The sequence below is a fragment of the Choloepus didactylus genome, chromosome 6 (genome assembly GCF_015220235.1).
Source record: "Choloepus didactylus isolate mChoDid1 chromosome 6, mChoDid1.pri, whole genome shotgun sequence".
Lineage (NCBI taxonomy): Eukaryota > Metazoa > Chordata > Mammalia > Pilosa > Megalonychidae > Choloepus > Choloepus didactylus.
The window spans coordinates 15,112,973-15,218,697 of NC_051312.1; the positions used below are offsets into that span (position 1 = coordinate 15,112,973).

Genomic DNA, 105,725 nt, shown 5'->3' on the forward strand with positions numbered 1-105,725 from the left:
TAAATTGATCATGGGATTGATATCCCATCATATTCACAGGTCCCACCCACTCTCAAGGAAAGGGGATCATACAAAGGTATGAGTTATTGAGGGTCATTTTTAAATTCTGTCTACTACAATGGCTAAAGTAAAGCTATTTTTACCCACTTGTACTCCTTCAAAGAGCCTCCCCTCTGAGTACAGAGCAGAAAATTCCTCACAATAGAGAGATCCCCAAAGAGTGCCAGATTTTACTCCTATTCTATGATAACCAACTTCCCTAGGCTCCTGGGGAAATATCAGGGTTTCAACCTTTTATATCTGTTTGTGCATATGTGCAGATCATCCTGGCTGCTAAGCAGAAAGAATGTCACACACAGAGAGGAGATTAGGAAATGGAAGGAGAGAAGAGACCAAAAGGCTCTAGGAAGAAGGAGGCAGGGTTATTTTTCAAGGAGTGAGAATTCCAGGGAGAGAAACTAGAAATAGAAAATCCTGGCAGCTGCTCATTAGCTCCAGTTACTCAGAGGTCCAGAGTCTGGAAAAACCCCAAGCCAAATCATAAAATAATAATAGTTTGATGAGACTGTTTTTCTGGTTCTATTCTGTATTCATTTGTACCTCTTTCCCTTCTTTGGGGGGTCTCATGCTGTACCATACACCCCTGCAACCCCACAAAAGAGAGATGGACTAAAGTACCTTAACTCTATTAGTGGAATTTTTTACATTATATGATCCAAAAGTGAGAGTTTCTTAGAAATTCCAACTGATTTTGTAGTTTTTATATTCATCCCACTAATCTCCTGGTTTGAATCCAGGAGCAGAGCAGTGGCTTTGGGACATGTGATGCCTAAGTCTCTATCTCTTCCTGGTCCCCCCATCCCCGGTTTTCACAATGAATTTGTGGAAGAAAGCCTCATATTTTCCATAATTTCCTGAAGATGCCTGCCTTTCTGGGCCAGTGTAGTTTTGGTAGTGTTTGAGTCGTTGCCAGCTGTGTGGTTGGGATATGCTGTTGATATTAGGAGGAGAAGCCCAGTTAGGAAGATGAGCTCCATATTTACCTTAACACATTGGCTCACCCAACTAGTTGGGCACCATCCAGCCAAACATAAAATTGATCTACTTGCTAGAGCAACAACCATTGGCATCTCATGCCAAAAGCCATCACTGAAAGGTTGTCTACCTCTAGTCTGATCTAAAGGATGCCTGAGAAATCCAACCAGACTGGTCTTGAGACCAGATTGAGAGAAGAAAGAGTAGACTCTCACAATGGTGACATTGTGTGGGGAGGGCAGAGATGTTGATAAGTAGGTGACTCACTATGTTGTCGCGATTGATTTCACAGGTTGTGTTCATCCTGCCATCAAATCCTCACGTGGTAGAAACAGCACCTCCTGCAGATCGACTGGAGGCTTGACGCCTCCAACAAACCAATGGAAAAAAATGTTTCAGAAAATCTATCTAACAGTAATGCAAGAATCTCTCTTGGGAAAGCACCAGAATCCAACTCTGATTTTTAAAATTTATATTTTATTAAAATGCAGAGTCACATTTTCATTTCCCCGAAGAACTCAATAACTTCTTTCACCTGCTCTTTATCAGAATAGAAAAAGTTAAATAAATACATCATGCATTTAATGAGTCAACAGCATTTGAAAGCTTTCCGTCTAGTCTCGGGACTTTATGTAAGGGCATCAAGTTGGCAGATAAAACTTGGCAGCCAAATTGCAAAAGATATTGTTGACATGAGGACTCCACTTGTAGATATTTTCTAACTCAGCATATGTTTTTGTTTTTGTTTTTGGTTTTTTCTCTTTCACATTCTGAGTTACATTCAAGTATTTGTTTAATTATCCACTCTTCTTTCATGCAAACTCTTTTTGGGAAAATGAGGCTCTTCTCTCCCTATCCCAACCTACCCATCCCCTCCAGTGTCACAGGCAGGCCATAGCTAGAAAAAATCAGTCAAGATATTGCATTTTCCTGGTTGAGGACTGGGCAGTAACCTATTAGGGGCCAATAGGGTGAACTTCAAAATTATTTCCTTTATGATGATATAGATGATGTGTATCTCTTACTGGATATAAATGAGGATGCAGGTAGTCTGCTTTATTACTGACCGATGTATCTGTAAGATAAAGTCAAATCAAGAAAACAGAGCAAGAAATGGAAATAAGATGTGTCCTTGAGTTCATGGTTGAAAAGATGAACGAACCAATCTTGAAGCTTGTTCTAACCCTGATTTTTAATAAATTTTTTTTATGGTTTAAGCCATTTCAATTGAGTTCTTTATTAACTCTAACACATTGTCATTTTTTCTTCTTTTATAAGTTATTTGTTCAGATTCCTTGCCTTTCCCTTATTACTTATGTATTTTTATATACAGAATCTATTATTTATGATATGTGTTTTTCCAGTCAGCTATTTTTCTTTTACATTTATTTTTGGTGACTTTTCTATGAAAATTATTTTTAAAATTTTAATGTAGAGATATTTTGATCATTTTCTTTATATTCATATTTTAAAAGCTTGGAAAAGTTTTTCTCCTCCTATTTTTACAATGTATTATTTTGTATTTTCTTACTTGCATTTTAGTTTGGTCTTTGGCATTTCTTTTCATTAATGTTATGTAATATTTTACATTTAATGTAATTTACCTTATGTATACATGATTACAGCAACAGTTCTTCCTGAATAGTCCACCATCACCTTACTGACATAAAGTGCTAATATTTTACCATTCAATGAAGACGCCTTTCTCGATTCCTGTACCAAATTACGATGTCTTGATTACTTTAGACATGCTTATACCTTGGATAACAGCCCCCATCACTTGTTATTTTTTTCTCCAATACTTCATTTATATGTTACTGCTTTTGGAACATAACAGTTATTCAAATTTATTCTGATAATCGTGGCCTGGATTTTCTCTAAGAAACCACCCTTCCCTTACTCCCAATTTCTGTGTAAATGGAGAAATTACTCCACTCCAAGCCTCGGGAATTGACTTGTGTCCTAGATCTGGCCAATGACAGAATCATATCAACCTGTCAGAGTGACTGCTTCCGTGATAACCTTGTGACCTAAGAAAAAGCAATTCATTGAATTATTGACACATTTCTGATAAAAGTTAATCCTAACATTTTTGCTTCACTGACCAGGAAAATAGGGTCTCTTTCTTTGCTGCTAGGATTGGAGCTATGAGGATGTAAATCTGCAGCTAATAGCAGCCATCTTGTTAAACTCTATAAATCCTGTGACAGACAAATATTTATAGAGGAAAGCAGAGCTGGGAAGTACTGAATGAATGAAAGATCCCTAATGGTCCCCTTCAAGTCTTGGAGTAATACTCTTCTAAAAGCCAGGCCAACTCCTGGAGTTTTCAGTATATAATGGAAAACAAAATTCAAATAGTATAATAATAGCAAAATCCTCCAAAATCCTCTTTAATTTATAAGAAAAGCCAAGCTCATGCTAAGCCCTACAAAGCTCTACCTCAACAGATTCTTAGCTGTCTCTTGTGCTTTGTAAAAGATCTTGTGGATACCCAGCCCTCTCCCCACCATAGTGAAAGTAAGTTGGAAGTAACCACCTACTCAACAGAGACAGATATTAAAGGGAGATGGGGGGGATGTATCCTTTTCAAACGGTATCATAACAAAACATTGAAACTCCCCTCCCCTGATCACTGTTGATAACAAATATCCACACCCCTGAGTCGTAAGACCCTGCAGAAACTGTTCTCACACTCCATGGAATGTCTTTGTCTTAACCCTTGTAATCCACCCCCTGGAAACCACGGCTCTTTGCCGAGCACTGACCTCCATCTTTCCTGGCCGGTCACCACCATGGAACTATCTGCTGTCGGAAAGTCCCATTAAACTCAAATCTAACTCCGTGCCTGGTGTGTTCTTTGGTCTTGGAGCTGAGCTGAGTTGGAACAGATCTCTTACTCATATTTGCCAATATATTGTTGTGTCCCACTGAACCAGCAGCCGGACTCACCCTGAAAGAAGAAACTGCTCCACAATGGCCTGTTGAGATTCTGAAGAAAGAGGAAGTAAATACCAGGGAGATCAGTCCTTAAGCATTTATTAGAGGAACTTAGTACAGAGTGCTGCAGCTACCTCACATCAGACAGTGAGATTGGTAAGACGGTCACTCAAGTATGTTCGCACCTGTGGCAACCACTCTTTAGATTATACAAGGCTGGGAACAAAGTTGACTAAATGGCAGAAACTTGCAACTCAGTTTTGGAAAAACATCTGGGTATATGCTCTTTTCTCAAAGCAAGATGCTCTCAGGGAGGGCAGCATTTAAGATTATAGCAGCCGACGCTCAGATCTCAACTTGGTTCTAGGTAGTTCTCGGGAGGAATGCCTGAGGGGGTAAGGCCAGACAATGCCTTCCTTTAGTAAGAATTGTTTCATACATGGAACGTTTTATGTTAACAGTCACATAAATCATCTAAAAGTAATAAATTTTCAGTTGTAAAAAGTTCCTACAAATATTCCAAGCTATTAGATCAAGATATTATGAATTGAACTTTTAGAGAAGACTGCCTGCATTTCACATTTCATTTCAAAATTTTTTCTTCAATCTGATTTTTCTAGGTCCTACCACTATGTGATTAGAATGCAAAGCAGTAGGAAAATGTCTATAAGAGCTTGCATTCTCTTATTCCACTTACAATAAAAATGAATATTCTTTAGACACATAGTTTAAGCCCCACAACTTACCAGCTGTGTGACCTCAGCAAACTACTTAACATTTTGGAACTTCAGTTTCCTCATCTATAAAATGAAGATTACAATAGTATCTTCCTCATAGACTCTTATGAAGACTAAATATGTTAATATTTGTAAATCATTTAGAATAGCATGTGACACATGGCAGGTGATATATAAAGATTCACTAAGCAATTAAAATCAAACTAAATAAAAATGAAATTATAAGGGAAGCTATAACTTGATTAGGGTAAGTCCTAATATGAGCATATAAACTGTCACTTTAACTTGGCATAAAAATAAACAGATAATGGTTCCTATAGAGTTTGGGCTTTTAAATCATTATAATCCTACTGAGCCATAAGTGTAGTATCTACATCAAGGTCAAAGGTGAAGGAGCTGTGCTACCCAGAAAATTGGAAAATCTCATTAACATAAAAGTCATGTTGTAGGAGATGGAATTTATAAGATTATGTCATCCAATTTAATATCTTAGTCCCTTACATCCAAGATCCTGTAATACGGGGGCTGTCTTCCTACAAACTGGTCTTCCAGTGAGCCAACGTGAGTTATGCAAAATGAGATTCCAACCCTAGCATAATACATCATTGCTAGAGAGCTATGGACTCTTTTTCATACAAGAGAATGTGTTGGCTTCTACAGAAGTCTTCCTTATTTTACTTGGTAAGGAGTTGGAGCCCTCACTTAAAGTTGGGAATGACACAGCAGAATCAGGCTTCTAAAGTCAGATGAGCAGGATAATCCTGCTGCAAGTAATCAGCTGTACTTGTACAGGGTATATATCGATATGTATTGAGGGAAAACTCAGTATGGTTGGGATTTGTACTTGGGAAACAGGGTGATTTTCAGTCTGGGACATAGCTCTTGGTCATCTGAGGAATTTTAACACAGAAGGACTAGTGCAGGGAACAAGATAAAGACCACATGCCATCTAAACCAGTGTAGCACAATACAAGCACATACAATCTGGAAGTTTAAGAAGCTACCAACAAGATCAGCTGGCAATTTCTCGTATGTCCTCCACAGAGAATCATTGAAAAGTTCTTTAAAAGTGTGTATGCTTGTCATTCACCTTCATTGTAAATGCTATCACAGTCCCAAAGGATACTGTATCTAGTATTTGGAAATACAATTTATTTTAATATATTGATATTGTGTCCTGTAGCCTTGATAGATTTATTTGCTCTGGTATTCTTCATTCCTTAGTGTAGATCCAGTTTCCGTCTAATATCATTTTCCTTTAGCCTGAAGACCTTCCTTTGACATTCATTGTAGCATAGCTCTTCTTGCACAAATTTGCTCAGGTTTTTTGCTTATTTGTTTGTTTTGTTTAGTCTGAATGATCCCTATTTTACCTTGAGTTTTGAAGAATATTTTCCCTGGCAATGGATCCTAGGCTGAAAGTTTTTGTCTGTCAGACTCCGATGTCTTTTCCTTATCTTCTGGCTTGTGTAATGTCTATTGGAAAGTCTGTTTACCCTTGTTTTTCTATTTAATGTGACTATTTTACTCTGATTTTAATATTTTATTTTTATCCTTCATTTTTAGCTATTTAATTATGATATATTTTGTCATGGTTCTCTTTTTGTTTATCCAGTTACTTAGATCTGTGGGTTTATACATTTTATCAAGTATTGAAAATTCTAATCATTTCTTCAAATAATTTTTCTACTCCCTCTCCTCTTCCTCATGATAGACCACTTGATATTGTCTCTCTAATGCTCTATCTTTCAGCATGTTTTTCTGTTTTTTGCATCAATTGTATCTTTCTTCAAGTTCACTAACACTTTCTTCTACAAGATTTAATGTGCTTTTAAACCCATCCAGCAAATTTTTCATTTCATATATTTGATTTCTAGAAGTTCTCTTTAGTTCTTTTTAGTCTTCGTTGTTCTACTTATTATGTTCATGTCTTCCTTGAAATTTCAAGCATATTTACAATATATGTTCTAAGTATTTATCTTCTATTTGCATCCTCTAGATCTGTTTTATTGCTCATTTTCCTTTGGCTATTAGGCAGATTTTTCTGTTTCTTTGCATGTCTAATAATATTTGGTTGGATGATGGATATTATGAATTTTACATGGCTGAGTGCTCAAAATTTTCTTTTTCGGAGAGTATCATACTTTATTCTGGCAGGCATTTAAGCTTGCAAACCAGTTTGACTCTTTTAAGACTTTTTAAACAGCATAACCCTTCTGGGGGGTCTCTACTCGATGCTCCAAATGTTTACAGAAAACTACACTCTGTGTTGTTGGAGCTCGAAGGCTTCCCAGCCCTGTCTGAGTCCTTATAATCCTTCAGCTTACAACTACCTGGTTATTCTTTGCCTGACATTTTGGAATTTCACTTTATGAAGGCACAGCTTAATACTCAGCAACAAAAGTAAGGAGACCTCCTTGCAGATATCTGGAACTCTGCTTTGTATTACTTCCTCCTTTTAGGTTCTCTACCCACTAATTCAAGCATCCTCAGCTTGCTCAAACTCTGATTTCTCTCTTCTAATTCAGCAAGATCAGCAGGGATCTGTCTGCTTGACCATGATCTGGAAGGTCCCTCCAGGCAGAAAACTAGAGCAATTGTTTTATTCACATTTGTTTCTATTTTCTTGGTGTTGATAGACCTACGCTGCTTGTTGTTCAATGTCTGAAAGCAGTTGTTTCATGTTTGTTTCTTCCAGTTTTCTAGTTGTACAGTGTGGGAGAGGAAATCCAGTTCCACCATGACTAAAGTACTAAGCTTCAAATAAAATGATGTCAATAAACATAGACATATGTATTTATAGTTCATCTTTCAAATTTTAAAGATTCATTTAAGGTTCTCAATGTATGTAACTCAAATCATTGTTTATCAGATCATTTAAAATCTTCAGCCATAGGGAAAAACCTGATTTGGATAACCAAGGAAACCATGCCTAGACAACAGAAAATTACAACCTACACTAAGAAAAACAAAGTTATGGCCCAGTCAAAGGAACAAACGTACACTTCAACTGAGATACAGGAATTTAAACAACTAATGCTAAATCAATTCAAAAAGTTTAGAGAAGATATTGCAAAAGAGATAGAGGCTGTAAAGGAAGCACTGGACATGTATACGGCAGAAATCAAAAGTTCAAAAAACCTACTAGTAGAATCTATGGAAATGAAAGGCACAACACAAGAGATGAAAGACACAATGGAAACATACAACAGCAGAGCTCAAGAGGCAGAAGAAAACACTCAGGAACTGGAGAATAAAACACCTGAAAGCCTACACGCAAAGGAGAAGATGGAGAAAAGAATGAAAAAATATGAGCAACGTCTCCGGGAACTCAAGGATGAAAGAAAGTACAATAATGTACGTATCATTGGTGTCCCAGAAGGAGAAGAGAAGGGAAAGGGGGCAGAAGCAATAATAGAGGAAATAATCAATGAAAATTTCCCATCTCTTATGAAAGACATAAAATTACAGATCCAAGAAGCGCAGTGTACTCCCAACAGAAGAGATATGAATAGGCCTACGCCAAGACACTTAATAATCAGATTATCAAATGTCAAAGACAAAGAGAGAATCCTGAAAGCAGCAAGAGAAAAGCAATCCATTACATACAAAGGAAGCTTAATAAGACTATGTGCGGATCTCTCAGCAGAAACCATGGAGGCAAGAAGGAAGTGGTGTGATATATTTAAGATATTGAAAGAGAAAAACCAACAACCAAGAATCCCGTATCCAGCAAAGCTATCCTTCAAATATGAGGGAGAGCTCAAAATATTTTCTGACAAACAGACAATGAGAGACTTTGTGAACAAGACACCTGCCCTACAGGAAATACTAAAGGGAGCACTACAGGGTGATAGAAGTCAGGAGTGTGTGGTTTGGAACACAATTTTGGGAGATGGTAGCACAACAATGTAAGTACACTGAACAAAGGTAACTATGAATACGGTTGAGAGAGGAAGATGGGGAGCATGTGAGACACCACAAGAAAGGAGGAAAGATAAAGACTGGGACTGTGTAACTTGGTGAAATCTAGAGTATTCAACAATTGTGATAAAATGTACAAATATGTTCTTTTATGAGGGAGAGCAAGCAAATGTCAACCTTGCAAGGTGTTAAAAATGAGGAGGCATTGGGGGAGGGATGCAATCAGCATAAACTAGAGACTGTAACTAATAGAATCATTGTATTATGCTTCCTTTAATGTAACAAAGGTGATATACCAAGGTGAATGCAGATAAGAGGGGGGGATAGGGGAGGCATGTTAGACATTTGACATTGGTGGTATTGTCTGATTCTTTATTCTACTTTGATTTAAGGTTATTTTTCCTTTTGCTGCTTCCTAGCTGTCATTTTTTTGTTTCCTCTTTCTTTTGCCTCTCTACCTTCTTTGACTCTCCCTCCTGCCTTGTGGAAGAAATGTAGATGCTCTTGCTTAGTATGAGCAGAATGTTCAATTAGGATGAACTTAAATGTTTGGAAATGAACAGGGGTGTTGGTAGCAAGATGTGAGAATAACTAACAGTGCTGAATGGTGTGTGAATGAGGTGGAAAGGGGAAGCTCAGAGTCATATATGTCACCAGAAGGAAAGCTGGAGGTCAAAAGATGGAAATGTATAAAACTGAATCCTATGGTGGGCAATGTCCATGATCAACTGTACAAATACCAGAAATCACTTCATGAACCAGAACAAATGTATGACAATACAATTAGAAGTTAATAATAGAGGGGCATATAGGGAAGAACTATATACCTATTACAAACTATATACTACAGTTAGTAGTATTTCAACATTTTTTCATAAACAGTAACAAACATACTATATCAATACTAGGAGTCAACAATTGAGGGGGGTTGGTTAGGGATAGGGGAGGTTTAGAGTTTCCTTTTCTTTTTTTCTTTTTTCATCTTTCACTTTATTTCTTGTCTGGAGTAATGAAAAGTTTCTAAAAATTGAACAAAAATTAAGTGTGATGGATGCACAGCTGTATGAGGGTACCCAGGGGCAAGTGATTGTACACTTTGGATCTTTGGATAATTGTATGGTATCTGAACACTCTCAATAAAAATAAAAAAAAAAAAAAATAAAAAAATAAATAAAAAATTAAAAAAAGATTAAAAAAAAAAAAAATCTTCAGCCATAAAGTTCAAGTGGTACAATTTTCATATGCTGATTTCTTTAGAAACAACTTTATTTAGGTTTCATGAGAACCAATTAATAAATTATACTAGCAAATTCATTTGTTATTTTATATTTAAATTAAGCTGTGATATATTCAAATGCCTTAATATATTAATTTCCGGAGAGGTTTACCATATCCTAAAGGTTTTTGTTTTCATATAACATAATACAGAAATTGCAAGACAAGTCTATACAAATATCAGTACAAACATTTAAATTTTTGAATGGTTAAAATATTTACCTTGGTTGGCGTTTTGAGTTGACTGCATGATCAACACAGAGAAGATGTTTAAAGCCATTTTCTTTGGTTTGCCTGTTGGATAGAGAAAAACAAAATAATATGAACTTTGAGATTTGGTTTAGTTGACAAAGCATCTGGCTTCCTTCTTGATTGTCTTTGGGGTCAGCAATTTGATGTTTACTCTCTGAGGTTTGTTAGGGTGGCTACCGCTCATGTGATTCCTAGGAATTTAACAACTTTTGATCAACTCTGTGGAGCTGATAATACTCCAAATAATTTTCATGTCCAGTAAGTCCATACATTCAGGCAGAGGAAGCAGATCTGAAAACTCCTTGTAGTTGCTCCTCTGATTCTTTTTATTTTCAATTTCAGCAAAAGATGCTATTTTTCTCCAGTGAAAAGTTCAGGGCAGCTTGTTCTAATCCTTCTCAGACACCAGATAGAGTTTCACCAGGTACAGTCTCTAACTTGCTCCCATCTCTTGAAAGGACTCTTTCACCTTGTTTAGATGGGACAAAACAGGGGAGTCTAAGTGATGGAGCTCAGACACCTCACCATGCTCTGTAGCCCAGCTGTCACCTGGGGCAGTTCTGTCCCCTGCTACCAGCAGCAGAGAGCTTCAGCTATTTCTGATTAATTTTGATAATTGACTTCTGTTTCTCAAATTACTTTCTCCATTTAATATTCCCTCCCAAATTTGACTAAATATGTTGAAAAGTAGAGTAAATCTTCCTGTTTTAACTCTAGCTCTGAAGCCACCAAAGCTATGCCCATACCAAAATCTCCAAGTGACCTAAATTACACACACACACACACACACACACTCATATGTATGCATATACCTGTGTATGTATACATTTTATATAATTAATATATATATTATACATATTAATTTGTACACACATTTATCCATAGGTGAGTGTGTTCTTAAGTTATGAAACTCTGGCAAGCCTAGCTGTAATAACAAATTCCTCCTTTCTTTGCTGATAAACACTATCCTTACCCAAACGAAATCATATGTGAATTGGAAAAGTTAGTTCCTTAGCACTGTTACATTGTCTCAATGTCATTATAATTTAATTTGTTTTGCAACTAAGGGTGAATGTGCAAATGATACAATTTTGCTTATACATTTCTCAGATGCAAATGATTCTAATATTCATCTATTTTAATTGCATACTAACAGAAATTTTATAAGGAATTTATTTTAGTTTACCTGATAAATGGAGGTTTCATATTTCAAACATTTAAAAAATTTTTGCTATCTAGAATACATCTGAGCCAAGAGGAAAATAAGTAAGGAGTCTTTGCTTGTAAATAATATTTCTTCCTTCTTCCCAATTAGATTGTCCAAATCAGAGTCTATTTGTTTTCCCCAGTTTTGATATTTGAAAGGACTCACTGGAATCCAAAAAGTATACTTAAACAAGGCTTCTATCTGAAGGCAATGGGTGTGATGCCGCAAGAGAAGGAATGCAGGCAAACACTGGAGATCCTGGAGAAGTTACACATTGCCACCTCCCCATAGGTCCAAACATACACGTAGACCATTCTGAGTCCCTGGCTTGAATTGCTTAGATCTGTGCAAAAAAAGCTCTGTTTCCCCTGAAGTATTCCAGCCAGGCATGTCAAACGAATTAGGCTAGTTGCAAACTGTTAGTAAAGAAACCAACCTTGAGGATTGCCAAGGGAGTTTTAGATTCAAAACAGCACATCCTAAATTCCACTGCTCTTGTATTCTGAATATCAAAGAGTACATGCCCTAAATGTTCAGGATGTATCTCCTAACAATAGCATTCTCCTACACAACCTCAGTACAGTTATTACATCCCCAAATTTATTGATATAATAATCCATTGCCCTTGTAAAATTTTCTCAAATCATTTGTTTATCTTGTATCTTAAGTCTCCTGTAATCTAGACTCCTACAGCAGTTTCCTACACTTTTTATTTTGTTTTTGTTTTAGTCATCCATGACCTTAACATTTTTTTTAAGAGTATGGGTCAGTTGTTTCATAGAATGTCCCACATCCTGGACTTTTCCATTGTTTTCTTATGATTAGTTCATGTTAACCATTTTTGTGAGAACACAACATAGGTGAGGCTGTGCACTGAACATAGCATCACATTTGGAGGTACCTAAAGCCAGCCAGTTCATTCCATTATTGGTGATGCTTAATTTGATCACTTGATTAAAGTTGTGCTGACCAGTTCTATTCATCACAAAGCTATCCTTTTACCTTTGGAATTAAAAAGTAATCAGTCGGTGATACTTTAAGATCAGGTGAACGTTATTTTCCCAAACAAAATGGGTTTAGCATCCATTCAATTTTCCATTTTATTCTCTATTCTCAGGATATTTTTCTTCCAATTTTTTATTATAGTGACATATATACAACTAAAATATATATACTTACAAGTGCACAATTCAGTAGTATTAATTATATTCACAATATTGTGCTACCTCACCACTATCCATTACCCCAACTTTTTCATCAAGCCAAAGAGAAACTCTACACCCTTTAAGCAATAACTTCCTCTTCCTTCCCCATCTCCAACTCCTGGTAATTTATATTCTACTAAATTTCAGGATAATTTTTTAGTCTCTTTTTCACTGAGTGACAGAAACTTCAACATCTTGCACACTAATGTTGTCAATTTCCTGGGAAGACATTGTTAGAGCAAACTCTCTTAGATAAATTGATTCTAATTATGCATCAATGTTTATTATTCATTAATAAGGGAATTAGTCCGGAGCTTGTGTTAATTTGACATGGCATTATTTAAACCATCCATACATCCCAGCTAAGGCAATGTTTACTGAATGTTTACTAAGTTTAAGCACTGATTTATTGAGAGAGCCATAATCCTTGTCAAAACCATAAAACTGCAATCTCTTCATCAGTTGGCCCAAATTGATAATTTGGACAATGACATTTCAAAATATTTTCAGATATGGATCATTAAACCAAAATAACAAAGTGGACCCTCTCAAAGGTCTCATGCACTCTGAGCCAAATAGAGACACTGAGACTTCAGGGGAAGAAGAAACAGCTTTATTGCAAAGTAAGCCGGGGGAGGTCAGCAGACAGCCTCAGTTATGCCTACCCAAGGTGGGTTTTTATTAAAATCAAACAAAAGGAAGTGGAGACAAAGATGTTAGGGATATTGGCACATGGTGACTGACTAGTAAATATTTAAATTAGCAACTGCAGGTTAACTATTGTCATTGGCTATTTAAACATTCAAATTAGGGACTGCAAACTAGCCACTTCTGCTAACTGATCCTTCGTTGTGATGAGTGAGGCTGGGAACTGGTAATGGACGGACCTCTCGCTTTCTTTTTGGGTCCGATGTTTCCTTTTCCGGTTGTTCCTGCTCACTTTGATTCCGTTCGCAGGGTACCTTATGTTCCGGGGTTACTTTAAGTTCAGGGTCCTTCTTTCAGCGCATGCCCAGCAGGCCGGTTTGGACGGCTGGTTATGTAAGAGGGCCTCTGTGGTTTCATCCAGGCGGTCCGGGAACGGGAGGGGCTGTTCTCGGGGGTTAGCACATGATCTTGCTTAGTACCTGAAGTTCCTGACTGGTTTCAGTCCCTTTCAATAACAAGTGATGTATGTGAGACACAATGGCAAACAATTGATCTGAGGATGTTAATTAGCTATAGCAAATAGGATTTTGCTTTAGGAGAAGCAACCAATTGACAGCCAAATACCCACAGAGAGCAAAGACAAGTTATCTAGTGGGGGTAGGACTCTGTTTCTACCTGTGAACTCCTCCAATAAGCAAAGATGAAAGATGCTGCTTGAGGACAACCCCCCATCCCGTTTCGTTTAGTTACTGTCACACTTCCTTTCTCTCCGTGGGAAGAAACCTCACTTATGTAGGAGAAGTTTGGTGGCTTTTATGTAGTAGCTTAAGCTGAACCTGAGTCTCTTCTCTGATTCGCTTGGTAACTGGAGCACGCTGCCGGCCAGTGTTTTCAGCTACAGGCTTCCTGTTATCCAACGGTAATTTATCCACAGGGCAGCTACATACGACACAGATATGTTTGCAAGACCATCACTTTTTTCTTCCCTACACCATGAATTTAGGACTTTCCTAATTTTTTCTTTAAGATAAAGTATGCAGTAAGGGTGAGGGGATGAGTGGAGAGAGCAAAGGAATGTGCAAAGAGAGGGAGGAAATGGAGATATTATCTAATAGCTGCTGGCTTTTGTGTTCTAAAAGCCCCCAAAATAAGATCCTACAAAAGAGATGGTAAGTTCTTTAGAACGAAATATCAAGAAAGAAAAGTTGCTGGTGCTTCTTCAGTGTGAGTTTCTGCAGGTCCTGACGAAACCTCCCCATCTGTGCCCCCTCTGCAATTTCACCACTTCCCTTGAACTCATTACCTATGTTTTTAGGAATTGAAGATCTACTCTTGGAGGAAGGGATAGAGGAAGATGGAGAGGAGGAAGATAAGTTGGAGTGGGCAGCAATCAGGCACTGAGTAATCAAAGGCTGCTTTCAGCCTACCCAGAGTCTGAGGAACTGGAAAAAGAAAAAAATATGTATAACAAAACAGTAAAAGAAAAGCTTTTAAATATTCTTTTGTCACTATTAATAGCTATATATGACTGAATGCTCCTTGAAACCATTATAGTTATTATGACTATTTTATTACTATTGTTAGTTATTTATCATTAAATATTGTTATTATCAATATCACTACTACTATCGCTATTACTCTTGTAAGGTATTTATTATGAATGCTTCTTGGAATCAGTATAGGTCTTTTGCAAACACTTTCTCTAATCTTTATAACAACTTTCCAGCATCAGTATTCTTCCCCTATTTAACAGATTAGAACATTGAGTCTCCAAGAAAAACACGAGTGTAAAACACAAAGCTATTAAGTGGCTGGATGGCAATTCACACACGGAACTGCGTGACTCTCATATTCTCCCGATTGTTAATTAGTTCTATTTGTGGTATTTCTGAAAACACTAGGATTTTAGAAAAAAAGGAAGTGCGGGCACATTTCACAAATCTACAATCTGAAAGTATTGCACACATCACATCCTGTGTAATCGTAAATGCTGGACTAGGGACAGGCAGGGTGGGGTGTTTCAGAATATGAAGACAAGTAGGAAATTCTGGCAGGACCGTATGAGAACCCGGAGTTAAAACCTCCCAGGAACTTCTGAAAGCTCAGTTGGAGCCAACAGACTGGGCCACAGGGAAAGGTAGGCAATGCTGCAAGACTTTTCTTTGCTCACCACCCCCTTGTATGGCCACTTTAGAGAGATAATTTGACTTGAAGCTCTTTAAGAACAGTTAAGAAACACTAGAGGGTTTTGGAAATAGAATGGGTAGAGAGAAGTGATATCTGATTTTAACTCTGCTTCTGCTGTTTCCTAACTGCCTGATCTTGGTAAATCACTTACCCAAGATCACATGGTTATTGGGAACAAAGTGCTCAGATCTTCAGATGTTGTCAGGCCATTATAAAAACTGTGCAGTCTGTGGGCTAAGAAGGGTGCAGTGAAAACAGATCCATCTCATGATCTGGTGGGGTAGGCTGAAAATGAAATTCATTGAATATATGGCAGTGCAATTCTAAGGGGGACTGAGGGAAGGGGGGTTGCCACAGGTTGTACTGAAAAGCAAGTACTGTGTGAACATTTGCCTGTAAACATTGAGACCTCTCAAGATTCATGCTTTTGCATTCCTGTGATGTGTTTATTATCTATAGAGGCATATCCCAGAGACACTGAGGATTTGGTTCCAGACCACTGTAATAAAGTGAATATCATAATAAAGTGAGTCACATGAATTTTTCGGTTTACCAGTGCACATAAAAGTTATGTTTACACTACTCAGTAGTCTATTAAGTGTGCAATAGCATTATGGCTAAAAAAACAATATACATATCTTAATTGAAAAGTTATTGCTAAAGAATGTGAATGATCATCTGAGTCTTCAGCAAATTGCAGTGTTTGGTTGGAGAGTCTTGCCTCGATGTTGATAGCTGCTGACTGATCAGGGTGCTGGTTGCTGAAGGTTGGAGTGGCTGTGGCATTTTTAAAAACTAAGACAGCAGTGAAGGTTGCTGCATAGATTGACTCTTCCTTTCATGAAAGATTGCTCTGTAACATGCGATGCTGTTTGATAGATAGCATTTAACCCACAGTGGAACTTCTTTCAAATTTGGAGTCAATCCTCTCAAACCCTGTTGCTGCTTTATCAACTAAGTTTGTGTACTGTTCTAAATCTTTTGTTTTCGTGTCATCAATGTTCACAGCATCTTCACTAGGAGTAGTTTCCATCTCAAGAAACCACTTTCTTTGCTCATCTGTAAGAAGCAACTCCTCATCCATTCAGGTTTTATCATGAGATTGCAGTAATTCAGTCCCATCTTCAGACTCCACTTCTAATTCTAATTCTCTTGATGTTTCCACCACATATGAAGTTACTTCCTCCATGGAAGTCTTGAACCCCTCAAAGTCATTCATGAATGTTGACATTTTTACCTTCTCCCATGAATCACAAATATTCTTATTGACATCTAGAATGGTGAATCCCTTCCAGAAGTTTTCCAATTTACTTTTCCGAGGTCCACCAGAAGAATCAGTATCTGTGGCAGCTATAGCCTTAAAAAATTTATTTCTTAAATAATAAGACTTGAAACTTGAAATTACTACTTGATCCCTGGACTACAGAATGGATGTTGTGTTAGCAGGCATGAAAACAACATGAATCTCATTGTGTATCTCCAACAGAGTTCTTGGGTGATCAGGTGCATGGTCAATGAGCAGCCATATTTTGAAAGAAATTTTTTTCTGAGCAGTAATTCCCAACAGTGGACTTAAAATAGTAACAGTAAACCATGTTGTAAATAGATGTGCTGTTGTCCAGGCTTTGTTGTTCCATTTATAGAGCACAGGCAGAATAGATTTGGCATAATTCTGAAGCGCCCTAGGATTTTTGGTATGGTAAATGAGCATCGACTAAACTTTAAGTCACTTGTTGGATTAGACCCCGTCAAGAAAGTCAGCCTGTTCTTTCATGTTTGAAAGCTACGCATTGACTTCTCCGCTCTAGTTATGAAAGTCCTAGATGGCGTCTTCTTTCAATATAAGGCTATTTCATTTACATTGAAAATCTACTGTACAGTGTAATCAACTTCATCAATTTTCTTCTGAATAACTTGCAGCTTCTACATCAGCACTTGCTGCTTTACCTTGTATTTTAATGTACAGAAACAGCTTCTTTGCTTAAACATCATGAACCAATCTCTGCTAGCTTCAAATTTTTTCTTCCACAGATTCCTCATCTCTGTCAACCTTCCTAGAATTGAAGAGAATTAGGGCCTTGCTCTGGATTAGGCTTTGGCTTAAGGGAATGTTGTGGCTGGTCTGATCTTCTATCTGGGTTACTTAAACTTTCCCCATATCAGCAGCAGACTCTTTCTCTTTCTTATCATTTGTGTGTTCACTGGAGTAGCATTTTAATTTCTTTCAAGAACTTTTCCTTTGCATTCACAACTTGGCTAACTGTGTAGTGCAAGAGGTCTAGTTAGCCTTCAGCCTATCTTGGCTTTCAACATACCTTCTTCACCGAGCTTAATCATTTCTAGCTTTTGATTTAAAGTGAGAGATGGGTGACTCTCACTGGAACACTTAGAGGACATAGGAGAGTTATTAACTGGAGTAATTTCAGTATTGTTCTGTCTCGGGAGACCTGAAGGGAGAGAGAAAGAGATGGGGGAATGGCCGGTGAATGGAGCAGTCAGGCCACACACATTTATTGATTGTTTGCCATCTTATTTGGACATGATTTCTGGTGCCCCAAAGTAAATTACAATAGTCACATCAAAGATCACTGATCAGAGATCAGCATAGCAGATCTGATAATAATAAAAGTTGGAACTATTGTAAGAATTACCAAAATGTGAAACTGAGACACAAAGTGAGCACATGCTGTTGGAAAAATGGCACTGCTAGACTTGCTCGACATGCAATTGCCACAAACCTTCAATTTGTAAAAACACAAAATCTGTGAAGTGCAATGAAGCAAAGAGCAATAAAATGAAGTATGCCTGTAATGGATGGACTCGGCCGAATGTTATGGAAAGATCCTCATGAAACCAGGGATTTGAGGTTTCCACTAGTCTGTACTACTGGTTTCCTCCCCTAAAGCACAGGCCATCCCTGAACTAATGGGTAAATATTTGATTACAGTTTGGGGAGGTCAGAAGCTGGGAGCTCTGTACTTTTTAAGTCCAATGATGTAGTCAAATTTCATTTATTTTCTCTTCTAGCATTGGCAGCACCATGATGGCATCACAACCCATGCCCAGTGAGACTATTCTGGTCCTCACATCAGATGGCATCAAGTTCCCCCAAATAGAGAAACCTAAACCCATTGACCAGAGACAGGATAGCCTGAAGAAATATCTAAAGGCAGAGGTCAAAGTTCTTGGGGTAAGTCCAATTCAGAATGGGCTGGGGCTTGGGGTGACCAGAAGGAAAAGACTTCAGGGCTGCCACTTCAGTTTTGCAAGAGGGACTCCAGGCTGCTCTGGGGGCCAGTGGAAGCCACCTGGAGAGCTGTTTGCACCATTCCCATTTTCCACATGAGGAGATATTAAAAATGTTATTTCCCCTATCCTGAATATGAGCAGTTGGATTTTTGTTACTGTTTTTGTACTTTTGCAATGCAGTAATTCTCTTTATTTTCTTTTATAAGAAATGATGGCAATAAATAATTACATATTTTATATACATTTTTTTATGTGTTCACCAACTGCACACTTAATAATTCCTGATTTTTGAAAGGAATTTTCCCTTGCTGAAAACTACAGGAAAAATTAATTTCCTCCCCACTTTTCCTCTCTCTTTTCAGAGCACAGATGGTATTTATCTTTTGTTTCTCTCATCTGTGATTTATTAAAGAAGCTCTATATAAGCAAGTGAAGAGAGGAGGGGGACAGGGGACACATCTAGGACTGGAAGGAAAAAATAGAGCTCCTATTCCCAGAATTTCCTCTATTCTTTTATGATCTGAGATGTAGCAGTAGCTCTGACCAGGCTTCAGAACCTGGTGGGAGTGATTACTTTGCCTCGCATATACCATAACGTGAGTTGACATGTGACATAAAGTGTCGAAAAATGCTTGATAAATGTTACTAGAACTCTGAATCTCTGAGGTGGCTGTCAGGGAGAAAAACTTCATCTCCTACAATAGAGATTGAGGTTCCTCAGCAATAGGTATGAGGGCTGAGGAGGCCAAGGAGATGACCAGAGGGCCAGGCTCCATGTGGACATGTTCAGAAGGATCTGGGGAGGGGAGGAGGTGTGTGGGAAGAGGCTTCCACACTGCCAGTGCTCGAGAGAGCATGAGGTTAAAGGAGGAACTGAAAGCTACTAACCATGAGATCCCAGTTTTCCTCAAGAGCAGAAAGGTCCTGAAAGGCAGAGGTGCCTGAGGTTTGATGAGTACCAACCATACGGCCAGATACAATGGTGTTCTGTGGTGGACTAGCATCACCTCCTAAAGGTCTTTGCCGAGTTCTCGCTCCAGAGCGGTTACAGTGTCATCATCCTTACTGGGATCTGGTAGCTGGTGATAATACATGGGTACCATGGGAGAGGTGAAGAACCCCTGTCCTTAAAAATGCTGATATTCATGCTCCATCTCCATTCCTCTTCCAACAGACTCTCCAGATCCTGTGTGGAGTGATGGTGTTGAGCGTGGGGCTAATTTTGGTATCTGCTCCCTTTTCTCGAAATTTCACCCCAGTGTTTTCCATCCTGTTGAAGGCTGTTTACCCATTTGTAGGAGTTCTGTGTGTGAGTAGATTTCATAGAAGGTCAGGATGGGATGGATGGGGGAGGATGATGCTGATAGCTTAGACTATTCACCTGTCATTTTGCTATGCTCCTCTCTGTCTGGAGCAAGCAGTCAATAGGGGAGGACTGAGTAGGCTGTGCTGAGGCAGGTGGGCAGGGTAGGGGTGCCTGATTTGAGTTATATTTCTTAGATGGCTTAAACAACCATTTATTTTGAAGATCATATTACTTTTCATCTCATAATCTTGAGCTATAATGAGGCTAGTGGCTTCTTTCCAGTTTTATGCAAAAATCCATGAAGTTGGAAAATCTTGGGAAGAACCTTTTTATACAGTAATATGGGCAACAAGGAAGTTCACCACATACTTGCAGAAAAGCATGTTTATGTTGTTGGGAATCGTGGACAAAGGAGCACTTTTAGCGCTGAGCATTTTCAAAATGCTTTTTGCTGTGTTAATGGCACTCAGGGAAGGTTGAGCAGATGTCTATGCTTTAGTGATAACCAGGAAATTCCTCTGAAAAAGTGACAGGTTTAGGGTATGAAGGGGACATAGTGGTCTTTTTTTGAGAACAGCTTTCTTCTAAATTGCTGTGGGTGAATCTTTCTTGCAATTAATCTTCTTTCATAGTTTTTGAATAAGCATCTCACCAATCAGTAACTATCTTTTGCCTTTCTTAAACTTGTTTCTTTGCCTGATGCCTCTGAAAGCCCACTTTTTTCTCTATCTGGTCATTTTTCTTCTTTTATATGAATTAACTGCAGCACTCTATTTAGATTTCACCAGCTTTACTTCAATGTCTATTTTCCTTTTCACAATCTCATCAAGAAAATCACATTACACTTAGTAGTTACATCCCCTTAGGTTCCTCTAGACTATGACAGTTTATCATACTTGTCTTTGATCACTTGGATAGTTTTGAAGAACACTGGCCAGGTTTTTTTAGAACGTCCCTCAGTTTGGGTTTGTCTGGTGTTTTCCTCATTTTTAGATTAGGGTGATGGGATTTGGCATGGAAGACTATAGAGGTGAAGTGCCAACTCATCGATTTATCACAAAGGTACATTGACAATGGTTTGTCAATGATGAAGTTAGCCTTGATCACATGGCCAAGGTAGTGTTTGATAGATTTTTTTCACTATAAAGTTACTTTGTTCCTTGTCTTTCCATTCTCTATTAGTCTTTAATCTCAGCCCACAAATGGAGAGGCATCTAATCCATTGTTTTAAGACCCAGCATTTATTTATATAGATCTAAGTTACTTAATGCTAGGGCCCCTTGACCCACAGCTTTTTTTTTCATTGTTTTGTCCCATTTTTCCATTGTCAGAGTATTTTCTGTCACTTAGCTGCCCCACATCTAATACTCCAGAGTGTAATAAAAACTCCTTTGGTTTTCTGAACATGGTCTTAAAGCTTTCTTCCTCCAGTCTTACCCTTTCTTGTGTTCTCAATTATCCGTCAACTATAGCTTGCAAAGCCACCAATTTAAAATTTATTTTTCTGTTCTCCCATACTTGTTAGTTGCTCCTGTTATTTTCTTTCTCCATACCATTGCTCTCATGTCCTTCTCTAGATAACTCCTGACTCCAAAACTTTCTTTTGTCATTTGCAAAAACCCTTTTCTCCTAGCTGTTAAGGTCCTCATTTTTTTAATTGGGTTGGATTCCTGCATGCTTTTCTGAATGCTATATGAACACAAGGAACATATCTATGTATTAAGTGGGTATTACATTATTGTTTCTTAGTCCTTTAAGTTTTATTTTCATGGGAGTTTTGCATAAACGTGGTGATGATAAGACTGTAGTTATACCTATACATAGAAAATCACCTGAATATTTTCTCTATTTTCTGAGCAGTTCATCATCTCTGGATCTCTATCAATCATCACAGAGAAAAAGTCAACTAAATCTTTGGTGAGTGTGAGAACCATAACCCTCAGTTAGATGGAGCCAAATGAAACTTAGAGCAAACACTTCAAGGCCAATCTCTCCACTTTGCAGAGGTGCAAACTAAACGTCAGAGCAGGTATTTGGCAGAGTTAAGAGCTGTTCCAGTTTGCTAATGCTGCTGTTATGCAAAATACCAAAAATGAATTGGCTTTTGTAAAGGGGGTTTACTTGGTTACAAATTTACAGTCTGAAGGCCATGAAAATGTCCAAATTAAGGCATTAACACAAGTATACCTTTACCAAAGGAAGGCTAATGGCGTCCAGAAAACCTCTGTTAGCTGGGAAGGCATGTGGCTGGTATCTGCTGATTCTGGGTTGTGTTCCAGTTCCTCTCCCAGCTCCTATGCATTCTTCAAAATGTTGCTCTTGGGGTGTTTTGTCCTATCTTAGCTTCTTTGGAGCAAAGTGTCAGCAAAAGTCTGCTTTCAATGGCTGTCTCCAAAATGTCTCTCTTGGCTGTAGCACCGATCTCCTTCTGTCTGAACTCTTACAGGGCTCCAGTGATTTAATTAAGACTCATGCTGAATGGGCGGGTTCATTCCTCCATGAAAATAATCCAATCAGAGTTATCACCTAAGTTGGGTGGGTCACTTCTCCATGGAAACAACCCATTCCAAAGGTTCCAACCTAATCAAGACTAAATATGTCTGCCCCCACAAGATTGCGTTAAAGAACATGGTGTTTTGGGGGACATAATGCATTCACACCAGAACAGGGGACATGCCGGAATTTTCCCTACTCCTGCCCAGAGCACATTACTCCAATCACCACACCCTAAATTACAGCTTGCATTCAAGGTAATTTTTATACCCTAGAAAAGTGCCAGGAATCTATTCTAGAAAAATTCTGCCCCTTAATATTGCCCTTTTGGTAGCAATTTGTCTTTGAATTTAGTTCTTCATGATGAAGAAGCTGACAGTATTTTGAAGAGGTGATAGTCATTTGTTGTGGGTTCACCATTTAAGCCCATGTGTCAGACATAATCTCTGGAGAAAATTCAATCAAAGGCTGTTAGTATGAAGTTGTCATTAGTCATTTGTATTTGCCTAGAAGTTGGCATTAGTCATATATATTTACCTAGAAAAAAACTTTACCTGACCTTTACTCTTTCCAAGGAAAACCAGAATTGGAAGAGGCAGGGAGAGAAAATCTTGGTTATTGTGAGATGCTTTTGTAGTCTGTAAAAGTTTGCTAAGTCTTCCTTCTACCCTGTATCCTTCAAGTGGGGGCCATGTGGGAATGTCATGTAATGCAGTAGCACAGGGATTCAATTTGTAGCCCTTGCTACTCCTTACAGGGAGTGCTCAATATCTGTCTTTCTTTCATCAGAATTTAAGAGATTAAATTCTCTGGAGTCCCTACTTCAACCCCAAACCACTAGACCAGTGCTATCCAATAGAACTTTCTGGTGATGATGGAAATGCACTACATCTGTTTGCATTTGTCCAATGTGGGAGCCACATGTGGTTATTGAAAACTTGAACTATGGTTAAGGTGACTGAGGAACTGAATTTTAAATTTTATTTAATTTTACTTTAAATATAAGTAGCCCCGTGTGGTTAGTGGCTACCATATTTGAATAGCACAGCACAAGAGTAATGTTTCTAGGTTTTCAGGAGGAAGCATATGGGATTTTAGTCCAGAGAACAGTCCTACAGCAAATTTGGCAGAAAACTCAAAAGATATGGGATAAGGGCTAAGGGTAGACTCCTGCTCACCAGAGTCATATAGCCTGTAGTGAATTCTATAGTTACCATATTTTCTACCAGCCCTTTTAGAGGTTGAAGAAGAGTGGTGTCCCAGGACAAACCTAATTTATTCTAAGAAATATATATTCCAGGCATCGGGAGGTCCAGGTACGTTTATTTTTGTCATTATTTGGGGGAATCAGATTTGGAAGGGAAAGGTGCTCTGCCTACCCTCTACTGTAACCCAAATCTCTTTCTGCTGAGTCCCTAAAAATGTAGGCTATACTCCAATTAATGGCCATTGGATGTTCCCTGATGCTCATAAAACTATAGTTTTCAGACTCACCCTTGCTTGATTCACTTCTTCTGTGCATTGGGATAGAAGAGAAGATACTTCTGAGATCAGTTTATTTATTCTCCTCATTGACTACGTATAGCAAGGAAGCACAGAATGGGAAATGAAACTGAGGTACTGAGTGATCGTGGGAACTGAGGGAGTCAGAGGCCAAGCCAGCACTGTGGCATGCAGTCCAGAACTCGTTCTTCTACCTCCCTCTGCCTCCCACACGTCACGCCATCCCTGGGACTGAGTTTAGAACCCTGATTATAGCCATCCAGATGTGGCCATGGACGTGGCCAACAATACGGCTGTCCAGACTTTGGGAAATGTCTGAGACCAATAACCATGTCCCCATACTCATCTTTATGAGTTTGTGTGCCTTCTTGGAGGGATAGTGGGCAGGAGTGAACTGCTTCATCTAGTGCCCTCTGTGCTGCTAGTGCTTCCATGTGGGGTTTCGGAGTGTGTTAGGGAAAAGAGAAACTGCAGCTGGTCCACTGACAACTTTGGTCACTCTGTCTTGGGGATTTTGCAGGTGTTCTGGTTTGTTAATGCTGCTGGAATGCAAAACACCAGAAATGGATTGGCTTTTATAAAAGGGGGTTTATTTGGTTACAAGGTTACAGTCTTAAGGCCATAAAGTGTCCAAGATAATGCATCAACAATCAGGTACCTTCGCTGGGGGATGGCCAATGGTGTCCAGAAAACCTCTGTTAGCTGGGAAGGCACATGGCTGGTGTCTGCTTGCTCCCAGGTTGCGTTTCAAAATGGCGTTCTCCAAAATGTTTGCATCAGCTTCCAACTGCCATCTTCAAAATGTCTGTCTCAGCTACAGCTCCTCTCTCAGCTTCCGTGCATTTTTCAAAGTGTCCCTCTTGGCTGTAGCAAGCTTGCTCCTTCTGTCTGAGCTTATACAGTGCTCTAGTAAACTAATCAAGGCCCACGCTGAATGGGCAGGGCCACACCTCCATGGAAACCATCCAACCAGAGTTATCACCCACAGTTGGGTGGGGTGCATCTCTATGGAAACAACCCAATCCGAATGTTCCAACCTAATAAACACCAATACGTCTGCCCCCACAAGACTGCACCAAAGAACATGGCTTTTTCTGGAGGACACAATACATACAAATTGGCACAGCAAGCATAGCTTCATCTGGCCCTGCTGTTGTCCAGGGTAAAGATTTTGGATGACAGCATTCTCTACTGTCCAACTAAAGTGTTGCCTAGGGGAAACATTTCATTGACTAATTTGCACAGCCAAAATTTATTTTCTAGGTTTAAAGACTTTGCTGAGCATACAGAAATAAATTATCAATCCTTCCTGAGGGAGGTAGAAAAGGAATTAAATTATTGTAATGCACTGGCAATAATAGAGATATTTGTGTTCATGAGGAGTCATTTTTACTCCGTATTTCTCGTTCAGGTTCGGGCCAGCCTGGTCGCAAACATTCTGAGTTCTTTATCTGCTCTAGAGGGACTCATTCTCCTCTCTGTCAACCTGCCTGCCCTGGGACCTGCCTCACAACAGTGTTACTTGGAACAAAAGGATGCACCAAACCCATATCATTTTTTTTACCCTAATGCTGCCTACGAGTGCTACTTGGCCAATGTCACTCTGACTGTAAGTATTTTTAGATAAGATGCTCAATTGTATGAGATTTCTGGAAGCCTTGACTTCTTGTTATTCCTTCTTTTGAAACCTTCTGTCTTCCTTCTGGCTTTGGCATTTGGAGGAAGGTCAGGGACATGTAAAGGAAAGGGGACTACATGGCTAAGATAAAGGGGTTATGCTGTGGAATTGCATAACAATAGGGCAGAATTGAAGAGTAAATGTCAAAAAGATGGATGATGGAAAAAACTAAAATTTATTGTTGGTAGAGTTTCTTAATAAGATGATTTTGTTGTTAGGGGCATAAAATATGAGTCTATGACAGCAAAAACCTTGGTACATGGAATAGTGGATTAAGAAAGCAAAAATAGCAGAAAGATCCAAGAGAATAGGAAATGCCATCAAGGAAATCTGGTGTGTGTGTGTGTGTGTGTGTGTGTGTGTCTGTGTCTGTGTCTGTGTCTGTGTGTATGTACGTGTGGTAGGATGTTAACTTGGCCTGAGCAGAATCAGGCCCAGCACTCGGTAGGAAATACTGGATTTGAAAGTGTGGGCAGCTCCTCTCGATGATTACAGTGATGGGTAGCTACTAATCAGGAGAGAAGGCAGTATCTTTGTCGTTTGTTTGTTATAACTTACAGAACTGGACTTTTTAAAAGGCAATAGGAAATACAGAAAGATAGAGGGTGCTAACTGATAATAATAGGGTGAGAACCCTTTCTTATTGGATACAAGAAATCAATGATATTTGGCTAACAAATGTCTAAAGTTGGAGCATTTAGAAACACGTGTATCGTCAGCAATACACTGAGAGAAAACAAGATAAGAATAAAGAGGCTGTGGGGTACTCACTTCCCTGCAATTAAAAACTTGGGATAAGTTAAGGACATAGTTGGAGGATGGCAAGATTGAAAGGTCTGGGTCAAGTTCAAGCTTGCCCATCTCTTCTTTATGGAGCCAGATCCTGCTGTTTCTCCCCAAGTTAATGATATCATGTTGAGACAGGGTACGTGTAAATCAGGTTAATAGTAATTGGTATAAAGAAACACTTGGCATTGCCAACTCCACCTTGGGGGATAGGTCTGGAGAAGAGTTGGTGGGAGGTATTGTGTAGTGGACAAAGTATAAATGTATGACTGGATAATTTTGTATTGTAAATAAAAGGATTTTACCTTTAATTTATATTTGTTTGGGGCCATTTCACATTCCCTCCCCTGTTCTACTAGGTGGTCAATTGTGCATGAAGGGAAGAAATAGTAGATTTTATACTCTTGGTTTGCTGTCTTTTATGAATTATTTTGGGTTTTCAGCAACTGTGGCAGCTTGCTAACTTGATTGTTCTTTCTGCCTGTTACTGCCACCCATAAATGGCAACGAAACCCATCAAAAGGGGTTTAGATAAATAGAAGTGGTGTCAATACCCAAATTTACAAAGGGACTACTCAGTCAAAACCTCATCAGACCCTCACAAGTCTCTGAGAAGGAAATATTATGTACTTTTGGCAATGGAAGAACCAGAAGCTAGAGAGGAAAAGAGACTTGCCCAGGCTCACACAGCTACTAAGTGGTAAAGATGGAGCTTAGACTGAAGCTGTTGCTTCTTAGTGCTGGGAGGTGCCATATCACTCTGCTCTCTCACTGAGCGAACAATGCAATAAGAATGTCTGAGAGATCTAAGGCATAAATAAATGTATAAAAGCGTGTTACTTGATTTAGTTGCTGTTCATCACCACCATCACCCTTCCTTTCAAGGGAACGAATGATGAAAGGAATTGAAACAATTTCTAGGCTTGGAGTGAGCATTTTTCTCTTCTTGATTGTGTTCTTGCTTCACCTGATGATGCTTGGGCAGCCTTCATCTCTGCAGTCACCTCCCAACAAGGTCTGGGGGTTTGGGTTTTCTCAAGCACCACTGATGTTTTTACTGCCTGAATTTCAGGGACTGCTGTCTGTGATGCTGATTTTTACTGTGCTGGAGTTCTTCCTGGCTGGGCTAGCTATTGTGCTTTGGTGGAAACAGTCTCACTCTGACTTCCCCGGGGTGAGTATGCCACTCGGCCCCAATGAGCCTCTCAGATTCTGGGCTGTGTTGAGCTATGTCACCAAGAGTGGCAGAAGGAATGGTCAGTTGCTGGTAATTAGATGGTGGAAGGCAGTTAGATAAGGAGAACAGATGGTCGTTGAGCAGCTGACCAGCTAGGGATTCACTGCATGGGAAGATCAATGAACCTGAGAAATCATCTGGTTTGGTCCTCCCATTTTGCAAATGAATAACCCTAGGCTGTGGGAAATGATTTTCACAGAATTCCCCCATGAGTTTGTGCTTTGGTTCAGGATGCTAGAATTTGGTTTGCCTTCCTTCCAGTCAGGAATACTTTCTGCCATAGCCATGAGTCTCTCTAACTGCCCTGACTTGGTAAAAGGGCATTTGCACACGTGACTGGATTCAGTATGTGTTCTATGCTCTAGTTTTCCCTATCTGTACCCTTAAAATTCTTTTTTTCTGCTAAAAGTTATAAAATGTACTGTTGAATAAGATTCCATGAGACACTCTCCTACCATCACAGTGGACTGGACTAAAGCTTTGATTTACCCAAAATTTTGTCATAGAAAAGCAGAATGAATACTAGACTGAGAAAAGGCAATTTAAAGAGATTAATGACACGCTGTACTAATCTTGGAGTAACTAAGAAGTCTATGTATAACATTCAGAATAAATGCCATCAAGATAAAGATACATTAAATTGAACCTGGTGAGGTCTGCAGAACTAATATGTTTTATATCTTTTAGAGAGTGCTTTTCCTGCCTTGGAGCTGCAAGAATGACTGCAGCATGCTGTCAGAAGCACGTGGAGAACCTGGATATGAAGAACTGTTGACTTCCTAGAAAGAAATGAGAAAAGATTCATCAAGAAAATTCATCTTTATGATAACATGTGAAACCCAACCATTACAAGAAAGCAAGTTTGAGTTCTCTATTGAATTTCTGAAATGTAGGCTTTTTATGAAATGAAAACTAAAACAAGCAAACAAACAAACAAAAAAACCCACATTTTTTTCTTGGCGTTGAATATATGGGGTCTCTTGGTTTGCCAAAATTGGCTTCCGCAAAAGCCCCAAATTGAAAATTACAATTTACTAGACGGGCCAGATAGTCATAGACCATTCCCAAGAAACTAGGCTGAATGTTGATTCCATGGATCATAATAAGCAAAGGAGAAACTTTTTCTTTTACTGCTTAATCTCTAACAGGAGTTAACCGTCTTAGGGTGGTGTTCAGACTCTTATGGTAGGGACAAATGTTTCATCACATATATTTTAATCATTTAGTGCAGTGTTTGTGGGCAAGTGCCCTAGGATTAAATCTCAGGGACAATAAAACTAATTTATTTCAGAATAAAATCTCTATTTGATTACATATGATTTGTAAACGCATTTTGCTACTTTTCCTTTAAATACAGAGTAAGTCAACAGTCACAACTTCAACAAAACAAATAAGCAGGCAAAAGCTAATCAGTGTGCAAATACCTGTTTGAGTCCATGCTTTCAATTCTTTTGGTTATATACCTAAAAGTGGAATTGCTGGGTCAAATGGAAATTTCTGTACTTAGCTTTTCTGAGGGACCACCAAAATGTCTTCCACAGCGGCTACACCATTTTGCATTACCACCAGCGAGGAATAAGTGTTATTTCTCTACATCCTCTCCAACATTTATAATTTTCTGTTTTTAAATAGTAGCCGTTGTAGTAGTTGTGAACTGGTATCTCTTTGTGGCTTTGATTTGAACTTCCCTAATAGCTAATGATATTGCGCATCTTTTCATATGCTTTTTGACCATTTATATATCCTGTTTGGAGAAATGTCTATTCAAGTCTTTTGCCCATTTTTAAATTGGATTGTTTGTCTTACTGTTGTTGAGTTGAAGTGTTTCTTGATATATTCTGGGTATTAAACTCTTAACAGATATGTGGTTACCAAATATTTTCTCCTGTTGTGTAGGTTGTCATTTTACTTTCATGATAAAGTCCTTTAATGCACAAAAGTTTTTTTTTTCGTAGTAAATTTTGATGAGGTCTATTTTTCTTTTGTTGCTTGTGCTTTGGGTATAAAATCTAAGAAACCATTGCCTAATACAAATTCCTAAAGATGATTCCCTATGTTTTCTTCCAGGAGTTTTATAGTTTTAGTTCTTATATTTAGGTCTTTAATCCATTTTGAGTGGATAATAATACAAAAGTATGCCTTATACCTTCATCTTTGATGATTCCTCATGCTCTGAACAAAGGGGCTGTAGAGAAAGTCAAGTGCAAGAAAACCGATATCTTTCGGAACATGGGGGAAGGACGGATCTGGCAGTGCCTTTGTCCATCTGCATCCTTAGCTGCCCACAAATGAGGATATTTGCGTCATTCTTGATTTCTTCCTTGTCTATGTTTTTCTTGAAATTGAAGCAACTAGGTTTCTCATTTCTCATTTCCCCCTTTTCTTTGATTTCTGTTCCTCCTGCTTTCACCTTTACCCTGACTCTTATCAATTCACCCCTGAATAATTCAAATACATTTTAGCCCCCAGGTTCAAAATATATCATATATATTCATGCAAAAGAATGGCTTACTATGAGGTAATCACCGGAAATGAATTTTTAATAGCTTTTGATTGCCAAGAGAATAAATATCAACTTTTTCAGCCTGGTGTTTAAAACTCTATTTAGATTGGTCCCAAGCAACCTCTCTCACACTAGCTTCATCTCCAATAGCATCCATTTGTTGAACAAGTGTATCACAGAGGGGTCCTTACAGTATTATCTTCCTAGAATGAAATCCCAGCATCTTCTCGATTTGAATAGGTTGGAAAGATGTTGGGTTTTCTTTCAGGTTTTTAGCCATTATGCAACATGCCTGGACTACAGTCAGCCCAGGGCTAAGCTATAAAAATAGGCAATGCACTCGACATCAATATTTTCTTTCAAGGCTTGACTTTCCTCAAAAATCCAATGTTTTTTGTTCATTCTCCAGAAATTCCCTCCCCCTTTGTTTGGTATTTTCCCAGAGTTTATAGTTCCTATCTGTGAAACAGACAGTGTTTTAGGAGCCTACTGTGCCATATTTGAAGTGGAACTGCTCATGATATATTTGTTTCTCACTATTTATTGAGCACCTACTGTGTGCCAGGCATTGGGCTAAGTGATTATCCACATTGGTTTGATTTATTTTTTAATTCATAGACTTTATTTTTTGAACAGTTGTAGACTTGCAGAGAAATTGAGCAGAGAGTTCAGAGAATTCATATAACATCTACCCAACCCCAACACACAGTTTCTCTGTTGCTAACATCTTACATTAGTGTGGTACATTTGTTACAATTGATTCTCTATTGACTACAATCTATCATTTACATCAGGGTTCTCTCTTTGTGTTGTACAGTTCTCCAGGTTTTGACAAATGCAAAATGGCATGTATCCATCATTACAGTATCAAACAGAATAGTTTCACTGCCCCCAAAATACCCTGCTCCATGTTTCCATCCCTCTCTCCCTCCCCTTGAGATCTCCTTGCAACCTCTGCTCTTTTTGTTGTCTCTATAGTTTTGTCTTTGCCAGAAAATCATGTAGTTGGAATCATACAGTATTTAGTCTTTTCAGTCTGGCTTCTTTCCCTTAACAATATGTATTTTAGTTTCCTTCATGTCTTTTAATAGCTTGAGAGCTCATTTCTTCTTATCACCAAATAATATTTCATTGCAGAACGAGTTTTTAAAAGTAATTCTTAGGATTGGTTTATCTTTTTTTTGGGGGGGGGGTATTTGAATCATGTTCATTAGTTGTACTGATATGTAATTCTCTTGTGTGATACTGCCCTTTTCATATTTTGTTATGAAAGTTATGCTTGACTCAAAAAATAAACTGGGATGCATTACCTGCATACATTCTGCAGAAAAGTTTGTGCAAATGTGGCATGGCTTCTATTTTAATGTTTCTTAGAATGTGCTAGTGAAGATTTCTGTGTTTGGGATTTCTTTACGGAAGGTTAAATAGTTTAAAGATTTTTAGGAATATTGATGTGTCCATTTCTTACTGTGTCAATGTGATAAGTTTTACTATTTAAGATACTTGGTACTTTGTCTAAATTTAAATTTTTGTTGTCAAAACCAATTCAAAATATTATCTTTTAAATATTTGCATGATTTTTCATAATACTTTTTTCCTTCATTCCTAACACTTCCCCCTTTTCTTATTTTGTTTTCTCCTCCCTTATTTTTTGCTTTAATTTGCTGCTCCTTCACTAACTTCTTGAAAAAGATATAATTAATTTTTACCATTTCTCCCTTTCTAATATATTCATTTGAAGATAGGTACAAATTTCTTTTAAAGTGCTACTTGAGCTGACTATACAGATTTTTACATGTAGTATTTTCACTTTCCATTTAAACATTTCATTTCCTCTCTCCTTTGTTGTATTTTAGTTTGATTGAATGTTTTCTATTCTATTTCGTGCTGTTCTGTATCAGTAATTATGTCCTCCTATTTTATTAGAAGGTGGCCAACTATAGAATTTTGATACGTTTACTTATCTGAAAATCTAAAGTTAGTCAATATTTCAAGCTGCTGTTAAAAATAGTAAATAGCATATCACTCTCAGTTCAACTTCTTTCCACCTATTTTTCATCTTAGAATTATGCAATATTTTATATTATGTTTTACTTTTTCTGCCAAATTAGTCAATTTTTTATTTTATGTATTTAATGTTTAGTTTTTTCCTGGGTCTGTAATTGTTTTCTCATATTCCTTCTTGCATGTCAAACCATCCTTAGTACACTTTCTTCCTTTCTGAATGTCTTTTTGAGAGATCTGATTAGTTTATCTATTTTTATTTTAGCTTCATTTTAAGTCAGTTTTATTGATGTGTACGTTATATAAAATAAAATGAACACATTTTAAGTGTACAACTCAGTGAGATCTGGAAAAAGAATTCACCCACTTTACCATCGTGCTAAACACTATGTAAAATATTTACAACATGTCAGAAAATTCAGTTGTATCCCTTTACAGTCAACCCTTCACCCCAACTTCTGGACACAGCTGTTTCCATGTTTATCCTATAGGTTAATTTTAAAAATTATTGAAAGTCATACCAATGCTGTCATATTGTATATTCTATGTGTTTGATTTTTAAATTTAAAAAATTTAGTTTTTAAATTTTTCTATGTTTGTTCATCTTTAGTAGTTTGTTCCTATCTATTGTTAAATAGTATTTCATAGTAGGGGCATGTCATAGTTTGTTTATCCCTTTACCAGTTGATGGATATTTGAGCTGTTTGAGGCTGTTATATATAAAACTGAGATGAATATTAATGTCTGAGTCTTTGTGTTTATATACAGATAAATATTTTCATGTTTCTTGAATAAACACCTGCAATTAGATTGCTATATCATAAGGAAAATGTACATTTAACTTACAATAAATTGCCAAATTATTTTCCAATTATTTTGTACCATATTGCATTTCTGTTTGATTTGCAAGAACGTTCTAAATGCTACACTTCTTCACTAACCCTTGCTGTTGCCAGTATTTTGCCTTGTTCTTAAATTTTAGTCACTCTAGGGGTATGAATAGCACTTAACTGTGGTTTTAATTTACTTTCCTTTATGAGTAATGAGATTGAGAAATTCCTTGTGCTTATTCCCATTTTCATATATTCTTGCTGTCTTCAAAATATTTTATTGCCTTTTTATGCTTCATGTTTACTTCACCATATCTAAATGTAGATTCTCTCTGTCTGTCTCTTTCATCTCTTCCTCCTTGCCCCCTCCTTCCCTTCCTTCCTCCTTCCCTCCCTCACATTTTACTTCCAGAATCTAAAGCTTTATGTGTGTCATAATTTCTGAAAAATTTCATCCATTGTCTACTCAAATATATTTTTTTGTGTTAGAGAAGTTGTGAGTTTACAAAGCAATCATGCATAAAATAGGGGATTCCTGTACCCCACCCAACCACCAATACCCTGCATTGGTATGGAATATTTGTTACTATTAATAATAGCACTTTTTAAACAGTTATACTATTTTCTAAGAGTAGTTAACATTTTACAAGATTATTTAAAAAGTTCTATATATCATCCATTATTTTCATTAGGTGTATTTTCCCTACATAACACTCTATTGTTACAACCTTGTATTAGTATCATTTATTTGTTATAACACATGAAAGAACATTCGTATACTTGTACTGTTAACTGTAGTCCATCATCAACATAGGATTCACTGTGCTGTCCAGCCCCATGACTTACCTTTTACTTTTTATTCTAGTAATTTATACATCCTAACAATCCCTCTTTTAACCACATTAACCTATATATTTCGGTGCTGTTGATTACACTCACAATAGTGTGTTACCATCAGCACTATCCTCTCCAAACCTTTACCATCAGCCTAAATTGAAATTCTATAAAGTTAAGCATCAAATCCTCATTCTCTAACCACAATCTATCTCCTGGTAACTTACATTCTAGATTCTACCTCTATGAACTTGCTTATTATAATCAGTTCATAACAGTGAGATCATACAATATTTGTCCTTTTGTGTCTGGCTTATTGCACTCAACATAAAGTCCTCAAGTTTCATCCATATCGTCACATGCATCAGGACCATTCCTTCTTACAGCTGAATAATATTCCATTATATGTATACACCACAGTTTGTTTATCCATTCATCAGTAGATGGACACTTGGGTTGATTCTGTCTTTTGGCAATTGTGAGTGATGCCACTATGAACATTGGTGTGCAAAAGTCTGTTTGAGTCCCTTTCAGTTCTTCTGTGTATATGCCCAGTAGTAGGATTGCCAGATCATATGGCAATCTATGCTCAGCTTCCTGAGAAACCATCAAACTGCCTTCCTAAGCAGCTGCACCATTTTACATTCTTACCAGCAGTGAATGGATGTTCCTATTTCTCCACACCCTCTTCAGCACTTGCCATTTTCTGCTGTTTTTTAACAGTGGCTATCCTAGTAGGTGAGAAATGATATCTCATTGTGATTTTGATTTGCATTTCCCTAATAGCTAGTGACTTTGAGCATCTTTTATATACTTTTTACCCATTTGTACTTCCTCTTTGGAAAGATGCCTATTCAAGACTTTTACCTAGTTCTTAACTGGGTAGGATTTGTCTTTTTTAATGCAGATTTTCTTTATATGTTCTGAAAATTAAACCCTTATTGAAATATGTGGTTTCCAAATATTTTCTCCCATCAAGAAGGCTGCTTTTTCACTTTCTTGACAAATTACTTTGAAGCACAAAAGTTGTTAATTTTGCGGAGGTCCCATTTATCTATTTTTTCTTTTGTTGCTTGTTCTTTCAGTGTAAAGTCAAAGAAACCATTGCCTAACACAAGATCTTGAAGATGCTTCCCAACATGTTCTTTGAGGAGTTTCATGGTCCTGGATATTATGTTTATGTCTTTGATCCATTTTGAGTTAATCTTTATATTAAAGATTTAATCTTTATATTAAATCTTTACGCTAGATAGGGATCCTCTTGCATTCTTTTGCATAGGGATATCCAGTTCTCCCAGCACCATTTGTTGAAGAGACTGTTCTGTCCCAGTTGAGTAGACACGACAGCCTTGTCAAATATCAATTGGCCATAGATGTGAGGGTCTATTTCTCAGCTCTCAATTCAATTTCATTGGTCAATATATCTATCTTTATGCCAGTACTATGCTATTTTGACCACTATGTATTTTGACCATGTTTTTTTTAAAAGAAAATACAGATAACACCTAGATCTTTGTGAGGTGTAAGGATTAGAAGAAATGCTTAGTACCACTCATTATAGTTCATTAAATGTTGGTTATATTCATGCTACACTTAATGTTGGGTTTGAGATGAGATAAAAGAGCAATTACTCTCACGTCACAGAAAGGTACTCTCTTCAAAGAAAAAGAAGATGTGGTGGATTGAATTGTGTACCTCAGTTTGGATCTCTTCAAGATGTTACTTCAGGTATGGTGCGGAGCAACTAAATCAGGTTGGTGTTTGCTCCAGATTACCAGAGTCTTTTATAAGCAGAATGAAAGTCAGAGAAAGAAACCATGGGGAGCAGCCAGAAGTTGGAAGTCAAAGGAACATGGAGGAGACAGGGGAAGACATCAGAAAAGTCAAAGAACCCTCCAAATTGCCAGCCAGCCAGAAGATACTGACCGCAGGGGGCAGTAAGCATTCTAGCCTCTGAAACTGTGAGCCAGTAAAGTCCTCTTGTTAAGCCAACCCATTGTATGGTATTTATTTTAGCAGCTAGGAAACTAAACTCTAAGGTTTGGAGTTATCTTTTTTGATAAGGGAACTTAAAGAATATGACTAGAATTAATTGACACAAATATTGTAATTCAAAGGCGTTTCAGTTTAAATAAAAGGATCAAGTGAAAGCAGAAACACTGTGGAATAAATACCCTCAGAGGAGTTCAGAAAGCTGTTAAAATATCTCTATTTCTGAGCCATGTAGATTTTTGATTAGCTACTGATGGTATCATATGCCTTAACTTATCTCTACTACCCTTAGTTAAAAGTTTGAAATGAAGAAGCACAGAGTAATGATCCCTTCCCTAGGAGGACAAACTATGTAAGATAGGCAAGCATTAAGCCATAAACAAGGACAGTTTGCTACTTGAAACCTGAGCATACCTGAAGACAACCAGGCAGGCACAGCTTATCTTTGTTTTTTCATATTCTGTTAGAGCTTGGCAGTGATTCTGTGCTTGAGTCTGGGAAGGGGATTTGCAAGACCCCTGGGTGGGGAGAAGATCCAAGCTGGTGACGTGAGATTTTGGGATAAAGTAAACTCCTTTTTCCTTGCTCTGTGGCAGTTTTGTCTTTATTATTATTTGTTTGGTAGCAAAGTATGTATATATGGTACCGTAACAAATACTTCTCTAACTAATATCCAGAGTCATCAAAGTTAACTTTTCACTGAATTGGATTCATTACTTTCTATAACAAAAATAAACAAACCTTTGTAGAGCCTCCATCCATTTTTCTTTCTTCTTAATTCAAAGATAATCATTATTTTGAGTTTTGTTTGAATCCTTACCATCCATATAAAAATCTACCATCTGTATATGTATAAACATTACAGGGTATTGGTTTTTTATTTTACAATTTTATATACACATAATCTTATTCTTTATGTCCTTTTAAAATGTGCTTTTTCACTCACTGTTATACTGTTGAACTTTGTCAGTGTCGATTCATGTAGATCTAGTTCACTTATTTTAATTGCTATATAGTAGTCCATCGTATGCATATGACACTATTTACTATACATGCCCCTTCTTATGTACAATTAGAATACTTTCTATAGCAATTAAAGATGGTGATGCAATGGATATCTATGTGAAGTTTTTGTGTGCATTTATATATATGCATACATAAATATATAGTGAATTTATTCACTAGACAGAAAGATAACTCTCCTAAATTACATCAATATAATGGGGATAATATGGTAGCTCACTGATGTTTCAATTTCATTTCATTAATTACCAGTGATGTTGAATATTTATTTATGTTTATTGGGCTATTAGGATCCTTTTCTGCAATTGTCTATCTATTCTATGGAGTATCTGTTTTTATTGAGTTGTAAGAAATGTGCATACATTTTGGAAAAAATCATTAATTTTTGGATGTATGTATTACAAATATGTTGCCCATTATATGGTTTGAGTATTATTTTTGTTTTCCTGTTAATTATAGTCTCTAGTTTGCATTGATTGTATTTTCCCCCCAAACCCACCCTATTTTTAACACCTTGCAATGTTGACATGCATTTGTTCTACCTCATATAAAAACATATTTGTACCTTTTATTACAGTCATTGAACACCCTAGGTTTCCCTGAGTTACACAGTCCCAGTCTTTATTGTTCATCTTTTGTTCGGGTATTCCACATGGTACCAGCCTTCCTCTTTCAACCATATTCGCAGTCATCTTTGTTCAGTGTACTTAAATTGCTGTGCTACTATCTCCCAAAATTGTTTTCCAGACCTCTCACTCCTGTCTTTTCCTTTCTGACTGCAGTGTGTCCTTTAGTGTTTCCTGTAGAGCAGGTATCCTGTTCACAAACTCTGTCATTATCTGTTTGTGAGAGAATATTTTAAGCTCTCTCTCATATTTGAAGGATAGTTTTGCTGGATATAGGATTCTTGGTTGGTGGTTTTTCTCTTTCAGTGTCTTAAATACATCATCCCAGTTCCTTCTTACCTCCGTGGTTTCTATTGAGAAATCCGCACATGGTCTTATCAAGCATACTTTGTATGTGATAGATTGCTTTTTTCTTGCTGCTTTCAGGATTCTCTCTTTGTCTTTGATGTTTGATAATCTGATTATTAAGTGTCTTGGCATAGGTCTATTCAGATCTATTCTGTTTGGGGTACGCTTCACTTCTTGGATCTGTAATTTTATGCCTTTCATAAGAGATGGGAAATTATCTTTATTTCCTCCCTTATTACTTCTTACCCTTTTCCCTTCTCTTCTCCTTCTGGGAAACCAATGACACGTACATTCTTGCTTTTTGTTTTGTCCCTTAAGTTCCCAGAGATGTTGCTTGTATTTCTCCATTCTTTCAACTATCTGTTCTTTTGTGTGTAGGCTTTCAGTTGCCTTGTTCTCCAGTTCCTGGGTGTTTTCTTCTTCCTCTTGAGATCTACTGTTTTATGTTTCTGTTGTGTCTTTCATCTCTTGTGTTGTAGTTTTCATTTCCTTAGATTCTGCCACTTGGTTTTTTGAACTTTCAATTTCTACCTTATGTACACCTGGTGTTTTCATTATACAGTTCAGCTCTTCTGCCATATCTTCTCTAAACTTTTTGGATCAACTTATTATTAGTTGTTTCAATTCCTGTATCTCAGTTGAAGTGTAAGTTTGTTCCTTTGACTGGGCCACAACTTCATTTTTCTTAGGGTAGGTTGTAATTTTCTGTTGTCTAGGCTTGGTTTCCTTGGTTACCCCAATCAGGTTTTCCCAGACCAGAACAGGCTCAGGCCCCAGAAGGAAGAAATATTCAGTATCTGGTTTCCCTGAGAGTGTGTCTTAGAAAAATGGTACACCCTGTGATGCCTCAGGTCACTGTGCTTTTCTGCCCAGTAGGTAGTGCCTGTCAGCCTGTAATTCCAGACTGGTGTAAGGAGGTGTGGCCTGTGGCTATTTTCCCCCAGGCTCTGGGCTCTGGTTCTGAATGGAAGGCAGGTAGTAGAGCTGGGCCCCACCCCTTTCCTCTTAGAGAAGATAGACCCCCTAGGGGGAGGTCATTAGCATTTCAATGGTCTCTCTCTGCCTGTGCATTCTCCACCCTTGTCTGGGTCAGAGCACTGGGAACTGAAAATGGCTGAGGCTTTCTCCACTGAGCCGAAAAGGAAGAGAAAGTCCTCTTCAGGGCTAGTCCATGGCAACCCTCCGGCTCTCCAAGGTTAGTCGTCACCAAAAGCCTCTGTCTGCTTGTTGGGGATTCGTAGCTCATAGTGAGCTGTTCACACTCGCTAATTAAAACCCCAGTTGGAGCTCAGCTGAGCTATATTTGCTTGCTGGGAGAGAGCTCCTCTCTAGCACCAGGAGGCTTTCCAGCTCAGGCTGTGGGGGAGAGGGGGTCCCCCGGCTTGGATCTGCAGTTTTTACTTACAGATTTTTTTGCTATGATCTTGGGCATTCCTCTCAGTTCAGGTTGGTGTATGATGAATGGACTGTCACATTTGTCCCCCGCAGTTATTCTGGATTATTTACTAGTTGTTTCTGGTTTTTTTAGTTGTTGCAGCGGGGCTAACTAGCTTCCACTCCTCTCTATGCTGACATCTTAGATCCTCCCTGACTATTACTTTTGATTATGTATTTTATATTTAAAGATATAAATTTTAATGTAGTTCAGTAATCCATTCCTAACCTTGTGGTTTTGTGAGTTTCTTGAAAATTTCTATTTTTTATTTCTTATACATTGGGGAGTCTTATGTATTCTCTTATAAAAGAACAAATGTTTTACTTTTACATTTTCATTAATCAAATCTCTCTGAAATTCATTTTGTGTGTAACAAATAGAGTAATATTTTTAGGTAAAATGTAGGGGAACATTCTAGTGACCCTAAGTAGATAAAAATTCCTAAACAGGACACAACTATGCCTTGGCAAATATGAAAAAAAACTAGTTTGAATATATTATGATTAGCTTCAAAAGACAAAATTAAGAAAATAAAAAGGCAACTCATCAAATGGGAGCAGATATTTGAAATATAGATATCTGACAAAGACCTTATTTCCATTACATATAATGAATCCAACAATTCATGGAGAAAAAGACAATCTAATATAGAAATGCACAAGAGAGTTTTAAGTCTCAAAGCATTTCATTAAACTATCCAAATAGTCAAGAAAATATATAAAAAAAACTACATCATTAAGTTATTAGGAGAACTCAAAGTAAACCACAGTACAATATTACCATATACCTGCCAGAATGACTTAAGTGAAAATGACAGATAACAGCAAATATTGACAAGGATATGGGAGCAGCTGATATTCCCAAATGCTACTGTTTGGAGGGTAAATTGAATTGTTAGTGGCACATTGGAAAACATTTAGTAAAATGTAACATTTTAGTAATATACTAGAGCTGATATACTAGATATACTAGAGCTGAATGTATTCTGACTGTTTTAGTTTGCTAAAGCTGATGGAATGCAATTTACCAGAAATGGGTTGGCTTTTACAATGGGGATTTATTAACTTACAAGTTTACAGTTCTGAGGCTATGAAAAAATCCAAATCAAGGCATCAATAGGTGACGCTTTCTGCTCAAAGCCTGGCTACTGGCAATCTGGGAGTCCCTCCGTCACATGGCAAAGCATTGGCCAGTGTTTGCTGGTCCTTCTCTCCCAGGTTTCACTGCTTTCAGCTTCTGGATGCTTCTCTCTCAGTTTCTCTGTGTGCTTCTCTGAATTTCATCTTTGTAAGGACTCCAGTAAGAGGATTAAGACCCACCTAGGGCATATGCTTCAACTGAAATAACCTAAATCAAACGGTCCCACCCACAATATGTCTACACCCACCAGAATGCATTACTTTAAGAACATGATCTTTTCTGGGTCCATAAAATCTCCAAAGCATCACACTTACTATGAGACAGCAGATCTATTACTAGAAATATATATCAACTGATATTTTTCCCCCCAAATATATGTACAAGAATGTCCCTATTTGTGATAACCAAAAATATATACTTCCCAAATGCTCATCATAGCTGAATGGATTAATACATTGTTGTATATTCACAATAGAATACCATACAGAAATTATAATTAACTAAAATTATACACAAAATGTGAATGAAGCTCACAAGCATAATGTTCAGGAAAACACATAAGCCAGACACAAAGATTACGTACTGTGTGGTTCCTATAGATTAAAGTTCAAAACGACAGGCAAAATCATTCCATGGAAATAGCAGTTAGAACAGTAGTGACACTTCAGAGTTGCTCAGTGATTGGAAGGATGTATAAGAAATGCTTCTATATGCTGTTTGCATTCAGTTTCTTGACTTGAATGCTATTTTCATGGGTGTGTTTACTTCACGAGAATACCTTCAGCTGTAAACATAGGATTGGTTTATTTTTCTATAGGTATATTTTACTTCCATAAAGATTTTTGAAAATAAGATTATTTTCTTCTCAGAAGCTCAACTTGCCATTTTCTTAGATCCTGAAATCCACAGAAAGAAAAATACTTTACAAAGGCAAGTTTAAGATACAGTCAATACTAATTCAGGAAACATTTAGAACAATACACATTGCTGTTACTTCTCTCTCCTTTGCATGCAAATTCATAATTTATCCATAAAGTCTTATTTGTTTCATTTTTAGTTTTCATTTTTCAGTTTTAAATATTCTTTCCATTTTCTTAATTTTGATTCATTCAATAAGTAAAGGTTGTTCTCCTATGTCCCTAAATCACAGTTAAGGAAACTGAAACTCAGAAAATATAAGTGAATCATCTGAAGTCTTGGAACAATCAAGTGTGTGAGTTGGGATTTATAACTGACTTTGTCTGACTTTAAAGAAGGTAACTGTTCTTCAACTCAATCAACTGCCTCCAGTTGAGGTAGAAACTAAATTGGCATGTCTCCTTTACTATGAATCTTAGTTTGCCACACAGCTATGACAAATGCCACACACTGGTTGGTTGGACAACAGAATTCATTATCTCACAATGCAGAGGCTGGAAGTCCAAAATCATGGCATTGGCAAGACCAGGCTTTTTCCCTGGAGACTGTAGGGTTCTGATGTTGGCTTGCACAAATCCTTGAAGTTCCTGGGCCGGCACCTCTTTCTTCTGCCACGTGGTGATCTCTCTCTCCTTGTGTCTACTCTTCCAGTTTCCACTGATTCAGCTTCTGATTTCTCTCTATGGCTTTCTCTTACTGACTGGGTCCATACTTCTTCTGCTGATAAAGCACTCCAGTAACAGGGATTAAGGCTCACCCTGACTCAGTGGGGCCACACTTCAACTAAAAATAACATCTTTCAAAGGTCCTATTTACAAATAAATTTAAGCCCATGGGAACTTGGATTAAGATTAAGAATCTATCTTTCCTTGGGTTATATAATCAAACCTATCACATATGGTAAGTACATGTAATTTCTGCAAGAACTGTTGTGTCTAGCCCAAGCTCTGGTGACGCTCCGTTTAACTATGACTAACTTTTTCCCACTGCAGGGCTCCAGACTTCCATATTCCACTCATCTCAATTTGCAGGGCCTTGGAACTAGCCCTTTTCAAGCCTCAAGTAAGAGTTGCTTCTCATCTCCTTCTGAGAGATTTGGTGAGGTCTGTGCTGGGTTATACATTTTAAATGTGGTAAATTTTCCAGTAGTTGCTTCTCTATAAGATATAAGCCTCTCAGTGCCAGGAAGCACAGTTTGTTCTTTTAAATACTGCTCAGGAATGTGCACAGAATTTTGACTAGAGGTGGTCTCTTACAGAATGAGCAATGCTTTTGGTTCCAGTGGGATTGATGAAGGCATTCTGACAATCAAGGTTCAGAGCATGCGGCTAAGAAGTACAAAAGATTCAACAATGATACAAAGCTTACATTATATATTTCCTTTGCCTTATGTCTCAACTGTGTCTCTTTGAGCCACCTGTCCTCTATCCTCCAATTCCATCCAAGTTCATCCTTGGCATTCAATCATCTATTTAGAATGTATTTTTTTTCAGTTGTGGAAACGTATATACAGCCTAAATCTTCCCATTCCACCCCCTCCCTTGCCTTCCATTAGTGGGATTAATCACCTTTAGAATGTTGTAATGCTCTTTCCCACCATCCATTACTAGAAATTTCCCTTCACCTCAAACAGCAACTCCACCCTCATTTCTTAACTCCCCATTGCCCCTTCCCCCATTTCTCTTAACCCAAACTCTACATTTCATCTCTATGGTTATATTCTCTGATAATTTCTTTGTGTTTGCTGTGGAGGTTAAAATTAACCTCTTAATCCATATCAATCTTGTTTTTCTTTGATACCACCTCCACTTCAATAGGACACATAAACTATGTTCCTATACTCCTCCATTCCCCCCACCTTTATACAGTTGTCTAAAATTACATATTTTACATTGAGTTCAAAACCACTGATTTGTCATTAGAGTTTGTGTAATTTATATCATGTAGGAAGTAAATAGTGGAGTTACAGTTCAAAAATTACTGACTTCTATTTGTATTCCATTGTGGTTGGAGAATGTGCTTTGAGTATATTCAATTTTTTTTTTAAATTTCTTGAGGCTTGTTTTATGTCCCAGCTTATGGTCCCTTCTGGAGAAAGACCCGTGATCACTAGAGGAAAATGAGTGTCCTGGTGCTTTGGGATGTAAGGTACTATATATTTCTGTTAAAATTCTCTATATCTCTTTCTCCTTTCTGTTGTTTCCCTGTTGGTAGGGCTCCCTTTAGAATCTGAAGTAGGGCAGGTCTTTTATTGGCAAAGTCTCTCAGGATTTGTTTGTGAAAAATTTAAGCTCTCCCTCAAATTTGAAGGAGAGTTTTGCTGGATAAAGTATTCTTGGTTGGAAATTTTTCTCTCCCAGAATTTTAAATATGTCATGCCACTGCCTTCTCGCCTCCATGGTGGCTGCTGAGTAGTCACAACTTATTCTTATGTTGTTTCCTTTGTATGTGGTGAATTGCTTTTCTCTTGCTGCTTTCAGAACTTGCCCCTTCTCTTCAGTATTTGACAGTCTGATCAGAATATGTCTTGGAGTGGGTTTATTTGGATTTATTCTATTTGGAGTTCACTGGGCATTTATGCTTTGTGTATTTATATTGTGCAGAAGGTTAGGGAAGTTTTCCCCAACAATTTCTTTAAATACTCTTTCTAGACCTTTACCTTTCTCTTCCCCTTCTGGGATACCAATGAGTCTTAGGTTTGGACATTTTATTTTATCTATCGTTTCCCTGAGATCCATTTTGATTTTTTTCGATTTTTTTCTCCATTCTTTCTTTTGTTCTTTCATTTTCTGTTCTGTGGACTTCTAGGACACTGAGATGTTGTTTAGCTTCCTCTAGTCTTGTACTGTGAATATCCAGAGTGTTTTTAATTTGGCCAACAGTTTCTTTTATTTCCATAAGATCTTCTATTTTTTTATTTACTCTTTCAATGTCTTCTTTATGCTCTTCTAGGGTCTTCTTTATGTAGCTTATATCCTGGGCCATGGTCTTCTTGATGTCCTTTAAATCCTTTGCCATGTTTTCATTCCTCGGTTGTATTTCTTTGATTAATTCTGTGAGGAACTTTGTTTCTTCTGATAACTTGATTTGTGTGTTTGGAGTTGGATTCTCCATATTATCTGGTTTTATCATATGCATTGAGATTTTCTGTTGTTTTTGGCCTCTTGGCATTTGCTCTGCTTGACAGCGTTCTTTCAATTTGTAAAAAAAAACCTACCTAATTTTTCAGAAACACTGTTTGGTGACGTACACTTTCTCTAACTAACCAGCAGATGGCATCTGTGAGTCACCTATACCTCTCAAGTCAGTTCTCCACCTTGTCCCTGCAGTGTGTGGGGAAATGATTCTTGTGGGGTCCAGCCGGAGAACTCAGCCTGGGTGTGTTGCTGGAGCCATCCTCCCTGAATGCGGGGCACTTGTATGGGTGGCCAGGGAGGAAGGACAGCCTCAATATTCAAATCCCTCTGGTTCCCGGAGATTCAAGGCCGCCGCAAGAGTTCAAGCCTTCATTTCATTTCAGCCCCAGCCCCTCTCTCTCGATGTCCCACAAACCACCGGACTTGGCATAGTGTCCCTGGGATCTCCGAGCAGGTTCCCCCGCCCAGCCGTGTTCCTCCAGGACCTCTGCGGAGGGAATGCCATGCTACGTCACCAGTGCGCGCCGTCCCTCAAGGGAAGCCCCAGGCCACTGGGGCGAGCTGGCTCACTTTCAGCCTGATGCAAAAATGGCCAAATGGGGCGTCTCCACACCCCCCTCCTCGCACAGTTCCTCCTTCCCAGCTCTGGGACAACTGGCGGGGCTCTGGGCTGTGGGCACGGCCCCAGGCAGGAGTTTATCCAGCCCTCCCAGGAGTGAGATAAGATATAACATACATAGCCACAGGTATGCCTGAGACTGCAAGTAAAATCCATCCATGTCTTTGAGCCCTATAATTTAGTCTCCTCTCCCCCTCACCCAGTATTTCTTCTTGTCTCTGTTTCTTTTCAACTGGTGTAACCCAGATCTTCCTTGAGAGCTCTGAGCCTCTGGTTTCATGCCCTTGTCAGTTCACAGTTGCTGCAATTTCCCATTCATGGTTATTACCAGATATGGAAGCACCAAGAGGCATCTCAGTGATTGTTGCTGAGAGAGTCCACTGTATTCTACCTATTGGGTCACAGCAACACATAAGATACATATAGCGTCTTAAGAAATAGTGCTCCAACTCCACAGAGCAGGGAAGTGCCTTAGCTGGGCATTTAAGAAGTCATTCCAATGTTCTATCTGGAAGAAATTTGAGCTTTATAAAAATTAAAAACTTCTGCTTTTCTAAGAATACTGTTAAGAGAATGCAGTAAGAATCTACAGACTGGGGAGAAAACGTTTGCAAAACACATGTCTAATAAAATATGTTTATCTGGAATATATAATGAGCTCTCAAAACTCAGTAGTGCAAAAACCAAGAGTCCAATTAAAATGTGCAAAATATTGGAACAGACAGTTCATCAAAGAAGGTATCAAGGTAGCAAATAAGCACATGGCAAGATGTTTAACATCATTAGTCTTTAGCAAATACAAATTAAAACCATGATGAGGCAATACTACATTACTATCAGAATGGGTAAACGTTTTTTAAATGTTCATAACAAGTACTAGTGAGTATGTAGAGAATAAGAAGTCTCATTCACAGCTAGTGGGAATGTAAAATGGTACAGACATTCTGGAAAACATGTGGCAGTCTCTTAAAAATATAAATTTATACCTTCGATCAGTCATGAAGGCATATGTCCATATAAAGACTTGTATGCAAGTGTTCATGGCCACTTTACTGTTAACAGCCCACAACTGGGTATGCTACAAATGTCCATCAGTAAATAAATGGATAAACACATTGTGCTATGTTCGTACATTGGGATATTGCTCAGAAATAAAAAGGAATGAACTATTTATACATAATTATGTATGAAGCTCAATTTATTCATGCCTAGTGAAAGAAGCCACTCAAAAAGAGTGCACGATGTATAATTTCACTTACATAAAATTCTAAAATGGCAAATTAATCTATAGCAAGCAAAAGCAGATAGATGGTTTCTTGGGAATGGATATGAAGCATCAAGAGGGGCAGAAACTTCTAGGGGTGATGGATAAGTTTTTTATCTTGATTATGTTGGTGGTTTCATGGTTGTATACATAAATAGGAACTTTTCAAATTGTGCCATTTAATAACCACAGTTTATTGCATCTCGATTATACCTTATATGGACTTTTTATTTAAAGGCATTGTTAACAAACCTAAAGTCTGTTCCTGCTGGAGGAGGGATAGAATGTCCCAGGCTGAAAAAGAACTAGTTTTCTAGGTGCCTACACTCTCATGAAAATCATCTTTATCTTTACAGAAATCTAGGAATCACATCTTGCTCCTCGTAAAACTGAGAATATTCTCTTCCTTGGCATATAAGACAGCTTTTCAGTTTTCACAACACCAATTGTTGCAGAAACGCTTCTTTCCCCAATTAATATATTGGCACCCTGGATGAGAATTAGTTGGATATGGATGTATGGGTTTATGAACTCTCAATTGTATATATCTATCTTTAAGCCAGGACCACAGGAGTTACCCGGGCTTTGTAGTAAATTTTGAAATTGGAAAGTGTACCTTTGATATATTCACTTTATATCCAGCCACCTTAAATATTCTCATTTTATTTAAAATGTTATTTATTCTGAACATTCTTTTAGATTTGCTACATGGAAAAAACCATTATCTGCAACTAATACTAGTTTTGTGTCTTCTTTCACATTCTATATTTAACTATTTTCTTACTGTACTGCAGATCCAGAATAATGCTGAATTAAAGAAGGATCAGTGTGTGCCATAAGGGAACACTTTTATTGTATTACCACCAATGATATCATGTACTGAAGATTTAAATATATTTCTTTATTAGCCTAGGAAGTTTCCTTTTATTCTTAAGTTTCTTTTAAAATTATGTAGAATTGATTTTTATCAAAAGCTTTTTCTGAGAGTATCATAGTCTTTTTCTTATTTAGTCTGTTTTTGCAGTTAGTGGTATGTAAGTTTTCTAGTATTAAACTATATTAGAATGTCTGTGATGAGTTCAACTTGGTCATGACATAGTGCCATTTTTTCCCCATACATTCCACTATTTGCTCCTTTTTTCTGTTTTGACATCTATTTTCATGAGTGAGATTAACTTAGTGCATGCACTGGTTTTCTATTGTTGCTGTAACAAATTATGACACATTTAGTGGCTTGAAGCAACACAAATTTATCATCTTACAGTTGAGTTGGTCAGAATCAGACATGGGTATCCCTGGTCTAAAATCAATGTGCGGCAGGACTGTGTTCTTTTATGGAGGTGCTAAGAAAGAATCTGTTTCTTCACCTTCTAAGAGTCACCCACATTCCTTGGATTCTGACCCTCTTTGAGACTAGCCATGCTGGGTGGCATCCTTCTCACACTGCATCTCTCTGACACTTCTTCATCATCAGACCTCTCTCGGTGACCACAGCTGGGAAAGGTTCTCCACTTTTAATGATTCAGGTGATCAGAGCGTGCTCCCCAGATAATCTGGGATAATCTCCTTATTTTAAGGTCAGATGTTTAACAACCTTAAATCTTTCTGCAATTTCTTTTTTTCCAGGTATTATGAGGTGGACATCTTTGGGGAGTCATTTTTCTGCATATCATTCTGTTTTTGTCTATGGTTTCATTAAAGAAGATAAAAAAGAAAATATAATTTATATTCTGACTGACATTGGTGATATTTCAAGGGTGACATGTTCTGAACCAGAATTCAGAGAGCAGAATCTAAGAGAAAGCAGGGAGCTCTAGAGCTGTTGGAAAGAGAAAGAGCCAACACAGATTTCTTTGCCACCCCTTTCATTAGGGCAGAGCCAGGATATTTTTCTTATATCCTCCTTCCCATAACTTCCCAAGCAGACGGTTCAGATAAATCTGGACCCAGTTATAGCTATCTAATCCCTTAGCAATCTGAACATAGAATTAATGATCCCAAAGCAGAGAGACAGTTTTGCTATGCTGCAGCTTGCATGTTTACCTTTCTCTTAGATTCCAGAAGGAAAAGGAACTGCCCGCTTGCATTAAGATTTCAGGTAAATCTCTATTGACAAGTTTCCTCAAGCTCACTTACACAATCACCCATGACCCTGCTACTTCCTCCTTCCCAAACAGAACCAGAGCAAAGCTTTGCTCAGAGAAAATGCATGAGGATTAGAATAAGGTCTGGTCTCTTCCTAACTTGACATCTCTTCTGAGCACACAGAGTGGGAGTTATTGTCCTTCCTGGTGTGTAATCTCTGAGGGGAGTGATGTATGTGCGATGTACAGCTCTGATGTACATGTGATGAAATCCTTTCATGTTGTTCCAATGTAAGTCACATTGTTTCCTGGGATTCATCCCATGCTATTTTAGGTTCCTGGGCTGCTCAAACAAATACCAGGCAATGGGTTGGCTTAAACGATGGAGATTTATCGGCTCTGGGTTTTGAGGCTAAAAAAATGTCCAAATTCAGGCATCATTGAGGTGAGGGTTTCTTCCCAAGGACTGGCATCCTGAAGGTGGATGCCAGTGGTCCTTGGTCCTTAGCTCGTCACATGGCAAGGCATATGGTGGTGTCTCCTGGTCTTTCTCTTCTCTTCTGGGTTCTGTTGAAGTCCACCTTCTGGCTTCTCCCTCTGTGGCTTCCTCTCTGTCTGAATTTCATTGTTTATAAAGGAGTCCAGCAATAGGATTAACACACTTTGACTGAAGTTACCTCACCAAAAAATCCTAATTACAACGAGTTCACACCCACAGGAATGGATTATGTTTAAGAACATGTTTTTCTGGGTACATACAGCTCCAAACCACCACATTCATAATCTTCCAGATGAGTTTCTGTAGTGTTTTCAACTTGTAATAGATTCATAGGTAATAACTCAACTCCAGTTCTCAAGTGCTAATGTCCATATCAAGGCAAAAGCTTGCTTTCAAATTTCCATGTTCCTCTTGCTGCATTTGTCCTCAGTGCCATGCATAGGTCTTCCTTTGCCGGAGCCTCAGGTAACTGGGCATGCATTACCGCATTGCTTGGCTTTATGCTTCTTGTGGGTACAGTTGTGCCTTCCCCACCACCAGGAGATGTCTTGAGCTCCCAGTGCCCAATCTCTCAAAATGGGAACTTGTTTGGAAATAGGGTCATTTGAGATGGAATTAGTTAAGTTAAAATGTGGCCAAAATCAATTGGTAGGGGGGTGCTAATCCAACATAACTGGTGTTCTTCTAATAATGAGAAAGGCAGCAGGAGACAGACACTAGAGAGAGGCCTACATGAAAATGGAGGAGGTAGAGTGAGGGATCTATAAACCAGAGCATGGCAATGATTGTCTGCAAAATCCAGAAGCTAGGAAAAGACAAGGAAGGGTTCTCCTCTACAAGTTTCAGATAGAGTGTGGCCCAGCTGATACCTTGATTTTGGATCTAGCCTCCAGAACTGAGTCAATAAGCCATCCACATTCTGGTACTTTGTTACAGCAGTCCTAGGAAACTAAGTCATGTAGTATTAGTCGGATGACAAGTGTTCATAAATTAACGCTTTGCTTAAAACATTTGTTTTAAGTAATACTAATTTATGTAATTTTACATAATCCGCATCATTGATTCTATTATATAACTTGTTTTAACCAAGTGATACATTTTGTATACCACTCTGTGTTAGTTAGGGTTCTCTATGGAAACAGAACCAACAGAAGATATCTGTAAATATGAGATTTTATAAAAGTGTCTCACGCAACTGTGGGGGTACATGAGTCCAAATTCCATACGGCAGGCAGCGAGTTGGCAACTCCGATGAAGGTCTTCAATGAACTCCCCAGGAGAAGCCGGCTAGCTGCAGAAGAAGTGAAAGTTCTGGCTCTTCTCCCTTAAAAGCCTGCAACTGATTGGATTACTTCCAGCTGATTGAGTTCTCTCATTGTAGAAGACACGCCCTTCATTGATGTAATCAGTCGCAGCCACAGTCAATTGACTGATGATTTAATAAACCAGCCTTCTGGTTTATTAACCAGCCACAAATGTCCTTGCAGTAACAGGCCAGTGCTTGCTTGACCAGACACCTGGGCACCATCACCTGGCAAAGGTGACACATGAACCTAACATCACACACTCCGCCTGGTTATTTGGGGAAATTTTCTCTCAATCCATGATTTTCCTGTTCTTATACCCTTTGGCAACCCAGGGCCTGGGCCCCTCCCAAATTTCTCTGATTTAGGCGAGGACAAAGGTCAAGAAAGTAAACAATCTCCCCAGAGGGGTAAGAACGTAATCATGGATGTGTAAATGGCATTCGTTGCATCTTAGTATTAAACACTAATCTTAGTAAAACATCGGGTCTTAGTCCCCTTTAATGATTAAACTAGAGACTGATGTCCTTATACTATACAGCATGTCTTTGTTCTAAAATCACATATTACCCACCCCCTGCACTTCTATTCTTTGTGGGGCACTAAACTCTGAACAGCCGCCACCGGAGACCCTCTCCTGTTCATAAGTCCCAATAAATCTATGTCTACTTCTGTGCCTGGTGTGATTTTTGGTCTCGCAGCAGCACCTGCCTGCTCTCTGCACAAACTCGGTCTGGTCTGAATCTACCCATGGTCTGCCAAAGTTGTCTGCCTCACCACACTACGTGGATTTTTCTAGCTTTCTCTGTCCTTTTGGCCATGGTAATTAATTTATTGCTTCATGAATTGGAAAAATATCAAGGAAAAAACCCCCATAATTTTGTTGCCAAATGTTAATTGATTGTATATTTTAATTAAGGCAGTGGAAGAAATATTTCAGATGACTAAAATATTGGGATCAGGGAAAAGTAAAAATGAATAAATAAATACAGTGAGGTTCTGCAGCTAACCCTTTCTTTCCTGCCCATCTTCCAGGTTCAGTTAATGTTTTCTGCCAAAGATGTCTCAGGAATCTTTTCATTATTTTTCATAAAACATTTTCTGAAATAATCTGATTCAAAAGAATAAACCTCCTAACATCTTTACAAACACCAGGGCTTGAATTATTCAACAGAGACCAGGAATCCCTTTACATATCACCATGTCACATTAATCATGAAATCATGAGATTCCTTCACAGGTATAAAAATATATATATATATATATAATAATATAATATAATATAATATAATATAATATATATATTACCAGACCAGTGGCTCTTTTTTCTCTATCATTCAGGCTTATTTGTCATTTAATATAAATGCTGATGAGGACATTTAATTGCATGTGTAATTTTTGTAAAACAAAAATTTAACTTTTTCCCTTCAAATCAGCCCCCCAATATGTTTTCTCATCCTTATGATATGTCTTCAAAAATCTGTCTTTCATTTAATTTTACCAATTAATGGGTGAATCCTTGGATATACAAACTGTGTCACAGAGATTAACCTAATATTTGATTCACCAACCATCTTTTTCCTTTCCATTGCAACAGAAATGACTTTTTTCCTATGGATCACATTTTCCTAAATATGGGTTGGGACTTGAGGCCATTGTTCATAAATTATTATCCCATTTAGTTTCTAGATATAACCATATCTCAGATATCAGTAGATACGCTTTCAGAGATACTAGCTTGGTATCACTTTGTATGACTGCCCACCCACCCCCATAGCTACAGCATGGTGTCATTCCACTGTAGAATCCCAGCCAGTCATACCACAAGGAAGAAACATTTCCTTGTTTCTTTGGTACATATGCCATAGAGACCAGTGATCAAGGCCCCACTTCCCATAACATCCACATTAACTTGTGTTATTAATTCTTACTCCACCCACCTGAAGTTCAACCAGATTCCACAGGTTAAAGGCAATCCTCTACAGCAATGCCCTCACCCAGGCACCAGCTGGAAATCTGGGGTCCATGAGGCACCAGCACTTCTGTCCAACTAGCTAAAAGTCTGGGGGTTCTCACCAGCACCTCAGTTTCAAGTATTTGCTAGATTGACTCAGAACTCAGGAAAGTGTTATATTTACAATTACAGTTTTATTATAACAAGAAGAAGCCAAAAGAAGAGGTGCACTTAGAGAGGTTTACAAGCATCTGTGTCATCCTCCAGTGTGGTCAGAACATTTCATCCTCCCAGCACATAGATATTGTTCTAGTTTGCTAAGGCTGCCGGAATGCAAAACCCCAGAGATGGACTGGCTTTTATAAAAGAGGGTTTATTTGGTTACAAAGTTACAGTCTTAAGGCCATTAAGTGTCCAAGGTAACACATCAGCAATCGGGTACCCTCACTGGAGGATGGCCAATGGTATCTGGAAAACCTCTGTTAGCTGGGAAGGCACATGGCTGGCGTTTGCTCCAAAGTTCTGGTTTCAAAATGGCTTTCTCCTAGGACGTTCCTCTCTAGGCCACAGCTACTCTTCAAAATGTCACTCTGTTGCTCTTGGGGCATTTGCCCTCTCTTAGCTTCTCCGGAGCAAGAGTCTGCTTTCAATGGCCATCTTCAAACTGTCTCTCTTCTGCAGCTCCTGTGCTTTCTTCAAAGTGTCCCTCTTGGCTGTAGCTCCTCTTCAAAACATCACACACAGCTGCACTGAGTTCCTTCTGCTTGTCAGCCCATTTATATGGCTCCACTGATCAAGGCCCACCCTGAATGGGTGGGGCCACTCCTCCATGGAAATTATCTCATCAGAGTTATCACCCACAGTTGGGTGGGGCACATTCCATGGAAACACTCAAAGAATTACAATCTAATCCACACCGATAGGTCCGCCCACACAAGATTACATCAAAGATAATGGCATTTGGGGGACATAATACATTCAAATCACCACAGATGTGTCTTGCCAATCAATGAAGTTTGGCAGAGCTTTGATGTCAGAGTTTTTATTAGAGTCTCATTGCAGAAGCATGAGTTCTCCAGTCCCCCCTGATCCTGCCCTGCAGAGGTTGGGCTGATATGATATGGCTTAAAGTCCCAATCTCCTAATCACACAGTTGGTCTTTCTGGTGTTGGCCAGACCGTCACCCTAAGACTGTGTGTGTGGCTGGCTTCCCACTGCATCATCCCCATAGCATAAACTATAGTTGTGGTCTGGGGCCCACTCTGGATAACAAAAGATGCTTCTATCAATGGGAATTCCAAAGATGTAGAGTATCTTCCAGGAATTGGGGAAAAAGCCCAGTCAAATTCTTTATTATACAACAACATCCTTCTATGATTTAGCCACACCACTGCTTTCTCATAAATGCATTCCTATCCCCTGATAATCTGCTCCTATTAAAGATTTGTTCATGACTCTCAAAGACTTCAGCTCCATTTCCAATATCCAACATTCCTTTCTAAGTGAGGGTACAAGTGCATAGTTGGAGATGGTTATGGTGTTCTAATAAAATACTTAATCAGTTCAATTTTAGCCTGTTGTCCTTCCAGGCCTACTTCCATCCATGGCCAGTATCCTGGAATCCAATCCCTCTACTCTCCCTTTTTGTGTGAACAAATCCTCTACAGTATGATAAGATCCCTTTAGGAACAGTTTTATTTTAGGCTTTGACCCAGCACACTAACTCCAAAAAGGATCCTAACAGCCAAGCAAAGGCTTGGTTCTGCAGTGCTAGTGCTGATAAAGCCACCATATGGTGTGAAATCTTTATTATCACACAGCCCCATGCATATAATCAACCTCTGTGGATGAGTCTGCTGAACCTCTACTTTCACCCACTGTGGTAGAGCAATTAACATGATATCTGCTGAATCTGCTCAAAAAGTTTGCTTCTACTTCGGGTTTAGTCATCAGCCTATACAATCTCTTCCATTTAGTAGTAATTAGAATTAATGGTGTGACTCCCGATTGTGATGCTAAGAATCCATGCCAGTAATGCTTTTCCAGGTTTCTGCTGGTCTTTATATTCCACATGTTCTAATTCTTACACACTATACTTTTGGATATTCATATCCATCTGCCTATCATGTCTGGCTGCCTGTATAGTTCTTTGAGTAACAGGTGGTTTTAATGGAGTTATTTTTTGAGTCAATGAGTATCTTCTTAGGTGCCCATGGAGGCATAACAAAGCTATCCAGTAAAAGGAAAACCTATTACATCCCATTTTTTTATATGCTAGGCTTTAAGCAGGTAATGGGATCTTTCACTCATTTCTTCTACCTCATGCTTTCTGGTCATCCACTTAAAATAGGCGTGTAAGTCTATCGTTTCTCAAATCCATGTTATACCAGTGATTTGTGGGTGATCAGCCTCTCTCATCTAATTCTTATGTTGGTTGTCCATCTCCTGCTTTTTCTTGCCTTTAACCTGTAAAATTGTGCTACTTTTTTTGAAAACTGATTGGTAGTTTCTAATAAAGTCAACCACATGCCTACCATTTGACTTTATAATTAGCCATTTGTCTTTCTCTTCTTGCAATTACCTGTTTATATATTTTTGCGACATATCTATTGTGATATGTAGTTTCTATTATTATTTGCAGAAAGCATTTTTGATATCTGACTACTAATTTAGATTACATGTATTGAAAGTATCTTTTCCAGTCATTGGCATTTTTGTCACTTTTAAATATAATCTGCTTAACTTTAGAATATTTTATTTTTAATTTATTCAATTCTATCAACATATTATTTATCTTTTATGCATTTTTGTACTTGTTTAAAAATATTCTCCTATATACTATACTAAAATATGATGCTTTAATTTTTACATCAACGATTTGATTTTTTATATTAATCTTTGTGTATGGTGTAAAAAGTCAGGGTACATTTTCAAATGCAATTTTCCTATGGCATGGATTCATATTTTCAATATTTATTTAATAATATTCAATTTTATGGGTCCAATGACTTCTTTCATTTTTTATTGACTTCTAGTCCGGCAGTATCTGCTGACAAATTTTCCCCAAAATGTTGTGGGTCTTTTACCTACCTAACTGCATTAGACAAAAATTGTACCTATAGATCTTTTCCAGGTAAGCCCTCTCTACCTTGGACTTCAGATTAGGCTGAAACTTCTTAGTTGCCCTATTGTTCAATTGAGAGATCTTGTGAGGCAAACACTGAATTTTGTTGAAGGGCCATTTGTGTGGACTGAAAAATCCTGATTCTTTGACCACTCTGAGGTTTAACAAAAGGTTATCAACATATTTTGTCAATAATGCTTAGAAGTCATTTCTGAATTTTAGCATCTTTTGCAATCTGTAGAGTTTGAGCATTTTTAAAACCATCAAATCATTTCTCCTTTTTGTCTAAGTTCTTCCTTCATTTTGTCTCTCTCCTCTCCCTTTTTACTATAAGCAGCAAGAAGAAACCATGTGGTGTGTTCAACATTTTGTTTGGGAATCTCCCTAGCTAGATCACCAAGTTTATCGTGTACATGTTCTACTTTCCATAGAATTAAGAACATTGTCACCAACCTTTCTACCATGCTATAACTAGGTCTCTTTTCCTCCAGTTTCCAATAACCTTTTCCATTTCCTTCTGAGCCCTCATTGGCAGCATCCTCAAAGTCCAAATTTTTAATGAAAGTCTGTTCTAGGCAATTAGTCTTTCTCTGTCATGGTCCTCAAGAATTCTTTCAGCCTCCACTCAGTGCTTAGATTCAAAGCCATGCCCACACTTGTATGTATTTTTTATGGCAGCTGATAACTTCCAGGAATCAAAATCTGTGTTAGTTATTCTTTACTGCATAAAAATGATCTCAAGTTGAGTGGTTTAAAATAGCAGCCTTTATTATCTCACAGTTTGTGAGTCACTAATGTTACTAATTTATCCTTTTATCTTTATTCTTTTCTTCCTTCTGCTTGATTTGGTTGTATATTGTTCTATTTTTATAGTTTCTTTAGGTGTAAGCTTAGAATATTGCTTTGATTTTTTTCTAATATAAGCATTTAATACCATGAATTTAGTTCTAACTATTGCTTTAGCTATGTCTCACAGATTTATATATATTTTATTTTCATTCGCATTTAGTTTGATTTTTTTTCCCTGAGACTTCCTCTTTGACACATGGATCATAGAAGTGTATTGTTTAATTTCCAATTAGTATATGGGGATTGTCTTGCTATCTTTATGTTATTGATTACTAGTTTAATTCCATTATGAATAGATAGCATACTGTGCATGTTTTCAATTCTTTTAAATTTCTTAAGTCTGTTTTATGACCCAAGATATTTTCTATCTGGGTGAATGGTCCAAACACCCTTGAAAAAAAATTGTGTTCTACTGTTGTTGGGTAGAAAAGTCTGTAAGTATTAAATGAATCCTGTTGTTGTATGATTTTTCAGTTGTTCCATGTCTTTGCTGATCTTCTATATATGTTTTTATCAATTACTGAGAGAAGGCTGTTGATATACCTTAATAGTGGATTTGCCCATTACCTTTCAGTTCTGACTGATTTTGATTCTTGTGTTTTGAAGCCCTTTTGTTTGATACATACACATTCAAGATTGTTATGCATTCTTGGCGAATGACCTTTTTTCATTGTGTAATGTCCCCCTCCATTCCAGGTACTTTTCTTAGCTCTACCTATTTTGTCTTATATTAACATAGCCACTCCACTTTCTTTTGGTTAGTGTTTGCATGGTATATATTTTCCCATCTTCTTACCTTTAATATAACTATTTCATTGTATTTGAGATGATTTCATTTTAGAAAGAAAGTAGTTGGGTCATTTTTTTTTCCCTGCTTTTTACCAATAATTGTCTTTTAATTGATGTGTTTAGTCCAAGTATATTTATGAAATGGTTGACATATTAGGATTTATTTCTGCTAATTATTTTCATTTATTTATTTTCTCTGTTCTCTGTTTTTCTTCTCTCCAGATCCCTTTTCTTATCCTGTTTTCCTGTGGATTATTTGAATATTTTTTATAATAATATTTTATTTTTTATGTATTTATTTATGTATTTATTTTTGATTATATGTCTTTGTATAGATTGGATTTTACTACTCTAATTATTTGTAGAAGATTCTTTCAGAAGTGTGTTTTAGCTGATATTTTCTGTGATCTTTTCCTACTTTTTTTTTTTTTTTTTTTAATTTTTCAGTTCTCTGGACATCTTCACTTCTTGTCTTTGTTTGAATCATGACTGATACAACTTGTTCTGTGGCCATAGCTAAAGCATTTTTTTTTTTGTATTTGTATGGCAGCCAATTAATATCATGCCTCTTCTCCTTTGAGGTTCTGAAAGCAATGAAAAATATGACAGAAGAGAAAACAGAAGGAAATTAAAGTATCAGTTTTCAAACAAATAAAGATAACTTATATATGCTGCTCTCTAGACTTCCTAATGCTGAACTTCAGAATCACACAGACTTTCTCACCATATCATGTGTGATCCTGGCCTTCCACATCATTCTAGTGCCTCATTTATCAAAGCATACACATGGTCAAGATCAAATGAAAACTCATGCTTTTTTTCCATCCTGTTCAATCTCAAGAGAGAGTACAGGAAGTGGCTGAGTTATGCATGCCCTGTTTCCTGCTCCCAAACTCATTAGACCAAGTTACTTCTCTGCTCCTGGAAAATAATAAGTACTGTATCATTAAAAGAACAAAGATAAAACAAAAACCCACACACCAAAAACCATGAGTGTTACACTGGTGTGACTTCCTCCACACGAAAGGAAACAAAAGCAATGGGGAGGAGCATCTCTCTCGCCATAATACTTATCTTTGTTTTATAGGCAAGGAAAATGAACTTTCTAGATCCCACCATCATTACACTTAATTTGACCACAAATTCAAGCAGTATATTTTCTAAGAGGAAAAAAAATGTCCTTTATAAAAATAATCCTACCCTTTTATGGGAAATAAGAAATGATTTTGCAGATCCATATGCAAATAAAATATGAGCTGGAGAATAGAATTTAAAGCAGTGGTACTATAAATAGCCATATTTGTTCTAACAAGGTCAATGATATGGTAGTTTAATGGCAAAAATTGTGACAACTGATTGAATAGAAGAGCAAATTAATTTTGAAAAATAAGGAATTACTATTTTATTCAAAAATCCGTGCAATTTCTAGGTTCTTGAAATTCTTGTATATTTATCACTGACATTTAAAAAATAAAACATTTCCTGGTGCCAAAAAAACAAGCACCACACAGAAACAAACACTGCATATAGCAGCCATTTGTCTGTCCCATTTTTCTGACTCCATGGCTGGTATATTTTTCCTTAGAACTTGTTTTACTTTTTTAGGCTGCTTCAAGCAAATACCATGAAATGTGTTGACTTAAACAATGGGAATTTATTAGCTTACAGTTGTGAAGCCATGGAAATGTCCAAATTAAGGCATCATCAGGGTGACACTTTCTTCCTGAAGACCAACTACCAACAATCCTTGGCTCCTTTGCCACATGGAAGGCACATGGCGGCATCTGCTGGTCTCTCCCTTCTCTTCCAGGTTTTATTGCTTTCAGTTTCTTCTGTGACTTTCTCTCCCTGTCTGAATTTCATTGTTTTTTAAAGGACTCTAGTAAAAGGATTAAGAACCATTCTGATTGAGGTGGACCACACCTTAACTGAAGTAATCTCACCAAAGGTCTTACTTACAATGGGTTCACACCCACAGGAATGGATTAACTTTAAGAACATGTCTTTCTGGGGTACACACATCTTCAAACCATCGCAGACCATTCAGAGATCCTATTTCTGCCTTTATAATAGACTCTCAGAAGACTAGTCTCTATATACATATATATATAGAGGGGGGGGGAAGGAAGGAGGGAGGGAGAGAGGGAGGAAATAGTTTTGTTTTTATGAGCTTTGCAAAATCAGAATCATACTACCTAGAGTCTTCTGTGATATGCTTTTTTTATTCAGCATCATTCTGTTGTGATAAATCAATGCAGTTGTATGTCTCTATGGTTCATTCATTTCAAATATCCCTTTGTGTTAATATAAAACATTTAATTTGTTACGTGTTGCCTAAAGCATGTATGCACAAGATTCTCTAAATATACCTAGGAGTGGAGCTGCTAGGTCTCATAGAGTTAAATATTTTACTTTCCAATATCCAATTTTCATCAATTTAATCTCTTCTTTCTATATATAAGAGTGCCCATTGATCTCCATCCTTTAAAACACATGTCATTTTTAGACTTCTGACTTTTTGCTAGTACTGTTGGTATGCAATGTTTCTCATAGTAGTCTTAATTTAAATTTCTCTAATTACGAACTAGGCATTTTTCATATGCTTTCCACTTGCATTTTATTTTCTGTGACGTGCTTATTTATAAGTTTTTTCATTTTCTATTTGTTTTCTTCTTATAGACTTATCATCTTGCATTGATTCTGGTAACTAATCTTTTCATGACTTTGTGGGTGGCAATTACCTTCTGCAAGATTGGGGCTTGACATTTTACTTTCTTTCTACTGTCTCTAGAAGAATGGATAGTCTTGATTTAATATAGAATATAAAGTCATGCTTCATGGTTGAATATTTTTTGTGTGTGATTTATTATGCTTTGTTTAAAATAATATTTTATTCCTTGTGGTCATAAATTAATTCTCCTATATTGCCTTCTAAAAGTTTCAATGGTTTTTCTTCTAAAATTAAGACTTTAATCCACCAGAATTTGTTTGTTGTATGATAAACTAAATGTTAAATTTTGGTGTTTAATCTCCATTTGTAATAATCAACTGGCCCAGCATCATTTATTTAAGAGACCCTCTTCTCCCCATTTATGTACAAAGCCACTTTGTAAATACATTATTTATTGTCCTGCCAAGAAACAGATGGCACATCATACAGGATATTTGAGGATAGTTTGCTAAAAGAACTATTTACAAAGGTGTTTCCACTAAGCCCAGCAAAAGTTAGAGCCATGACTCCCAATAGCCTGAAGCACTAATGGGGAGCAGTTAATTATGTCTCAGGAGCTTAGCAGAGCCTATAAGAGGAGCAAACTAATAGGAGCTCTGGCCTTTGGTAAAGAGGTGCAGAAAACTTGGTAACCCAGGAGAAAGGGAGCCAGGTGACTAAGGCTCCTATGGGTGTATCCCATTAATTAAATCCTATCAGGAACTAAGAAATAGGTAGCCCATTGGTACAGTCCAAAAGGTGGGTGCCTCAAGACACAAAGAAGGGGGCAAAGATAGGATTTTAAAACGGCAAATGGAAATTATTTGGCATAGTAACATATTAGTTTCATTTATCTGTGAATCACTTCTGTTTTATTTGACTTTTTTTTTTTAATCAATAGCACATTGCCGCTATTACTATAGCGTCATAATAGAATATCCTGTCTGCTGGGACTGTTCCCACACCACACATTCATTGGATCTTTCTTCTCCCATATAAATGTATAATCAGCTTGTCAATTTTCAAAACAAATCCTTTTGACATTTTAATTACAATTTCATTGAATCAATTGATTTCGGGGCTTTAAAATGGCACTCTGACCCTATCACCTTATTAGGTGGAGTGGTTGGAGGGTTGGAAATCAAAAGCATAATCAGTGTCAGAAACAAACAAAATCTTTATTATACTCTGTTTTGAAATGTTCCCAAGCCATGAATCTAGGGAAAATTTCAGAGATGTATTCTCATTGACTTAGTTTTGCAGGATAAAGACCAGGAAAAAATGATGGAAAATGTCAAACCAGCTGTGGTCTATTGGAAGATCACATCATCATAGATGTGTTCAGGAGAAGCAACCGAGGCCACGTTGTCCTGAGATGGTAAGTAAACCACCACCTGTAGAAGGGTCAGAACAATTGGATTGTTGTAGGTGCACAGGTGCTCACATAGAAGAAGTTCCCATGGGCCTCGCTTAGGACTCTTTCTCCATTCTGCTATATGGTAGATCTATGCTCCCATCCCAGAGCCTTCCCCTTAAGTCTCTACAACCATGTTGGTTAAGATGCCAGTCAGGACCCTGTAGATTCTGGAGACAGGTCCATGTGTTAGAAAGTGTTATTTCACATCCTCTACATCCTTGCTATTTGTCTCAAAGATAGGAAAAATTTATGGATTAAACAGAAGAGTCCACCATTTCTTTTACTGATCTTTCTCATAAAGGGAAAAATGGAAGAGTATTGATTTGAAAGAAGGGAAGTGAGGAGAGAAAGAGAATAATAGAGATAGATAGATAGAGAGAGAGAGAGAGAGAGAGACAGACAGACAGACAGACAGAAAGAGAACCTGTTAAACCCTAGAACATTACCTGGTTGACAAAGCAGGCCACCTTGCACCCCAATATGGAGAGAGACAAAGCAATGCAGGCTTCCAGCACACAGAGAATCAGCATCACAGTTACCATCCCTTGCCAAAGAGGAATCTAAAAGAGATGCAAAGGGAAGAAAATTAAGGGGTTTGGGGAGGAAAGAAAGGCCTTTGCCTTGGGAGATGGGACTAATCTTTTCATCTGTTGTCTGAGTACTTCCACTCTATCATTAATCCCTTCCACGTAGCAGGAATACCACGCTAAACCTCGTAAAAGAAAACTAATCATAAAATGTATCCTAAAAATTCAACACAAACCGCTAAAGGATTGAGGATATTCACATCAGACCACGGGTCTTTCTATTGTTTTCTTGACATGCAAATTCATAGTGAAAAATGCATATATAAATACAAAATTTAGAAACTAAACCTAGATCAGAAAATCCATCATTGGAACAAGAGAAACTTACTATATCAAGATGCTCTTCAGAAAGCCAATATTCATTCTTTCCTTCAGTGGTAGCCATTGCAGTCACAGTCAGAATAAAAATCCCTATCCCTGCTATAATGACACTGATTATATTCATTCCCATGCTGCCTTGAATCTGAAAGAAGAGTTGGAATAGTTTGTCACACTCCTAAATGCCATGCCTTTTCCCATTTTTGCGAATGCACAAAATTATATCCAACTCAGTTGAAAGGTGTGGAAATCTACTCAAGGAGCTCCTGCTTCTTGAAAGAAGGAAGAAGTGTCAGTTACCACTGGGGCCTTGTTTGCTTCAGGATCCTGGCACGTGGCACAGGGAGCATATCACAAAACACATAGTAGAATAAATTACTCTTGCCTAAGGAAGAGAAAGCAATTCTAGGACACCCTTAGAGCCCAGCTTGTTCAGAGAACTAGAGACATTTTTATCTTAGTCCCTGGCTGAGCATTTCCAGTTTGCTGGATCCTTGTGGGCCTTGGGAAGACACTTACCAGACCCTTGGTCACTTTCCTTCCAGCAGCAATGGACAATGTTCCAGATGTGAAGAACTGACAAAGGAGAGAAAGCACTCAGAGTTGGCACCTGCCTTCCCATCCTTATGATATCCTATTAGGTCCTGCCTCCCTCAGTACCTAGAAATCTAGCCTCAAACATTCTGCTCCAAGCTTGAGACTTGAAATAAATTCTGCAGATACCTAAGAAGGAAGGCAATAGAATTATTTCAAATACTTACAAATAAGGATCCCCAAACAGGATAGCCAGTTATGACAACCAAGTATAAGTCACGTCTTCCGAAAGAAAAGTCAGTGTAAGAAGCCAATGATGTCACCCATAAGCACAATTCCATCAGGCCAATCATGATCTGGGCTACCTGGGGCATGGGAGGAGGGAGGGCAAGAAGAATTTCTGTAAGATCTTTATATATTAACACCTTTCCCACCTACACATCAATCCTGAGAAGACATCCCAGGAAAAGAATACCCTAAATATGTAGCCATTTCTTCATGCCATAGGCTGTTTGTAGAATATTGCCATTATTTTAAAAATATTTGTTTATTGCAGAGTAGGTCACTTTTCCTATGATTCTGCCTTCTTTGTGAAGGTCAGAAGTGGACACTTAACCTCAAGGTATCCAAGAGGCCTCCAATCCTGATTCTGGGAGCAGGGCCCTCTTCCCAAAGCCTGAGCTCCAGAGTCATGCCCACTCACCCCCAGGACCTGGGGCTGCCCCTTCAGGAAAATGAGCAGATTGTTCTGTGGACTGGCGGGGAAGGCCTCCAATGGGGGGCAAGGCCTCCATTGTCCTGGATGGACAATGTTCTCACTCCCAGGAAGGTTGATGGCAAATCCCTCTGTCTTGCCTGCCTCGAGTGTCCAGCTGTTGCTGTTGACCCTGGGAAATGAAACACTCAGTAGCACAGATGCGCTTTCACCTCTCTTCACCTCAGCCATCTTTCAATGGCATAGGAGAAGACAGGCCACATAAGGCAGCAGAAGACAAGGGCTGGGCGCAAAGGCATGGAAACCAGAGCCTGGAATGTAATCCTGCTACTTCCACTTTCCATCTGCATGACCGTGAAAGCTGGGGCAAGTGCTCGCTTCCTCACCTGTGAAAAGCAGATGATTTTAGTTATCTTTTTCAGTTTTTTTTGAGGGTCAAATAAGTTATATATGAAGAACTCATAATTCATAGCAAGATCTTTCCAAATGACAGCTGTTGTCATTATATGCTTTCAGTGCATGCATTATTAAAATAATTTAGTCTAAGGCAAATTATGGCAGAACGCAAATCCAATCATTTTGAGTCTTATAATTGCCAGCAATTTTGTTGTGTTTTTTTAAAAAAGTCATAACACTGTATTCTCAATATTCCTTTCACTCATTAATTCATCCATTCAGTTACTAAGTCTAGTCATACAGTAAATGTGTATTGAATGCCTAGGTACTGAATTTATAGCAATGAATAAAGTATGCAAAAGCCCTGCCATCTTTGAACTTGCACACTAGTGAGGTGCAACAATGAATAGATTGGTGAATAGATAGAGGTATATGAAAGATAGATGATAGATAGATAGATAGAGGCATAGAGGTATAGGTATAAGTACAAGTATAGGTATAGGTAGAAATATAGAGAGAGACAGAGATAATAGAGAGAGAGAGAAATATTCTGGTAATGCTATTAAGAGAAACTAAATGACACAGTAATCATTTTTCATATAAAGAAACTGAGGGTCAAGGATATTGCACCACTTCTCTTTGAATATTCAGCTATTATTAGGTACTGATGCCCAGGTAAAAATCAAGTGTTTTTTGAATCCTTTCCTACAGGCAAGGGAAGTGAACTTCACCTCCAGGCAATTAACCATGCATTTAAACGTGTGTGCTCCAGCTTAATTCCCAACAATTTTCCTGAGATGTCCTTGTTTGTTTTTGTTTATTTTCTCATTACTCTTGCATATGCTTCCTTTCCCCTAAAGGTCTTCAGGAAGTTTCAGTCTGTCTCAATTTATCAAGTTTTTTTCCTCCTTCCTGAGACTTGAAAATTAAACTTGGCCTTTCTGCCTTCGAGCCTCATTGTACCAGAGGAATGGAGTTCTCTGCGAATCTGTCTCCTGCTCCTTCCAATTTCAGGTACTCAAACCCCTCTTCTTTTCCTCCCCTCTGGGCCAAAAGGAAACTATTGCAGTTTAGCACAGTGTCAATAGTCTAAGGGGACAGATATCAGGTATCTTGCCATCAGGCTGAAACTCTCCTTAGTTTCTCAGAAATATCAAAGATAATAGTCATACAAGGTCTTTGTTTATATACTGGAGCACATTTTCTTTTTCAGCAAATAGAATGAGACCCACAAACTAGGTATGGACAATCATGTCTAAGCCCTTTTAATTGATGGATGTAAACAATCCTAGGGACCCTCACTTGCACTTGTATGGATGACAGAGAGCAGAACATAGCAGATGTAGAATCATGGCCCAGATATATGTAAAACTCCTAAGGAGCTGCACTTGAATCCTTGGCCAGAATTATCATTATTGGGGTCCTTTGGATGAGACCACTAGTACCATTAATCTGGGACAATGCCAAAGTACAATAGCAGGATATTTTATGGCCAAGAAAACAAGAAATATTTTCCCATTGGCCCTTTGATCATGGTCAAGCCAAACACTTTTCCTTATGTCTTCATTCTCTACCTTCTCAAGCATTCAGGCTCAGTGGATAAATGTAGAGTGAGCTAGAGCTGCCTCTGGTCCAGGAAAGTGCACACAAAGAGATATTTGACCCTGAACCAGAGAGGCTAGGCTTGCCCAGCCTACAACCTGCATATTTACCTTTCCTCAGAAGCCAGAAGGTAGAGGAACTGCTCACCTGTGGCAAAGCTTCAGATAGGACCTGACCATTTGCAAATTCTTTCTAGCCTACCTGATATGGATACCCATGGCCAGAGTAGAGCTCTTCTTAAGGAGAAAGCATGGGTCTTAAAATAAAAATTGTTCTCTTCTTGTTTCTGTTGGACTTACCTCTGCATCTCTGTAAGACTCACAGAAAAGGAGTGGAGTGCCCTCACAGTGCACACACTGGTCAAAGATGCTGATCTGCTCTGCTGTGTGATGAAACCACTCCTGATAGCCCCCAGTGGGCAACATCACTTCCTGTGATTCATCTCTTCTAGGCTGCCAGATAAGCAACTGTAATAGTTTGATGTTTGTCCTACATCCATGAGATACTCATCTAACTCCATTCTCATGTGCTCGTGTCTACCCAAAACAAGACTAACGTTCAGACTCAGCTCTTTCCCAAGGCTGTGGGCTTCCTGAGTACTTTTCTTGTTTTCGCACATCAGAACTTCACTTTCTGGGCACAAGCTGCTCTGGTTTTATGGACTATCTGCTGGTTACCATTTCTAAATTTCCATAAATTAAGACTTTGTTTTTCTTTTAAAGCATTTTTTAAACTTTTTATTGTTATATATACAACAAATAATTTTCCATTTTAACCACTTCCAAGTGTACAATCCAGTGGTATTAATTACTTTCCAAATAGTGTGCTACCATCCCCAACATCCATTACCCCAGCTTTTTTCATTGGTTGAAACAGAAACTTTATACTCATTAAGCAAAACATCCCCTTCCCCTTTGATTCTCCTCCCTTCCCCCTGTAATCTACTACCTAGTTCTATGAAATTTGTTTATTCTAAGTATTTATGTAAGCAAAATCACACAATATTTGTCTTTTCGTTTCTGGCTTATTTCACTCAAAATGATGTCTTCAAAATTCATCCTTGTTGTAGCACATATCAGAATTTCATTCCTTTTTATGGTTGAATAACATTCATAGCCAAACTGTATAGGTGATTGCTAAGTTTGAACAGATTTTAGAATGCAATAACTCCCAATGCTAATAGCTCTTCCTAGGATTTGTCAGTTCTCTAAGGTTATAGGATTGGCATTTAGACTAATAGTGTATATGCCTGTGTGGAATGGCTCATGTTTTCGGTATATGATGGAAACTAAGAGGGTTTTTAACTATTAATGGGACCCTCATATCAAATGGAAGTTAGATTCAGGTATTGCTTGCTGCCATAACCCTTATTAAGGAAATAACTTCGATTCTAATAAATGCATATACTGGACTACAAGTCTTTCAAACCAGAAGGAATGCTTTGACTGATTCTATGCCCAGCAGCTCTGCCAACTAAAACCCTGTAGTGCCCTAAAAGAAATCCAATCAAACCCTCCATGCTGATTTTGTCCAGGTTTTAACTGATATCCAGCAACAAAATCCAAGTTTAAAAATGCTCACTGGAAATATTCAGGATGTTCTGAAAAATTGGATGTTCTCTGGAGACATCAGAATGGCCACCCAATGTTTCCAGATCAACTGAAGTGGAATTTGACCAAAACATTACATGCCCTGACCTGTAATAGAAAAGACACATTAAATATATCCTGAATAAGCAATACTGGAGGAACTTCAAAAATAGCTGGGCGTATTTCTAGTGCATGCTTCTCCCAGTAATATAATTCTGCAAAACTTTAAAGGTGGGGCCTGAATAGGAACCTCAAGGGCCTTTTGCACATTTGCAGAAAGAGTTTTCAAGTACCTCCTTTCCTAAGAATCCACTACCCTCTAGGGATTATACCCTTATCTTCTGGAGAGAGGAAAAAAAAGCTACAGTTCTTACTATACTGAAACAAACAAACAAAAATCATTACTGGAATTTGTTTTCCCTAAATGGGGTGTACCTACTCACCTTCCTAGTAATAGGGACACTCATTTACTGGAACTGTCATTTGGAAACCCTGGAAGGCACTTCCCCAATCCAGAAATACTGCTGTCCATTCCATCCTCAGTCTCCAGGAAAGGTGGAGCGTATTGAATTTAAAAACTCAGATTGGCAGAAGATTTACAACTGTCTTGGCTTAAAGTTTTCCCCTTAGCCTTATTGGCAGCTAGTGCTGTCTTCTGATGCTTTCTTCTTATGAGCTAGTTACTGGGAAAAGAGAGGAATTACTTCTTCAATCCTCTATTTTAATCACCAACAAGCAGGTATGGACAGATATTACAGGGGACTTATATAATTCACTCAGTTTTACAATTAAAAAGTTAAAAGTCTTGTTCCCTAAAGAATTATCTTTTGGGCTCCCTCATGGCCTTAACTTTAGAGACAGTTTTAAAACTGGAAACTGTTGGACAAACAGCATGTTAGGCAAGCCATTTTGTGCAAAACTTCCTGGTGGCCAGGATAACATACCACAGAGAGCCATTGTATCCTGCCCCAAACCCCTTTACCCCAGCTATATACATTCCAATCCTTAAAAGGATAAAAATCCCACTACTCACTTCTCCATTGGCTCAACGCCATTGCTTCTCAATTCCCACCCTGTCAGACCCTGGGTCCCACCACCCACCAGCTACACCCCTCTCCATCTTTACCCACTGACCACCCTGAAAGCAAAGCACAAATGCAGCTCTCCTTTGTCTTGAGTGGGCTAAAGCTTTACTTCATGTCCCCGCCATGCTGATGGCGACTTTCCTTCCAACCTCCACCGCCATGCTGATGGCGACTTTCCTTCCAACCTCCACCATTCTGATGCATGAATAAAATTTTCCTGCCTGAAGTCGACTGGTCTCCATGCCCTTTATGACTGTGTGCCCCGAAATCTCTAACAGAAACATTGCCAGAAACAATTGTGCTACAACCCAGGTAGAGAGGCCATACCAGTTACTGTTAACAATGAACACCACAATCAAATTAAAGGTATTGATTCTTGGATCCACGTTTCTCAATTCAAAAGACACCACCTCCCTACAACCTGGACCTGTTTTGTCAAGAAAGACCAAAACCTGAGAATTACTTGAGGTTCTCAGAACAAATTTCAAATAAAGAAAAGGAGTTTTGATAGTGTTCAGGAAATTAAAAAATCCTGCCAACCCAGAGCATCATCTCCACAAAATGTAGAATAGAAAGAAAACAGTTGTATTATTGAATAGGCATAAACCAGAGTACCATGTGCATCACTGGTAATCCACAAAAGAGATTACAAAGGCAGACAGAAATGCCATCCTTTTTACACAACCAAGCAGATGCAATCCACTAGATCAATGTTCTCAAGATCAATGGTAACTTGACCTCATGTAATAGGACTTGAGAGCACATATTCTTTCACAATTCATCCCGTGTGCCTAGTAATTGGAAAAGTCATATGTACTAGCTGCTTTCCATTGTGTAAATGAAAAATAAAACATCTGGTATCTCTGTGACAAGCTGGTGGTTAGTTTGGGGCAAGGCAGCTAGGCTAATATCCTGCAAAGACAAGGACATGGGGGCACTATCTTTTTCTATATTTACATATTAAAGAGATGACTCCCTCCCAGGTCCTTAATATTCCTGGTTTACAATACTGGCATGAGGTCTATTTATCCTTCAAAAATATATATATACACACCAAAAGGGCAGAGGAAGGATTCTCAAATACTAGGGTTCTAAAGGAACAGCTCTAAAAAAACAGGGAAAGCTCATTTCCCTTTTGGCAACAGAGGAAGTTCTGAATGTTTTAAAAAGCACCCTTAAAGTGTTCATGAGTCATGAAGCTCAAGAATGGTGATTTAACAGGGAGACACTATGCCTTTAGGCATAGAAGGAAGCATGGTGAGTGGAATCCTAGGGTAAATGTTCAAAAACCTTAACTTTGGACTGAATATATAGTGGAGAGGCTATTTCATAGAAATATGACATCTACTGATGACAATATCCTACCACCCCACAATGCCCTAAATTCTCTCATGGTGGTTTTCTTAGTTTGCCAAGGCTGCTATGACAAATACCATGGAATGAGTTGGCTTAAACAACAGGAATTTGTTGTCTTAAGTTTTGGTGGTTAGAAGTCCAAAATCAAGGTGTTGACAAGGCCATGTTTTCTCCCAGAATCTGTCTTTCCAGCAATCTTCTATCACCTGGCAATCTCTGTTGCAAAATTCTCTGGCTTCTCCTTCTGGCTTCTACTTTTCCTGCTCAGTTATCTGTGTCTCTGTCTAGATTTCCTCACCTTGTAAGGACTCCAGTCATATGGATTAAGTCCCAGTCTGATTCAATCTGGCCTCATCTAATAGGCTCTTCAAAGATCCTATTCACAAATGAGTTCACATCCATACCATGATTCACTATAACATTTTAAACCTACCATTTACAAATGGGCTCACACAAGACTGGGAGTCAGGACTTGAACAAGTCCTCTGGGGGACAGATTCAATCCCTGACAGTGGTTGATTAAGAAAAGATGGGTGACCCATTAATAGTTTGCTAACATCTGCTTGTCTTAGAGCTATCATGCCCCAAATAATGTTCCTGAGCTTGAAAAAGTTATATATTTGGAGGCAGAGTAAACTTTTTGGCCAGTTATTGATGAAGATAAGGAGAGTCTTGTAGTGACAATTTTCTAGAGGATAAGCAAATGATTAAATCACCCAAACCATGAATAAAAATGGAATTTATCTTAAATGATCTTCTAATTCCTAATGAATCCAGGAAAAGTATAAATGTGACAAAGTAAACCCCTGTGGTGTGACTCTATAAGTGTATTATTGCCTTACCTCTGAGCAAAAGCAAACTTTCCATGTATAAGAATTCTCATGAGAGTAGAACAGAGATCTACCAAAGTGAATTAAATGAAATCTGAAGAATAGGAGCTAAGAATATATTTTGGGTTAGGAATTATTGATTAAAATGCACAAGATAATCTTACTTGTAACTCTGAGATCCTGAACAAAATGGTAAGGAACAAAAACCTCATCCATGAAGTTTCTTAAAAGACAGGGTATTAACACAGGCTTGTACAACTCTTTGAGTTAGGTTTTGTATAATTCATTCTAAGCCAGATATGGGTTCTTGTTTTGGGATACTGAAGGGGAGAGGCTTTTTGTTTGTTTGTTTGTTTTGGTTGAGTAACTTTCAGAGGTTCAGCTCTGAAAATGCAGCCTGCATCAGTATTTCCTAAACTCATTTCCTGTACTGATCTTGTAACCACAAGATACTAGGGACTTTTCTAATAGATCAGGAAAAACTGGTATTCTGGTTAGCTAAAGCTGCCATTATGCAAAATACCAGAAACGGATTGGATTTTATAAAGGGGATATATTAGATTACAAATTTACAGTTCTAAGGTCATCAAAGTATCCAAACTAAGGTATCAACAAAAGGATACCTTCACTGAAGAAAGGCTGATGGCTTCAGGAACACCTCTGTCAGCTGGGAAGGCATGTGGCTGGTATCTGCTGGTCCTTTGCTCCTGGTTCTTGTTTCAAAATGGCTTTCTCTAAAATGTTTCTCTCTGGGCTTCTTTCTTTCTTAGCCTCTTTCTCTCAGCCTCTGTATCCTTGCTTGTTCTCCTAGGGTGTTTCTCTCTAAGTATCTGGGGGTCTTCTCTTAACTTCTCTGGGCAAACTCTGGGCTTCATCTCTTAGCTTAGCATCTCCAAACATCTCTCTATCTGCATCTCCAGGTGCCTGGGTCTGTGTCTGCTCTTAGCTTCTTCTGGGGGCAAACTCTGAATTACATATCTTAGCTCCCCTCTATAATGTCTCTCTCAGCTTCTCTGAGCTCCTTCTCTCTGTAAGCTCTCTTAGAAAACTCCAGTAAACTAATCAAGACCCACTCTGAATGGATGGGTTCACACCTCCATGGAAATAAGTTAATCTAAGATCTCACCTACGTTTAGGTGGGTCACATATCCATGAAAACAACCTAATCAAAAGGTCCCTCCCTGATCAAAAGACTAATAAACCTGCCCCTACAAGATTGCATTAAAGAACATGGCTTTTGTGGAGGACATAATAGATTCAAACTTGCACAACTGGTATACACAATCTGGAATCTGGATCTGGGAAATCCAAAAGAGAAATACATCCCTTATTTTAGTATATCTCCATGATATCTAAATTTAGTCCATACACAGAAAATGGTAGCATTCTATTTGCAAAGAATATCTTGACCAAATGGGGCCTTTTACTAAAAGTCTGGGTTCTAGAGAACTCTACTACAGAAACCTTCTGTTTACTCCAAGGACCTAATGATGACATAGTAGTAGGTTTAGAATTTGACATCACAGCCTCTCTGTTTATTATAAAAGTGGCATTTCCCCCTCGAAGTGATAGAAAAAGCTCTCTGTTAATATTTAAAGAAGGAGAGTAAACACAGGGCTGTGGAGTTCCCATCAATCTGATTGACAGGCAAAGATCTTAAGCTCTTGATTGTTGCTTTCCAGTTAAGACAAAACAATTGTTCTTCTAATGCCTTTTCCCCTTGCCAAAAAATGGCCAGCATCTTAACTAGTGTGTACTTGCATGTTTTTCAAGCCACTAAATTTATGATAATTTATTATGCAACAATAGAAAAACTCACAGAACTGTATATCAAAACAAGTGACATTTACTGTATGTTCATTTTAAAAAATTAAAACAAATAAATAGAGCTCAATATAATCTCCAACAGCATCAATATATGAAATACATAGGGGTTATATTTGACAAATTTTATGCAAGACCTGTATACTGAAAGCTATAATACATTGTTGGAAACTTTAAAGGCTTAAATAAATGAACAATTATACTGGTCAAGAGTTGGAGCATCCAATAGTATTAAAATTTCAATTCTCCACAACTTGATCTATAGAGTTAATGCAACCCTAATGAAAACTCTTACAGGTATTTTGAATAGATTGATATTCTGACTTCAAGTTTATAAAAAATAAAAAGGACCTAGAATAGAGAAAAAAAAAACAACATTGGAAACCAAGAACAAATTTAGAGAGCTTACACTACCTGATTCCAACATATTTTTTTTACAAGGCTACAGTAGTCAAAACAGTTAGGTATTTGCAAAAATAGACAAAGTTGATGGAACAGAATAGATATAACAGAATAAACTCAGACTTATATAGTTAGTTGGTTTGGTCACAAAAAGACCAAGGAAAGTAAATGGAGAAAAGACAAGTCTTTTCAACAACTTATGCTGGAGCAATCAGCCATTTTCAAGAGTCATGGGAGGAGGATTTGATGCTTACTCATCTATGTGCCAAAATTAACCTAAAAGAGATAATAGACCTAAATATAAATCTTGGACATTTAGAAATATCATAGAAAATATAGTATAAAATCTTAGTGAATTTGAAATTAGGAAAGATTTCATAAATATAGTAGAAAAAACATAAACTATCAAAGAAAAAAATCAACAAATCACACTTCATCATCATTAATAGAGTTAAGGGGGATTTAGGTAACTAGAAATTGCAGGGAAAAGCTCAAGAGGAAACTATGCAGAAAATGTGCTCCAGAAATCTGCTCAGGAGTCCTTTGGGTCTTCATCAGACACTAAGTTATAAATGTATACAATAAAATGTCACAGACCTGGGAAAAGAACTAGTAAAAACCGGTAAGCTGAATGATCTCCAGAGCCCACATAAATGGGGGAGACATAAAGAGCTCTGACAAAGAGAGATGAGTCCTTACCGATCACTAGACACAGTCAATAGACACCATAAAAGGCCAGGCCTTATTAGTGGGAATAAAGGAAACTGCATTAAGAATACTCAATTCTACTCAAAAAGCATGAAAACAAACTGTGAAAATTTCAAGCTGACCTACACATTAATATACATTCCCCTGAAAGCAAAGATAAACATTATGCAGAAGAAGAAAGTAAAATCCAGTCATTCAGAGAACATAACAATGTCCACTCTCTAATAAAAAGTCCCAAAATTACTATATATGACAATAACTGAAAATAATGACTCATAACCAGGATAAAATCAGTGAATTGAAACTGACCCTTAAATGACATGATGAAAGAACAATCAGGTAAGGAGTTTAAACAGTTATTATAAATATTATAAATATGATTAAAACTTAAAATAAAAACATGGACATAAAGAAGATATTCTTTAAAAAGAAACATTGGAACCTCTAGTTATAAAACATATAATACCTGAAATGAAAATTTCCCTGTATTGGATTAAGAGCAGATTTAATACTGCAGAATAAAAGGCCTGTGGACAAGAAGGCGTTGCAAGAGAAAATAAGCAAACTGAAGGAGAGAATCATATGGAAATTCCTTCAGAAATAATGACATGTCGTCAGGAGATCCTGGGCAACTTTATTTTTGTTTTTTTTTTGTTTTTTTTTTTAATTAATCTTCATTTTATTGAGATATATTCACATACCACGCAGTCATACAAAACAAATCGTACATTCGATTGTTCACAGTACCATTACATAGTTGTACATTCATCACCTAAATCAATCCCTGACACCTTCATTAGCACACACACAAAAATAACAAGAATAATAATTAAAGTGAAAAAGAGCAATTAAAGTAAAAAAGAACACTGGGTACCTTTGTCTGTTTGTTTGTTTCCTTCCCCTATTTTTCTACTCATCCATCCATAAACTAGACAAAGGGCAGTGTGGTCCTTATGGCTTTCCCAATCCCATTGTCACCCCTCATAAGCTACATTTTTATACAACTGTCTTCGAGATTCATGGGTTCTGGGTTGTAGTTTGATAGTTTCAGGTATCCACCACCAGCTACCCCAATTCTTTAGAACCTAAAAAGGGTTGTTTAAATTCTGCATAAGAGTGCCCACCAGAGTGACCTCTCGGCTCCTTTTGGAATCTCTCTGCCACTGAAGCTTATTTCATTTCCTTTCACATCCCCCTTTTGGTCAAGAAGATGTTCTCCATCCCACGATGCCAGGTCTACATTCCTCCCTGGGAGTCATATTCCACGTTGCCAGGGAGATTCACTCCCCTGGGTGTCTGATCCCACGTAGGGGGGAGGGCAGTGATTTCACCTTTCAAGTTGGCTTAGCTAGAGAGAGAGGGCCACATCTGAGCAACAAAGAGGCATTCGGGAGGAGGCTGGGCAACTTTAAAGGAGAGTCTGTCAACTGAAAGGCAAACCTGTTCCTGGCAAGGGTTTTTAAATTGCTGCTTTTTTGACTGAATGAATTCCTAAGCTGCTCACAGCTTGGATTGAATTCAGATTCTATTTGCAGATATTTTGTTGATCACTAGATTATGAAGGTACAGAAGAGATCCCAAGGAGCCAGGAGAAAAAGTAGCAGATGGAAGCTTTTAAAAACTACTGAGAAGAAACATCAGTTTTCTGCATATTACAGAAGAGACAGTTTCCAACGTTTGAGTTCAGACTATTTAATTGTCATCTACTGCTAAAAATGAGCAATCCTCTGAAGACCACAACAGGATACAGAATATAGAATACTACTATGTCCAAGTTTAAAGTAAAACTGACTATACATGCCAAAAATAAACAGGAAGGAAGGAAGGAAGGAGGGAAGGGAGGGAAAGGGAGGGAGGGAGGGAAGAAGGAAGGAAGGAAGGAAGGAAGGAAGAAAGAAGGAAGGAAAATATGACCAGTGTTTAGCAAATATATTTATATGTATATTTGTGTTTCTATATATTCATATATATTCAATACAAACTGTCTCTGAATAGGTCCAGGGACCAGTAATTACTAGCTCTGTGATCTAGAACGAAAAGTCACATTTCTATAAATGTCACCATCCTCAAAGGTAAAATAAGGAAGATAACACTTCAATGTCTTTGTATAGGGAATTGAGGAGATAATGTTCATAAAGTTCTTAGCACAGTACCTAACTCAATAAGAGTCTCCAAAATTCCATCTATATATATTTATCTTTGTAAATAGAGTCTAAATAATGGAACAAGAAGCAATGAACTGGAGTTGAAGTATTGTTGTCAACATTTATCCATATATATTTCTCCTCTGGGTATGGTTGAGAAGGTGCTTAAGCAAAGGCACAGAAAGACTGGCAGCACATAAAAGGGATTACAGCTATGAATACAGTTTTAAGAGGAATATAATGTTATTAGAAGGAGTGTTAATAAAAAAATAGTTATGAGATAGAATTTAGGAGTATGTTAAAACGCTTCTAATTCTGGGCAGTGGAGCTTGATGCATTTCAACTTGTAGTAGCCTTTGCCTAAAGACATCACAATTCTTTATCTGGAGAGTACTGGGTGCAGAAATACAGTAAATGAGGAAATTCACAGAGATCAGAGTGTAGATCTCCCCCACATTTTGGCTCAGTCTGTGGCAGACTCAGAAGCAATGCGAAACAGCAGACTTCAGACTCCCACATCGGTGTGCTGGAACAATCCAAGCAGGCATCACCAGTTACCATTTCTCATTAACTGAGGCAGCATAAAGGATTCTTGGGTAAGTTTTGGTTGTGGGATGTAGAACCTTGACTCTGGAGATAAACAGAAACTGGGCAGAGTGGAGGTTTGGGATGCAGCCAGTTCTTCCTATGTCACTTTGTGTCTTTGGTTCTGATACTGTATTTTAAAATTCATTAATGGTTTCTACATAGGATGGAGTGATTGAGTGATTTTTCAGAGATGGGTGACTTCTAACGGTCTGGTTTTGTCTTCAGTCTTGGTGTCTGACTTTTGGATTCTGCAAAAAATTTACTCATTGGGGGATGTATGGTAAGAATTAGCAGTGCAGCTGTAGGCGTAAACTTCCTTATGTCAGTGCAACAACAAATGTCTGAGTTTACATGTGGCTATGTGCAATATACTGTGGATGCTGCTAGTTAAAGGTAAATGATTAAGATATGATATTTATTGACCCTCTAATACAAGAAAGCAAGGTATGATAGAAACAGATAGCTCTAGTGGTGGATGGTTTCGCAAGATAGTAAGAAATAATAAAAAAGGGCAATTCCATGTTGAAAAAGAAGCAGTGTCACAGTGAGTGGAACAGATTGTGTCTGGAGGCAAGACTTACAGCATAACCAGTTAAGAAAATGTGAACAGATAATTTAACTGCAGTGTAGAGTAGAAGGAAGGACTCATGGAAGACAATGATGCAGAAATAAGCAGAAAGATGAAGATGGTTAAGTGAACAGGGTCCACATGATGTACTCTGAAAGGCAGTTTGGATTTCTCTTGAATTCTCAGGGACTTATATTTGGAATTAAGTAGGGTTACTGTACCTAGTTTATGAATGTTTCCAGCTCTTCTCAGTCCATTTGCTCTTTGAGTCTTGCTTACTTGCCTTATTCCTGGTTAGAGCTGCCTAAGTGACATCTAAAAATATTATCATAAGAAAAAGTGCACATTTCTTTGCTCCACTGACCTCCCTGGTTGTATCAGCCTGCACTGGAGGACCTGGCACAACCTCTAGTATAGCACTCTCTACTGGAGACACAAAGGCTCCAACACCCAACAATTCTGAAATGACACAATCAAGAAATGCCAGGGATGTCGATACCGTGTGTGGCCAAGGTTAAGCAATAAGTGACAGGAGGTGGGAAGAGGCTAGCAGATAACATGACATTCTTTCCACCTATACATGCTGTTTTAGTTTCCTGGGCTGCTGAAGCAAATACCATGAAATGGGTCATGTTAAACAGTGGAAATTTATTCGCTCATGATTTTGAGGCTGGGAAAATGTCCAAATCAAGGTCATCATCAACATGATACTTTATCTCTGAAGACTGCTCCATTCTGGCTCAGTTTTGGCTCCTCTGTCACATGGCAAGGCTGGGTTTCATGGATTTCAGTTTCTCACATCCTGTGGCTTTCCCATTCTCTGTCTGAATTTCATTCTCTTATAAAATTAAGACCCATCCCATTAATAGAATTAAGACCCATCCTCACTGGGCTGAGCCACACCTTAACTGACGTAGCCTCAACTAAACTTCCTACTTACAGTGGGTTCACACCTGCAAGACTGGATTAAATTTAAGATCATGTTTTTCTAGGGTATATACAGCTTCTAACCAACACATACCCCTACTGAAGATTCTGGAATGCAGTAGTTTTTACCGCCTCTCTAAAACACCCTGCCTAACTAAGCAGCTAGATTTGTTTCTTGTGAAACTGGCTAGCTTCAAAATATACTATATTGCAATTTGATCTCCCTCCTTCCCTGCCTTCCTTCCCTTTATCTTTCACTAAGGTTGCCATCAAGAATTGTCCTTTACATCAAGTATGTTTTCTTTCTGACCATTTTCTAGGGAACCCAGGCAGTAGTGTTAGCTGTAATGAAAGTAATTATGGGAAATTGTACTTTCTTTGAATAGTCAGAACCAGTCATGTGCGTTATTGTGCACCTCATGGGGATGACAGAAGAAAGTGTGCTTTCTCCAGTAACAGCTTTTTGAGACCCAAAATTGAGGAGAATTAGCATTTTTAGCATTTGAGTTTCCTTGATCAGTTTTTTCCCCCTAGCAGGAGGAAACAAGGCATGAAACTAAAAGCAACTAAACTCTGAATTTATTCATCCAATCCGTGTTGTTTAGCTATTTAACTGGTAATTATGACTAATGCAAAAAGTGCTTAAAAATCAGATACACAAATTTATACAAACTGAAATTCGCACTATATGAACTCATTTTGATTATAATGTAATGGAATTCATGCATACACTATTAGTTTAATTAAGACAGCTCATATACAGGCAAACTTTCCCCCTGGTTTCTATATTTATTTAATATCAAATACCTATAGCATCAATGAGAAAATTAAGATATACAGATAAAAAGCTAAGATTTGAGACTGTTGTCCAAGAAGTGACTTAGCCTCATGAAAAGTGGCATTTTTAGAGCTGCCCTGTGGTGAAATTCCACTGGTGCTTGGGGAAAGCGTACAATAGCACATCCTATTTCCAAGAGAGAGATATTAACATTTATTCAATACCTGTTGCACTCTGTGTTTATACCCCATGAAATAATTTGTTCTATTACTCTGATAACTATGAAAAAATCATTAACATTATTTTATGGCTGAGATTATAATGTTTCATAAGGAGACAAATTCAGTGTCACACAGGTGTTGAATATAAAGTGACTAAACCCACCAGAGTACATCTGTTGTTTCAGCATAATTATGAATAATACATTTTTACTTGCAGAACCCTTCTATTTTGGATAATAAATTTTATGCTCACTCTAATTAAACAGAAGAATGGTGATGGTCTCAGGCCTAAGACCCTTCATTGCCCAAGTTTTTTTTTTTACATGCTGTCTCCATCACTCATGAACAATGCTAAATACATGCATCCGTGCCCACATTAGCAACTCTTAAACAATTAAGTGCACATAATGCAGTTCTTTCTGAGACATCTTGACACCTAACCCACATACTACTATTTTTCAAACCTGGACACAAGGTTGACATACTTCATTAATGTAGACCATTTACCAGGCCCCTGACAAATGACATTTCTAAATCTCCATTGTTTTCATTCTTCTCTATTTCTGCCAATTTTTCTGCTATGCAACAATCATGAATAAATACAAATCGGTCGATACCACTTTTTAATGAGATATAAAGCCTTCACAAACAGGAAACCTAGTGTCTACTTTCCTACAACTATCTGTGATAAAAGCACAGGTTTTGTGAATGGTGTATAGATATCTGATGCTACTAACAGATGATTTCTGTTACAGAATGAATACAATTGTGAATTCTGGTGGAATGACTGTGGATATTTCCTCAAAACCAAACCAAAGCACCCAGTTAGGAAAGGCTGGAGCAATTGATAGCTCAGGATGTACACAGAACAAGCTGCAGAAATTCCTGAAGGGAAATCTCAACATGCTAGGGGTAAGTGAGCCTCAGCAAGGTAGAGTTTTCAGTGAGAAGAGGCTGGAAGTTTTGTCGGGGCTTAGTTGGTACAGTGAAGTGCTAAAAATCCCATGGAAGACAGCAAGGGGCCTGATGGGGACCTCTGTGTGTTTGTGTGGGAGAGGACTGTTAGGGAGCAAGTGGGTAAGCTCAGAGGCGTAGTGGCTACTACTTCCAGAGTCAGGCACAGTGGTGGCTTTCATCAGTGAAGAGCAAAAAGTGAAAACTGACTCTTTTAGAAGATCTTCTGAGTGACATCTGAGGGTTCAATCCACGTCCCTCTGTTTTTTCACAAAGGGATCTTCTCTCCTAGAAAATACTCACTGACTGATAACTATATTTTATTTTGTTTTGTTTTTTATCTAGGTGGCTCAGATTATGATTGGTATGAAATTCATCTTCTATGGGACAATTGGAATTATTGTTCTCCATTTCAAAGTGTTCACAAGCAGTTTCTTCTCATTTAAAACAGGTTTCCCAATATGGGCAGCTTTATCTGTGAGTATATCTGACTTACACCTAATATTAGCAGTGCATTAACTCAACCATTTATTTGTTCATTCATCAAATCAGCAGAATCAAATTGTGCATTAGCCTCCTGAAAATACTAGAGATTTTTTTTCAGACATACATATCTAAGATTAAATATTGAACCTCAGCCTTCAGTGACTTTCTATTAAAAAAAAGAAAGTTTTTTAAAAATAAAAACATATCTGTTATTTGTTAGTGATTGTTCATTATATGCTAAGGGTTTGCCAAAAAGTCATATAATATAATCCTGCTTCCTTGCTTTAGGAGACATTATTGGGTTGGGGTTGTTAGATAATGCCTGATTCATTTGCAGCTTTGTCTTTAAATGTGCAAAGAGGATTGAATTGGTAGAGATGATGGTGGGATAGTGAACGACTTCTCAATTCTGACTTTCCCTATCCAAAATTACTGAGATGAGTATCAAGCCGTATGAGCATGCATAGTCCATTATCTAAACATCGAAATATATTTAATTTATAGCTGGCTCTATTTTTAAAATGTTCTCCACTTTGCATAAAAATTTGTACCAATTGCTTTCATCCCACCACCTCTATCTCTGATAAAAGTTTTTATGATTAAATATTGCCAGTTTTTTTTCATATGTATCTGACGAGAGTTATGAAAGTTTTATCATGTGGTACATGCATTATTTCATGCTTTATTCATGCTTTACTGCTTTACTCAGGGTTTTGAGGGGATTTTTATATGAATAAAATAGTAAGGATAAAGTTGGTCCTTTGGAAATGGGAAGTAAGTAAGGTGGACTGGAAGAAGTGCTTATGTGTCTATTTCTTGTCTCATGAGCAGTTTATCATTTCTGGATCTCTGACAATTGTGTCTGCAAAGAAGCAAACAAAACCACTGGTAAAGTATCAATTAATTAATATTTAATTCATTAGTAGCATGTGAATATCTAACACTAAGATGAGCTACACAGAGTCCAATTACCCAGAAGTTCCATGTTTCAGCACATTTTGCCCAAGATACAGATATCCTTTATTCCTAATGATATATCTGATCACCCTATGCTTAGACAAAAGCAGAGGAACTTTGGGGGTTAGATAAGATCTATTTACCATGATTTCCATAAAAAATCCACTATTTAGAAAATGGGTGAAGTTTGAGATAGACTTTGTGTCATGAGTAACGTTGATAAAGAGAAAGAATGCCTTTGGAATTGAGCAGGTCAGATATTTCCTTGGGCTCACCATAATAAGGAGGAGAAATGTCCACAATTGTTGATCCTATCTATGGTATATGTTTATTAAGTTGTCAATGACCTCCAACTTTCCTTTGCCATGAATTAACATAGAATTTAACTGGGAAGAGGAGTATACTGGTTTGCTAAAGCTGCCAAAATGCAATATATCAGAAATGGATTGGCTTTTCCAATGGGGATTCATTAGGTTACAAATTTACAGTTCTAAGGCCATGAAAATGTCTAAATTAAGGCATGGGCCTTTCTCTGAGGAAAGGACAATGGCATTTGGGGTTCCTCTGTCACGTGGGAAGGCACATGGCTGTCTCTGCTGAAGCTTCGCTCCCTGGTTTAGCTTCTGGTTTCAGTGGCTTTCACCAAAATGTCTCTGGGCTTCTGTCTCAGCTCCTGTGGGTTCTTGCTTGCTTCTCCCAGGAGCAAATTCTGGATTACATACCTTAGCTTCATTAAGCTCTCTGGCTATTTCTCCTGGGGCATTTTTGTCCAAACATCTCTGACCTCTCTTCAAAATGTTTCTACCTTTTATCCTCTCTTAGAGGATGCCAGTAAACATGATTAAGACCCACCTTGAATGGGCAGGGTCACATCTCCATGGAAACAATCTGATCAAAATGCCATACTCCTAATAGGTCTGCCCCCACAAGATTGGATTAAAAGAACATAGTCTTCTGGGGTACATAACAGATTCAAACCAGCACAAGGAGATATTGTACATGTTTTGTAAATATCTCTTGTGGAAAAAGCTTACCAAGGTGTTTAAAAATATGAAAGTAAATGATGCTGAATATTTTCTGTGAATGAACACTTTTATATTTCAGCTGAGAGGAAATCTGGGAGCTAATACTTTCAGCACCATTGTCTCTAGTATTGGATTCATTGTTCTCTCAGATGACTTAATAAAAATTCTTTTCACCACATGTGAGAGGGAAGATTTATGTTCTGGTATCAAATCGGCTGCAACGGTAAGTATTTTTCTTCTAAATGCTGGGAAAACTGAACGCTTATTGGTCTTGGCACAAAAAAAAAGGCTCAGGAGAATAAGATAGGATATTACAGGCACAGGGCAAAAAACAAAACAAAACCCTGGTCTTAAAGTTTATTCCTAAATACTAATGGAAGTTTATGTTATTTTAGCAAGAGACAAAATATTTCTGTTTATTGCATATGAATATTTGAAGGACAGAGAGTCCAGTATTCCTTTATCCCAATTTGATGTATTCATGGAAAAATGGCAAACAAAGAGACCAAAGTTATTTATATCTGGGTCCAAAATTGGGGTGATTTCCATTATCTGGTTTATAATTTTACCCCAAATTTTCTACAGTAAACACACATTAATGATGCAATTGAAAACAATAGATAATAATAAAAATACTCTGAGGATTTATACTTTGCCTGCATATCAGGATCTGTGAGTGGACACATAGGCCTCCTTGAGTATTCATTAGGATACTTGTCAATGCATACATGTGAGAAAAGTATCTGAGCTTAGAGAAAGTATCACCCAAAATAATTAGAGGGAAGAGTATACAACATTTATACAAGGCTAGATATAGTGTCTGTTTCCACCTGCCAAATTTGAAAAATATCCAGCATCCAACAAGATAAAATCTACAATGTCTGGCATCTACTGAAAAATTATCAGACATGCAAAGAAACAGGAAAATATGCCCCATAATGAAGATATAAGTCAGTCAATCAAAAGTGACCCAGATATAAGGAAAAGTTTTTTCTAAAAATTCTACATGAAACTTCTAGAGACAAAAATGACAATGTTCAAAATGAAAAATTGACTGATGAGATTAATGGCAGAAAAAACATGCAAGGAAAACAAAGATTAGTGCGCTCAAAGAAATAACAGAAATTATTCCAAAAAATGTAGACACAAAATGAATTTTAAAATACGTAAAGAGCATCAGTGAACTGGGAAATAACTTGAAGTGGCCTTATATACATGTAATTGGAATTTCAAAAGAAAGGAAATTTGGGGCAGAAAATATATTTTAAGAAGTTCTGGAATATTTTATAAAAACCATACACCTACAGTTTTTATATTAGAAATATGCATAAAACCACATCAAGGAACATCATAAGCAAACTGATCAAAATCAGTCAAAAAGAGAATATCTTAAAAGCAACCAGAGAGAAAAAGATGTGGCATACAGAGAATGTCAGCAAATTTCTCATCAGAACAATACAAGTGAGACTACAGTGGAGTGAACTTTTAAAATACTGAGAGAGAGAAAAAATGCCAACCTAGAACCCATATCTAGTGAAAATATCTTTCAAAATGAAGACACAATGTACACGTCTTCAGACATGCAAAAATTGAAAGCATTAATCTACTGAAGCCCTGTATTACAAAAAAAAAAACAAAAAGGTTTTAAAAAGGCCTCTGAAAGAAGGGAAACTCTACTATATGGAAATATGGATCTATACAAAGAAATGAAGATCACCATAAATGGTAGCAACATGGGTAAATATATAAGATTTTTAGTTATTTAGGTATATTTAAAAGATAATTGACTTTTTAAACAAAAATAATAACAGTCTAGTGCTGGGTTTAAAACGTATGTGAAAATAATACATAAGACAACAAAAGCATCAAGGTCAGGAGAAGGGAAATGGAAAATAGAATTTGTTCTGGTTTGCTAAAGCTGCCAAAATGCAATATACCAGAAATGGATTGCCTTTTTCAATGGGGATTTATTAGTTTGCAAATTTACAGTTCTAAGGCCATGGAAATGTCCAAATTAAGGCATCATGACATAGATACCTTCTCTGAGGAAAGGCCAATGGCATGTGGGGTTCCTCTGTCACATGGGAAGGCACATGGCAGGCTCTGCTGAAACTTCTTTCCTGAGTTTAGCTTCTGGTTTCAGAGGCTTTCTCCAAAATGTTTCTGGGCTTCTGTCTCAGCTCCTGTGGGTACTTTCTTGCTTCTCCTGGGTGCAAACTCTAGATTTCATATGTTAGCTTCTCTCCAAAATAGCTCTCTCAGCTTCTCTGGTTGTTTCTCCCAGGGCAAACTCTGGGCTTCATCCCTTTACTCGGCATCTCCAAACATCTTTCTGTCTGCATAACCAAGTATCTGGGTCTTAAGGATTCCAGTAAGCTAATTAATACCCACCTTGAATGGGCAGGGTCACATCTCCATGGAAATAATCTAATCAAAAGGTCCCACCCACAGCTGAGTGGGTCACATGTCCATGGAAACAACCTAATCAAAAGATCTCACCCACAATAGGTCTGTCCCCACAACAGTGGATTAAAAGAACATAGTCTTTTATGGGGTACATAACAGATTCAAACCAGCATGGAAGTATACTAATATAGGGGACTTAATGCTATAGATAAAGCATTATAAAATCAATTGAATATAGACTATGATAACTTAACATGTTTAATAAAGGCCCTAAAGCAATCTGATAAAATGAAAAAGAGAAGAAAGAATTGCTAGAACAAATATAAAACAGGCTGTACTATGAAAGATTTAAATCCAACCATATAAGTAATCAAGGTAAATATAAATGGTCTAAATATCCCAATTAAAAGACAGAGAATGACAGATTAGATTAACAACAAAAATAACAAGACCCAGCTTTTTGCCACCTACAGGAAACACATTTTAAACATAAAGACACAAATGTGTTCAAAGTTAAAGAGAATAAAAGGCATAGCATGAACTAAAAGTTGGAGTGAGTACAGTGAATTTCAGAAGAACAAGGATAAAGAAGGATAAAGGAGAGCATTATAATGATAAAGCTGTTTCTCTGAAAAAAATAGGAAATTGAATTAATGATGACAATAGTAATACTACTACTAATAAACTCCTAATAAAAAAATATCCAGGATCAGATGGTTTCACAAGAGAATTCTACCAAATATTTACTGAAGAATCCACACCAATTCTACATGCTGTCTTCTGGAAAATTAAAGAGAAGCGAGAACATCCCAATCATTTTAAGAATCCGGTATTACCCTAATACTGAAACCAGACAAAGATAGCAACAAAAAAGAAAACTTTAGACCAATAATCCTTATAAATATAGATGCAAAAATCCCATAAAAATATCGGCAAGTAGAATTCAGCAATATATAAAATGTATTATACATGAGTGACAAAGTGGGGCTTATTCCAAGGAAGCAAAGGCTGGTTCAATACGAGAAAAAATCAATCAATACAATCCACCTTATTGACAGTCTAATGAAGAAAAATCACATGACCGTATCAATTGATGGACAAAGATCATTTAACACAATTCAATGCCTATTCATGATAAAACCAAACAAAAAGTAAGAAAACTAAGTCCAGAGGGGGTATTTCAGTTTACCAACTGCTAGAACAAATACCATACAATGGGTTGGCTTTAAAACAGGAATTCTTGGGCTTACAAATTCAGAGGCTAAACAGTTTGCTTCCTCCCAGGGTTGGTATATTATGGCTGACTGGCAAATTCTGGGGCCCCTTGACTTTTCTGTCATATGGCAATGCAAAGGGTGGATTCTTCTCCTTTCTCTTTGAGTTCTGTTGACTTCCAGTTTCTTGCTCTTCCTGTGACTTCTCTTTTTGTATCCAACTTTCTTTGCATATAAGGACTTTAGCAATATTGGATTAAGGCCCACCCTCATTCAGCTTGGGCACATCCCAACTAATAACATCTTCAAGTGTCCCATTTACAAATAGATTCACATATACAGAGTCTCTTATAGGGGACATGATTCCATCCCCAAAAGTTTGTCCTCTTTAATGACTTGTTCTTCCTACTTGCAAAATACATTCATTCTATCACAACCTACCAAAAGCCTTAAGTCGTTTCAGTAACAATGCTCAGTACAAAGTCTCATCAAAATCAGTTATGGATGTGGCCTAACCTGGGGCAAAATGCTTCTCACTGATGGCTCTGTGAAGCTTAGAATACAAGTTGTCTGCTTCCAGTATATAATGGGGGGACAGGAATAGAATAAACATTCCATTCCAGAAGGGAGAAATAGGAAGGAGGACAGGGGTCACAGGCACCAAACAATTGTGAAACAAAGAAGAGAAAACTCATTTAGATCTCAAATTCCATGAGCCATCTGTCAGTTGATTCTTTGTCCTCCAGTCCTGATGAAGTGGCAGCCCCAGCCCTTCTAAGCATTTGAGCAGCAGCCATGATCTCCTGAAGACTGGGGTGACTGCCCAACCTCTCTGAACATTGGAATGGTGGCACTCTCCCTGAATAATAGGCAAAAACCCTCCCCCTCCAAGCACAGGGGCAGAACTGCCCTTTCCACTGATATAGGTGGGGCCACTCTCTTGGACCAAGATCTCTTTGGTCCAGACCTCAGCTTTGGTGGTTCTTCCTTTAAAGTCATCTTACTTCAGTTTGTCTCTTCTCTGTCCCTTTCAAGCATTGCTTCTGCATACAAATTTTGCAAAACCTTGTTGGCTTTGTGTGCAGTTCCAGAGAGTCCAAACCACCAGATAATATAATTTTCCACAGATCTTTCCTAGAAAACTGCATTTCAAATTCTGTCTTCCACTGAAATGGCTCACTGAATCCATGTTCAGTCATGCCCTCTTTAGTTCTCTAGGGACTCACTTCCCAAAAGCTTGGGGGGGGGGTCCCTGATAAAGCCACTTCTGGAACTTGTCTCAGGGCTGAGAACTTTCCAAATCAATTGCTGGTTTATCAGTTTTATCTCTTTCCTCTCTCATTTTGCATCTTCAATGCACAGATTGGAAATCTCCTCAGATAAATACCCAAGTTCATCACTTGCAAGTTCCACTTTCAATCTGACATCAGAACATAATTTACCAAGTTCTCTACTACTTTATAACAAGGATTGCCTTTATTCCATTTTCCAATAACACATTTATCATTTCCTTCTAATGTCCATATTTCTAGCGACAGTTTCTTCAAAGAAATCTAGGCTTTTTCTATCAAGCTCCTCACAATTGTTTCATTCTCTACCCATTATTCAGCTCCAAAGACATTTCCACATTTTTAGATATTTATTATAGCAGCATCTCACTTTTTGAAACCAAAAACTGTTTTAAGTTTCTCAGCTGCTAAAACAAGGGGAGCTTCTTCAACTTGATAAAGAACATCTATAGAAAACCTACAGGTAAAATCATACTCATTGGTGAAAGACTGAATACTTTCCACTAAGATCAGCATTTCTACCCTCACCGTGGCTGGTAAACATAGTACTTGAACTTCTAGCTAACACAATAAGACAATAAAAGGAAATAAAATGCATGGAGATTAGAAATAAATGCAACTGTCCCTATTTTCAGATGGCACGGTGATATATGTAGAAAACTCCAAGGAATCTAAAAAATGTAGAATGAGTTCAGCAAGGTCAACATACAAAATTTATTTCAATATGCTACCAACAGCCATGGGAAACAGATATTAAAAAATATCATCTGAAATCACTCAAAAATACTTAAATGTAACAAAATATGCATAAGACATGCTAAAAACTACAACGTGGTGATGAAAAAATCAAAGAAGATGAAATAAATGGAGAGACATACCATAGGATTGCAGCTCAACACAGTAAAGATGTTATTTCTTCCTATCAAAGTTACAGCAAGATTTCTGTAGACCTACAAAAAGATTATTCTGAAATTTATATAGAAAATCAAAATAATTAGAATAACTAAAACAATTTTGAAAAAGGAGACTAAAGTAGGAGGAAAGACTCTACTGATTTCAAGACTTATTATTTCTACAGTGATTAAGACCATTTGGTATTAGGGGAGCAATAGATACACAGATCAACATTATGGAATGAAGAACCCAGAAATAGTTCCACCTAAGTACGGCCAATTGATTTTTGACAAAAGTACAAAAGCAATTAAAATCATGCTGGAACAATGGATATTTGGTGGCTTGGAGCTATGTACCCCAGAAAAACATGCTTGTGGACTTAATCCATTCCTGTGAGTGTGCACCTTTGTAAATAGGACTGTTGGATGAGGTTACTTTGGTTAAGGTGTGGCCCAGCTGAATCAGGATGAGTCTTAATCCTATTACTGAAGGTCTTATAAGGAATATCAGAGAGAGAGAGAGAGAGAGACGCAACCAGAAGATGAATGTCTAGGGAACCTTGGAGAGAAGGGAGAAGCCAGTTGAGGCTATATACCATATGATAGAAAAGCCAAGGATCAGTGACCACTAGGATCCAGCACAAGAAGAGCTCAGTCTCCTGGGAGAAAGCATCACCTTAATGACATCTTGATTTTAGGCTTTTCTTAGCCTCAAAACCATGAGCCAATAAATTCCCATTTTTTAAGCCAACCTGTTGCATGGCACTTGCTTTAGTAACAAAGAAATAAAAACAGACATTAGTAAAGAAAATAAGGAAGCTAAATCTCATGCCTTATACAAAAATTAACTCATATCTTTAAATGTGAAATGTAAAACTATAAAGCTTTTAAAAGAAAACACCTGTGAAAATCTTCAGATCCTAAGGCTTGGTGATAGGCTCTTAGATATGATATCAAAAGCACAACCAATAAAATATATATTTGACACATTGAATTTCATCTTCCTGTGAAAGACTCTGGTAAGAAAATGAGAAGATAAGCTGCAGACTGGCAGAAAATATTTGCAAACCACATATCTTTCAAAGTAGTACTATCCAGAATTTATAAAGAATTCTCAAACTCAAACAGTAAAACACTAGTAATCCAATTAGAAAATGAGGAAAGACAAAAAGAATCATTTAATTGAAGAGGATATACAAATGGTAAATTGGTACATGAAGATATGTTCAACATCACTCATCTGTGTCTGAACCATAGACATTACATCAATATCAGTTTCTTGGTTTTGATATTGTACTATAGATACATTAAATTGTAACCATTGGAAAAAACTGGATGAAGAAGTCAGAAAAACTGTTTGTGTTATCTTTGCAACTTCCAGTGAATTTATAATTATTTCAATATAAAAAGTTGTAAAAGTGGGAAAAATATTTGAAATTATATTTCACCAAAGAAGATAAACAAATGGAAAATAAGCACATGAAACAATGCTCCTAGTCATTAATAAAATGCAAGTTAAAACCACAATTAGATACAACATACCTACTAGAATGGCTAAAGTTAAAAGGACTGATATACATCATATGTAAGAACCAGAATTGACTTGATCCTGCAGAAAATTTCATACAGGTTAAGTGAATTATTTATTGTAAAAAAAAATCAACTTTTAGACTTTCTGGTTTTATTTAGAAGACCAGATTTAGTAGGGAGATCTGGGTCCCCTACCATTTCTCCTTTAATTCTCTATACATTGAAAACATTTTCTTTTTTAAAGATAATTCATCTTTTTTGATATCTGAGAAGGGATAATATTACAATAATAACTTGTAAAATAATTGTGAACACTGGAAAAATAGTTAGATCATTAGTATTTATTTACGCATTTACTTATATTTACATGTATTTGAGTTCAAATCCAATGCCATTCTGTCATTCTGTATAATGCTAAAAGTGTTCCCTTCCAAGATCTAAGTTGAGTGAAGCTTTGGAACAGATGTCTTGATACCATTATGGGAACAGAATCTCACCCAGTGGAATTTTATTCTCTTTTACAGGGGCTTGTGATTTCACTGATGATACTAAGCTTTCTGCAACTTTCAATTACAATTTCTCTCTCCATGCTCACCTATAATGTGGATGGCAAGGACATTGGCTGGGTGAGTATGAGTTCTTGAGATAATGAATATGCAATTGATTATGTCATTTAGTCATCTGGACTTTGTCAATTTGTATATTTATTAAGAGAAACACTGACAAAAATTGTTAGTGGTGTAGAAATGTCGATGACCACTGCTTATAAATTGACCAACACATTGATTATCTGCTATTACCTAGGCTATTAAGAAACCCTCACCCATGGCAACACCAAGCATTCAATGTTGGTTCATTCATTCATTCACTCATTCATTCAACATGAATTTGGCTGTACTGTGTGAATTTGGCTGCACTGAGATGAAAAGAGACCTGAAAAACACAGTCAAATTGACAGCTATTTATCCAGATAAACTCAAGTTATTTTTAAGGGAATAAAGGGGACATAGTAGTCTCTACTACCATGTAAGTGTCTTAAAAAGAGTCATAAATATATTATTGGAAGATACAATATCATTGATTATACCTGTAGGAAATATTCTCTCTTGACATCTTCTTTGCATATTTTTACCCATAGACAGACATTAAATCACACGCACACACATTTAAGCATACAAATATTACTCTCCTAATAGGTACAGATTAATTTTTATGTTCTTCCAAATATTCCATATTTCCTAGGCTCACAGGAATAAAGGAGGTTGTTTCCCCATATCCAAGGCAGGAAGGAAGGCAATTACCCCTATTTTTTATTGTCCAATATACCTTCTAATGGATAGACTTTCTTTACCCTTCATCTTTTATAAATCCTGTGGACACTGGGAGGTAGATTGAAAGATATTCACCTAACACATCTCTGGATCACTGAGTTGTCTGCTAGTTTCACCTATGACTAAGTTAACCTCTACCATATCCTATATGGAGAATATATATTAAATAATGCCAGTTCAGAGTACGTGGAAGGTAGATCATGGGGGTTGGGATATCTCTTTAGGATTAGGATTAGAATAAACCCCTGAGGATTTAAGTGAAATTATTCTGCCTAATATTTTGGCTTATTGACAGACTTCTGCATTACCTTGCCTGAAATCAGCTTCTGAAGATCCTTATCAAGACTTTCTGCCTCAAACTTCATTCTACCAAGACTTTGAACAGAATAGCACAATATCCTCGCACTATGATCCCTGAGACTGAAGTACAAGTGTGAGAATATCCTTCTGTAACTTTTAGTAATGAGGATGGCAACTGGAAAATATAAAATAAAATTTAAAATCCAAAGCTCGTTTGGATCCCCCTTTTTAAATTTTTTTTATTGAGATTGTTCAGATACCATACAACTACCCAAAGATATCCAAAGTGTACAATCAATTGCCCATGGCACCACCATACAGCTGTGCATCCATCAATACAATTTTTTTTTCAATTTTTAGAACATTTTCACTACTCCAGAAAAGAAATAAAGACAAAAAAAGAAAAGGAAACTCAGATCCTCCATACTCCCAACCACACTCCCCTCCATTATTGATTCATAGTTTTGGTATAGTACATTTGTTACTGTTGATAAAAGAATGTTAAAATACTACTAACTGTAGTATATAGTTTGCAATAGGTATATATTTTTTCCCTATATGCCTCTCTACTATTAACTTCTAGTTACAGTGACATACATTTGTTCCAGTTCGTGGGAGAGATTTCTAATATTTGTATAGCTAATCATGGACATTGTCCACCATAAGATTCACTGTTTTATACATTCCCATCTTTTAACCTCCAACTTTCCTTCTGGTGACATACGTGACTTTGAGCTTCCCCTTTCCACCACCTTCACACACCTTTCAGCACTGTTAGTTATTCTCATTACATGCTACCATCACTGCCGTCCATTTCCAAACATTTAAGTTCACCCTAGTCAAACATTCTGCTCATAATAAGCAGCCACTCCCCATTCTTTAGCCTCATGTCTATATCCTGGTAATTTATGTTTCACGTCTATGAGTTTACATATTATAATTAGTTCATTTCAGTGAGACCCTGCAATATTTGCTTTTATGTGTCTGTCTTATTTCACTCAATATAGTGCCCTCAAGTTTTCTTCATCAATCCATTTCTTTTAAGATGGTTTTGTTCACACACTAAACATCCCGTCCTAAGTAAACAATCATTGGTTCCCCATATAGTCATGTATTTATGTATTGAGCACCATCATCCCTCTCTATATAAGGACATTTCCATTTCTTCCACAAAGACTGTGGAAGAGTCAAAGAAGGAGGAGAGGCAAAAGAAAAAAAAAGAGAAAGAGAGAAAAACAAACAAACAAACAAACAAACAAAAAAAAAAACAAAACTTGGTAGCTAGAAAGTGACAAAAGGAAAGATAGCATTAACCTAAAGTAGGATAAAGAGTCAGACAACATCGCCAATGCCAGGAGTCCCATACCCTTCCCCTATTCCCTACCCCCCCAAATGCATTTAACTTTGGTATATTGCTTTTGTTACATTAAAGGAAGCATAACACAATGTTTCTGTTAATTCTAGCCTCTAGTTTGCATTGATTGTATTGTCCCCCCAATCCCACCCTATTTTTAACACCTTGCAATATTGACATTCATTTGTTCTACCTCATGTAAAAACATATTCTCACCTTTTATTACAATCATTGAGTACCCTAAGTTTCCCTGAGTTACACAGTCCCAGTCTTTATCTTTCTCTTTCGTTCTGGTGTCCCACATGGTCCCAGCCTTTCTCTTTCAACCATACTCATCTTTGTTCAGTGTACTTACATTGCTGTGTTACTATCTCCCCAAATTGCTTGCCAAACCTTTCACTCCTGTCTTTTCCTTTCTGTCTGCAGTGCTTCCTTTAGTTTTTCCTGTGGAGCAGGTATCTAGTTCACAAACTCTGTCATTGTCTGTTTGTCAGAGAATATTTTAAGCTTTCCCTCATATCTGAAGGATAGTTTTGCCAGATATAGGATTCTTGGTTGGTGGTTTTTCTCCTTTAGTATCTTAAATATATCACCCCACTTCCTTCTTGCCTCCATGGTTTCTATTGAGAAATCCACACATGGTCTTATCAAGCTTCTTTTGTATGTGATAGATCACTTTTCTCTTGCTGCTTTCAAGATTCTCTCTTTATCTTTGATGTTTGATAATCCGATTGTTAAGTGTCTTGGTGTAGGTATATTCAGATCTATTCTGTTTGGAGTATGCTGTGCTTCTTGGATCTGTACTTTTATGTCTTCATAAGAGATGGGAAATTTTCATTGATTATTTCCTCTATTATTGCTTCTGCCCCTTTTTCCTTCTCTGCTCCTTCGGGACACCAAAGACACATAAATTCTTGCTTTTCGTTTTGTCTTTAAGTTCCCAGAGATGTTGCTCATATTTTTCCCTTCTTTTCTCTCTCTCTTCTTTTGTGTGTAGGCTTTCAGTTGCCTTGTTCTCCAGTTCCTGAGTGTTTTCTTCTGCCTCTTGAGATCTGCTGTTGTATGTTTTCACTGTGTCTTCCATCTGTTGTGTTGCACCTTTCATTTCCATAGATTACACCAGTTGGTTTTTCGAATTTTCAATTTCTACCTTATGTACACCCTGTGTTTTCATTATATGGTTCAGCTCTTTCACCATATCTTTCCTAAACTTTTTGAATTGATTCATTATTAGTTGTTTCAATTCCTGTATCACAGTTGAAGTGTAAGTTTGTTCCTTTGACTGGACCATAACTTCATTTTTTCTTACTGTAGGTTGTAGTTTTCTGTTGTCTAGGCATGGTTTCCTTGGTTACCCCAATCAGGTTTTCCCTGACCAGAATGGACTCAGGTCCCAGAAGGAAGAAATATTCAGTATCCAGTTTCCTTGAGGGTGTGTCTTAGAAAATTGGTACACCCTGTGATGCCTCAGGTCTCTGTGCTTTTCTACCCAGCAGGTGGTGTCTCTCAGCCTGTAACTACAGACTGGTATAAGGAGGTGTGGCCCGTGACTGCTTTCCCCCAGGCTCTGGGGTTTGGTTCTGAATGGAAGGTGGGTAGTAGAGCTGGGCCCCACCCCTTTCCTCTTAGAGAAGATCGACCCCCTAGTGAAGGTCATTAGCATTTCAATGATCTCTCTCTACTTTGTCTGGGTTACAGCACTGGGAACTGAAAATGGCTAAGGCTTTCTCCACTGAGCCAAAAAAGGAACAGAAAGTCCCCTTCAGAGCTAGTCCAAGGCAACCCCCCGGCTCTCCAAGGTCAGTCATCAGTCAAAGCCTCTGTCTGCTTGATGGGAATTCATACCTTGTAGTGAGCAGTTCATACTCACTAATTAAAACCCCAGTTGGAGCTCAGCTACTATATTCGCTTGCTGGGAGAGAGCTTCTCTCTGGCATGATGGGCTTTGCAGCTTGGGCTGTGGGGGGAGGGGTCTTCTGGCTTGGCTCCACAGTTTTTACTTACAGATTTTATGCTGTGATCTCAGGCATTCCTCCCAATTCAGGTTGGTGTATGACGAGTGGACGGTCACGTTTGTCCCCCCGCAGTTATTCCAGATTATTTACTAGTTGCTTCTGTTTTTTTTTTTACTGTCCCAGGGGGACTACTTAGATTCCACTCCTCTCTATGCCACCATCTTAGATCTTCCTGGATCCCCTTTTGTTGGCTATAATTACATTACTCAGCACAGACAAGGTTACATTCTAACCCCTGAAACACCAGTGCTTATCATAATATAAGTATATATTGCATATTCCATATAACCTAATGGGTTGACAGGTGGCTCAGTTCCATGGAATCACTCTTGGACTCAAACTGACATGTATTCCACCATGCATGACATTACCATTACAAATAGATATAATACAAGTTTCCTGTGGCAGAAGAGACAGAGGGAGATCAACACATTTACAATAAGTTCTTTGGTCTTAGAACCACCCATATAACTTTTGTTCATACCTGAGTTACTAAAGCAAATCACCTGTTACACTTAACTACGTGGAGACAAGGATGCATAGGAGAGGACCATGGAGTATGTGAGAAGCAGTATTATCTCTTCCGCATATTTCTTTTCCAGCAGGCAATTACAACATTGCAATTCCATGGAAATATTTCCAATTGGTCTTTCTTATCACCAGAAAAATTTACTATTTCCTGCAATTTTCATATGTATCTCACAGGCGATTTTTTTCCCTTCATAAGGCTCTGAAAATTATTCTTTCTTGATAATGTGGCCAATGTAAAGTTCCTTGAGCTTATTTTGCAAATAGCTTGCATTTAGTCTCAGCTCCACTACTGTTGACTATGTGATTTGGGGCATGTGTATTTCTGTCACTATGCATCCATTTCTGTTTCTGAAATGGAACTTCTAGTGTCCATACTTGCTTCTGTGCAGTCACTTCACAGAGAACCTGGGACATTTTGAGCCACAAAATCAAATATGAAATAATTGGGGGACAAGGTAACTTCCTCACTTAGTTGAATACCAACTGCCACCTTTCCCTGGGTCCCACAAATACATCCTGTGCTCAGGGCCAAGTGTGTAAGCCTGGAGGGATAAAACACAAACCCCTAGTGGATAGGCGACTGCAGGTACTTTCCTTCCCTATTGTCCTGAGGATATGTCAATATTCGCTGGAGACAGCCTGACTCTGGTGGGCATGTTTTATCACATCCAGCTCATGCCCCAGTGGAATACCTGTTCTGTGCCTAGAAAACCTCCTTGTGTAGGCCCGGGATTGAGACCCCCGGCTTTGGGGAACTGGTGCCCACTAGTACAGCTGGACTTACTCTTTTGTATTCTCTGTGTGAGGAAAATCTCTTTCCATCAGAGCCTGTGTGAGTCATGCTTTGCTGTCACCCTGTCACCTGTGTTAGAGTAGGCAAGCACCTCTTTGGGTGTCTCTACTTCTGACAGACATTATATATATGAAGAAATCCAGAATGATGAAAAAACCATTTCATAACCCGTTTAATATAATTCCTATTATGAACCAGAACCCCTCATTAGCCTTCTAGACATATTAGAGTTTAATATTTAACTTGAATAAAAAAATCTAAATAACTATTTTTAATGACAGCAAGTTAAAAACGAATGTCTGATTATATGAAAAGGAACAGAGTATAATCTTAGAGATATAAATAACAAAATATATGAATTAAAGAAAAGAGTCATAATAGTAAAATAACAAATGCCTATGTAATTCCTTTATGAACCAGAACCCCTTATTAGCCTTCTAAACATATTACCTCAATTTATATTTACATACCCCATGAGAAAACTCCTAAAATGATCCTTGCTTTACATGTAAAGATCACTGAAACTACATACACAGAAGAGAAGCATATAAATAGATTTAGGGTAGATTAGTTACTAGCAGTGTTAGAGGAAAGACAGTTGAATTTGATAAAGTGCAAAGGTAAGTGTTTACAGTCAGGACTCTGGAAGGAAGTACAGCATATCTCAGATTTTCAAATGAAGAGATTTTCAAATGAAGAGATTTCAGCTGTAACCATTTGTTAATCACACTGGATTTATGTCCATGAGAAGAAAGTGTTCAAATGTTGAAAGTTTCTTCCTTAAAAATAAAGAGTCAGGTTTACATGAAGAGAGCAGATTTTACTCATCAATTCTGTGGACTTTGGTCTTGCACCTATAAATTTACTCTCTTTGGACTTTTGAATAATGTTTAGAAAGACAGAATAACTATTTGATGAGGTTTCTGTTTATGAAGGATTACCAAAGAAGAATCATCCACAAAAGAAACAAAAATAAAATCTTTGCTGTGGGCACTTTCAGTGTGAGCACAAAGTCCTCAGTCAATCTTAAACTGAAAATAACTCTTGGTAATAGAAAAGTTGTTATGCTTTTGATTAATCTAGAGTACCACATACAGTTCCACTGCAATGATATCTCAATCTTTCATTAAGACTGCAGAGAAATTTACACTCTGAAATGTTGATGGGGCCAGTTTCAATTCCTACCTCATCTTTTTGGAAACTTGGTAAGGATCTCAAAGATTCAAAAAACTATGATTCCATTTGATCCAGGAATTCTGTAAGTGATGATATTTTGCATAACTCTATTGGCAATTCATGGATGATTAGTGCCTTCATTCTTCACTGGAAATAGTCATTATGCCTTTAATATAATTAGGTATCAGATTAGGGAACAAATTCCAAAAACTCCAGAACTAATACCAAAATCTCATCCTTAAGATTCTGTTTCACAAGAACCAATCTAAGTACCAACATCTTGTTATTCAGGGTTCTCCAGAGAAAGAGAACCAACAGGAACAGGAGATAGATAGATATAGATAGATGATATAGATACAGATAGAGAAATAGAAATATAGATCTATAGCTATTGATGTGAGTGAGAAAAGCCTTGGGGCTGAAAACATAAGGAGTCCTCACACCTTCCCAAACTTTCCCTCCAGGAAGCCCAGCAGATTGTCATGGTGATGAGCCAAGAAAAATCTCTTGTGTCTCTGGCAGATAGAAATTCAAGGGTAACCTCTACGTTATGCTCCTCAGATGCTTCTCCATAAAAAACATCTTCATGCTAGGCAGGAAGACTACAACATAGAGAAATACCAAAATTTTTCCCATCTGGGAGAAGGGCTGTACTTTCAATTCCAGTCCTCATGTCTCACTTAAGACGGGGATGGGGGGTGGCATTGATAACAGAGGATAAGTCTTCAAGGAAAAAAGCTAGGAATATTGTAACAGGAAGAGGGAGTAGGTAAGGAGGAAAGCTACCATCCTGGGACAGGGAGAGAAACATTTGTTAAAGCCACAATCCCACGGTGCAGACCCAATAAAAACAAAGACATTATTAAAGATCATGGAATGGCTCCCTCACCTTACATCCTACCAGAACTCCAAAAGCCTGCAGTGGATTGCATCTGAAAAAACAGCAAAAAACTGAAAGGAACAGAATTCCTGAGGAGAAGTAAAAACAGGAGTCCCTAAGACAAGAGGGGAGACACAAACAAGGATGCTAAAGAATTTGAAACCTGTTACCTATATTCACAACAATATGAAACACACCCCACATCCTAGGCAGACTAACATAAATTCTCACACTACAGGGCTACTTCCCTCAGATCCTACTCTGATACCATATATCAGCATTCAGTAAAAATTACAAGGCATGACAAAAGACAAGAAAATCACAACTGGATACTACAAAGTAACCATCAGGACCCAGTTCTATCTGGCACAGATATCAGAATTATTAGACAGGGTATTTTAAAAAGTGCTATGATTATTGTGTTAAGGGCTATAATGGAAAAAGTATTCATCATGCAATAACAGATGGGTGATGTAAGCAGAGATATTTAGACCATAAGAAATAAATCAAACTGAAAAACAATAATCAAAAGCTGAACAAAAGAAATGAAGAATGCCCTCAATTAGCTGATCAATAGACTTAACACAGCCAAGGAAAATTCAGTGAACTTGAAGACAGATCAAAAGAAACTTCCCAAACTGAAATTCAAGGATAAGTAACACAAAAACACAGCAGATTATCTAAGAACTGTGGAATTATATTAAAATGTATAACATACATATAATAGGAATACCAGAAGGAAGAAAATGACAGAACAGGACAGAAGTAATGTTTAAATGAATAAATTTCATCTCATATTTTTATTCTTAATTTATCTAAAACATAATTGCTTGTTAAAGCAACACTAGGAACAATGCACAGGGTAGTTATAGTATATGGATAAGGGAAATGAATTACCACAATGTCCCAAAGAAGAGGAGGGGAAAGGAACACTCCTTATTTTCCACAATATTTCCAGAAATTCAGGAGGAATCCTTTCCCAACTTACTTTATAAGGTCAGAATTGCTTTAATACCAAATACTAAAACTAGTAAAGACCTGTGCTGGTTGGAATTTATTATGTACCTCAGAAAAGCCAGGGTATTTTAATCCAATCTTGTGGGGGCAAAGTTATTGTGGATGGGATCTTTTGATTAGGTTGTTTCCATGGAGATGTGATCCCTCCCATTCAAGGCGGATCTTAACTAGTTTACTGGTGTCCTCTATGAGAGGATAAAAGGCAGAAACATTATACAGAGAGCAGAGAGACACTTAAAGAGAAAATGCCTGGAGACATTTTGGAGACAGTCATTGAAATCAGATGTTTGGGGGTGCTAAGCTAAGAGATGAAGCCCAGAGTTTGCCCTGGAGAAGCTAAGAGAGAATCAACAGATGCTTATGAAGACAGCCACTGGAACCAGAAGCTGAGAGCAACACAACCCAGGAGCAAAGGACCAGCAGATGCCAGCCACGTGCCTTCCCAGCTGACAGAGGTGTCCTGGATGCCATCAGCCTTTCTTCAGTGAAGGTGTCCTCTTTTTGATGCCTTATTTTGGACACTTTTATGGCCTTAGAACTGTAAATTTGTAGTCTAATAAATCCCCTTTATAAAAGCCAATCCATTACTAGTATTTTGCATTACAGCAGCTTTAGCAAACTGGAACAAGACCTTTCCAGGAAAAATCCTTTAGAAACCATTAGAAAATTGCATCCAGAGTATTACATTGTAACCAACCAAATGGGTTTCATTCCAGAAATGCAGGACTGTATCAATAATCATAAATCAACCAATCACCTATTTATTAATGCTTAATATTAAGAAACAACAGATGAGCATATCAATATATCCAAAATAAGCCTTCAATGAAATTCAACACCCATTTATGATGAAACTTTTAGAAAAAGTAGGAATGAAAAGGAAATTTCTTAACCTCATAAAGAGTATATACTAAAACCTTTAGCTAAAATATTCCATATGGTGAGATCCTGAATGCATTCCTCCTAAGATTGGGAACTCAGCATGAATAGCCTCTCTTGTTACTCCTGTTCATTACCGTACTGGGTGTCTTAGTTTGCCTGAGCTGCTATTACAAGCCTCACACACTGGTGTTAGCTTAAACAACAAGAATTTATTGGATCACATTTCCAGAGGCTTGGAGTCAAAATCAAGGTGTGTTTTTAAGGCCATGGTTTTTCCCAGGGTGGGTAGCTATCTGGTACTGATGCCAGTGATCCTTGGGGTTCCTTGACTTTCCCATCACATGATGATGTCCTCTCCTTTCTCTTCTGGGTTCCAGCTGATTTCCTGTTTATGGCTTCTCCCTCTGGCTTTCTAGTTATAAGGTACACAGTAATCTGAATTAAGACCCACCCTCATTCAGTTGGGCCACACCTTAACTAAAAATAATACTGCATGTAAGTGGAAAATGTATATAATATTTAGAAAATGATGCTGGGACAACTGGAAAAATAAATAGTAATTTCAGATGGATTAAACATCAAAGGCATCAAAGGGCTAGAATAAATACTTAAATGTAGAAGAATATGTGGTTTATGGAATTAGAATTTGAAAAGTGTTTCTTAAAACACACAAAGTGTGAACTATTGTTTTTATAAACTTTAACTATAAAATTAAAATAAAGTTTAATGCATCAATCAATACTGCTTAAAAAAGAGTGAAAAGACAAGCAGATAAAATGAGAAAGTAATTGCAACATTTTTCACTATAAAAGGATTTTTGTACAATATATTTAAAAAAAACTTCAGCCAAATGACCTGAAAGAAAATAACCTAATAGGAAAGTGTGCAAATGACTTGAATAAATAATTAAGATAATATGAACATGAATGTTAAATTATCACATGACATTTCAGCAATACTAAAAATCACTAAGAGAACCAGGTGTAATGAGTTAAAATTGCAAACCCATGAAACTGGGAAAATATGCAAAATTTATGACAACATCCAGTTTTGGAAGCATATGTGACAACACCTACAGAAATTCTTATAAACTGCCAGAAAAGGAAATTTGTGAAATCACTTTAAAGTTTAATAACACATAATGAAATGAAAGATATTCATATCATCTACCTTAGTAGATACTTACAAATTAATACAAGTGTAAAATGTCAAGGGCATTCATAAGAATTTGTTTGAAAAGAAAATAAATTTCCATCAACATATGAAATTAAAATTTGAGGTTTTCTCCTACTGTATAAAAATATGTAGTAAGAAAAATGAGTAGAAATTCACACATTAGAAAATAGAAACAATATTTAATCAAACATAGAACTAGCAGAAAATGTGTATGATATTACATAATTTGAAGAAAATATGATAAAAGAAGAAACAAAAATGTATATTTGAGATACAAATATATATACTGAAATGTGAAGGAATTTATGGGACGTATAAACAGCTCTTAGAAAATAGTGTTTTCCTCTGGAAAAGAGAAACTTGTTGAGTGTGGGATACTAAGGAGTGTTATAATATACTGGTAATAGAGAAAATAAGCTGCCTTTAATATCATGTATAACTATTTTTATGACATTTTGACATATTTTGCATAATTTATCTTAAAATCCTCTCTTGATGTCATAAATGAGAAAAATTGAAAATGTATGCTACTAGTATCAACTAGTTCAGATCCAGGAAACTTAAAAGCTAATAGATAAAAAGGGGATTTTAAGAATGCTTTGCTCCTTAAAATTTGTTACCAGATCCAGTCCATAGATTTTAGCCAAGCTTGAATCACATTTTTTTTTGCCTTAAATTGACAAGATATTTTAATCCTGGTTATTTTTTTAAATATTTAGAAAAAAACACTCAGAGGGCTTAGGAATCTATGTAATAAAAATTGACTGTCATATAATATTACAGTAGTTGGGAAAAAAAGAGATACTCTAAACAAACAAAATCAGAAATATTCTGTCAGTTCTGTCTCTTGACATGCATGCCTATGCTATACAGTTTTAACTAAAATATGGATTTATTTAGCCATTAGAAAAATCATCAACTCTATACCACCATTCTATTTTGAGTAAGCTCCTGTTTAGTGTTCAACTAGTAATTATTGTCAGAAAGATGAGAAAAACATTTGAAAGTGTTAATACATGTAGTGGGAGCTAGCAAGTAAGACAGTCTAGGGAAATGATATAATGAGAGATTTAATATTTGAGCTAACAAATTAAGCTTCAATCATCAAGAGAATTTTGTTTAAAATAAATTACTAACATCTTGTTTTAAAAAGTTGAATTGGATTCAGCAGTTACAGAAATCTAGATTATATTTTCCCACATAATATATGGTGGTAGACAAAGGTCAACACCATGAAATAGCCCAGAAAATGAGAGGGGAGAAATGAATTTTCCCTAAGACATAGATGAATCCACATCTCTACTTTCATTGTATTTATGTTGGAGGGTAATTTGGCCAAGAATGTAGGATACATAAAATCTTCCTTATTGCTTTAGATACTATAGTTGCAGGGACATGGTCAAATTGGTGGGATTTCATGACATGGCCTCAGTTAAACAGTGTGTGCTGATTCTTAGCATTATCTTTTTGAACTAAAAGAAATGGAGACTAGTGAAAAGATGTCAGAGGATCTAACATTGTTAGGAAGGCAAAATAAACTAACAAACAAAAGGAGTAGCAGCAGCTGCAGGAATCACAAAATCACGGCAACAGTGCTCTTATTGTTCCCAAATCTTGGTTTTCTAAAGAGACAAATAAAGTGCTTATTTATAAGTCACTGATATTTCCCTAAACATGAGGGCAAATAATTCATTGTTGAGTTATTTGTGAACTGTTGTATAAGAATTTAAGATTTGCTTTCATAATGAGGAAAAAAAGTGCAAGTGTCTGAGACTCCACAGCTTCAATGTTTGCAAAAAGTTGTCACTAATGGAACCATGGAGATGAAATGTTATCTCTTTCAGAGTTACATATCAGAATTAATCACATAACCCAATCCTGAAGCATCCTAGTTTATGAAGATGCTTTTAAGTGTAATGAACAGTTACCTCTTCATAGAACAGGCTGTTCATTCTTCCTGAGCAAATTCCCAGTGCTAACTGTATCTAGTTCTAGAGCCTAGAGGGCCTGGTGGGGCTCAGGCCTTCTTTTCTGCTCCTGGGGCACTCACTGGGAAAGTTGCTGAGTTGATACAGTAAATTTTCCTGGTCCAGTTCAGTGACCCTGTTAGCAGTGAACATGACTTTGGGATCAAAGGATACATCACTTTCATTGTCCTGGATAATTGATGTTCTGGTATGCTAAAGCTACTGTTATGCAAAATACCAGAAATTGATTGGATTTTATCAAGGGGATTTATTAGGTTACAAACTTAAAGTTCTAAGGCCATAAAAGTGTCTAAACCAAGGCTTCAACAAGAGGAGACCTTCACCGAAGAATGACTGATGGCGTCTGGAACACCTCTGTCAGCCAGGTAAGCACGTGGCTGGTGTCTGCTGGTCCTTTGCTCCCAGGTTCTGGTTTCAAAATGACTTTCTCCAAAATGTCTCTGGGCTTCTGTCTCTCTTAGCTTCTCTCTCTCAGCTCCTGTGCATTCTCCCAGGGCATTTCTCTCTAAGCATCTGGGGGTTCTTCTCTTAGCTTCTCCGGGGCACTCTGGCTTCATCTCTTGGCTTAGCATCTCCAAACATCTTTCTGTCTGCATCTCCAAGTGTCTGGGTCTGTGTTGGCTCTTAGCTTCTCCCAGGGGCAAACTATGAGTTACATATCTTAGTTTCTCTCCAAAATGTTTCTCTCAGCTTCTCTGAGCTCCTTCTCTCCATGAGCTCTCTAAAGGACTCCAGAGATCTAATTAAGACCCACCCATAATGGGTGGGGTCACACCTTCACTGAAATGATCTAATCAAGTGTCTCAGCTACAGTTGGGTGGGGCACATCTCCATGGAAACAACATAATCAAAAGGTCCCACCCTAATCAAAAGACCAGTAAGTCTGCCCCCACAAGATTGCATTGAAGAACATGGCTTTTGTGGAGGACATAATAGATTCAAATCAGCACGGTTCACTACTCTTTTGGGCTATGAAAATGTTAGTACAATTATTTTTCTCCAGAAGGACTCACAGAACTCAGTGAAAGCTGCTATACTCAAAGTTATAGTCCTATTACAGGGAAATGACAAAGACTAAAGTTAGGCAAAGGAAGACATGCGTAGGGCAGAATCCAGGAAACCATCAAACAAGGAGCTTCCAGTTGTCTTTACTTTTTCAGTATGATATGTGAGATTTCACATGAAGGGCTGCCAACCAGGGGAGCTCACCTGGGCTTTGGTACCCAAAGGTTTTTATTGTGACTTCATAGTTGACTGCCCACATGACTGATCTTTAGTCTCCAGTTCCTTCTTGGCTATTGTGGATACTGCAGGGCCCAAAGCCTCCATCATAAATCAGATTGCTCTGGCATAGCATTCTAAGGACTAGAGGTCACCTCCCAGAAGTTGAGGGGAATGGTCAGACTTCTCTTTGGGTAATTCTTCACTGCACTGAGGCCCTTGAACATTGTCTTAAAATGCTTAGTAGTTGTGACATCCTGGAGTTGGGCACAAATGCAGATGGAGCTGAACTGCATTTTCTCTATTTCTGCAGAGGCAAATATTTGGGTGCCTTGTTTGGAGGTGATTCTGGGAATAAAATAGAGTCTCTCTCATTCTAAACAAATTGGCCTATAGTGCTTATCCTAAGGGCGAAATAATTTTTCAAAGCAGAACACCTACTCCTCCTTCCTCAGAGACAATTCATTCTCCTGGTGGCTCAGATCAAGATTGGCCTGGTGAGTATATGCCTGTGGATTATGTTAAAGGTTCTTTTTATTCAATATTCAGATTTCATATTTACACAAAACCTTGACTTCTCCTTCAGCTTAGTATTATTGGCATCACTCTTTGTAAATCAATTCATATCTCTTTGCTATCTGTTACTTGTAATTTGTAAAAGCTTCTTAATAACTCTGGACTTGCATTTTATTGATTCTTTTGAGTTCATAATATGAAGGAAAGAAATTGGAGTCAATTACAGTTTGAGAAAATGGCTGCAAGAGATGATCCATTTTAACAGGTTAAAAATGAATGAACATTTACAGACTATATTCTCTAATACAATGGTATAAATTAGACATCAACCATTGGGGAGAAAATTCTGAAATGTATGGAAATGAATTTAAAAACTCCTAAGAAAAGGAATTATAAAAGAAAGGTTTGCAAAGGAAATTGGAAGATATTTTGAACTGAATGAAAATGGAAATGAGACATATCACATTTGTGAGGTTAATGTTAGTGCTTAGAAGGAAATGTCTAACTTCCAGTGACTGTACAAAGAAGGAAGCTTTGACAACAACAAACAAAATTTCAATCTTAAGAAACTAGAAAACAGAAGAGCAAATTAAACAACAAATGAGTTAAACAGGAAAATATTAAAGCTAAGTGTGGAAATAAATTAGTAAATGAACAAATAATAGGGAAAATCAAAGAAGAATAAAGCTGTTACTTTACAAAGATCTACAAAATTGAGAGATCAAATTTAGAAACATGAAAAGAAAGTAATAACACATACAGTAAAATAGGGACCAAAATTGAGAACATCACTAAAAGTCCTACGGAATTTTAAAGGAAAATAAACAATCATGAGCAACATTATCCAAATTCATAAATAAAATGGTCAATTACTTGAAACGCACACATCATAAAAACTGACTCAAAAACCAATTTTTGTATAGCCCTGTATATTATGGTTCTCCAGGAATCAGAACCAACTGGATATATATATGTGTGTGTTTTTCTCTATATTTAGAATAAATGTTATGAGATTTATTTTAGGAATTGACTCATGTTAATTGGCCATGGGAATTGGCAAGTTAGAATTCCATAGGGCAGGCCACAGGCTGGGGACTCTGATAAAGGTTTGGATGAGTTCCATAGGAGAAGCTGGTTGGCTGAAGTAGAGATGGGAATTCTCCCTTCTGACTGCTGAAATCATCAATTTCCCTTCAAGGCCTTCAATGATGGGATGAGACTTCTCTCATTGCTGAAGGCAAGCTCCTTTTGTGACTGTAGATGTAATCAGTCGTAGATGCAACCAACTGACTAATGATTTAAATACATGAAATACCCTCACAGTAGCAATCAGGACAGTGCTTCCTTAGCCAAACAACTGGACACCATAACCTGGCCAAGTTGACGTGTGAACTTAACCTTCATACCCTGTATCACAGAAAGAAGAAATTGAATTCAAAATTAAAAGGCTTGTCACATAGACAAGTTTAAGCAGAGTTGACTTTGTGGGTAAATTTATCAAACATTTAAGGAAGAAATAATACCAAAGTTACGGGATCAATTTCAGAAAGCATA

General features: G+C 37.5%; 4 protein-coding genes across 16 annotated transcripts in view; 3 read left to right on the forward strand and 1 right to left on the reverse strand.

Annotated features, from left to right (window-relative positions):
• LOC119536544 (membrane-spanning 4-domains subfamily A member 4A-like) overlaps nucleotides 1–2,256 on the forward strand; it is a 22,077-nt gene extending 19,821 nt beyond the window's left edge. For all 8 annotated transcript variants that reach the window (XM_037839400.1, XM_037839401.1, XM_037839405.1 and 5 more), the window contains exon 7: nucleotides 1,328–2,256. In XM_037839400.1, the coding sequence (XP_037695328.1) occupies nucleotides 1,328–1,399 (72 nt within the window). In that variant the 3' untranslated portion in view covers nucleotides 1,400–2,256. The remainder of the gene's footprint in view (nucleotides 1–1,327) is intronic.
• A 12,961-nt stretch (nucleotides 2,257–15,217) lies between these two features.
• LOC119537687 (membrane-spanning 4-domains subfamily A member 6A-like) lies at nucleotides 15,218–42,768 on the forward strand. Of its 6 annotated transcripts, none has more exons than XM_037840230.1 (8): nucleotides 15,268–15,360; nucleotides 15,870–15,936; nucleotides 18,438–18,600; nucleotides 19,834–19,968; nucleotides 21,826–21,882; nucleotides 25,373–25,570; nucleotides 27,498–27,599; nucleotides 28,350–29,455. In XM_037840230.1, exons 3-8 carry the CDS (start codon nucleotides 18,451–18,453, stop codon nucleotides 28,443–28,445), a joined length of 738 nt encoding a protein of 245 aa, XP_037696158.1. In that variant the 5' UTR covers nucleotides 15,268–15,360; nucleotides 15,870–15,936; nucleotides 18,438–18,450; the 3' UTR covers nucleotides 28,446–29,455. The 6 variants fall into 6 exon arrangements, 5 of the variants coding, with proteins under 5 accessions (XP_037696159.1, XP_037696158.1, XP_037696157.1 ...); XR_005217454.1 differs by lacking the exon at nucleotides 15,268–15,360 and adding an exon at nucleotides 42,308–42,768 and having other exon boundaries at nucleotides 15,742–15,936; nucleotides 28,350–28,518; XM_037840231.1 differs by lacking the exon at nucleotides 15,870–15,936 and having other exon boundaries at nucleotides 15,218–15,360.
• Nucleotides 42,769–60,958: 18,190 nt separating this feature from the next.
• Nucleotides 60,959–65,527, reverse strand: LOC119536594 (membrane-spanning 4-domains subfamily A member 4A-like). The gene is made up of 7 exons (XM_037839446.1): nucleotides 65,517–65,527; nucleotides 63,208–63,391; nucleotides 62,732–62,869; nucleotides 62,490–62,546; nucleotides 61,981–62,115; nucleotides 61,512–61,625; nucleotides 60,959–61,042 (listed from the first exon to the last, which is right to left on the reverse strand). The coding sequence occupies exons 1-7, from the start codon at nucleotides 65,522–65,524 to the stop codon at nucleotides 60,959–60,961; spliced, it is 720 nt and encodes a 239-aa protein (XP_037695374.1). The 5' UTR covers nucleotides 65,525–65,527.
• Nucleotides 65,528–75,633: 10,106 nt separating this feature from the next.
• On the forward strand, nucleotides 75,634–90,794 carry LOC119538415 (membrane-spanning 4-domains subfamily A member 3-like). Its single transcript, XM_037841340.1, has 7 exons — nucleotides 75,634–75,751; nucleotides 78,993–79,149; nucleotides 79,537–79,668; nucleotides 80,509–80,565; nucleotides 81,739–81,882; nucleotides 89,516–89,617; nucleotides 90,618–90,794. Exons 2-7 carry the CDS (start codon nucleotides 78,994–78,996, stop codon nucleotides 90,738–90,740), a joined length of 714 nt encoding a protein of 237 aa, XP_037697268.1. The 5' UTR covers nucleotides 75,634–75,751; nucleotide 78,993; the 3' UTR covers nucleotides 90,741–90,794.
• The last annotated feature ends 14,931 nt before the right edge of the window (nucleotides 90,795–105,725 follow it).

Excerpts from the sequence above, each read along its gene's own strand:
- LOC119537687 (XM_037840228.1), top strand. The coding sequence starts at position 15,851 with ATGTGTTTATTATCTATAGAGGCATATCCCAGAGACACTGAGGATTTG. Across the intron at positions 19,969-21,825 it reads CATTTGTAGGAGTTCTGTGT|TTCATCATCTCTGGATCTCT; the intron begins GTGAGTAGATTT and ends TTTTCTGAGCAG. Across the intron at positions 21,883-25,372 it reads AAAAGTCAACTAAATCTTTG|GTTCGGGCCAGCCTGGTCGC; the intron begins GTGAGTGTGAGA and ends TTTCTCGTTCAG.
- LOC119536594 (XM_037839446.1), bottom strand. Across the intron at positions 62,547-62,731 it reads CTGTTTGGGGATCCTTATTT|TTCTTCACATCTGGAACATT; the intron begins GTAAGTATTTGA and ends CTCCTTTGTCAG. Across the intron at positions 61,043-61,511 it reads TGGCCTGCTTTGTCAACCAG|GTGGTGGTTTACTTACCATC; the intron begins GTAATGTTCTAG and ends ACCCTTCTACAG.
- LOC119538415 (XM_037841340.1), top strand. The coding sequence starts at position 78,994 with ATGAATACAATTGTGAATTCTGGTGGAATGACTGTGGATATTTCCTCA. Across the intron at positions 79,669-80,508 it reads CAATATGGGCAGCTTTATCT|TTTATCATTTCTGGATCTCT; the intron begins GTGAGTATATCT and ends TCTCATGAGCAG. Across the intron at positions 81,883-89,515 it reads GTATCAAATCGGCTGCAACG|GGGCTTGTGATTTCACTGAT; the intron begins GTAAGTATTTTT and ends TCTCTTTTACAG.